At 39.6% G+C, this 144,179-nt stretch overlaps 3 protein-coding genes and 1 long non-coding RNA gene across 4 annotated transcripts in view; 1 reads left to right on the forward strand and 3 right to left on the reverse strand.

Annotated features, from left to right (window-relative positions):
• Positions 1-1,219: 1,219 nt before the first annotated feature.
• On the reverse strand, positions 1,220-76,541 carry LOC106932840 (gamma-aminobutyric acid receptor subunit gamma-3-like). The gene is made up of 9 exons (XM_088013533.1): positions 76,334-76,541; positions 62,386-62,453; positions 34,998-35,089; positions 34,528-34,659; positions 30,496-30,578; positions 24,179-24,316; positions 17,836-17,988; positions 6,430-6,626; positions 1,220-3,077 (listed from the first exon to the last, which is right to left on the reverse strand). Exons 2-9 carry the CDS (start codon positions 62,386-62,388, stop codon positions 2,796-2,798), a joined length of 1,080 nt encoding a protein of 359 aa, XP_087869659.1. The 5' UTR covers positions 62,389-62,453; positions 76,334-76,541; the 3' UTR covers positions 1,220-2,795.
• Positions 43,802-44,395, reverse strand: LOC148160736 (uncharacterized). Its single transcript, XR_015765558.1, has 2 exons — positions 44,181-44,395; positions 43,802-43,987 (listed from the first exon to the last, which is right to left on the reverse strand). It is a non-coding gene; the product is annotated as an uncharacterized LOC148160736 (long non-coding RNA).
• Positions 76,542-95,740: 19,199 nt separating the features above from the next.
• Positions 95,741-115,956, reverse strand: LOC106932842 (gamma-aminobutyric acid receptor subunit alpha-5-like). The gene is made up of 10 exons (XM_015011762.2): positions 115,456-115,956; positions 112,730-112,790; positions 111,999-112,123; positions 111,090-111,157; positions 109,694-109,914; positions 105,411-105,493; positions 101,774-101,917; positions 96,781-96,933; positions 96,484-96,695; positions 95,741-96,368 (listed from the first exon to the last, which is right to left on the reverse strand). Exons 1-10 carry the CDS (start codon positions 115,544-115,546, stop codon positions 96,069-96,071), a joined length of 1,458 nt encoding a protein of 485 aa, XP_014867248.1. The 5' UTR covers positions 115,547-115,956; the 3' UTR covers positions 95,741-96,068.
• Positions 115,957-117,649: 1,693 nt separating this feature from the next.
• The window catches only part of LOC106932841 (gamma-aminobutyric acid receptor subunit beta-3-like), a 34,649-nt gene continuing 8,119 nt past the window's right edge, over positions 117,650-144,179 (forward strand). The window contains exons 1-6 of the mRNA XM_088013536.1: positions 117,650-117,954; positions 118,049-118,116; positions 131,438-131,658; positions 134,437-134,519; positions 135,692-135,829; positions 142,870-143,022. Coding sequence (XP_087869662.1) covers positions 117,882-117,954; positions 118,049-118,116; positions 131,438-131,658; positions 134,437-134,519; positions 135,692-135,829; positions 142,870-143,022 — 736 coding nt within the window. The 5' untranslated portion in view covers positions 117,650-117,881. The remainder of the gene's footprint in view (positions 117,955-118,048; positions 118,117-131,437; positions 131,659-134,436; positions 134,520-135,691; positions 135,830-142,869; positions 143,023-144,179) is intronic.

Raw genomic sequence — 144,179 nt, forward strand, 5'->3', positions numbered from 1 at the left:
TGAAAACTTTCCTGAGATTTTGGTTGATTTTTATTAGATGGATATTTTTTGGTATGAGGTCCTTGATGGAAATAGGAGTGCAGTAACCTAATTTTATCTTGAAGAACGGAGCTTTGTTTGATTTTGCTGGATGGAGGCATCGGTAGGTACACTGTTGTTAAATGTTGCTTACTTGATACGTTGGTACATACACAGAACAGGGTTTTTATATTGTCTAAATGTCCGGATTTTCACTACAAGCTTCTATTTTCAGCACCAGGAATCAGATTTGGTTGTCATAAATTTGTTTCTTCATTCCTTGCTAATTTTATTTACTTGAGAAATGCATCCGGTGCATGCAACCATTACACAAAGCTATTTATGTGGCTGAAGAAGTTGCTGGGAAGCAAACGGCACCATCAGAAAGCGTTTATTACCAGACCTACTACTATCTCAGTGAACCCATGGCACAATCTGAAGTGTTATTTTAGGGATTTAAAATCTAATTCTTGCTGCTAGCTGTTGTCTTTCAACCCCTTCATAACGGAAGAGTGTTATTTGTGAGTGTCTTACATTACTGTGAAGAAATTTTGGAGTCAGTAATGTAAAAACATTTTTACTTTTCTTTTTGACAAACCTAAATGTGCTTAAGCCTGAGGTCATGAGTTGATGTTTCTGCATTTTTCTTTGAAGGTTCTGGAGGGGATCGAAGTCTGTGGTTCCAGTCGAGGCCCGGTTCCTGGAGCAGCAAAACAACCCAAGACCTTCACACTGCCACCAACATGTTTAAGGATAGGTTGTGTTTTTTATGTAATGAGAGGCACAGCTGTTGGGACATTTTGTCAGTCAGAACAATTTCCCCAATAAACGACCATTTAGTGGATCGTCTTTTCCTTTTGGGTTAGTAGTAGTTTGACCTTAAAACTCAATTTCCTTCAGATTCTCAAATATTGTTAGATCATAGATGCTGACTTTACCTGAGGCAAGGAAAGCCTGCAGGGCTTTAGACATTATCCTCAGTACCACAAGATCTTAAATCATCTCAATAGTTTTTTAACCCTTCACAGATGAATAAATGTCAATTATCTTCTCCGTTCTTTCATATCTTTAGGTAGGAGAATAATTGGTGGCTTTTTCAACTTAATGTTGCAAAATAGGTTCTATTTAGATAGTTATTTAGTCAGATCTAAAAAATAGTATGAAAAGCATAAACTGAAGAAATCAACGATGCAGCAGACACTTTTTCGAGGCACAGATTGTTTAGTAAATCAAATGGGTATTAATTTTCACTTTTCACTCAAAGTTCACCTCACCTGGTGCTAAAGACTACTACATTTATTCCAATTTTACTTCACAGCGTTCTGACCATTTGTGTGAAGTTAGCTGTTTGGTTAGCTTCGGTAAAGCTTCTTTAAGGTTCAGCTAAAAGGTTTGCTAATGCTCAATCAGGCTCAGTCAGAGATAGTTACTAAATCTAACGTCTAAACCTTGGTCCAAATGGTAGTAAGTAGCCTAATACTTTTCTTTAAAAGTTCAAGTTTAATCACAGTTCACTTGGCACACAGTTCCCATAAAACGTGGCAAAAATATTATCTTCACCTTCGTTCTAGACATTGACGTTCACAACCATCGCACAGAAAAAAATACCTTTACCATAGATACTCATAATGTGTCACTGTAAATAGGCAATCAAATTACCAGAAGAAACAAAAAGTTATGTGAGGAATATTATAATAAATTACCAGATTTTCTGATTGTCTTTTGTAGATGAAAGGTTTTCCTAATCTAGTAATTTATCTCATTTGTGAATTTCTGGAGTGTGTAAGTGTTGAAATGAAGATTACTTTCAGGAGTAGAGCTAAATCCAGAACAAAACACATGGAAATGTAGAAGTTGAGCTTTTATAGAGTTAGCCATACTCCTGATAAACAAAAACCTCCCAAAATGTCAAACTTTTCATTTACAAAGAGACTGGGAAATTAAAAATGACAGTAGAAAAATCTAAATATGCATATTTAATAGAGTAACTAAATATCTGCTCTGAATGAAAGCACTCCTATAGCTAAGCTTATTTGTGTATTTAAAGATACATGATATTCCCAGGGCTGTAAGTTTAGTTTGGTTGGTATACATTTGTTGCGTAAGAATGTTGTAAACTGCATCCCGTGGTCGTAAAACATCAGTAACAACAGGCTGCCGACTCGTATTAAACAGCTGACTGATGCGTTGGTGTTGCTGTAAACTCATGTCCAGCTTGATAAGAAAAGAGAAATGTTACCATAGGAAAATAACTAATTCTAGCATAGAACTAAAACTAAGCTGCTACAAAATAAAAGCAATAACTTTAAACATGTCCATTTGTGAAAAACTGTGATCCAGGTTGGTTTCGTTGGTAGATGGACAGCTCAGCATGCGGCCTGGTGACTGATGAGGTGGAAAAGAAAAACGGAGGGAACTCTGAAGCCGCATACTTTGTTGCCGCACCCTTTCCAGAGAAGGCACTATGGGTGCTTGGCTATCTCGATGTCCAAGATTCAGCTTTGCAACCCTGTCCCCGAACTTCTCTCAAGTCACAGTTTGGTTTCCTCAAAGAGTTATAAAATCGGTCTTTCCATCCTGACAGAGAAGTAAAGCCATTTTTTAAAAATCCTGGCCATCAAAATAATCACCCTTGAAGAAGCGTGTCTGTAAAAACTTCCCATAATGCAGATCCAGCTAATTTCCTCCACTACTTGGTTGAGACCTCGCGTCTCCAGTCTCGGTGGGAAACGAGGAGAGCTGCTCCAGCAGGGTCCAAAGATGGCCGCCCGATCAGACTAGAGGTAGAGGTAGCTGACCCAGTAGACTATGTTAAAAAGCAAGAAGGAGGTGGGGAAAAACACCCGGGAGTAGGAATCCAGCTCCCGGATGTTGAGGTGGATCCGTCCTTTCCTCCAGCCGCCTTCTTTACACTCTTCAAAGCAGCAGAAAAAGCTCTTGCAGTCTTTGCCGTCCAGGCACTCGTACAGGCAGTTGTCGTCGTAGTCGTGCCAGAACAAAGAGTTTCCCATTGGCATCATGGCTCGAGGTGTGCGACCCATGTTGAAGGATGAGTAGGCCTGCAACACAGAATGGGGAAAATCCAAATAGTGTCACTTCTAAGAATCCATTCACAAGATGAGTAACTCACAACATGTTAGAGTTGGACTTAACTGAATATCAAAGGATCCTCTTAAAGTACAACATGGTCAAATGGTACAATTTGTTAACCTGGATTTAGCTCTATAATTGTTACCTTCTGTAATAAATTTTACAACTAATGTGATTATAAATGGTCTGTGGTTTTCTGCAACTGCTTTTCGTGAACAGTTTACAATAAAACAGTCAATCATCTGCTTTAACAAGCTCTACATCCGCTGTGCATGAGCAACTAATTAAAACAAGACGGGACACAATGATTGCAAAAATCATTTTTGGCAAAATTCCTTTAAACATATCGCCTTGTAAAAGCCTTAGCACAGCTGCCAAACAGACGATTCTCAACTCGTCTTAATTGAGCTACAGACAAATTGCGGGAAATCAAGTTCCTACTGGTCCACTGTGTTTAATCAAATCCACAGTTAAAGCAGCCGTCAACCAGGAAGTGTTGGAGAACTTAATGCTTTCTCCTGGTGACAAGTGTTATGGAGGTGTTGATTTCTATTTCCCAGCAGGACTCGTCACCTGCCCACACACACAAAAAAAAATCCACCTCCTTTAATACTGACGGTGTTACTGTGCTTGATTGACCAGCCCTCTGGCCTGACCCGAACCCCAGAGAACCAGGGGTTCTCTGGGGTTCAGAGAACCAGAGAACCATTGAAGCATTGAAGCAATGCTTCAATGCTTCAATTGAAGCAATGAGCTTCAATTGAAGCTCAATGCTTCAATTGAAGCTCAATGCTTCAATTGAAGCATTGAGCTTCAATGCTCAATGCATTGAAGCGGCATTGAGCTTAGCTCAATGCCGCTTCTGCTGCAAAGTAAACACCTGAACTAATTCACACTATACGGTACAAGGACATGCTTTCTGCATTAAATAGTTTCTCATCAGTCTTGGTTATAGTAGATTTTGTGTTTCCACAGCCACAAGCCATAAGAATCACAATGAATTGAAATAAACAGTTGAGATATTCTTGTGAGCAGTGAATCTGGAGTACAACCTTTACTCTCTGAGCTGCACTTGAACCTTTTTGTTGTATTCTAGCTTGAGAAGAGCCTGTGTGGACAAATGAACCGAGTTCATGAAAACAAATCCTTGACACACATGGGTCGTTTCATGCAATCACCAAATAGACAAATATTCTTTTCAGATGATAAAAACATTCCCACTACAAACCATCAATAACACTGATCCACAACAGAAATACAATTTCACATTCAAAGCTTTCTTTTTAGAAGCTCAAATTGAATTAGAAACAGAAAATCAAAAGTCAAATCGCTGCTTTGTAAGACCTGCACTGACTGTAGTCAAAAGGTTTAGAACAGGAAATATGAGGTGGAACTTGAGATGTATTTTAAAACCCCTTTCCTTCTCCGGTCAGGGACGAGTGGCATGCGATGGAGAATTGATTGAGTGGGCACTGAAAAGATGCCCACAAGGGGGACGAGGTGGGAACACGCAGGATCGGCCAAAACCCAGAAGAGGGTGGCTGAATAAAAGGCAACTTAATTGTTCGGTCCAAGCTGACAGTGGTTTTGGCCCTGAGACACATTGAGCAGAACTCCTCCACATGAGGAGGAAATAATGAATAGGGAGCAGATCTGGAGAGAGGAAGAGATGACAGCAGCGGCGGCGGTGGCGGCAGCTGACTCAATTCGAGTGCGTGTGTGCCGCAGACATTAAGGCACTCGCGGCAGGTACAGCCTTGGAGGACGCCCACGCACAGCGTGAGGGGCGAAGACTGGAGAGGAAATGTTTTTTAACCGAGCACAGGTGTTCATAAAGACATGTCAGATTCCTGGGAAGTGAGCTGGATGCACAGACAGATGGCGCATCATACGGATGGAATCGATATCTGTTTTTGAAAGAATGATGTGTAGCAGAAGACATTATTAGCAAGGGCTCAGGAGCAGTTTCTGCAGCCTCAAAAAGGTTGTTCATAGATTATGGATGGTGCTGCTACAAATAGTAGATCACATGGGAAGGGAACAGATCAAACCAGACAGTCATGCTTTAAAGTCTAACCTCTACTCTTTTAGGTCGGTTACCAAATTATTTCTGTTTGCTAAATGGCACAATAGTAACACAGGGGATATGTCAGATTTATTTGGTAAGGTCAAAGGTTTACATACATGCTCAGTATTTGGTAGCATTGCCTTTGAACTGTATGACTTTGATCAAACTTTTTGGCTTTCTTTGCACAAGCTTCTCACAATCGTTTGCTGGAGTTCTGATCCATTTCTGACACAACAAAACATTAACTTGTTGTCCTTAAGCCACTTTGTAGTCACTTTGGTTGTAGGATTATGGTCAGTTTGTATACAAGCTTCTACTTCTTGTCTGATATCTTTACATGTTGCTTCAACAAGTCTTCCAAATGTTCAGTGATCTCAATCATGCAGACAAATTAGTTGCAAAGTGGCTTAAGGACAACAAAGTCCATCTTCTGAAGTATCTAGAGGTTTCTGTGAACAAGGCAGCCAAACTTGTACCAGTTCTATCAGGAGGAAATCCAGCAGTCATTGCTTGAAGCTTGTGAGGAGGAAATGCTTGTAAACTTATGACATTTAGCAAAGAAAATTAATTGTAACCCTAAATGACCTAAAACATGAAAGGTTTCTGATTCAGTGTCAGACAGAGGGAGAAAATAAAGGTTGTCTTTTTATAGTATGTAATATCCAGCTCCAGCTTCAACTCCATGTTGATGAAGTTTCTCCCCTTCTTTTGTTATGTTTAGCAGCATTTCAAACACACTATGGATGATCACTTAGAGTCCTAATCGCCCCTTGAAGTTGCTATGGCAGCCACGAAAGCAATGTTTTGAGATATTTGATTAAAGTCCGTACTGTTTGTCATGTTAATTATCTTCATTAAAATTCCAGTGACTTCCCTATCCCCCCACGCAGGCACACAATATGGTTCGGGGTTGTCATGTCTGCACTCTGTATCTCTCTGTAGTCGGTTTCTTTGTGTTTCTGATATCGTTTGTAGTAGTTTCCCTTTGGTTCCCCTGTTCTGTTGCCTTTTTCTGCCCCTTTGTAGCTGCTTAGTGTCTTTTAGTGGACATCTTGTTTCCCTTTGAGGTCCAGTGATTGACAAGGCAACAGCAGATAAGAGCATCAGTTGGACTAGTTTAGTAATGTCACTATTTGGAAACATTACAGGAATATTTAAATGAAAGGCACAGCTTCAAAAGCTGATTTGGCTCTGCACAAAGAGCCCTGCGTGTAGCAGATATCAGAAAGTATTATTGCACAACGCAGACTTACCATTCGCTGCATCTTGGGAGGCGGTCTGCGTATACTGTAGGAGTAGTAATTGAGCATGGCGTACTCGATCATGGCGGCAAAGACGAACAGGAAGCAGACGGTGACGAACAGGTCCATGGCCGTCACGTAGGAGACTCTGGGTAGGGAGTTTCTGGCCACTGTGCTCAGGGTGGTCATGGTCAGCACTGTAGTGATGCCTGCAAATACACAACCTTTACTTAGCAGCTATGAGGTGAACTATGATGCTTTGTGAAAGTGTTGACAACCTTGATCACCGTCATATTTTGCCAGTCTTAAGCAGGAACTTAAATGCTGATCTCTCTTATTTTTTACAAACGATTTAGAAACCAGAGTATTATTTGCTTTTTCTACCATTATGCACTAATTTCTGATGGCTTATTAAAGTAAAAACGATAAGATGTGTGTGGTTGTAATGATGAAAAGTTCATGAGTAATTATGCCAGCTGCAAATGATGTCAGATTAAGTAACGTGTGGAAAGATGTTAATCACCATTAATAATGTAAATTCTGGGCAGATGTTTCCACAGCTGAATTAATCTCATCAGATGGAATATTGTGTCTAAGTGGAGCAGCCGAGATCCAGAAACATCTTCCAATTCTTTTTACATTTATTGAAGTATTATAATCTCACTCTGAGAATTATGAGATTAGGAAAACAAAGACATATTACTTTTTTGAAGAAAAAAAAAATCACCAGCTCTACATTTACCAACATCAATTGCTCTGAAAAAAAATATGCAAAGAAAAGTATTTTTGAAATATTTTTTTAAAAGATAAACTTAATTCCTCCATTTTTTCTTGGTGAACCACTTGGACCTGTAAGATTTTGACACGTCTTCAGGTCGTTTTTTTTCTTGCAATCAACAACACAATGCTTAAATCAACAACCAAAGTCAGACGGATAGTCAGCTGGGCAACATCACAATAAGACCACGTTCTGAAACAGCCTCGTCATTTTTCTCTGAAGAGCCTCAAAAGGTGCCGGCTCCGCTTAGCGAGCATGCTGGCCCTGTACGCCTGGACAATTACCAGGATAATCAGTTTGGCAGGGTGTCAAACCCCAGCATGGCCTCACATCACAGAATTTTATTTGTCTCCATTAAAATAAGATGAGGAAAAAATTGTTCTCTTTGGGTTTGATCAAAAACCATATACTAATAGTCACAAAAGATGTCAGGATTCTCCACCTTTAACAGAAAAGATCCTCTCTGTCTCTGCTTGATGGGGACGCAGAGGAACTTGTTCAATTTTACAATCACAATTATACAAGCAGGTGAATTTAAGTGCTTTGAAGCTGCTCACTCTGTGCTGGTGCTGCTCTGCTTTGCAGCAGGTTTGCTTGGCCTCTTTCCTGCTCTTGGATTTTCCCTTTTTGGTAAAATGGATTTGTTAGCAGCTTCTGTCTGATCAGATGATGCTTCCTAAAGGCCAAATTTGATTCCTTGTATCTCTTTTAGCTGCAGTCAGACTTGATCCAAACACTCAGTTGGTCTTTTTGTTCTCACATCATCGTGTTAAGTTCATCAGGTTGATTAGAATATTTAGCAAAGTTAAAAATCTAGAAAGCTTTGAAATAATTCCTGAACATTGTTGATTGTGCAAACCTTTGACTCTGGAGATTTTACATACTGTACAGTGCATGGACATGCTTTTTAGTAGGCTAATAACTATTAATTGAAAATTATTTTAGTTTTATATGACCTAGTTTCTGAAGAACTGAATTGTGGTTTTCATTAGTCATGAGAGAGTTTTACTTTTTGAACTGAAATGCTAAAATTACATCTTTTGAGAAACATTTGTAGATTTTAGTGTTGAAATCTTACCACTAGATGTCACTATAACAAATACTCTTGACCTTTAAAGTTCTGATATACAGTTGTATTTATTGCTTGTAATGTTCAATAATAAAAATAATAATAAAAACAGTCAGTGTTTCAGTAATTACTGGTCAGTGGCATGTTGGGAGTCACTAAAACATAAGTGAATTGCTAAAGAAATGACTCTCCAGAGTGTCTGCTTGAAAGGAAATTAGTTGTTTCAATGAGGGATAAAAGCAGCGACAGGAACAACGTCGATATTTACTCCTGTGACACTCGTCACTTTTGGAAGCTCACAATCTTTCCCTCCCTTCATTGTCTTCCTGCCACGTCTCCACTCTCCCTCTATTTCTCTCTCTCTCTCTCTCCATCTCTCCTCTTGCTCTATTTCACCCTCATCCCTTACATGTCTTTCATGGCGGTGTGTGTGCCACTGTTTTTGCCTTTCGTTTCCATAGAGACGAGTTGCTCCTTTCTATTTCGAGCCACCTCTTCTCGTCTAGTGCTCGTCTAGACTTGTCTTTTTTTTTCTCTCTCCTGACTAATTATGTTTAAGTAAGCAACCTGGTAAACGTACAACCCTCTTCTCAGATACTTCATCATCTCAGATCCGACTGCAGTTCTCCGCAAAATCATCACTGAAACAAAACTTGGCCTCACATGTCTCCACTATCTGCCGGCTGTCTGCTTCCTTACATCAGGGTCAGGAGTTTTCTTTGTTCACTTTAGGTTCATTCGGTAGAAACTGCCACTACATGATACCATAGCAACCGAGTGATTCCTGCCTGTGCAAGCGATATGAAACACTCTCACATCTATAGTCAAAACAAGAGCCGACACATGGAAGTGAGAAAAGCTGCGTTGCATATGGCTGCAAAAAGCAAGCATGCAAACAGAGAGAAACAACAGTTTGATTCCAGCAACAAGAAGGAACAGGTTTTCTGTGTTTTAATCAAACGACTACGTGTCTCCAAAGTCCACAGACCCTGCAGTGAATGTAGGGGAATAATTCGACTGGAGGTTGTAAAATGATGCGACTAGTTTTGAATGCCAGACGCTGACCTTTGTTTAGTGTCCAGGTGTACAGCTGGGGGAGCAGACCACACACTTTCTATAAATAGTGCAGAGGAGAACCAGCTAACGACCAGGAGCGGGTCACAACACCGCACATTTTCTCAAACGCGTGCTTGAAGATAGAAATACATGTTTTACTTTAGAATAACTTTGTGTTGGGGTTAAAGCGTGGAGAATGTCTGACTTTCAAATCTTTTAAATGCTGTTTAAGCTACAATTTGATGCTCCACCTGCTCTCTTACTGCAGTTGATATTTTTTTTCTTTTATTCGCCACTATTGAAGTTTCCTCAAATTGTTTTTTTTTTGATGTACAGTTCATCTACTAATTTGGATATGTTTCAATATGTTTATTATTTAAGTATAAAAGGTATTAAAACTTGATTTGCACACCAGACTTTGAAAACACAGGATGGAGGAAAAATAGAGACTAATTTATAAAACTTGCTCTTATATTACTTATATCCAAAAGACATTGTTAATGGTATTAATAGAAACTAATTTGATAATGTGTAACATTGTTCGTATATTTTTAATGATCTAATATTTATTGGTTAGGGTTGCCAGTGGCAACTGCATAATAAGCAGGATTAAAATCCAGTGGCGTTATTGAAATTAATAGGCATGTTATTTCAAGTGCAATTAAACTTTGATTTGCTAAATCCAGTTAAAAATGTGAAGGTTTCCTGGATACAAACATTCAGATAACCAACAGGATAATTGGTACAAGAACTGGAGCTAAAACATGAAGTTTCCATTGTGAAAATATATTTTTAACTCTTAAAGCTGGTGTACAACAGGCATTATCTCAGCTCAGAATGAATTTAGCATCTATGTATCATTATGTAGTTGAAATATTTACACAAAATGAGTTTTGGGGACAGATCACACTAATGTGAGTGTATATGTTTGGACTGGAGTTATGATGCACTCGTATCTATACGGCAGGAAAAGCACCAAGCATGATACACTGCAACAAGCTCCTTGTTTGTTTATTGTAATTATGCTGATGTTTTCATATTAATGTGCTGGTGATTAAGGTTAAAATGCAACCAATGGCAACTCCAATCTGATCTGATTAAGTGTGTTTTGTACACACTTTAGCGGCTGTGGCTTCAAACCATGTCCCATTCACATAATCAGTCTGACGGCCCTGCAGGAGCGCCCTCTGACCAAAGAGCCACTTTACTGCCTGAAGCGTAATTTGTTTTCTCAGCCATGCAATATATGATGGTCAGAGTGCTCCTCTGAACTGCTTAAACTCAAATTTACAGAGAACCTTACAGCAGTTTTAAGCATGATAAATTCTGAGGTTTTGTCAATTTATGCACTAAAATGTCAGTGTTTTTTTTTTTTTAATTGCGATTTTATCTTGATACATTTAAGGAGAAGGAAAACATTATTGAAATGGAAATAAGCTTTAAAGTCTGATGTGCATTTCTAGTCAAGGTCCCAAAATAAAATCCAGGACAACATTTTGTTTGCAGTTTGCCACATTAGACCTGAGCTCTTGGCCAAAAGAGAACAAAATTTAACTTTAGGTCTAGTCAAAGTTCAGAAATAAATCCAGCTGAGAGTGTGGGGCAAGGACTTAAAAACTGATATTCTAAGAAGTTATCATTTCCTACCACTTCACAGTTATGCCTCCCCTTTTAGCTTTGATTTGAAGTGGATGTGAATATTTCTTCCGCTGAAGCTCTCGTGATGAACATTTTCAACTTCACCGCCAAGAAACAAATAGACCTTAGCAAGCATTTTGTGTTAAAGGTAACTTAGACAAACCGCTTTTTAACCATTTGGTTTTGTCTTGAGTTTTATTTAGAGTTTCCATTGTTTACTTTTCTACTGTTTTTGTGTCTGGAAAGTATTTTTCTGCTTGATGAAAAGTGGCCACAGTCTCTGTAATTGAGACTGCCAAAGGAAAAACAATAGAATCAGCTGCTTTAGGAGATATCCGAAAATGAGAAATGTCCATGTTGTGGTGACAAATCCTCTGCTTGTATGAATAATGACTCTTCTCTACTGGGAGCAACAGAGGAAAAAAGGCACAACGTGTGCAGAAGGTAGAGGCTGTGATGGATGGATGAGCCAACAAAACGCTGGAAACCAGGGTTTGTTTTAGCCATGCCTTACACTAACCACCACCTGTCTGACTGCAACAATGCTAGCCTGCTGTGAGGAAAGGTTCCCCCTCACAGATTTCATCTGTTTTGCTTTTTTAGTCCCACAATGAAAGCTGGAATATGAAATAGCATTTTTAATGAGAATTTTTTCTTTATCTCCATGTGGGAAAAAGTAACTGATGAATCACAGTTTTTGGAAAGCTGACCTGAATTTCACTAAATCCACCCAGGCTGAGTCACAACATCTTTCATTGGAGCTTTGTGAACAAAAAAGTAGGGTAAAAGAAAAAAACAACAACGCATCATCCCCTGATCCAAAGATGGCAGTCCTGGTTATGTCTGGTGTGAAACTAAAAGTATTTCTTCAGAAAAGAACATTTCATGGACTTGTTGGTGGTAATATGACAATCTGAAGTTGGCACACTTGGTTTATACAGCAGAACAATTATCCAAACGCATACTAGCAAGTCCATGGCTTACAAAAGTGAGTGGTCTAGTCAAAGGTGCACATTAGATCTGGTTGAGACATGCTAAGAAGACCGATTCTCAGAAACTAGCAGGATAAAAAGACAATTTTTTCCACCCAGGCTGGTAGCAAACTGTTAGATGTAGAGGAAAACGCATCACAGTCAGGTTTGTTTGGATGAAATAATCTAAAAACTGCTTTTTGTTTTGACCCATAGTGTATTTCTGAAACAAAATCTGGAAGGGGGTAAATACTTTACGTATGTCTTCAACTGCAACCATTGTATTCCTGATGCAAAGTTCCGGTAAATACAATAAATTGGATTTATTATGTCTATCTGGACTGCCAGTAATGACAGCAGTGGTACCGTCCAAACAAGTGGTTTCAAATTAACAAGCCACACATTGCCCAAAAAGGAAGTGTTGCCAGTAAACCATTTGCAACCTGGAAAACTGTCATCAAGCTCCCATCCCATAATGACTTCTTAGCAATCTACCATTGCTTTCTCAGTCTCAGTTAGAAAAGAAAACCCTGATAACAATTTCTCCAGCGGGGAAAAAAGAATCAGACATTCTCACATCTTGTCAGAAACCTCCATTGTGATGGGTTTAAATCCTGCTGGCACTTCAGCCAGACTTTCAGAAGTGTCATGCTAGCAGCAGCTATTGTAGCCTCAGGCTGCTAGCCTCAAGCTGAGATGAGAGGGCCACAAAGTTCTGCTCCGCTCACTTCTTTCCAACTCCCCACAGATTTCCTTTTCCCTTCCAATCTTACAGTCTTTAGTCACAACCGATGCTTGAGGCATTTTATCAGATTTTGCACGGCTTCCTCTGGAGACGCAAAAAGGCTCAACTATTTCCTTCCACATAGAATTTGACAACACCTGTAGACAGGCTTAGTGGGAGAGATGCTTCTCACACGAAAGTTGCTATAGAGACTATCTTTTATCACACGATCAGTAGTAAAACTAATTTACTCACTGAGGCTTTGTGTTCTCTAATTTCTCAGCATTGCTTGGCCTGTAGAGTTAAAGGCTTGGTATTTTTAGGTCTTTAAGTCGCATCGTTCACCTGCTTTGCTGAAGGAATCAAAGGTTTGATTTGATGATTCTCTTCCTCTCTTACTTCATTGCTAACGCTGACCCTGCTCAACTACTTTGTTGGTTATGCCTTGATAGTGGGAACTTCTTGTCTTCAGAACCACAGAGATTTACACCACAAAGATCCTCAACTGGGTTGAGTTTTCTTCACATCTATGTGCTGACCGTTGGGTCAGTCAGCAGAAGATCAAGAAGATCAACCTAAAGCATAAATGAAGTCGATGCAGAACCAATCTTTTGTAATGGCTGCCTCAGTCTTGATGCCGGCTCTTGAATGATGACGTTTTACTGCAAAAAATTACTACTTCTAATAATCAGGCTGAAAGCAGTACATGTGCTTGAATGACAGACTGGATCTTTCGACAAACTAAAGTGTTTTACTGCAGTAAAGGATAACTTTATTTTGAAGCTTTCTACTATTCTCTAGTGGAAGCTGCCAGTGAATTTGTATGCAGAATCTATGTGGTCTTATCCACCTCAGGAAACACCTTTAACCTTCAAAGGTCACACTTTCTAAAAATTGCCCTGTTATAGATCCTTTGTTTGACTGCTTTGGGGGCATTTTTCTGCCACAGTAATTTGATTCCTCAGACCTCTGCATTAAAAATGTTCCCATCAGTGACATGTGGTAGAATCTGAGCTGGCTGTATGTGGAGATGGGGACTGAGGCTGTGGGTGCACAGTCCTTTTTAAAGGAGCCATTATTCCTCGCATGTCTGGGAGAGCTCCAGGCTTTGGTGGGGTGTGTGTGTGTGTGTAATGTAAATGTCATCACCGAGGGGTAAGGATGCTACTCTCTACAGACCTCTGCATGACTGGACATTTGTTTTGATTGCCCAGACGCGTCTGCAGACTTGTTTGGTTTCAGTGGAAATGCTCATCCATAGTCGATTCCCTGGAACACAGCCCTCTGGACGGAAAGTATAAAAAGTACCACAAACTAGCAGTTTTTTAAAAAATGTTTAAAACTTCACTTTTTGTTGAACTATTAAATTCTGGCAGCATAAAAATAAATCCATTTGTGCTATAAATGCTGGGATGAAGCTCTTTTTGGTGAGCGGTCATGTTGACGTTGAGCAACACTGTGATTACCCTGGATGAGCATGATGGATGTTACCTCCAGCTCCTATTAATTCCAGCGCTGCAGTCTATTTTACACTGTAAAGCCCCAGATTCTTGAAACCTGCCTCCGGGCGCTTTTACTTCCCATCATCGGAGTTCAAATCTCTGCCAGCATTCATATGAGCTGCAGAGATTGGGGTCTAATAGGAGTCATCCGCAGCTGAAACCTCTAACTTCCATGTTGTCCGAGCGCTCTGCCGCTGTAGGAGTACCCGGTGAGTGGCAGCGCTGCGTTTGGCTTGTTTGGGGTTGAGGTGAAGCTGTTTTCCTTCAGATTTAACCTCCCTCATTGTGACATTTCTCCCTGCTGCCATGTGCCAGAGGTCTGATTGTTTTTAGCTCTTTTTCTTCCTCTTACCTGTCTGGTTTCTTTTCAGCCTTGGTCTCAGGCTGACAGTGGGGGCCGGTGGACAAAAGAGAGGGGCGGGGGGCGCTAAATGACTTTCTGTTGTTCAGCTGAAGGTGGACGTTTATCAGGACAAGAGGGGTGCTTGTTTCACTGCGTTACCTGTTGAGAGGAATGTCACAAGGATTTTCCTCACCACCCACAGGCCGCTGGTTACCAGCCAATGGAACAATTAGCTGATTTGCAAAGGTGTAAACATGGCAACCAAAAATTTCCATGTATTTTATCAAGACTTTATGGGCTCATTGAAGGTTAAAGGAAAATTATGAATAATGGTAAAGTCATATTGATAAAAATCAGGCTGGAAAGTGTACAGGTACATCTAACAAATGTAGATCATGGAAAAGTTCAATATTTTTGTCACTCATTTCAGAAGCTTTGTCATGCAGAGTGAAATATTTTAAGTGTTAAATCCGTGTATTCTTGATAAAGGATTACAGATGATGGAAATCCATTGCATCATTCTAATTTTCTGAGACACTGAACTTTGGTTTTTATTATGTGTAACCATCAAAAATATAAGAAATAAAAGCATGGATTACTTCACTCTGTGTAATAAATCTAATGTGAGTTTTACTGCTGAAATGAGTGACAAAATGTGGAACTTTTTAATGAGATTCACACTTTTCAGATGTACCTTTATGTGAACATCACCTTAAATCTTGCAACAATTCCCCACCTCAACTTTGACTAGGCCATGCTAACAGGATGTGCTTCAGGTTGGGTAGTCATAGTATGTCCTGCATATAAGGCAATACATCTTCCCATAAACTCTGACCAGCTTTGCTGTCCCTGTTGGAAATAAAAACATCTCTAAAGCAAGATGCTGCCACTGCCATGTGTCCTGTAGGCAAAAAAAATGTATTTAATCTGAGGCCTTCACTGACAATTTTGGTATTAAAGAAAAATCCTTCCCATTTCAGGACATTCCTTCATTTTCCACAAACAAACTCTGAAAAAAAGCAGTGGGATGCCGCGTCTCCTGATCTAATCTGGCCCGCGCTGTTTTGATGTTCAGCTGTCATCGTGCCAACCTTTATCAGGCTGAGAGTAAGAAGCAAGCTGAGCCGAACACAATCTCTTATTATGATCAGCTTTCATTAGCGGCACGAGAGGAGAGGCTCCTTTGGCCTGACGCATGCCTGAGTAATAACACTCGCTTACTACTGAATTCAATACAACATGAGACGAACTGATTGTTTGACTGTGAAGTTTTTTTGTCTGGTTTGATAGCAAATAGTGATGGACAGAAGTCCAATAAAGCTTTTTTATTACTGCAGAGCCATTCCAGATGACCCTGGGTGATACCGGCCGGCTGATGAAGGGCAGCAGGGACTTAGAGGAATTAAAGCACTTTAGAAACGGGGCCTCGAAGCTGGTCACAGCCGAGATGACGGTGGTAGGAGACGCTTTAGACTCAGCACTGAGGTCAAGAGTGGAAAACTTGACTGGCTAAAGTTAGTAAGTTAGTCCAAACTCATTTAGCAAGTACGACTGAAGCAGTTAGCTCTCTGGGATTTAATTGCTAAGGTGTTTGACCAAAAACTAAACGAGAAATTGAGTTATTACTAACAAATGAGAATGTATGCTAATTGCTGATTAACAAATATCAAATCAGTCAGATATGGAGATGTGGTGAGGATCATGTATGGCGCCCTGTCAGCACCAAAGTTAAGAGTCTTCATGTAGCGGCGGCCCGTTAGCCTTCTGTCCAATCAGAAGCCTCAATGGAAAAACTAAGTGTGTTTATGCCTGGCATAACGTCAGAATACAGTAGACTACAGTATAGTGCTTACAAACCAGTTTTTTTTATAAAGTTCCCTGTAAAAAGGAAGTACAACTTATGGGTGACCAACCTACGCATGCTAGTAGTCAGCATATCCAATGCTAATGCTAGCCTATCCGTGCTAATGGTGGGGAGAGGAAAACACGCCATCGTCCCCCTACCACTACTAGTTTTCTTAATCTTTCTCCATCATTCTGCTAGTAGTAATAGAGTAACAGTAACATTCAGTTTTTAATCATGTGATGTGAAAAGTGTTTCCAGTGCATTTTTGCAAAAAAATATCTTATCAAAAAATGTGAGGCTTTTTCAAAATGCTGTGCAATTATACAGTAAATGGAAATGCAACTGGAGTTTGTACTTTGTCCAAGTACTGATTCTGATCATGTCGATTCCTGGCAACGTGCATCACTTGCTGCAGCTTTGGAGATCCATCACGACTTTCACAATCTACCTTTCTTAAATTCTTACACTGATCCATTCTTCCTCCTTCTGACACATCAACTATGAAGACCAATGTGCACTGGTGTGTGGCATGATGAGGAGACAATGAGTGGTAATCATTTCACCAGTCAGTTTTCATAATCTGATGCCTAATTAGTATTCTGTGAAATTAACGCAAAATCTCAAACTCTAATTGACTTTCTTTTTAAATGAAGTTAAATGAAATCAATGCATTCACATCCAGTAAGAACTAGCATTTCCTAGAGCTTTTTAGATTTGCATTTCTGTTGAGTTTTATGAGATAAATGTTTAATTTTGCTCATTAATCAGATCAGTATTTATCTTGTCAGGGTATTGATGTTTTTTTTTTTTAGGTCTGTCTTTAAGGGAGACTTTTAAGAAACATCACTTTCCTCACTTGAGAGCATATATTTTAGTGTCTGAAGTGACGACTACCTCAAAAACGCTAAAAATACACAACCCTTCCACTTTGTTTCAGGCTTCCAAGGTCTGAAAATATCTCAGTCAGCCAGTAGGATTTGAAGGGGATTGGTACATCACAGGGTGAGCTCAGAGCGGATAGATCCAGTCCTCCCATCTTTATCCCCACCCAACTTCAACCTCAAAGCAAACTTTGTTCTCTGCGATCAAGAAATGTGATGAAAATGTTTCAGCTTTGCTAAGTAATTAAAATATATTTTTCATATTTTACTAGAATAGAACTGCCAGTTGAGTGAATGGTTAAATGTATGCTGTAATGCTTGACTATTTTTAACTTCATGCCTCAAAGGAAATGACTCTAAGACCTACCAGTCAGAAAAGAGATGCGAAGAGACTGAAAATAGTCAGATATTAAAGTAACCAGGGAAATATTTAACTTAGAAATGTCAACAAATGTAAAAATTCATCTAATTTTCTTTTTAAATATGCCACATTATCTGGACTGAAGCGACAGATAAAGGTGTGGCTGGTCCATACATATCTGTGTTTTTCTTGGATCATGTCCACATACGGGGAGTATGTTTCACTTTCACAACTCTTGCAGTTTCCTACCTAGCGTGGTCCTGGCCGGCGTGGCGTCGCTTTTGATCCAGAATGAAACCCAGGAGAGAACCACGGTGAGAATACAGGGGATGTAGGTCTGGATAGTGAAGTAGCCCATCCGTCTGCTCAGGTCAAAGTAAACCGTCATCAGCACATAGTCACCTGAAACAGACATGACCTCATCAGCCGAGTTAATTAGAGAACCTTCTTTTGCTAAACTGCAGAGAAATCAGTCCTAGCTTGTAAGTCTGCTCAAGTTAGAGAGATCTGCTCAGTCTTTGATGGACGGGAATTGTTTATAATTCCTTATAATCTTCATCAAAAGGCATGGCAGGCGGGCAGAGTGGGAAAGACGAGGACAGGAGATAGAAAGTAGATAAGTCCAGAGACAGAGGGAGAGACGGTATCTGCCCGTCACTCTGCTGTCTTCATAGACGTGTTAATTGGCTGTGAGTAGAAGATACTGAGCTTCATTTCATGGAAACTGTTGCTTTGAAACCAATAAAGGTTCTACGCATTAAAGCACATCTTACAACATAAATGGAGGTAACTTTTTAACAAATATGCCAGAACTGGATGGAAACGCTGAATGAAAGGAAGCAGAGGACGAAGTTTTGTCTGAAAAATTGCAGGTGCACATAAGAAAATAAGAAAGCGTCATCCTCCCTGTTGCAGGTTTGTTCAAGTGTATTATTATTCAGGGATTATGTCCTCTGTGTGTCAGAAAATGGCGGCTTTAATCAGTTTTTATTCAGACAGCTGGATCACATTGTGATTACAGGAACTACACACAAACAAATGATGTAATAAAAGGGTTGATGGTTCCCACTAAACATCCCAATGCTGCAGAGAAGAAAACTTTAATCTTAACATAAAGGTTTGACATCATCAGCATGTTTTTATATTCTGTTACACTCGATAAAATGGTTTCATTAAATTTATTGTTCTCTTCAGGCAGTGAGTCACAATTTAAACCACCTTCTCGCATTTCTCTCATCACAACCACAAACCTTAAAAATCTAAATTTTATTGACTGAACCGTTTTAACAAACAATCTTCTACATGTCTGCATAGACCAAAGCCTGTTGATGTCTTCAGATTGCGTAAAGTCTGGGTCTAAATTCAGTTGACAGTCTGTGAAAAGATGTTTACAGATTTGCTCTCCATCGACTCGTACTGAGATACTTTAGCAAGAATGGGCGAAGCTGTCAGTGTCTAGATGTGCAAATTTGCTAGACATTCCCTAGAAGACATGCAGCTGCAGGGATCTACAAAAACTAATACATTATGCTTGTTTCACACAAAACCTGAATAAAACACTGAGGTTTGTGGCTGTAGCAACACAAAACGAGGGAAAGTTCAATGGTGTGAAACTGTTCTCTGCCTCTGTTTTCCATCATCTCAACACATTTCTTAATTTCACAGTTCCTCTTGAATATTATCAACTACACCAGCAGCAGGAACATTTCTCCACTCCCAGATAAGTTATCTGTAGCCTTAGGGCAGCAGCTTCTGTTTTCTAAGTGTGCATTCTGGCTAACAATCGCCGTATTTGCAGTGTTTGGACAGCAGCCGCCCCTCTGTTTGCACACTTGTCCTGAGCACTTATTAGTCCAAGATGCTTTCAACACGCTCTTCTACCGACTCCGCCGTGCCGTACGGTCGGATCCGCTCTGTTTGGAAGCAGCCGAGAATATTTACAGCAAAACTGCTTCGCTAATGAGCAAAGGACGTGTCAGCTGAGCGGTTCATGAGACAGAACACACACAGTGTGAAGAAGAGGATTTTTACCCAAACCGGGTTTGAACTTTTTAAAGAAAAACTCACGATGAACCGAGCTAATCCGCTTGACGTGAACATTTGGTGTCCTCCAGTGTTAAGTTTCATCTTAACAACAGTCTAAAAACTGGAATGAAACATGAGCTACATTTACTTCTACTAACCGGGGAGATTTTGTAGAGAGAAAAGAATAAATGTGACCATTTCCTCTAACATTTTGCTCTCCCTACCAACCGACTGCTCTATTTGAGAAATTACTCTAGATGGAAGGTTTTGTACTTTATAATAAAACCACTCAGGAACTAGAGACCCACACATCTAAGACTAATGTCCATTTCCCTCCTTTGTTCCTACCTCTGCTCTGTGAAGGGGTCATCAGACCTGGAGCAATGACCCTCAAAGGGAGGTCAGCAGGAGGGGCTGGGCTTGACTACAGCTTTGGATGCATGAGTTCTGGCATAAGCTGTAGAATTTAAACAGAACTATATTATGGTCTGACCATTCCAGGTAAGGTCCACTACTGATCCGATTTGTCTTTGCTTAATCTTCAGCGTGATTCAACAAGGTCCCAAAACCTTCGAAATGGGGCTGGAACTCTTTACATCTTAAGAAATGTCAATTTTTTCATCTGCTCTTGAATTTCATCAGATCACTGCATCATGCGTTGAGTTTTCTTCTTGATCTTTTGGCCTACTTCATGTTGTGAGACAGGTTCTGTGTGCACACTGCTTTTTGTATTCACACATTGACTGAGCTGTAACTATGGCTAACTCTTTCAAGTGTTTCAGAGGGGGCACTGAAGTGACCACACAAATGAGTCTTTTGCATTTTTGGCACGAGTGCTCATCTCTTCGTGCTTTAATCATGGTTTTCTGGGTTCCGGCTGAGACTCGGAAAGCTCTCAGGAATATCCTGAAACAAAGAACGAAAAATCGAAAAGATGTATTACAAGACACGAGACGGAAAGCGAGGGAGTTCCAGGTTTTTCATTAGAGATTCAAGACTCAAAACTCAAGTGGGGACATGTGGAACAAAGAAAGAAAATCATTAATACCTCTTGTTCTCGAATGCAAATTTAGACTTAACTCCCACAGCTTTGAATGAATTTTCAGTGGGATGAAGAAGCAAAACACCAAAGTCTTTAATATTCCTCACTGGGACGTTTTCAAAGAAGGATCTGCTGAATTGTCCACTCTGTCCTCATTAAAAATCCCCAATTTGCACGTGTTTATGAAAGATGAAGAGAGAAATCAAGCAGTAGATTGGGAGTGTAGATATTCAGGAAGGAAAGAAACGAAACACTTTTGAAGTTTGTCATGATGTAAATTAATGATAGGTATTTTTAGCCGGGAAGCTAATCATCATGCGTGTGCAAACAGCGCCTCGGCAAAGTGATACAGGAAAAAAGAAAACGAAGTAATAAATGAGAAAATGGCCAATTTTCTTGAACAGCATGAGGTAAATGTGTAGGTTTGCCGTTATTTTTGAGCATCTCTAGAAAATTAGTTTGGTGGCATTTTGACAATGCAGCGGGAGAAAATGTGTAATTTGTAATCCCATCAGTGAGGCTCAGGATGAAAGCTCTCAGGCGCCATTTCCTATTGTGATCACAAGCATTTCCTGATTTGAGAATTAATCTCTTTATGGTGAATCTAAAAAGTGGACACACCCCAGTTAAAATGCCACGCTTCCAATGTAAACAAACGAAACCACGAAAAACTGCTTTGTAGTATCCTGTAGCATTCAAGAGGAAAAACATCTAAAAAAATAGAATATCATAAAAAGTTTTTGTATTTATTGAGTGTTTTTTACTTTATTGTAAGCCTTTATTTCATGTAATTTCAAGTGCAGAGAACGAAGACCCAAAATTGTCTCAGAAAATTTAAATATAAGATCAATTAAAAATATTTTCTGCTGACTGTAGTCTTCAGAGAATATAATGGACAAACACCAGCCGATGACATGACACTCCAATCATCAACTAACCTTTTTCCAACCACACTTTTTCCTTCCACTCAACTTTCTATGAATACGCTTGCGTACAGCACTGTATGAACAACCAACTCCTTTAGCAATGAGCTGACTGACCCCGATTGAGATCATCTAGATCAGGGGTGTCCAAAGTCAGTCCCAGTGGCCCGGCATCCTGCATGTTTTAGTTCTCTCCCTGGTGGTACTAACAACATTTTCAGCTTGTCAATGTTCCTCTTAGGCCTTCTAACGAGCCATCATTTGATCCAGGTGTGTTAAACCAGGGAGAGAACTAAAACATGCAGGATGCCGGGCCTCCAGGACCCACTTTGGGCACCCCTGATCCAGAGGCTCAGGAAACGTTTCCCATGTTTTGAGTTAATTAGCTGAATGGATTGTGACACAAGGAGCTTAAAATATTTAATGTTTTCACAATATTTTTATTTTCTGAAAGACAGATTTTTAATCCTGTCTGCAAATTGTTTCTTTAGCTAAAATGTGAAAATGTGCATGACCTACTGAGATGAAATTTGAGACTGAAAGGTACGATTCAGATCTATTTTACAAGAAGTTATAGCTGAACTTTTGTCTGCATTACAGAAATCTGTCTTTTAAATAGGTTGTGTAAGTCTTTAGGATCCACATTAGATCTAAAACTGATGCTCAGTTATCAGTGTGAGTGTGTAATGTCGACTGATCTTCTGTTGTAAACAAGTTTTATAACAAACCACCACTACAATTCAGTAAGATTTAGGCAAACAAAATTGAGTTATACAGCTAATTTCCTCTGAGCTCCCCGATAATTCGATGCCACTCCCTGTTATCCATCTCCTAACTATAATCCTGTTCCTGGAATATTCATGAACAGAGGTTCAGCTGTTAGAAAGCTGAATCAGGTCACATTATGCAGATCTGGGCCCGTCTCTCTGAAGACAAAACACCGTATGGCACCTACCAGGAGGAATGTGCACCTTCTAAACAAGGTTAACAGGGGTTAACGATAGGTCTGTGTCCTCTGTCTTTCAATTATTTAAGCCGTCGGAATCGATTTTTATTTTCAAAGGTCACGTATAAAGCATTAAAAATGCATAAAGAGCTTTGTCCACATGTGGGAGCAGCGAGGTTTTACAGTTGTCTGTAGATTCAAAGCTACAAAATACTTAGGATAGAAACCATACGGATGAGCAGGAGAGAAGGAGGAGTGAATAATTAAACTTCCTTTTTAATCTTTAATCCTAGTGATTAATGTCAGTGAAAAAACCTATTTGGTCTTATACCCGAGGGGAATACTTATGAGCTTTGAAACTGTAGTGATATCATTGCATTTATATGCATGGAGCTAAGGCTAATGTTAGCTTGTGGAGCTCTGAGGGGGTGAACAGTTCAACGGGAAGATGTCAGCATCTGTAATGCAGAATAGAAACAAAAAGAAAACGTCAAATGTATTTCTTTTTTTGTTTGTTTTTGGAAAAGGAAATATTAAAGTTATGCTGCGTGTTTGGGTTCAGTTCCCCTACTCAGTGTTTTGCAGAGCCAACTTTTCCTGCACAGACATCTGCAGCTGTTCCAGAGATGCTTTTTTTGCCCATTCAGAATTAATAAATAGATCCATATTGGTCATATTCATGTGTCTATTTAACAAACGAATATGCTTTAGTCTGAAGAAATTTATCGTCACTCTGACTGTAAGCGGTGGACACATTTTCCACTAATGCGCTAATAGGGGAGCTAAGCTTTGAAAACATTTTGCACACTTAGCTTCTCCTAAGTATTTTTTTCTTTTACAAATAGATTCTAAAGTGCTAATTTATTTCGGTGTTTCCAGTTGAATAAAATCTGAGATCTGTCTAGTTTAGGTTATTGAATGTTAAGAACTAAAGTAGTTAGATGTTAATGTCCGTGCTCTTATTTTGAAAGAGAGTAAAGATTGTATACACAGTAGTTTTGCTTCCTCTTTTTGACAACAATTTCAAACAAGAAACGGACAAATAAAATAAAACATAGACAATAAAGAACATATATACATAAATATAGTTTCTAAGTCCATAATGGAATGTCAAAATTAAATTGGTGCTCGAGAGCAGATATAATGGTGTATCAGGGGTGTCTGGTTTACATTCTAAGTTTCTGTGGATGCACTTGACACGTGAAAGGCTCAAAACACTCCAAACGCTTCAAATTACACTGAGCTAGACACTCAAAACGCGCCGCAACCAGCCCTCAACACGCCTCCACATTGACTTTAAATGTACACTAGATGCTCATAACGCATTTGCTGTGAACGCACCATAATCTGAACTGAAGTTAGCGCTTTAGTGTTAGCTTCAGCTAAATACCGAGTTGGTGTAGCGTTTTAGAGTTAGCAGAACTAATGTTTATAATTAGTGCTTTTAGTTTCTAGGCAGTGGTTCCCACCACTGCTGTAAGGTTTAATTATTATCATTCTCCTTGAACAGTCATGTTCAAGCTTACAGTTTCCTCCTTTAAGCTGAGATCGTGTTTGTGGGTGGATCATGATTTATAACATCAGTTTGAGTCATTGTGTGAAGGGACTGACAGCCTGGGAGAGCGTTCCTTGACCCTCTGTTGAACTTTGACCTACCTGCCGTGGTCCTAAGCACGTCCGTCGTGTTCCGGAGCCCCATGAAGTCAAACTGGTAAAGCCTCCAGTATTTCTGGTCCGACGTCTCCACCGAGTTTCGCTTCCACTTGTACACGATCTCATCCCGCGGGTAGCCATCTGCAAACCACATACAGAGCCAGTCAGTTGTGCGCGAGTGTGTTCTGGAGGATAAATGGATAAAGCACAGAAAAAAAAGGATCGGAATAAAACTTGAAGGCAGGAGAGGCTTTTTGCAGCTATGCAGTTTTTTGTTGTTGTAGGCATGATTTATACCAGAGTTCTGCATGATTTATACAAAATTATACAGCAGGTTTCCATTGGAGATTCAGTGGAATGCAGACCAACCAAGCAATCAGTCTTAACTTGTTAGCTTGGACTCTGCTGAGGCACATCTATTGAGAACAAATACTCTATCATGTAATCGAATGTAGCATTTATTTAATTTCAGTGGAATGGCTTCACAGGCTTCCAGCTGAATCCCATTATGCTTTAATGGCAAAACCCTTCAACTTTGAGTCCAATTTTAGGGAAAATAAACTGGCTGGATGCTTTTCATAGTGTAAATGTATAAGCATGAGTGACAAACTTGTCACACTTGAGTACTTCCTCTAAAATCGCTCGAAACATTCAGGATCAAATGGTCCTAACTGTTTACTTATTAGTTTGTTTTCATAGGGGCAAATACTTTACAGCTCCAACAGCTTAAAATAATTCTCACTAGTCAGGTGTGTGCTTGTGAAAAACAAGAAAATTATACTGTATTTACAATAGAGTTAGACATCAGGGGAAGAAGAGAAATCACAATGACACAAAAAATGATTCTTTCCTAACTTTTTTAAATACTAATTTAGTTGAACATTATTGCCATCATTTTTCTTCTGGCCTTGCACAATTATCTTGACTGCAGACGGCGTTATCGTCGTGCTACCAGTGTGTCTCTACAGCTACAGAATGTTTCATACCCTCTAAAAGCCCCCTGAAGCAACATGTTCTTTCACAATGCTATAAATTACAGCCTTCTGAGGCCTTGGCTCCAATATTCTCCCTGTCTGCTCTCCACTAACGCCCGCTTGTCTTTCACCGCAAACAAGTGCAGCTAAATGTGATATTTGGATTCTTTGCCTGCATCTCTTCCATATAATCAAGACTAACACATGATATTATTCCCAATTTTCAACCAGCCCCCAATGATCACACATTCGCAGCTATTTCTAACGTCCCTCTGCAATATTCAGATGACAGGAGTAGAAATGAGTTGTACACAGAACTTATTTCACTGCCTTAAAGAACAATTTGCCACGTCTGGAAATTACACCCAGTGTAGCGATTTGAAAGCTTTTGTCCGCATCCATACCTCAACAGACGATCGGTATGTTTATTTTTAGTGCTAGGTGTTATTGGAGTCGCACTGATACCTTTTTTGTTATACGACACAGAAGTTGTGAAGAGCCTGAAGTAAAAGTGACACCTTCTGACGGCAGGCCCGTCATAATGCCAGACTGAGAGTTCAGTTCATGTAAAGTCGCCAACATGGCGCCCGTTTCTCTGATCAGTCTGGGTGATTGAGAGGAAGAGGTCACCAGATGGCAGACCATACTCCAGTATGGACCTCCTGCTTCGTGTGTGTTGACAGATTATTATTTGTGTGTAAGGATAATGAAGAACATGGATGAAACTATAATTGTTAGGACTTTAAACAGTTCCTCTAAGTTTTGTGTCTCTAAAAGAGGAGAGGAAGTTGGTGGTATTTATTTGTTCACTAGCCGTGTAGAAAACTGTCATAGCTTCTCATTTAAGACAGATGAACAAATATTAGAGATGATATTGTGATGCAATGCAGAGTTATCCATCTTTAGTAAGAAGTGTTTTGCACACCACTTTTTTCTCCACATATAAGGACGTTTAGCTCTGGCAATGCTTCAATGCAAACCAACAGGGTCTTCAACCATGACCCCTAATTCAGGCTTTTACTTACAAAATGGACTCTGCAACAAAACCTGTACTTGCTCTATGGTGTTATCAGACAAGAAGAGAAAAATACCACTTTTTATTCCAAGTGACCCAAGTTGTTTCTTTTGTGCTAACTTGTTCCAGACTGTACTTTTACAGAGTGGAACATTTTTCCAAGCATTAGAAATAATAGATTAGTGAGGCTGCCTTCCACTTAAAGGTCAGTTTCTGTAACAACTCTGAACCCATTTCTTTTAACCAAAGTCCTTCTGCTCATAAGACTTTTATAGACTCCTCACTTCAGCAAAACTTTGTGTTCTTTATTCTCTGAAATCAGTCAGAACATGTCTGTCTTTGAGCAAACCCTCAACCTTTGCAGACATTTAAAGTTTTATATTGAGAATAAATGTGGAAAAATTCAGTTTCTTTCAATTTAAGAATTTTTCTTCATTTAATAAAAGTGAACTGTATGTAGCATGACAAGGGGACAGTCAGAAGTCACATGAATTACAAGTGCTTGGCCTTCCTGTCTGATGTAAGATCACCTGCACACAAAAAATCATCCACTATCTTAAAAGCCTCTCTGTCATCACACCCAAAGCCACTAATTGAAAAATCTTTCCAGTGTTTCACACTGCTTGCATAATGTACTGTCAGGGGTACATCTACTGTGAAAAAAGACACCTCAAAGTGAATGGGAAAAGATCAGCGAGGCTATCAACACATCCATCAGGTTCATAATGTTCATTCTCAGTAAATGAAACTGAATGTGGCCATTATGGGTCGGCTTGTGATTTGCTTAACGACAAAGAGACGGTACGATTTAAAACCCTCACATTAGGCTTCAGCTGGATGTTGAAACAGTAACAGTGAAATGCTTCAGCTGCTTCAGCTGCTTCAGCTGCTGGGTGAGAAACAGAGGTCAGTGGTGCAAAAGTATTCACATCTCTCGATCTTTTTCCTTTAACGCTTTGTCACATCAACACGAACGTTGATGTTTTTATAGGGACTTTGACAGACTGACCATCCTCCACTTTAAAATCAATTTGAAAACCAAGTAGAGGATTAAACAGCCAAAAGGCCCATGTTAGCAAAATATGCAAAAGATTTGATGGCAGATCCACTTTTAACAGAACAACCCTAAACACACCGCCAGAGTGGAAAAGGTTTAGATAAAAATATAAAGTGTTTAAGTGACTTCCTGATAAATAAAGAAGAAAAGAAATGTAATAGTGCATGTATTAATACTGATCTGATGCTAAGTAAATATAAGGATACAGATACATTTTAAGTTTTTTATATCATCATACTGCCAACCCTAAGGTGTTGTGTTTTTTCTTTTTGTTCACACCATGGATAGACTTTGTACAAACTTTATAGGTATCTACAAAATGCATTGATTACATATTAACATGATTTGTGTGCATTTTTCTGAAACAAAGTCTTTGAAGACAATTTCAAGAGGGAATCTGAAACTAAGGTATCAATCTTTTGATGCTAGTATCAATCCGATAGTGATGCTGTCTTTTTATTGATGTTTTGGGATCAATCCGCCCATCTCTTTTAGAGACAGAACACAAAAGATCTGCAGCAGTTAAACGTGGTTATACAAGTTATTCCCTCAATGGGACTGAAAATAAAGGCACTCCACACTTCTCAGATTTATAATAAAAAAAAACAAAAAAACGTTGAAACCAAGTATTATTTTCCTTCCAGTCTACAAATATTCCACAGTCCGTGTTGTTTATTAGGTAAAATCTTAGAGAACTGAAGTTGGCAAGTGTAAAAGAGTTAAAGCAGAGTGAATATGTTTACACCATGGAGCAAACCGAGGGCTCTTCATGCCTTCTTCTATCATCCCAGTATGCTCAACTGGTCTCCTCATCTCCTCTTCCTACACAGCAGATCTTCATCTTGGAAACCATCTGCTGTGGATGACATGTGCCATTTCAACAGCAACCGCCAATAGTCGCAAAGCGCAGTGAGCCGTTGTGGAGGAAACGCTTGTTGCTCAGTTTTGGTGCTCTGCAGTGAAAGCTAACAGGACGAACAGCTCTGTAAAGGTTAAGACTGCAGAGAAGAGTCTGGAGAGCAGATGAGACTTTCCAAAAGAGTTGACTCATTGCTGCAGACATGTCCATCTGCGCCGCCGTCTCAAAAATTATATTCATACACTTGGAAAGTAAAACGCGGTGGACTTCGCAAAAACAGACACGTAACAGATGTTTGTTGTCGTGAAGAAGACTCTGCTTCGGTTTGAGACATCGTTGAACCTCGTTGATTAGAGGAGGAGAGGCTACATCAAAATCAGATGCAACTAAATTAAACTGATTTCTTTTTTCTACTTTATAGTTTTTGTTTCAATAATTTAAAAACTGTTCCAGGAAAGTGGTTTGATTTTTATACGTCTGGATGCAAACACTTCCAGCCACAGTCACTAATGGCAGTTCTGTAATATCTGCCTGCATCACAGTGTGAACAAATTAAATATAACTAAATGAAAACTAAATGAGCTGCTGCGGGAAGGCATCGATAATGAGCAGCGATAAACACTGACATCTGATCTGTAGTGATTGGCTCCAAAATAAGGTTTGTAACATGATGAAGATTTATTTTGCTTTATTAAAGTTTTATTTGATTGGGGACAGAACATTGAAAAATATTATTTTTTTAAAGTGTTGATCTGGCACACGGACCTTCGAGCCAAAGGCTAATTTGTAGGCCGAGTCCCTGGTTTGGCTTTTCAGAGGTTTAAATGTTACGATTACCAATACAAATTTATTTAAAAATAACCAATAAAATGTTAGAGAAAAATCACCTCAAAGGATCGTATTAATGAATTTATGCATCAAGGAATTAAAATCCAGATTTTACAAACTTTTTTCTTTTTGCTGGAAAAAGGAAAATGCTTAATCTTAATATTTTGGACAAGAATGATGTTCTTTGATTACAAGTTTTTAAAAAATATTTCCTTTGGACCTGATACACATGACTGCCTTCCAGTTACCATTTTGGCATTTCTATTCCTATAATATTTCTAGAATTGATGCTCCTTTTATTAGGAGCTATTTAAAGATTGGTTTTAAAATCACTTTCATGACCTCTTGTGGAACAAGAAGACAAGATATTTAACTATCGTTTTTTTTAAATAAAGAAAAAAAAAGTCCCTGCCAACTGAGAACTGTATTTTTTTTAACTTATGTTGCATAGTTAAATTTTCCTGAGTGCAAGGATCCTTTTCATAATAAATTAAATTACAGGTTTCTGGTTCTGTTTATTACGGTGAGTGAAATCCAAACCGTTTTAATTAAAATAACTAATTAACTGATCTACCACAAACATTTCAAGGAATTTGAACATAAAAGTGATTTGTCTGTAATTACAGACTCGACTCAGAGTTCAGAATGAAGCAATGCTTCATCATCTAACTCCTAAATATTTATCCTTTGCTGTTTTTATTTAATAAAGGTGATAGAAGAAGTAAAACTTGGAACTTTATCCTCATACTTCTGCTGAGAGAAACCAGGTTTAGTCTGAATGTTGCAGCTGTAGGGCATCACTGCAGATAAATAGTGGAACAATGATGCTACAAAGTCTTAACTGTGGTCTTCTTCACTGCAGGCAGGTGATTTTACTTTACTTTTTCATTTTATTCTTTTAAAAATGTTGGCTGAAGACGATGAATACCATAAGCAGCAACTATTACAACATTTTTAATGCTTCAAAGTGGGGAACTCTTAAGAAGAGAGTGATTAAAGTGAAACTTTCTGATTCTGATTCACCACCTTCTGCTAGAAATTTCAAATCTATAATCAGAAAACAGGGAAACGCTGCAGTTCTGAGAGCATTTCAGTGACAGTTTCGACAAGGATGCCGACTTATGAAACAGGAAAAGGAATAAAGAAACTTAAATCATTGCAGTAAACCAGCCCATCTTAGATGATTAAATAACCTTTGTTATTGAGTTCATGGCCAGCTTCCAGTTCAGAAAAGGTTACAAAATAATTTTCTCTCCACTGTTTGGAAAAAGTTCTGCTGTCGAACATGAAGGGAAGCTTCACTGAGACAGAGCGACATGACAGCCTCATAAAATATTCCCATCTATACAGAGCTGATTGCCAATCCCCTGATCAGTGATTCCCTTTAAAACAGCGTACAGCACTCCCAGCAGCACCTGAAAGTTTGCCGTTTTCACATAGGAGCCCAGCGCAGCCCATGGGACAAACCTACACCGACTTTTCTTCTCTTCCGTTTTTTTACTGTATCTGGTTTGATAAAGTTCTGTATATGCATTTCTGGGCATCAACGTGTTTCTATGCATGTGTGTCTTTGGTGCCAGGACTCACAGCTGGAGAACTCGAGAGGACAGGAGTGTTCGTCCATTGGGAAATTATGAAGCTGCAGCTGGCATTCTGCGTTGATGGTCATCCTGGAGAGAGAGAGAGAGAGAGAGAGAGAGAGAGAGAGAGAGAGAGAGAGAGAGAGAGAGAGAGAGAGAGAGAGAAGACCGGATTAGATGGAGGTGCTCAGGGCTCTCCAGTTGCTTCGGATCCTTCGCTTAGCAGACCGTGCAGCACATTGTGAGTGCACAAGACTCATTACTGCTTTTATCACAGGATGCACTTTTTTGGCACTGGAGATTATGAGGCACTGGCTTGAAACCAGATGGTACAGGATCACACTCGATTGCACGGTTGATGCGCAAGATCGCTCAAAATGACACAAGTCTTTCATCATACGAGTTAAACGTGCTTCTCTCCCTCTACTCCCCCCCCCCTGCAGTCAGGTCATGGTTCAAAGTCATGTCTGCGTCTAAAATCAGAGGTACTTAGCTCTGATCACTTGACAAGTCAATACACCAGATGTTCAGGAGAATCTGGGATGTTGGTTTTTATTCCTAGCTTACTAATTGTAAGCCTAGATTTAGCTCATTTTCTCTTCATACATGAGCTTATAACCAAAAGATTCTTTTCTCGCAGACAATAAGAGTTCTGAAAATGAGATCACACACCAGCTTTTTTTTTTTTTTCCCCCCAGCTCGCTACACATTGTTGTCTCTTTGTCCTTCATACAATTTCTAATTAATTGCCTGACTTGGAGCACAAAAGAGGAGTCTCAGTCGAAGCAGGAGGAGGGCTGCCTCACTTGCCTTGTTTGTAGGTGAACAAATTGCACATGATGTGCAATCTCAATTTGCATACTTACTCGCTTCCATTCTTGTCAGGAGCCTGGAAATCTAGATTTGGGAGAGACTGTAAATTAATGAGAATGAGAAGCTGCTTCGAAGCAGAGAGGTGCGTCTGATAGGAGGCTGTTCAGAAAAAATGAAGCCCCAAAACACGCCTGTTTTATAGTCCAATATCTGTTACATGAAAGTCATTTTTAAATAAGTTACAGGGACATGCACTGGTGTCATTTTCTAAGAAAACGGAAGCATGTTTTAGTTAGCTAGTAATTGAGATGAGATTCTGGAAACCATCATTTGGTGGTTCTATGTAATTGACAGGCAGGTTGAAGTGTGTCGATTCACACAATGATAAAATTATGAAAACAATAACGAAGATAACCAGAATTTACAGCAATGGCAAATTTAGAGGAAAAAATCTGAACACAATTACTAAAAATGACAGATTTATGTACGAAATGTATTGGATTGAAATTGGAAAACTGTGCAAATAACAGCAGGGATGTAAACACTTGGTGAGTTTGTTGGGGCAGTGATGGTCAGTCTGATAGTGGCTGGAGGAAGGAACAGTGATTATGCTTCTTTGTGCACCTCGGAGGCAGCAGTCTGTCACAGAAGGAGCTCTCCAGTTTGCCACAACTTTATGTAGCAGCACTTAGCTTTAAAGTTTAAACTTTTAAATTCTGGATGTGATACAGAATCACTTTCTTGTATGAGAAATATTAAGAAGCTTCCATTCCTAAGGATTCCAACATAAAGTATAAACATTTGGTGTTTTATTTTTCTGGCTTCTTTTTTTACTTACACACAGAAACAAAAACCTTTAATTCATTGCAGGTTGAATCTTTATAAACAGGGTTTTAGTTTTCAGACAGAACCCAATGTCATCGTTTTACCTTCGTAACTTTTCTCTCTCTAAAACCTTTACATCCTCCCATCGTCAAGTTTAATATTTGCCTTTTCTCGAGCTCCTTCTTGTCAACTTCTCTAACCAGCAGGTCCTGCCTACTGCAGGTTCATCTGTGAAGCCCTAAAGCTGTTGCTCACATTTAATCTGCCGTAGCTACAAAAAAAATAAATAAAAAATGAGGTCAATTAGCGAGAGTTAGCGACAGAGAGCGGTTACAAAGAGTTGAAGTGACTCCAAAGTCTCTGTGCAGCTGAAGGGAACAGCTGTGTCGGGCGATAACCATCTGTCACAACGGGTAACCCTTTCCTATCAAACGTAATGACCGGGTCTATTGTTTGTGCAGAAAAAAATAAAAGAGAGATCAGCGCAGCTTAAAATTCTTGCCTTTCCAATGCAAAGCGGTTCAGTTTTGGCCCATTCATCCCCTGCTGATAAGAAGCACGTTTAGAGCTCCGTTCAGAAGGCCGTGATCAGTGGTATTAACCTCTACAACAGCACAAATTATCCCCCTACAATCACGGGTTAGGCTCCTGCCACTAATTAGACATTTTTTAAGTGAGCCTTTTACCCGCCTGACATTCAAAGGTTGTATGAAAAGCTGCATCGCAATCTTCTAAATAGATATATAAAATTGGAAATTACAGCAAACCAAAAACGATAAAACGCTAAAGTCTCTGAAGAACATCATGCTCATTTAAGGACAGTTTATTCACAACGGCACCTGAAGCGTCCTGACACAGCAGGGCTGCTGCGTCTTCTCCTCCGAGGGCCGTGTAAACAAAAGCCGGGGTTGTTTGTGCTATTTGCCAAGGTTTAGTCAGAATCTCTCAGTATGCAGGTGAAACGGATCCTCCAGGCATAAAAGCCTGTCAGAGGCTGAGAGTTCACAAACCCAAGTGGCTATAAAATTTTAAAAGAACCCGTCCGCTCAAATTGTCCTCTTTTTTTTTTTTCCTTCTTCTTTCTCGGTAGCTGCAGACAGCTGGGGGTTCCTCAAACCACAAACAGGACATGTTGACAAGCTGGAAGAGGACGTTTTAAATATCTGCTCTAAAGGCAAATAACCGTTTGGTAACAAAAGCAAAGATTCGAATCTTGATACGGAGAATAAGATCTACCGCAGTGCGCGCTGTGGATGTGTGGGCGGCCTGTCAAATTAATGTCTGCCGCTGCAGCTGCTGTTTACAACCATCCAAAACAACAACACATTACCTTCAGCTACAGAAAGAATATTTAAATGCTTTTTTTTTTTTTTCTCCTCCCGACTGCTTTGAGATTAAGATGCTGAGGTCAGATGTTGATTTGTAAGTTTTAGATGTGGCTTAAAATGAAAAAAGTAGGAGGTTTTAAAGTGCAGCAGTTCAATGAGTTTTTCCTTAAGTGTAATTAATCTGAAATTCAAACACAATTATTCAGATCTGTATTTAATGCAGCCTTTTATTGATAAAAGGAAGCATGCATAATTATTTCATAATTTAATTATTTCAGTTGTGAGCTGCAGCACAATTATCTCTGACAGCCTTATGAGTCAAAGGCAGTGGGCGGAGCCAAAACTACTCCAGTCAACATAGCAAAGGAACCTCAGAGTTTAATCAACTATACATTAAAAAAAAAGAGTTTTGTCTAATTAACATGAAAATAATTACAGTTACAGTCGACATTTTGTTCCTAATTTGTTGAAGTTTCTCTGAGCATTTCAAAGATGTGCTCAGATATCCAGGCCACCAGTCTTTGTTCTAAACGTTTTCTACTTTTGAATCACCTCTGAAGAGTGACGGCCTTCAGATTGTTTGGAAATGACCTTGTAACCTTTCACAGATTTATGGGAGGCAACCATTGCTTCTGATAGCTTGTTGTTGTTGTCATGCTCCTGACCAACTTCATACAAGTTCTCGCAATTGTTCTTTCCTTTAGTTTCTCCACAGCTGTCTATGGCCGAAACAAAGTAGAAATAATCATTTTCGTCATTATATCCTTTCTGAAATGGCTTCATAGGAACTCTGGATGTTTTAGGCAGATGGACGGGACGAAATCCTGCTGCAACCAACTCAGACATTTGAATTATGCAACAAAACTTTCCAATGTCACCGCTTGAAACTGTTACAGCGCTCTCTTTTTATCGGCAGCACTTTCAGAAATGATTAGACGAGTACACTTCCCTCAGCTGCCACTGAAGGACACAAAAAGATGAATGCTTTTCCAGCAGCTCTGCTGTCTCGTTTTCTTGCATTGCCCTCTCCTGGTTTCATTTGATTTATCTCGGTGTGTTGTGAAGGTTTTCACCTCAGTGTGTAAAGTATCTTTCCGTTGTTCCAGATGCGGAGCAGCTGATTGGGCGTCGTAATCCAGTGCGAGTCGGCGTTCTTGGAATTCCTAAAGATGGTGTCGGGCAGCCAGATAAGGCCGACCATATTGCTGGTTGAACAAGAAACGGAGAGAGAGAGAGAAAGAGAGAGAACAAGGTGAGACTTCACTGCAGCAGACTTCCTCCAGACCTCTGTGAAATGCATGAGTCGACCTCCCTTCTCAATAGGAGGATAATAAAATACCCGGGCGACTTGGGGAAAACAAAGCACATAAATCAATTCGTTCCATTAATTACAGGTCGGTACGAGACGGACAGAGAGAGGAGAATATTGTTCTCAAATGAGATATCGTCTGAGAAAAGGTGCTGAAACAGAAGGACAACCTGCTACGAAGTTCGTTTTTAAAAAAAATCTTCTGATTACATTTTTGTAGCAAATGCACTGTACCTATTGAGGGTCAGGATCCGCATGCTGCTGCTGTTATACCGCAGACGGGTGTCCACCCAAGTCTGGGCAAAGATGATATCGATCTGGTACTCCTGGGGAGAGAAAAGAAGAGTCGATATAGTGATCGGACAAGGCTTTTTAGTGAGATACACAGGCGGAAAGATTTCCAGGAGGAGGTCTGTGAGCTGAACGCCGCGTTGGAGAAGTTGAGTGCAAAATGTCCACATCAAAGAAAACCCTACAGCAGCGCAGGCCTCACTGCAAGACCATATTATGCTTTTGATATGGAAATTTAATTACAGCATCTCCCAAACTATTTACTTCAGCATATTTTCTTTCACCTCGGCGATGACCCCTGTTTTAATTGTGCAAGGTTTTAACCGTGAGAACATTGAATCAGAACTTTCTCATTTAGCTGATATTCAATAATTACACTTCTATTTTCCCAAAAGGATTTTTTTTCTCTCTCTTTTTTTTGGTGGTTGTTTGTTTCTTCACACAAGCTGTAATTAAGACCCTGTAAAGTGTTGTTCTGAATGCTCAGTTTTACAAAGTGCTTCACATCCAGCTCCGTCTTTCTTTGGTGATTGTCGGGTTTGAAACTTGAGGGACAACAGAGCTATTAATTAAAAAAAATAATCAAACATGCACTTTGTAAATTCATCAGTGAAGAAAAATGTGTGATGTTTTTGGACTTTTTATGCTGTCTGACAATGTGGTTTTACATTTAGACTTAGGATAAAAGACTAGAGACTATAACTGGGTTTAGAGAGTTCAGATTTGGGACAAGACTTGATCTGGACTCGGTACAGACGACCTGACATAGACCCTGATTTAGGATGACAGACATAGGCTGGACTTGAAGCAAAGAGACTCAAATCTAGACTTAAACTTGAAGCACGAAGACGTGAGATGGTACTTTGTCTTAGGATAAAAGTCTAGACATAGGAAGAAAAATTTGGATTTAGAAAAGTGACTTCTTAGGATATCTATGCATTGGTCAAAACTGATGAATAATATGAACTAAAAATTGTACAAATGCTTAATTAGACCGTGAATAATTTGGCTTTATATTGAGATCTAAATGACTTCTTTAACTGAATCAAGATGCATGAGAATTAGTTTTGTAGTTTTTTTTTACTTTGACAGGAGCTCTTTTACAGGCAAAATGGGGCTGGTGTTGTTGTTGTAGCACTATGCTAACGTTTTTATGTCACATTGCGTTTCTGATATCAAGCTTGGGTACTCAATGATTAATTAAGGGCTCTACATAGCCTACAAGTAGCTTACAGGCAGTGTATTAATAACTGAAACCCTCCCATGGTATAAACTGTACCTCTGCTTATGCTTGTATCATTTCATAACTCCTTCAAATGATCTGCCTGTTGGCTCCGAGTCCTTTATCTTCTGCCGGGTAGAGTTGTCATTGTCGCTTAATGTCTTTATATCATTTTGAGGGGCAACAAACAATCAGACTTTATTTTATCTATAAAAGAAATGCATAGAGGAACTAGAGCAACACAATAGATGTTAGATTCAAACTTTGGGCCTCAGCTGTTGCAGAGCTCCGGGTCTCCATGATGGTCAGGGCCTCAGCTGGATGGGATATTCTCAGGACGCACACGTCAGCTGTAAGGTCGGGCTCGGAGAAGCCTTTCCCAAGCCTCTGCTGATACGAAACTGTCATTTCAGGGACCATTATGATTTAGTGATACAGAGCCTTGACCATCCTTGCTGGTGAGGGGCTGATAACAAGAAAGTTTGCAATTATAGGAGGATTTTCTCTTCAGGACAGTTTTGTCTTTTCCAAAAGCCAAAGAAAGTCTACAGGAGTTCAAACACTGCAGGAACTTTTTATTTTTATCATTTTCTGCCTTTTCTGACATTTATTATAAAGACAGACCTTATTATCCAACAGCGGATTTCCCTTTGTTCCTCTGGGATATTTGGGGGGGACATTGACGGGAAAATACCACGCTGATGATGACACCTCTATAATTTACTGAATACATAAGCGGGAAAGCTGCAACTGTTTCGCCTTGAAGATGAACACATGGGGCTCTTGGCTTTAGCTGGGTCTGTTTGGAAAGTACACGACAAGGCACTGAAGATGGTCCATTATTTATGGACATTACACACAACGATGGAGCGCAGTGTTGACAGATATCTGATTAAATTTAACTGCACCAGCTGTATTGCTCCCTGTCATGTCCTCAACCTCCATCGCCTTGTTGGAGTCGACATTCAGATAAACTCCTCTCCAAGATGACCACACAGACAAGAGGGCTTACGTTGACTCTTTACTGAAGCCAGTTGGAGTAGGGTAAAACTGAAAAATGAACATACAAACGTTCAGAAATAATACACAGTAACAAACAATACAGCACCTAAGGGTACAATAAATTTGCTCCAGAGAAAATATTTAGTGCACGGCTAAACGTTCTTTAAGGGAAATACTGCTTTTACAAACAGCTAAATTATTCTTAATAAACAAAAGATCCATTGCGAAATTTAATACATACCAACAGTGCTTTCAAAGACCGACTGAATCGAAGTTGCCGTGTTACTGAGAGAAAACCATGCTTAGTATTCTCCTGCCTTGTCTACTTTTTATGACATCATCAAAAACGGCAGGCTCTTAAAATGTAGTACCTAATCCTGCCACTAGATGGCAACAACTGAACACTTCTGTAGAATAAACCTGTGAAATGTCAATAAACTGGCACATAACAACACACTCCCCGCCTGAAACTTTACTTGTTTCACCATTAATAACATTCTCAACATTACTCTTCGGAAGAAATAAGCAAAACCGTTTCACTTGCAGGTCGCAAGAACAACTTTACGCCATCTGCACTTGTCACTCTGACCTGAACTTTCCGAACAAGTCCATCTTTACTGGGGTACACTTCAGCAATGATGCCCATAGGCCAAACATTGCGTTTTACTGCATTGTCTCTTAGGAGCACAACATCTCCTGGTTTTAAACTTCTGTGTTCAGATGTCCACTTTTTGCGAGGTTGCAGAGTAGATAAATACTGCTTGCGCCATCTGGTCCAGAATGTGTCTGACAGACTTTGGACCCTGCGCCACTGATGTCGAGACAAGTCTTTGTCATCAAAGTCCCCTACAGGTGCCGGACAAGGACCCACTTTCTGCGTTAACAATGTTGCCGGTGTAAGAATGAATGGATCCATAGGGTCATTGGAGACAGGAATTAATGGTCTGTTGTTCACAATGGCGGTGACCTCTGCCATGAAGGTTACGAGCACCTCGTGTGTGAGTTTGGAAGACCCCATCTGAAGAAACATCGAGTCCAAAATGCGGCGTGCGACACCAATCATCCGTTCCCACACTCCACCCATATGAGAAGAGTGTGGGCTGTTGAAGGTCCACATGCAGTCATGATCCGAAAGAAATCTCTTCACAGATTCTCCATCAATGTTTGATGGGATTCCTAGGACCTTTGAGGCTCCGACAAAATTAGTTCCTCTATCAGAGCGGATGTGCTTCACTGGTCCTCGGATTGCCAGGAACCTTCTCAATCCATTTATGAAACTGGAGGTATCCAGAGATTCAATGACCTCAATATGGATAGCTCTAACACTTAAACAGGTGAATAGAATAGCCCATCTTTTGCTCTCTGCATGACCTCCTCTTGTTCGTCGGGCTGCTACAGACCAGGGGCCAAAAACATCTAGGCCAATATTCGAAAATGGCGGTTCCATGCTGAGCCTGTCGGCTGGGAGATCTGCCATTTTTTTGAACTTCACACCTTCCTCTGAGCTTTCTACATGTGATGCACTCAAAGATGAGCTTGCTCACGCACCGTTTGCCACCAAGGATCCAAAAACCAGCAGATCTGATGGCTCCTTCAGTAAAATGCCTCCCTTGATGTTGAATCTCTTCATGGTAATGACGAACTATCAGGGTGGTGACATGATGACGGCCAGGTAGAATCAAAGGTCTTTTTTCTTCAGAACTCAAGCTTGCTTCCTGAAGGCGACCTCCTACCCGTATAATTCCCTTCTTGTCAATGAATGGATCCAAAGACCAGAGTGGGCTACTCTTTGGAATGTTTTGATTAGAAGCAAGTAGTTCCAGCTCTTCTCCAAAGACTTCATGTTGAACAGTTTTTAGGATGACTGTGGTGCTGCAGTTGAGAATATCCACTGATAAGTGTGAGGAACACAAATGCCAGCCTTTACACTCAGTTGAGAGATTCCTCTGCTGCCTTTTGAAACATTGAATGATGTGGATTAAAGCACCAACTGCTTTAACAACTGTTCTCCAGCATGAAAAGCGATTGAAACGATGAGATCTAAGCTGCTGAAACACCACTGTTGACAGAGTTGTCACTTGTCTTATTTCAGGATCGCTTTCTGGCTCCAAAAGCTCAAATGTTTGATCTACAATTGAGGTGTCTTTTGGTTTGGACAAAAAGGTTGGGCCAGTGAACCATATTGTGTTTCTTAAAAGTTCTGCTGGGACAGGTCGTGTCGCAATGTCTGCAGGGTTGTGCTCCGTGTGCACATACTGCCATTGCTGTGGCAGTGTGCTGCGTCTGATTCTTTGGACTCGGTTGTGAACAAATACATGAAATCTCCTTTTCTCATTGTAAATGTAGCCCAGAACAACTTTACTGTCTGTATAAAAGGTGATTGTTGTGAAATGGATGTCAATTTCAGAGACAATCACCTCCGACAAGTTCACTGCCATAACTGCGGCACAAAGCTCCAGTCTGGGTATAGTATATCCAGGCCGTGGAGCAAGTCTTGCTTTACTTGCTATCAAACCCGTGTAGCATTTTCCATGTTCATCCACAGTCTTTAAATATGCAACTGCTGCCACTGCTCTCTCCGAGGCATCTGAAAACACACATAGTTCCGTGTGCTTAGCAGCAGATGGTGGCACATGTGTGTACGATCTAGGGATCTTAAAATGCTGCAGCTCTTTAAGAGTGTTTCTCCAGATCTCCCACAACTTCTCCTTTTTTGGGGGAAGGGGAGTATCCCAGTCCGGGGAATCTATGGTGAATTCCCGAAGGAGTGCTTTACCCTGAATGGTGATAGGAGACACAAATCCGAGTGGGTCATACAGACTGTTTACAGTGGAGAGGATTCCACGTCGGGTAAAAGCTTTTTTCTCCTCTTGAACTTGATAAGTGAAAGTGTCTGAATCCAAGTCCCACAGCAAACCCAAACTGCGTTGCACAGGCAGATTATCAGAATCAAGATCCAGGTCTTTCAGGTTTGCAGCATGATCCTCGCAGGAAAAGGCTTCCATCACCCTTTTACTGTTAGAAGCCAGCTTATGTAGCCTGAGATTTGAACAAGCTAGCATTTCTTGTGTCCTTTTCAGAAGGCTGATGGCATCCTCTGGAGAAGGAAGAGATTTCAGGCCATCGTCCATATAGAAATCGCGGACAACAAACTGTCTAGCATCCTCTCCAAAATCCTTTTGACCATCCTCTGCTGCTCTTCTGAGGCAGTAAATAGCTACTGCAGGCGAAGGGCTATTTCCGAAAACGTGCACCTTCATGCGGTATTCTGTTATCTCTCCTTCAGGGTCGTTATTCTTGAACCAGAGAAACCGGAGAAAATTGCGGTCTTCTGGTTTGACCGTGAAACAGTAAAACATTTGCTGTATGTCTACTGAAAAGGCAATTGGTTCCTTTCTGAACCTCAGAAGAACCCCAATGAGGCTATTATTGAGGTCAGGCCCTGTCAAAAGTACCTGATTTAAGGAAAGTCCGTTATGCTGTGCACTAGAGTCGAAGACAACCCTTATTTGAGATGGTTTTTTTGGATGAAAAACCCCAAAGCAAGGTAAATACCAATGCTCCTCCCCGGGTTTCAGTGAAGGTGCTTCTTCTGCATGCCCATTTTTAAAGATCTTTTCCATGAAATCACAAAACTGCTGTTTCATCTCAGGTTTCTTTCTGAAATTTTGCTGCAGTGAGTTGAGTCGCTTAAGTGCTTGTAAGCGGTTGTCTGGAAGCTGTGGTCGCCATGTCCTGAAAGGAAGAGGAGCCACCCAGTTGTTCTTTTCATCCTGGTGTACTTCTCTGTCCATGATTGTAAGGAATTGAATGTCCTCTATTGAAGGAGCCTCCAAGTCATCATCCTTTGTTTGGTGAAAGACATCAGCATCGGAGCCTTCATAAGTGACGATGCCTTTGTTTAAAGAAGAAACTGCGATGGGGTCATCATAGCAGTATCGCTCTTTAACTGTGAAACCCTGTGGGCATGGTTCAAATAAAGAGGGCCGTCCATTTTTTAAGATGTTGGTGTAACAGGAGGTCACCACAGATGGCTTATGGACATCTCCAATGCATACATCACCAACAATCACCCAACCCAAATCTAGTTTTTGGGCATATGGTGCATTATGCGGGCCGTTTACTTGCTTTCTAACCTTATGTACTCTGATAATGTCTCTGCCTAATAAGAGCACAATAGGAGCTTGCTCCTCAAGCTTGGGGAAATTCTTTGCAAGAGGTTTCAAATGGCTATGGTTCAATGCCACTTCGGGTGTCGGGATTTCTGAACGATTATTTGGAATCTCGTTGCATTCAATTAATGTTGGTAAAGAGAGCTGAATGCTGCCATCATTAGCCTCGACCATGAAGCCACGGGCCTGCCTGCCTTCTGTTTCCATAGTTCCTGCACAGGTTTTCAGGAAATATGGTGTGGCTATCCCTGATATATTGAACAGATCAAAAAATTCAGACCGTGCAAGTGATTTATTACTTTGGTCATCTAATATTGCATACATCTTAACTGCAGCATCAGGATGACCAGCAGGAAATACTTTCACAAGACTTATTTTAGAACAGGAACGTCCTGAGATTTCCTTGCCACAGATTTTCGTGCATGTCGTGGAGACAGCCATTTCCTTGCTGTCATTTATTCCCTCCCCGTGGTTCTCTGATATAGAGGAATCTGGGGTACTCGACCACGGTGCAGTCCCTGGGTGTAGGACTGTAACATGTTTTTTACTTCCACACTCTGTGCAGATTATCTCTTCATCACAGTTCTTTGCCAAATGTAGAGCTTTGCAACACTTATAACAAATCCCATATTTCTTCAGAATTGCCTTTCGTTCTTCAATGAGCATTCCCCTGAAGGTCCTACATTTAGAAAGAGGGTGAGGTTTGTTGTGTAGCACACAATGTTTGGCTGGATCATCTGTTGAGACGGGCCTACTTGCAGATGGAATACTGGTTTGAACAGAGCCACAGTGCTGTCTAGGTAATGTCTTAGGAGAGACCCCGGTTTTCAGTACAGCGAAAGGCTTATGAGCATCAGTTCTCAGGACTGGCCTATGGTGCTCAGTTGAATCATTATGCAATGCTGTCAGCATGAAACTGGGGTCAGTTCTCATTTTAGCTTGATTACACACAAAATTCACAAAGAAACTGAATGGAGGATAGAGAACCATGTGTTCCTCTTTGTATTGAAATCCTGATGTTAGCCACTTTTCTTGTAAATAGAATGGCAACTTCTGCACAACAGGGTTAATGCCACGAGGCGTATCTAGGTAACTTAGACCTAGTAGATCACCATCTGCCTTGGCTGCCTCTATCTCCATTAACAAATCTCCGAGTTCTCTTAATTTGCGGTGGTCTTTATTAGAGATTTTGGGAAAACTCTCCAACCTTCTGAACAAGGAGTTCTCAACCACCTCTGAAGCCCCGTAACACTCATTTAGTCTGTCCCAAACTGCCCTGAGTCCGTACTCGGGGTAATTCACATGCACTGTTCTTATACGTCTAGCATGTTCTGCTGAGTCTTTCCCTAGCCATTTTACTAAAAGATCTAGCTGCTCGTTGGCTGAGAGGTTTAAATCTCTGATGGCACTCAAAAATGATGCTCTCCAGGCCCTAAAGCACTCAGGACGGTCATTGAACTGTGTGAGACCAGTGGACACTAACTCGCGTCGTGCAATGAATCTAACAAGGTCTGACATACATTTACTTTCTTCCCCTTGACTCATTTGTGGACCATTATCTTTGTAACTAGCATTCTGTAACAGAGGCAAGTTGTCGGTTCTTTTCCTAAAGTCCGTCCTACTGTAGAAAGTGTCTGTAGGATTCTCCAAATAATTTGTGTTTTGCTCAATCTTTGGCATAGATTTTCCAATTAATCTTGACTGTTTCCCAAAATGGTTATTGGATCCAACTGTCATGGTTAGATTCTGAGCCTGAGTTGCTATGGTATGTTCTGATTTTGGCTGCACTGGCAAGGCCATTTCTGGTGCATAGATTCCTTTATCAGAGTCATGTATAGATTCATGTTGGGTTGGTTTCAGGTCTGTATCACATGAATAGGTTTTTGTTTTAGGCATGCCAAAAGTGCCTTCACTGTGGATAGATCCCTCTACATATTCCTTTGTGCGTGATTCTGGATCCACATTTGGAACGTCAATTTCACTAAACATTTCACCATGCTGTTCCACAGCTGACTCCAAAACTTCTGCTTTAGCTTCTGCAGCTGCAGCCTTTTTCTGCGAACGAACTTTATCCAACGAAGCCTCCAAATGTGTTTTTTGAAGCTGTGTTGAGGCTTCAAGCTCTGCTTGTTGTATCCTCAGTCTAACCTCTTTCTCAACAAATGCTGCTTCAGCTTTTGCTGCTTCTGCTTCTGCACGTGCCAATGCTGCAGCTACCTTGCTAGCTGCCGAACTTGTAGACTGCTTAGACGAGCCTGAGATGCGTGATCTTGTTTTAACAGATCCTGATATGGAGCTTTTCCTTGACATAATGAAGACTGAAGCGCTTAGCTTACTTTTATGAACGGGTCTTTTCCAATTGACTAGTTCTTCCGATGTAGAAGGTGGTCCGCCAGAAAGTGTTGTTTTACTGTCATGTCCTCAACCTCCATCGCCTTGTTGGAGTCGACATTCAGATAAACTCCTCTCCAAGATGACCACACAGACAAGAGGGCTTACGTTGACTCTTTACTGAAGCCAGTTGGAGTAGGGTAAAACTGAAAAATGAACATACAAACGTTCAGAAATAATACACAGTAACAAACAATACAGCACCTAAGGGTACAATAAATTTGCTCCAGAGAAAATATTTAGTGCACGGCTAAACGTTCTTTAAGGGAAATACTGCTTTTACAAACAGCTAAATTATTCTTAATAAACAAAAGATCCATTGCGAAATTTAATACATACCAACAGTGCTTTCAAAGACCGACTGAATCGAAGTTGCCGTGTTACTGAGAGAAAACCATGCTTAGTATTCTCCTGCCTTGTCTACTTTTTATGACATCATCAAAAACGGCAGGCTCTTAAAATGTAGTACCTAATCCTGCCACTAGATGGCAACAACTGAACACTTCTGTAGAATAAACCTGTGAAATGTCAATAAACTGGCACATAACAACACACTCCCCTTGGGATCCGTGTCAGAAAAGTGAGACCTAAAGCAGACTGTTACTTCGGGTCAAACAAACGAATGAACCTCTGACCTGTTCATGAGCTCACAGAGCCCTGCAAAGGCATTCAGACCTGTTCAGCTTTCGCTTCATTTAAATTAAAAATAAAAAACTTGAATCTAGTTAGCAGTAAGGTGACTTCCTAATGAGATACACTGGAGTAAAGAGGGTTGAATAGCATTTTCCCTTCACCGAGGAACAACTGTGTTGTTCTAACACCAAAAAAAAATAAAAAATACAATAAAAAGCATTGAAATCTGATGCTGTAATATGACAAAATGGAATAAAAAATTCAAGCAGCATCAAAACTTGTTGTAGCGGATGTGTTTGGCATTATTTACTGCGTAAATATTTCATAACACAGCAAATTATTTCCTGTGTCCCTGAATGGGACACAGGAAACTCATTAGTACTTTCAGTGCTAGGAAACCCTCACATGATCAAAAATACATTAATCTCCATGTAAGCAGTAACATAAATTCATGACTTTAAAACATTAACAAGATCCCAGGTTCAATCTTATTTCATTTATATGATATTGAAGCATAGGTTTGACATTGAACTCAAGGAAAACACATTTTAAGATCTTTGAAGTGATGTCTGAGTGGAAAAGAACAACAGATTTGTCTTGAAGGAAAAGCAGGTCAGCACAACGAGGCGAAATCCATTATTAAAGAGAAAGGATGCATACAAGGCACGTCTGACTTCATTAGCCACACTCTGCCTGCGTCACAACAAATCACTTTGTCCTCATCATTTTCACATCAGGTTGCTCAATCCACACTCGACACACATTTTATCTTTCGCCCAGATTCAAGCATTGATCACCGTAGTGCCAGGCGTGGCATTGTTAGGATGTATATATGTGAAGATTCAAATCCTGAGCCTTAAACTTTCAAAGCAGGCATTTTAAAAATCAGCTAGATTGGCTGAGGCAGGATTCTCATGATTACCAATTTTCTAAGTAATTACAATGATTCATCCATTGTTGAGCACTTGTTGTTTCAGTACCTGAGAGGAGTTTGTTGGAATAAAGATGCTAAATTACTTGAGCGTTTGGTATTACTTAAACTTCAGGAGATGTAATAATTTTGAAGGTTTTTTAAAATTGCCTATTATTTTTGGGTCTGATTGCACTCAAAGAATATTATTGATTCACAGCTGAAAATTTGGCTCTTGAGATCCCAGAGGGAGTCTCTGACTGGGTTTTTTACCGTTTTCAGACACGATTGGAGAAAAACTCCTGAACAGGACTGACATGAAAAATTGGATAGTTGGAGACCTTGGTTCCTTAGCTTCAGCTTAATATTTTTTTAAAAATTGGATCAACATTCCTATGGTAATGGTAAAAATTGCTAATGTTAAATGTTTAGATTACATTTTGTCTAAAGATCGATTTCTGTGGCAGCTGAGAATCAGTTCTCAGTGCATCCCCTCTGCACAACACAGCCACCACTATGCATCCCAGCAGGAATAGTGTGTTTGGGATTATGTATCGTTCCATTTCCACCATAAAGATTTCTTTTTAATGCAAGTCAAAAAAAAAGAAAAAAAAAGCTGATTTCATCCCATCTAATAATGTTGTATTTTTCTTTGTTTCCCCATTTTGTCTATTTTTAGGGATGTAATACTGCCCTGATAGAGATTTGTTATTGCATTATAGATCATGACTCACACATTGAGTTATGTAGTTTTGTACATTTTCTTCAGATTCCTCCTTTTAGAGGCTTTTTTGAAAATAATGGCCTGCAGCTAAATATTCTTAGCCACACCTGAATGGTCCTTGTTTTTGTATTTATGTGTCAGAACCATCTGACTAACTATTTCAAACATTACGTTTTTTCCTCATAAGATCACGTTTGACATCCAGATGAGATCATTCCTTCACCACTAGCGTTCTGCAATGAACCCCTCATTTCAGTCAACTTCTGCAATGAAGTGAAGCAAACCAGGAACAAAAGCACCATTAAACACAAGGAACTGCAGCACACGCATCCCCCGCCTCTTTAAGCCCACTCACCAGCTCTGCTTTGTGAGAACCTCCAAGTGTAACAACTTCAGTATCACATTTTATCTCTATTTCATATGTACAATGCTTTGACAGCGCATACCTTTTTTCTCACATTATAAAACAGGATTATTCTGTTCTGTTGTATTCTTGGGCCTTATGAATGGTTTGCACCTTGCAGTGATCTCCTGTATTTACTTTCATGCTGTTTTTTCCTTTATGAGAGACTTTGATATTGATACATCCACCTCCTGGAGAGTTTTGTTCACTTGCTGCTGTGATGGGGTTTCACTTCACCGTAGAAATGATTTTGCGAACATCGTATCTTCTGTGGACATGCAGCTCTTTTGAGTTGTGGAGTTCATCAGCGCTTTCTTCCGTTCTTTTTTTTTTTTTTCTTGCTTTGTCAGGAAACACCAATCTGTAGGATTTTTCTTTGATATGTTGCTTCCAGTTTAAAATCTTAAGGATAAATATTACAACAGCTTCACAATGGCTAAGGAACTCAGCATAGTTCATGGCTTCTGGATTTTATTTAGGAGCATCAGATTAATGGGGGCTAAATACAAGTTCATACCACACATTTTTTAATGAAAAGATCTAGTGTAATTTTCCTTCCATTTTGCAATTATGCACAGTTTGTGTTTTGGTGGTTGTTACACACAAAAATACAGTTCTGGAAAAGACCATTTAAAATGACCAGTTTATCTGATTTTACTTTTTATGGGTATATGTTTGAATAAAATGAACATTGTTCTTTTATTCTATGAACTACTGACATGTGTCTGAAATTCCAAGCAAAAATTTAGTATTTATTTGCAGAAAATGACAAATGGTTAAAATGCAGTGCTTTCAGACCTCAAATAATGCAAAGAAAACAAAACAAGGTCATATTCATTTAGAAACAACAATACCAATGTTTTAACTCAGGAAGAGTTCAGAAATCAATTTTGGTGGATAAACCAAGTGAGCAGTGATCTCATTTTTCTTTTCCAGAGCTGTAGGTGAGAATACGTCAAAACAAGAGGCTGATTTAGAACAAAATGATTGTCGAGTAAAATTTGGATGAGTAATTTTGTCCAGAAGTTGAAATTCAGACCAAAGTAAATGTGTTTTATTAAAGTTAGACTTCACTTCCAAATTAATCAAACACATGTCATAATGTCAGGCTTTGGTTATTTAAAGAAAGAAAGGATTAGTCTTATTTTGAGCAACCTGCTGCTTTTATGTAGGTTTGAGTTCTAGTACTGTGTGGTGTGATCTGCAATAAAAGTACAACTTGTGGGGCTAAAGATAATTTTCTTGCTAAATGTAGTATAATGTGAGTTCAGGGGCTTCACATTTGTCTCACTGATGATGGTCTCCTCTCTTCTGTATTGCTGATCAAGTGGAATCCAGAAACACTGTGTTGCAGTTTCTAACATGGAGATGTGAAGAAAAGGGAATCTCAAGCTTAAGCACAGATCTCTGACTAATGTGTTTCTCCAGGCAAAACCAATGCTGCACAGCTGGTATAAATATTTATGAGTGAAATATTAATATCTCCTAGTACTTGGAAAATTAGTTGCTGGTCTACATTTAAAATATGAGTAGTAAAGAGAAATGGGAACAAATCCTCCCAGCTGCGATGAGGCGCCATCATCCTGCCTAGTATTTTGATATTCTGGTTTATTCTTGGACTCTTATCATCAGCGTGAGTAAACAGGGAAAACACCCGGAAAATACCCCTCTGCAGCCTCACAGTGATGCCCCATGAATGGTGACAGGCAGGGATGAAGGTAAACAGCCGACCCCTCGCCGCTACCGCTTAAGGCTGACGATGAACTTCTGTCACACGCGTAATAAGCACAAAGGAAAGCAGCACCTGCAGATACAAGAGGCATTTTGAAGGCAGCTTTTGTCCTGATGTGGAGGTAATTTCACAAACACGCTTTTGTCTTGTTCGCTGGGAAAAAATAAAAACAAATAAAACGGGACGTTTGAAAAGAACAAAAGAGCCATTTGCATAGCTGGCTTGTTTGTTCAGTCCGTTTGTGGGGATAGGAAGTGAAATGAAAAATTATGTCCGGCTGTTTTTTACCTCGAGTCCATCACCTGCGCTTCTTCAACTAAGATAAATGGTTTATTTATGTCTGAGCTGTTTATAGTGGCAGCAACGGAGAGGATCCAGATTTTGGGGGAGTGGTAGCAGTTATGCTAATTTATATGCTAACAGGTGGCCACAGCAGCGGGAAAACATTTTATTAATTCACTTTGCGGATGAATAAGTAACCCAAATATCATTTTCTAGTACTGAGCTGCTAACGGGGGCAGCATGTCGAAGTTAGTCTTGTTGTAGACTTTAGTTCATAATTTCATTGGGTGCGACGTTGCTGTTTGCTCCCTTTGATTTTGGATGCTGTGCAGCTAGAAAGATTGTTGCCCTTTTATTAATAAATATAAAAATTTTGTTTTTGGTTACCAATGTAGGCAGATACTGAATTTAAAACCTATATTAGCTGTTTTTGTTATTATTATTGTAAATATCTGTTTGCTTCATTTTGAAAAAGCCTAAAAATCCCATCATGAGACTTTGTGCTGATATTTAGCAGTAGCAGCTCCAGTCAGTGGAACCAAAAGCTAAAACAAACAAAAGCACCAGTTCATTACCAGTAATTTACTGGAAATAACTTCAGTGCATTGTTTATAAGATCTGGTAGTGAGGTTTAGAGTTTTGGCTGTTTTTAAGTTGCTGAACTTTCTAATTTCTAAACCCTCTTGTTAAGAGCTAGCAAACTAACATTTCTCCAAAACACTGAATCCAGCAAGTGAGATATTCACGCCTCAGAATTTCTTAATGCAGCCCGTATAAAAGAAATAAAAATGAGTTTTTACATGTTGTTTCCAAGTAGCATAATGAGCATTAATGTCTTTTATAAACTCCTTGAGAACAGATTGTTACGGCTAAGCAGCATCTGGCATCGCTGAAGGCTGACTACCTCACAACACAATGCATCCAACGGCCTGAGGATCTGGCCAACTCACCCAACATCAATCATTATTTTCTCCCATTATGTTGCATCTCTTAGATGTTCACAAGTGCTTAGCTCAGGCCTTTAAACTAATCGGCTGCTGGAAAATGTTGCCTTGCACAACACTCACAGACTTTGGGGGGGGAAAAAAGCGGTGGGCATTTTGGTGTCTCTGATGATCACTTGTGGTTAAGAGTTTTGTGACCTTTCCATAATGTATGTAATTTACTCTTGTCGTATGAAATGTACTAATTAAAGTACCACTCCTGTTAAAGCTTAGTCAGCCTTGTAGGCTGCTAATTAGATTGAGCAAGCCAGTTTGTGAGATGGATTTCAAAAGGTTTCAGAATGTAATATTCTTATTAAACTGTTTTTTTGTTTTTGTTAAAATAGCAGAAGCTCTAAAATGTTTCCTGATTTCTGACCTTTAATTGCATAAAGGTAAGCATTATATTTCAGCTTGTAAAAAGAATCAGGTCTTGGGAAATTATATAAATTTGCATTATGGATGTACAAAAACAGAGCAGAGTCATTATAACCCTTCCCAGGTTGATGGGCAGCATCATTTGTTTCTCTAAGATCATTATTGTCGATTTTCCTTCCCAACACCCACCTGTTTCCTAAAGAAAACTGCAAAAACTTTGGGTTGAATAGATGTACTGAGACTAATCACAGTCTGTGAATAAAAGACTTGATTAAAAGCACCAAGCTGCCGATTTCTCTTAAATTTTTCACAATGCTTTTCCATTTAAATGCCTGCGTATTTGTCTCCTGAATAAATGTGGAGTATGTTATGCTATTCTGTACAGAATATATGTAAATAATTTGTAGAAATTTTAAAGAATGCAACATTTTCTGGATTTTCATTCGTAAATGAATAAGAAAATAGGATGAATTATTCAAACATTCTTTGTCAACAATACCTTTAAAGTCACTATTCATTTTTGAGCACAAGAATCTACCCATCTCCAGTTTTCTGCACTAAATGCACCTTTACTGCAGGCTGCAGTAAAGGTGCAGATGTTTTTGTTAAAAAAAGAAAATTCCAGGACAGATATAAAAGTTCAAAAATGTGCAAAAAAACCCAACTAAATTGCTTCTCTCTGTGATTTTTCCCATGAAAGCATACTAGAAGCATAGACACCTTGTCTAAATATGCTCTAAACTAAACACAAGCAACCCAACTACTAAGAAACGACTCGTGAATATAAAACATAAAGACGATTTAGATTTAATTCGTCATTTCTAATAAAACCACTGGTTTTGCTAATTGAAAAAGAGAGTGATGTTTTAAAACTTGGGAGCTGTAACCTCCTACACCCGATCACTTCTACGTATGTAATTGGATTTTTAAAATTATGATTGGGGTCGAGGATATTTCCACTTCCTGATTTCTTTTCTCATTCCGTTAATTGGGTATTGCTTAGCCAAACACGTTTGTCTTAAATAAGGTTAACAGCGGCTATCTTATAGCTAAATAGCAATGGAATCATAAATGCATATTCATGCATATCGCTGCATCTGAGCCACTGTGTTGATGTTTTAAGCCCTTTTTCAATCTACCTGAAGATTTTTTTCTCCCAAGACTTCAGAAATGGTCCTTTAATCAGTGAAAGCTTAAGTCAATTCGTTCGCTGGTAAAGAGTCTTGCTTTAAATGCTGATTTTCTGTATAAATTGATTTTTAAGGAAAAGGGAGTGGAAAACAGGAGTGAAAAATAGAGGAATTGTAAAAGAACCAGTGGGTGATTAAACTGAATTAGGTGTTGAAACATAATGAAGGATTGATTGTGAATTATTTAAAGATTCAGGTGTAAAGAAGCAAAGGAAAGAAACTACAAACATGATTTAGTGAAGCTGAAATAATTCCTGTGTCAGCAAATCGATACATGCTGACTCTCATAATCGCCAGTCATTTTTTAATACCTCAGCACAGTCACAGCTAATCGAGACACAATCTGAATCTGGTCACTTTTAAGCTGCAGCGACGGCAGGCTGTAAACTGTGATATAATGAACTCCAAGTCCAAGTAATTAGTTTTTGAAAAGCTTTTTTTTTTCCCTGGGGATCCTGAAAGCTACTCCTACCCGGCTCTACAGCTGGATGTCTAGATAAAAACCAGAGTCCCAAAGACTTGACACGACTCAGAAAGGCAACAAACACAACTGCTTACACTTCACAAACACATTAAGCATGAATATGCAAAGCATGTCTGTCAGAATCTGGGCGGTTCTTATTTTAGACATGCCTCTCAGTCGGTGCCGTCCACATAGAGGTACATTTATTAAAAGTGTAACTACTCTGTATATTCTCCCCATTTAGGTATTAGAAATATATATAGTTCATATTGCCATCATAAAATGTTTAGTTAGCACTACACACATGCTTCCCTGCTTTAAAGTTTAAGGCTTTTTAAATGTTGTGCCAATGAACAATAGTTTTCAGCTCATGCTGCAATATGCAGGTGCTTTGTCTGCACCAGTGAAGATTTAATCACACTAAGAAGCTTAAAGAGTAAGATTTTTTGTAGAAATTGATAAATATGACTATCGATATGGTCAGAAGAGCATTGAACTGTCATCTTAATGGTTATTGGGTAAGAAGAAAAGGAAATTAAATAAGAGGTTGTAAGCTTGATCAGCCATTAAAAAATACCCCTTTCATCACAATATTGACCATTTAAGTATGTAAACCTGTTCATTTAACTTTTTATTTTTTTATTACTAAATAACTTCTGAAATTAAAGAGTGGAGCCTGTAATTGTGGAGAGATTTATAAATCTGGTTTTAACCAGAAACCACCAAGAACTCCGTTCATGTATTTTGTCCTTGAAGCATTTTTAGTGAACCTTGCAGCTGACTGAAGTTAATGGCATTAAAAAAAGCACCACACAAATTGCAAAAAAGTTGTGAGAAAAGAGAGTTCAAAGCGTACTCTACCTGAAGTACGAGACACTTCTTTGAAAAGGTCACCAACAACAAGTTTGTGAGGCTAATTTGAATATAAATCTAAAATATGGAAGTTTTTCATCCAGTTCAAAATCTTGTTGAGCACACATTTTCCTGACACCATTTAATGTCCGTCCTGTTAGGAAAAAAAAAAGAAAACCTAAGACCTGACCTTCTCTGCTGCAATTAGATAACCTTTTCTCATGAATTTTCAGCCTCGGTTTCCTTGTTCCAAAATGAAAAGCATCACTGAAGGTCAAAAATGGAACAGAAAAAAAGAAAGAAGAAAAAAAAACCTCCGCAAAGGGAAAATTTCACATGTACACCCACGTACTGGGACTACATTAAAGAGCACTTTAAAGTGACGTGTGACATCTGGGAAACTCTCCGTTGTACACGACGACAAAGACTCTTCTGCTCGAGCTGCTTTCTCTGATTCATGAGCCGTCGCTGTGCTCCTGCTGTTAACTCACACACTGTTGCATCTCATCAAATCTGAGTGAAAACACCATTCGCATTACTTTTTTTTTCCCCTTTTGTTTCGCTTTCCAATTTTGCCTAAATAACAAGTTAGCTTCATAAACACTAAAGAGAATCAAGTGGCCCTTAAGAAACATCCAAGTGGCTTATATAATAGTCCTTGTGGGTGTAAAGTATCATCTGATAAATAAAGGGACCTTGTGCCGGTCTTGAAAACTCATTACTGTCGACAATTGATTGACTCTCTTCACTGATGTTAAAATTCAGCATCAGGAATATTGAGGCAGTCTCATTAAGAAAGTCCACTGAGATGGCTGTGCTGATTTTTGACAGTCATTTTTCTGTCATGGACATTTTTTATCGAGTAAATGTGCTCTCCAAAATTGTTGAGTTTGGTTATTTATTGCTTGGACTAAAATTGAAGTGCAGGAAATTTGAGAGTTAGCCTCAAGTGTCGGAGCCCTCTGGGAGACCTTTCAGCTGTTTGACTGTCACAGTTGTTTCCTCAAGACCATTTATTTTTATAATCGGACCATGTCTCCTGTCACTCACTGTTCTGACTCCTTCCACCTATTCACCTGAGCCTCAGACGCCAAACAACCAGAATTGACTCTCACAGCCAACACACCTGTTACCCTTTGATGGGATAACATAATATGGTGACAGGCATTTATTTTTGCAGAAATCCTCATCCCTTTCTCTGCACTTGACCAACTGACCCTGTTGGGCTGAATTTTCAGCGATAAACACAATATAAGTAAAATATTTATGAGCCAAGTTCAATTGAAAATACAATTGTCGTGTCAGCCGCTCCAAGGATCTTGCAGAATGTGGTGACTGAAGCTCGAGTAGTTTAGCAAGAAATGACACCAGAATAAAAATGGTTAACAACAAACTTCCATAAAGTTTGAATGACGATCAGAAAATCATCTTTTATATTTATTTAACTCGTATTCCTGAAATCCACAACTAGCATCCAGAGCTAGCAATCAAACAGCTCTGTGCCCTAAATGTCCTGCCTTGCTAGCAGCACACACCCACAACTGCAGAGCCACCTGAGCTTCTCTGAAGACAGGACTCAAAGATATGCTGGCAGAGAAAAGATGAGAATACCATCCCTCATCGCGGTGCTGCTGCTGCTGTGGACCTCTCTATCAGACAGGTGCACAAACTGTAGTCTGTCAGAAAGTCAATAACCCAGGCAGCTGGTGAGATACCACTATGGCTGCTAATCTAGTCTAAAAATCAACACTACAGCTCAGTCTGTCTGTAGACTGTAGCATTAAGCACTAATAAGCCAACATTAGAGCAAGACGAGTCGTGGCTTGAAGTTGTACCGAACTCCCGGCTCCGTTCTCCCTGGTGGCTGATCGATATGGCAACAGAAAAGTTGACCCAATAAAAGTAGCAGAGAGACCACGATTTTCACAAGCAGAGATTCCTGCAAAATGCTATCGATAACGGTGCCGCAGTGATGAATATAATGCTCTGTGGGCTAGAGAAAGAGCTGCTTTTAGAACAACTCTTAGCATTTATTTGGCTCTTTGAGGCTTATGAAGATTTGCCAGATTTTTGCAAGTCTTACTCTATTGTTGTACACAGTTGATCAATAATATAAATATAAGAATACCATTGCTTTTTTTTCCTAAATGATTCATGCAGTTTCCAGATTTTAGTCTTAGAAGCCAACTCAAAATGCTAAATTACCATGTGAAAAACTTTTACTTTAACTGTTTTGAGAGAAATTAAGTTAAGTAGCAGCCAGGTGCTGCTAATCAAACACACTTGATTAACTGGTAATCACTAAGTTTAAGCACCTCTATAAAAATAGCAAAAAAATAGTTTTGCTATTTTTATTCTGTGATGTAAATCAAACTAAGGCATATTTGAGATCAGGTATTTTCATTTTCCAGCAAAGTTGCTGCATCTATAGTTATACATTAGTGTATTTTTAACACCGAGTGCGTGTCATGTGCATTTCCTCTCAAAAGGTAAAACCTTTGATAAATTGTTAAACCTTGAGACTCACAGCAATACAGACTATATCATCACAGTGACAGTTATGCGGATTGTTATACCAGCAAGTTGGCTCAAATAAGTGAAGAAAACATCAACAGTGCATAAAAATGAGCAGAGATGGAGTAAAACACAATGTTCCTTTCCAGCTCCAAGACTCTCCTCAGAAGAGCGTTGGAGCCTTTGATGTGTGTTCGCTGCACGTGTGTGTTTATCAAAGGCAGATGGATGGCTACATTCAAATGTGAGTCTAAGTGAACCTGTGTGTGTGTCCCTGCTGCAAAAATAGCTCCTTCAGTGTTTTCCAAGGGTCAGGAAGTCCTTCAATCTCCATGGACTTAATTATTCAGTAAGTTTTACTGCGGCTGGAGGATTCGCCGTTTCTTCCATTCGGGAGGGGAGAGAAATAAAATGGTTTCATGGGAAACCAAAGGTTCAACGGATGAATCGAACAAAAATAAGAATCCGCGAGTCAAGCATCCAGCTTTCATTCACAGCCAAACTAAATAATTCAAAGGGGACATTCAAGTTGGTCGACTGATTTAGTGTTTGCCTGCGTTGAGCGAGCTTTTATGCAAAAACACACCTTTTTTATCGGCCTCAATCGTGTAAGTACAGCCGCAGGGTATAAAGCATCAAATCAGATCTGACTGAAATGGAAGGAGCTCAATGTGTCTGTTAAAATTAGATCCAGGTAATGTCTCCTCGTGGAGCAGAAATGCAAGATAAACATCGGTTTTGTTTTTGGAATCTGAAATGAAGATCAGTAATTCAAATTACCAGTTCTTAATTGCCACAGTAAATTGAAATTTAACAAAGGCTCTTAAGATGCTGACTAAGGTGTATATTCTTCCAATCCCAGTGATGAATCTTTTGATAATTGGCTAACAATGCACAAATGCTTACAAAAATATATTAATATTATGCATGATGCATTCACTTTTCCCAGTTTTAGGGTTTTAAGAAGGAAAGGATATAATGATCTAATCTTAACCAGCTTCTAACATTGGATGAGAATAATCTGGAACACTGAAAACCTGCATCATGACAGAAAAACCTTATCAAAACAGTAAATTGCTACATAAATTTTCAATTATAAAACTAGCTCTCCATAGCATCAGCATCAACATCCAGACTTTAACTAGGCCTAGTCAAAAAGCGATGTCTAGTTTACCTGAGGTTGACTTGAACAAAACTATCAAAATAGTTCTGTCTAATCCTAATTTCATTTACTAATGTATCATTTTCATACACAATGAGTTAATTAGGGGAAACAGTTATTTATTATGAATAAATTATATATTAAGTCAAACAAAATATCAAATAGTTTCTGTTCTAAAATAATTACACAGTTGATTACCTTCCTCGTTTCTTCGTTACGACCTTCAAATCGAATAAAAAAATAAAACAAAATAAAAGCATGAATTGTCGGCGCCTGATGACAACATGCTATAAACCTGGCTGCGCTGCATTGTTGTGACCCGCTTTCTGCTGTGGGTCAGTAATAACATCTTGGATATGCTCAGGCTGATGAACAGAGGGTTTCTCTGCCAGAATGACAGAGCTGTGCTGGACTGATGGTGTGCCAGTGGGACTAATAATCTGTCCTCTCCATCTGAGTCACTGTCCCTCGTCTTTCTCGTTTTTTTTTTTTTCTTTTAATCACGGCATGATAAATGTGTTTGCCGTCGATAAAGTCGAGGACTGGAGAGTCGGCTAATTTCGCCGGCTCATCTCGGCGAAGGGCGACCTTGATCTCGGACCCGAACGGCGAGGATTTGTGACAACAAGGAAAGGAAGGATGAGCTCTGAAGCCTCCACTAGGAGCACAAAATGGAAGGAGGAGGAAAGAAGAGGGATCTCAATGAGCAGATGTGATCTGAGCTGAGAGGATAACGAAAAAAATACAGTCTGGAATCGCTCACACACGACTAGTACTTGAGACTCAAACACTGAAGCATGAAGGAATGACATAAGGCTCATACTCCAACAACTTCATCTTCATGTGCAGAGTGGTGCTTTTTGTCTCAGTGCAAGCAAACACACTCATATCCGTGGCTTTTAAATGTTACATCTGTCAAATAATGACAGATTTTCAGAGGTTATTTATGTCAACATTTATCTGCATTTATGCACACAGCTGTCTGAACTGGACAAATCAGTCTTCATAACCTGAAAGTAATTTAAACAGACCAAAACCAAAAGCAGTTCTAACTTGACCTGCTTCATTTCCACATTGTTGCTGCAATATTGTGAAATCTGTTAGCAACTCAGACTTTTCTGAAAAAAAAAAAAATCAAAGTTGCAGTGAATGTTGCAATTAATTTAAATATTTCTCTTCTGTGGTTGTGTAGTGAATGAACACATGCAGATCAATGTGTGATCTCAATCCAATCCCCTTATTCCTAGATACCAGAGTTTATAAAGGGCCTAAAATCTACATTGGTTCCAATATTGTAAAACAATTCTAGATTGGAAACCATATTTGTTGCTATGGTCTAGTCAAAGTGCAGACCTAAATCTAGTTGAGAATCTGTGTCAAGACTTATACATTCATAGATGGTCTCAATCCAATTTGACTCCAGTCATTTGCTCGCTTTATGCTGCACTGGTGAATCGGTTCGTACGGGTCATAAACCCAACAGGTTTTACCTGCACTCCATGCGTCCAGCCGCCGCAGTTTTAGCTCTAATGTTCCCCAACAACCATCGCCTTTAATTGCAATCCATTTCACCTCTGAGAAGATGGGTCGTTGCACAGCTTTACATCATTAAATCCTCCATTTGCTGCTGGAGAAGAGCACTGAATAAAGATGGAGCACATGGTAAGATCATGACAGGTTTAGCCTCCAGTGGTTCAGCCTCTTGAGCAATTTCCAGCATCTCTGCTTGAGGATTGATTTCTCCTGTTTTTGTTTCTTCTGAATGCACTAAAGATTAGCTGTGACCCAGCTACCTACCAGAGGAGTTCTAATAGCAGCTATCCATTTCCACACAGATTTTTTTCTCCGACATTAAGTCAGATTTAAGTGGTAAAGTGCTATGAGCTGTTTTAAAGGAATAGTTCGTCTTCGACTGGAGGCCATTAGCTGTAGAGCAGGTTACAGATTAGCAGACTTGAGTAAACTGATCAAATCTGTTGATTTTTTTTCTTGAAGAGTGGAAGCAAACACATTAAAGAACAACTGGGAGGGTTATTACTCCAAGAATATCATATCGTCGGGAAATTTATTTGAAAGACTACAGATTGATAATTCGGAAAATGTACTGTTTTCTGTACCGGTTAATTTAAATGTTGCATGTTTAGTTTATAGTCTACCAGGTTAAAAAAAAAAAGTAGTACTTTTTAGACTCAAGTAAACTCAAGTAGTTTTGACTCGGCAATTTTGGCTCGTATGACAAAAAGGTTAGATCACCAGTGGTCCCCGCTGGAAGTTGATTTGGTTTCATTCATGTTTTGCTTTTGAGTTTAAGGCGCTGTGCTTACAACATCTTTGTGTGTTTGGAATCAGACGTATTGACAAAACCTTTGGACACAACTGTAAAACATCCTGCTTTTTGTTGGACAAAAAAGGCAGCCATGATGATTTCAATGATTGGGTAGCATCTCCGTATGAAGCAACCAATCAATGGCCGTCAACAATGTGGTGTGGAGGTCAGAGTGCATCTTTGTCAGTTAATTTGCTGTCTGTTATCAGGCTCTCCCAGCGCCAGCTAGAGAAACTGAGCACGTTCTCCCAGTTTTAAAGCTGCTAATGCTGGTTAATCACTCCACCATTCATCACAGTACGTCCTAAATTACCATCGGCTTCATTTGCTGTTGCAACGCCCCAGCCAGCGCCCATTACCACCGCACCAAATGAAGAAAGATAATGTGTTTTGCACGATGGTAGATGAGAAGCTTCCTGGAGTTTGGTTGTTTGCGGAGCTGTGTCATTGTATTTCCTGAGAGTGTGTGTGAGTGCATGTATCAATATGGATCATGAATCTAATACACCCTTGGGGAACTGACCTGGTTTTTCATGTGGAACTCTCATTCGGGCCCGAGGAGCGAGTGAACATGTAAAACAGAGATCTCGCTACTCTTGATGGATCGGACTCGGAGAGCGGCGGAGTGCAAATGTTGAGCTTCAGAAAGCAAAGAGGGAAACCAGGCCAATCCAGTCAGAGGATACTTGTTGTTCTCGCTCTCGCTGAAATATCTCCCAAACAAAACTGATGCAGAGAAAACTGGAAAAGGGGAGGAGAAACCAGTTGTGACGTGGCGCTAATTCCACTCCAGTCAAATCTGGAGGCAGCTGGGGATTCACGTCTCACTGATCGGCATACACTGGCACCGTGGAGCCAATCAGTGCTTACACAGGGGGAAAATAATCGGGATGTCGCAGCGGGACTCTGTTCCTTCATGGACGGGAGCTCTGAGCTCCACAACGCAGTCATGCCCCACTGACCCACTACAGGCAGCAGGAGGCTTTAGGTTACAGCTCTCATGTTTGAATGAGGTGTAGACTGTCGGTGTCCAGTTTTGTAGAAACTAAATATGGATATTCAGAGTTTTCAAACAGTATTAAAAACAAGTCTGGGACATACTGTGTTGTGTTGAAGATCTGCTGAATCTCTGGAGGAGTAGCAGAGATTGACCAATCCATTGACGGGATTATTTTTATTCGTCATGTGCGCCACAATCACGTCTTTATGAAAGGCTGACAGGAAGATGGTTAGAATCATTTATAATCCCTTCTGCGATTGGAGCTAGGCTACAACTTTACTTTGAGTTGGTCTCCCCCAGTTCAAACCCTGAACTGTTTCACAAAATGTGAAACAGTTCAGGGTCATAAAAAGGTTTACAAGCTACTGTAAATAGGTCAAAAAACTGGTTTCCTTCGTATCAGTTCTGGAGATGTCAAACTGCTGGAGTTTAAACCTAAGATATTTAATGAACATGATTTAAAGAGGGCAGAATATTAATGTGTTGGTTATGTTTCTCCATTGGATGCATATTCATTTTTAAACGCCCTATATGGATGTGCTTTGAACATTAAGTGGCTAAAGATGATGTGACACGCTGATTGATGTAACTTGCATTGCGCCTGTCATATGAACATTTAATGAAAGGAAAAGGTGGAAACTAAGCCCTAATTAGTTGGCTCAGAAGCTTTTGATCCTAACAGCATCATAGTGGGAATATGTGGTGGCTCTGCTGCTCTGTGTCAGACTAAATACTGCAGTGGGAAAAGTTTATCCGTAAAATGTCATAACGACTCTTAGAAAAAAGCCGGATGCTTGTGAGATCTTCCAGGAATTATATTCAAACATCATAATTGCTCGTTATCTTTTAAGACTTGGGGAACCTGATCTGATTCAAAATGACCAGATTTGTGATTGATACAAGGTTGAATGTATAAATGCAACTAAAAGGAGAAATTTTCTATTATTTTTTTAACATGCTGCCATTTCTTCACATCCACTAGACATGGACATAATTCACTTTCTGCTAAACACCTGATTGTTTGATCTTAATCATTAGTTACACAATACGCCTTACTTTCCCGTCTTTGTTTCCTTTTCCCATATTTTTTTAACTTTTAAACTGATGTTAGTTAAAGCAATGTGGATGCGTTTGGTTACCATCTTTTAAAGTTTTTTTCTTTAAAACTTGAAGCAACCAGTTCATACTTAATAAAACTTAATATCCCCTCTTGCAAAGAAGATTTAAATTGCTGAAAATAAAAATATTTCCTAATGATGCAGTCAGAATAATGTAATGTAATACTTTTCACAGCTTTATTGAACTGTATAATACTTTATTAAACCCAAAGGGAGGATGGGTTATTGCAGAGTATAAACTATGGGGAAAAATACAATATAAGAACAAACAGTTCCTATGAGGAGTCATATAGGGTTTTTGTTGCTGGCAGAGACGAGATCCTGTCCTGGACTTGATTGCAACAGAGCTGCAGTTATGTCTCAGTTGTGCAGAGTTTTCTGTTATGAAGCCTGTGCAACATTTTTCTCTCTGGTATCAGGATACAAAGCAGACTTTTCTGACTAAGTTTTCTCTTGTGTTTGCTGCTGCCTCAGATTTTTTTTTTTTTTTTGGGTGCTTTAATAATCAGCTGCACTTGTTTCCACCACGGGAAGCACAAACCCTGACAAGCGGGACAGCCAAGAAAAAAAAAGAAACGAAAGAGTCGAACAGAGGCCGTTTTCTGCAGCGGTTCAGTAATCGTAATAAGGGTTCCAGAAACCCAGATCTACACTGACTGCAGATTTTAGTGTCTATCAGAGAGCCTGCTGGCTCCTCAGAGGGCAGGGTAGAAAATCAAGTTAATGAACTGTGAGTTGGAGTCCACCATTTTGCATCCCAAATTGAATTCACTTTGGGAGTATGCCTAAATGTCCCTCCTCACAATGGCTGCATGTTAAAGCACTAATTATTAGGGATGACTTTGTCCGGCTGGAAATCTTAAATTTGAAGCCCACCTTTAAATATTTAGCTACAACACTCACTGGCAATGCTAGTAATACTTTCACGAAGTTGTCTTCCATTGTAGTGCTATTGTTTTTTGTTGAGTTAATTAATTGTAAATATTGAATCATTAAAACAACTTTTTTTTCTTCCCCTAGCTGAAAAGCAATCAAATCCAAGGCGGGACTTTTCCAGTCTCAATCAATAAAAAATGAATTCATCTTAAGGCTTCTTCCATATCTGTGCATCTTTTAATAAATGTGAAGGGTGTTGCACACAACACTTGATCAAATTAAATCTGAATGCATTCAGCAGCTAAGTCTAACAGGTGCATACCTAGTTTTTAATGAGTTTAGAGCTCTTCACAACATGTTTAAAGGATCTCATGTCGTCAGGTTTTTCTTTCTTCCACGTTGCCGAGCGATAGTAGCAGCTCAACATCTGGCTAATTCCTTATCACATCTAGCTCAGCTAATATCTGCAAAGCCATACACTTATGTTGTGAGGACGAGTAATCTGGAGAAAAATTAAACTTACTTGAATGTTTTGACAGTGATGGAACAGATTTTTGCATAATAATCAACAAGAGGCTGTTGAACAAACTCCTAATGCTTTGAGAAGCAGTTATTTTCCTATTGTTGCAAATCAGGCTTTTACTTTCAGCAATTTGCTTTTGTCTGTGCCTCTAATCCAGCATTCTGGTCTTTTTGGAAAACGTATTCAAAGCCGTTTTTTTTTTTTTTTTTTTCCTTTGATTTCTCATGATTATCTGCAGAAAAACCCAAACTGGCTAGTTGTTTTTCTTTTTTTCTTTCTGGCTTGATCCAAGCTGATCAAGCAAACCAAAACCCACACCTGTCTTTCTTGGCTCGCACTGCGATGGAAACATCTGTGGCGGCACAGACGACCTCCAAATGCAACATGAGAAATGACAGCGCTCATGTTTGATGAGGCTCTGGAGTCAGGCTGCAGTAAAACCTGCAGGCGTGAGGATGGAGAAAACCCGACTCACCATGTCGATGGACGACACGGGTCCGATACTGTTGACGTAGATTCCCACGTCGATGACGGTCGGTTTCTCTGCAATGGAAAAATAAAAAAAACGGCGTTAACATGAGCATCCAGTGTCCTTTAAGCAAACTTAAATGGATAATATTGATATTTTGTGTGATAAACTACATTAAGTAGCAATGATATTTATTCTAACCATTTAACATTTGCATCAAGTTTCAAAATAATCGAAACCCATGTTACATTTTCCCTCTGATTCAAAACTATGCAACGTTTTGTGTTGGACTGTCGTCAAGGTTGGTGCTTCTGAGCTAGAAAAGTTCTCGGGGTGTTAATACCTTGTGATATATAGCCGTCATTCTTTCCATCCTGCGGCTTGTATGTAACCAAAAAACAGAAGTATAAATAATCAAGTTAAAAACCACGCTTTTCATCATTCAGTGTCACCTTGACTAATAAAGCCAGTTCATTTCCTTTTGGAGGCAGGCAGAGCCATCAATCCACCCCGAGAAGAAAGATTTACAGTCCTAAAATCAGAGAAGCTGCGCTCTGATTCCTCAAGCACTCCCAGAGTTACCATGGCAGGTAATAGCATTTCCAGTCAGCACCAAGGATCTTGGCTAAATTTACTCTGCAGGAGCATTTGACTTGTTTATTCTGATGCAGGAATGTGAAATAAGGTACAGCAGAAAACGAGCCATGTTAGGACAGACGGACATTTCAGAATGCATAGATGCTTTAGGGGAGAGCTTGTATAAGGCGGGAGAGCAAACTTTTCATGAAAAATTCACCATGATTCATGCATTATTCTCCGTGCATGCTTTTCTGTGTAACCCATACATACTGGCTTCTGCTTATTGAAACAATGTGTTCCTATTAAAACTGCATCTTTTGGGAATTAAGTGTTTGCTTCACTAATGTATCACCTAATTTGGGCTCTGCTCTAATGTGCCTAAACATACATTAAAAGTCCGTTATGTTGTGATTCTAGATGTTTTTTCTTCCACATATAACATCTAATGGAAGTTCTAGTTCTACACTGCAAGGAATGGAGCAGGAGAGATAAAACTAAACCCCAGTGTTACTAATTGACATCTCCCTTGCATTTCAATAGCTTGATGACGATACCCAGCGTTGGATGCAACACACTCCAGCATGGCCTCTTTACACACCCTCTGCTATAGCGTCTCTATTAGCTGGCAGGCCGTATCAAGTCAAACAGATTCTGCAGCATGACAGTCACAACTCTGACACCTTACACATCACTACGCAACACTGCTACAAGATGGATGCAAGTGATTACCAGATTGTATTGCAACTGCTCGATAATACAATGCTAAACACTTAAACTGGATGATGATGGATTACAATTTAAATATTGTAATTTCTATTTAATGGTCGTGTTTAGCACGTGTATTGAGCATTGAACTTTCAATGCTCAAGATGTTTACTGCAATAATCTGTAAAATGATTCTGCCGCTCCTAGATACTGCATCTAGGTTTGGATTTTGTTCTTTACCGTCCGTCTTATTTTGCTCCTGTATGTTTTTTTCTTAGAAATTAAGTTATTGGGGGGGGGAAGAGGAAGTATTAAGAGAGAAAAAAGAACTGCTGCATGAACAGTTTTCAAAATAAGAGCATGAATGTAAACGTCTAACTACTGATAACCAAAACCTCAACACAGATGTTGAACTTTATTCAATTGAAAGTTTACAAAAGTTTAGAATTTATCTGGAAACATTTTTAGGGGAAGCCAAGTGTGCTAAATGTTAAATGCTAAATACTTTCAGTCAAATATCATTGTATTAATTGGTCTGTTGCAGATTTTTCATATTTGCACTACTTAAGTCCATTGATCTAAAGATATTTCTCCATAATGATCTACGGAAATGGTGTTCTTTCTTTAAGTTTCCTGTAACTCAATACAAAACATAACGAAAAGAGAATTTTTCAGCCTGAAACCAAATATGATTCCCCATCAGACAAATTAAATCCAACCTGGATCACAAATAGTCATTCAGACTCGCAAAAGTCACACTTTGAGAACATAACTGGAGAAAACAGGTGAGCATTTGGCTATCATCGTCATAACCAATTGATTTCCAATCTAATCATTTATCAGCCAGACATCTGGAATGAAGCCGTCCAGGATGAAGCTGTCAAGTAATTGTGAGGGTCAGGAAAGGTTTGATAGAAACTTTTTGCCTTGAGGTTTCTTTAGCAAATGAATCGGCCCCAAGGGTGAGAAATTCGTAAAACTGTCACACGAGCTTATCTATTAATGAGAGTCTTGAGGCTCAACTTTCTCCTTTTTTCCCTTGTTTGTAGACAACTTCTAAGATTGCAGTCTTTTGAGCACATCTAAGTGTACATGCAGCGGCGCCTTGAGCACAAACCAGATGGCAGATTGCATGTCACAGAATGAGTAACATGATGTATTAATAACCTGAATTGGTGTCATTTCAGTAGCTCTGTGTTAGTAATTGAAGCCTCAGGATTTTTTTTTAAATCATTGGATCACCAGCATCCATGGAGTTGTGTAATTTTTTTTCCCTCTGCTGTGAGGTCATGGCTAGCGGAGCTGAAATGCATGTGCACATCAGCTGGCCGTAACCCTGGGGGTCTGTCGGTGAAGGCTTGCTGGGAGGTGTTGGTTCGATTCCAGCTGAATCTTCTGCTCCACTGACTGGGCAATGCACCATGGCACAGCACTGGTGTTTTTCTGAGAAGCATCTGATTACTACATCTATAATTTGAAGTCTATGTAAAATGTGAATCCGCTTTCTTTGTAAAAAAAAAAATCTATTAAGATCAATACTATTTTTATTTTTGAAAACAAGAAAAAGGATCAAAATGACGAAATATAGTCCTCATTTTCACAAGTAGCACTAATTAAAGTTCTGTTTCCTACAACTTTTACTGAGATTATAAGATGTGAAGATTCATAAATGAACAGCTTACAGGGGTTAATTTAGCCCTGCTTTTTAAACAGTTCAACCATAACTTTGTCAATGATGTAATATCCCTATAAAAAACAGATTGGAGCCAGTTATATTCCTACTAGATTTATTGGTCAGTATCTAACTAGCATCTCCAGTGCCAAACACTGTTTGGCAACAAACCCAAGTTCAGGCTCAAAGTCATTTGGAAAGCCCTGGCACTGGCAGCATTTCGAACAATGCATAATTACAACGTATAAATTGTGGAAATATTTTCGGGCATGTGTGCATTGTTCCTCCAGGGCAGCCCGGACATGTTTAAACATGTGCGGGGGAAACCCCTGGACATGCAGCCAGCCCAGAAACAGACAGATAAGCAGCGCTCACCGATTTGGGCAGCTTTGAATACATCTTGGAGAAAACCTGGGGATTATAGAGAGCCAGCATCCCTCCTCTGAGACCCATTCACCTTAGAAATTGGGGTGAATGCATCTGAAAGACCACTGAAATGGAAACATGTGGTGCAAAGCTGATCTTTTATAGCAAAAGCACATTGGCGCATATGGAAACTGGGACAACCTTAAGGGGATAAACCTAAATATACCCCACAATAGCTTATCAGTGCAGATGATGGCAGTGTTTATCCCCAGATGATGTGCTTTACGGATAGATAGATTTCTAGACAGGAAACATCTCCGTCCAGGGCTTTTAGCATCTGCTTGTTGGACATAAAGCATTTTAGCTCTGCTCCATGTGTCATCATATAATGGTAATTATAGCAATTATTTTCTTTATCGGATGACTCGTTTTGTCACCTTCATCTCTTAGAGATGTGAGAATGCTCTTCAAAAGAAATCAACCTCTTTCCTATATGTGCAGAGAATGAAACATCCACCTTTACATCTTCCTACTAACCTCAATTTTACACTCATACAGGAGAAACTTTCATCCACAGAGCACATTTGATTTCTTTGTCATCCTCTGTGTGTTCCCACCCTCTTCCTCCTCCTCATCCTACTCCTCTTTTCCTTCCTCGTCTTTGTTTTCCAGAAAAGCCTGACAGCTCCCATCTGTATTATCAAATCACCTTGTGGGGCTCGATTAGGGAGAAAGACCCTCCATGCCTGCTTGGCCCGGCTGGCATGACGAATGCATTACGCGTTGTCAAGCCCAGCCAGCCTCGTGTGTGCATGCTGATGCACATATCCCAGCTGAGCGCTCAGGCTCCCATATGCTCCGTTTCCCGGGATCTGTGCATGGAATACGAGGGGCTGCCGGATTCACCACCGAGGGGGGAAGCCCTGGTGTCTTCAGTGGCTGTTTGGAAGCAAATGTGCTGGAAAATAATTTATTGCTCTGCGTTGAGTAAAAGCCATCTAGAGTGCAGTGTCTTCAAGCTGTTTGCTGCTGGTGATGTCTTCAGAAGACATTGCTCTGACAAAGACATTTGAGCTCATTGAGGCGTGGAGTTCATCGGGACGCAGCCATCTTGTGGCTCTGGTGGTTACTGCGCTTATAAAACAAGACGGCGTTATTTTACTTCACTTTTTAATCGGCTCTGATGTCAAAGCAACCAATCGGAATCGGGCCAAGATTGATGAGATGCAGTGTTGGTCTTTTGATCCAGTTAATTTTCAAGGATATGCAAGTACATATTTTTTTTTTCAAATAATGAAAAAAAGGCATCCAAACTAAAAGAAACTGCAGTTTGTCAAGCTGAAAGATAAATGCGCAGTACTACCTGACAAGCAGATCAAGTCAGTGTGTGTTGATGGGTCACAAAAATAAAAACTACACAGCATTTAATTTCAAACCTAAATAGTTGGATGCTTATTGTACAATTACCAAATATGTTTTTTGTGTTTATCTGCTCAGCCAAACCCAAATTCAGCTCATGAGGCAGCTGGCTGAGGAGTGTGGATAATTTTTATTTATTAAACCAAAAGGAACCGATAAATGGAAGCAGTTTATTGCCAAGGACTGAAGAATTAACTTTGACATGAAGAACGGATGTACGCAGTAAAAGCAGAGACAAGAATCTGGCAATGAAAAAAAACAAGAGCATAGATAATTAGGATGCAGTGACTCATACGAGTGGCAATGAAAAGCAAATCCAGGTGTAAAACAAAGCAAAAAACAGGAAAAAAACTTCACAAGTTAAAAAGAAGTGAAGCTTCTTGAATACAATGCTAGCTAAAGCTATTAAAATACCTACTGCTTTAACAAAGTGTGAAGTCAAAAGAAATGTCAGGAAACTTTAACAAAAACATGAATTAATTTGGATCCTTCTACCAATCTTTAACTTCAGCCTCCATTCATGCATCAAAAACATTCATCTAAAACCAGAGAAGTTCAGTTTTATATTCAAATGTAAACTTATAAAAACATTTTTTAAAACAAAATCATAAAATTTGTTTCCTCGCCGATATATATAACAATGAAGAACTCAATATTTTTAAATTTAAAATACTGTGTTTGAAACACAAAGGTTAATCTTCGCACAAAATATGAGCGCTTCTTAGTGGATTTAACAGCATTTCTGAGATGCCAGAGATGGAAGCTCTTGAAATGTGTCCCTCTTCTCTTTCCATACAGTCGCCATTTTTTGGAAAAACTAGACGCCAACGAAGCAAACAGAATTTACTACAAACTCACAAACAAGCAAATCCCTTTTGACTAAAAGTAATTATACTAAGTTCACTGTAAACCAACCATCATTTAGTTTAAGTTTCATGTTCAAATAAAGATAAATAGGACATTTAAGGAGATAATGTTCATATTTTATCCTCGTTCTGTTTTAGCTCTGAAGCAAGAGAGTGAAAATCTTGTCCAAGCAAATATTTGGTAGAAATCCAGTCGTCTCCAAATATTGGCCTTTCTCCTTGCTGGCTTCCCACCAGCAGTCATTGACTCAGATACAGAAGCTTTGCTTGCATAGAGATGAATGAATGAATAAAAGATTTCTTGAACCTCTGCCTTTTTTGATATTTACACCACATTAAATTTCCATCAGATACTTAACCCACCCACACCGTGAAACATGGAGGTGGCTAAAACGACATGAAATGAATCCCCATCATCATCATCATCATAATGTCAGCATTTGCAATATTGAAATTCTTTTCTATTATTGGGACAAAACAGAAAAATATTGGTAAATCCAGAAAACGACCTTAAACACACAACCAGAACTACAGTGGGAAAGGTTGAGGTAATTTGATGACCTAGTCAAAGTCCAGGCATCCTGGACTTTGCTCAATCTGGACAAACTCAGATTGAGCTGTTTTACAAAGGTCAAGAGTCCAAATATGCAAAGTTACTTACTGCTTTAAATGCAGAACCTCAAGTTTGTGTTGAAAGAGTTCAAGCGGTGTGAACACTTCTGTAGCTTAGCTACAGTCATCAGTATATAAGACGAAAAGTTTTTTGTTATAGCCGATGTGGAGCAATTGAAAAATGATAATGGGATGTACATCAGTGCCTCAGTGGTTATTATATCACAATTTGTTCCCTTTATAGGATCCCTGAAGTCCAGTTTGACATTGCTGATTAGTCTTACTATATTCTTGTCTGAAGTACTTCACAATTAATCCAAGCCTATCGCTGTTTTCTAGTCTTTAGAGAAATATGCTACCAACAAGATGGAATAAATTATTTTATGTTTGTGTCATTATTCAAGATAAAAATAGCAGTTCGGTTAACTCTCTGCGACTCCAGCTGCGTCACTTAAGAAATGTTTCTCTGCTTTAATTCTCAGCTCACCTGGCGCTGAATTACATACTGACAGACTTTTACAGAAACAAATGTCCTTAAGAAGAAGAAAAAACGTGAAGTAGATTTGCACAGTTATGGGCAAATTAGTATCTAAAACCAACTAATGGCAGCAAAATGGGCAAAAAAGTGTCAATTTCCTAAACTGTTCTGCAATATTAGTGAGACTGAGATGAAGTAATTAAACCGATTTGGCATGCACTTTGGAAATGGTCCCAAGCTCCTTTTGGGGGTTTTAGTTTCCCTCCTCAAGAAAGAAAAAGCTGGCCCGCTTGCATCAGTGTGTGATCGTATCGCCGACGGTAACACTTGGAAACATCAATCAACACTTTTTGCACTTGTGAGACCGTAAAAGGAAAGCAGATAAAAACTTAGACACACTTTCCGGCTGTAGCCCGTTCACATGTTGGCACATGTGCATCATTATACCGCCTCTTCCAGCCAACCTCCCCACACTGTAACCATGGAAACAGACAGCAGCCATCTGGGTTACTATGATACGGGAGGAAAAAGTAAGACCAACAAATATGAGCCAAGATCTAAAGTTGAATAGGCACTTTTTTTTTCTGAATGATTACCTATTTCCCCCCTACAACAACAGCTGCATCTTTCAGTTAATTTACAGGCAGATATGATCCATTTACTGCATCTCGTTGGGACTTAACCATTGGGGCTTTATCTGCCTCCAAGAAATGCTTAAATAAATAAAACGGCATGTGCGTGTGATGAACAGCAGCCATCTGTCTGTGCCATGCAGGATGAAGCCGAGGCTAAAAATGCTTTCCAAACGCTGGTCGACCCGCATCTGTAACATTTCTGAAGCACCTCACTTCAAGGATGAGCTCCAGCCAGCCATCTGCGCCGTTCAGAGACACATTACATGCAATCACCGGCGACTAGGATACCATTTTCCTTCACATGCAGGCAAGGCCGCTAGGTTTCACTCCAATATGCTCAAACTCAATTCAGGCAACACTTTAGGTTCGGCAGTAGATTCAGAGAAGATGGTTGTGAAGATTTATGTTTCTTGCAAACAAAAGCACAGAGCTGGAGAGGTGCGGTGTATTACTGAGGCATTATTGTCAAGATAAAGACTAGAGGTGCACCGACTGCAGTTTTCTGGATAATCACAGACCTTTAAGCCAGCCAGCAAGTTAAGGAACACAACAGATTCTTACAAATGGGAAACACCACAAAGCAAGACACCACCATATACAACAAACACATCAAAATCGCAATAATATCTCAAAAGGCAAGAAACGTTCTGTCTAACAATGTAGCAATTGTAATTGTTTGAGTGCCAAGAAGCCCAAAAGGTTTACTTTCACAGTTGCTTCTGCATGTCAACATTTGAATAACTTGTAGCAGCAGTTTTATTCCCACATTTTATACCTCTACAACCACACGTAATTTAAATTGTACAGTGCATCTCTTTACTGCTTGACCCTGAAGGCTGTGTTTTATGAGACCCAGAGAAAGCAAAGAAAATATGCAACAGAAACCTTCACTGGTTTTATCGAGGAGATAAAAGGCGACATCGGCTGCTGGTAAAAACTCATATTCCTTTTGTGAACGCACAAATAAGAAAAAAGAAGAGAAAAAAAAGTCATTTGAATCCCATTGAAAAGACTTCCCCAACGGACAGATATTGATCGACAGTGTAGGTTTGTACACAGCGCTTTGTGTATGGGAGTGCGTGGGGGAATGAATGAGGACACACTGTTCGACTCTGGCAGACTGCGTTCACCTCACCGAACCGATGTAATAGTTCTGAGACGGCAGGATATTTCTGCTCCTTCAGAGGTTTAATAAGGAATCATGTAAAGGGGAGGATCTTGCTCCGTATGAACTAACACCAGGCAGGCAGGGCCACGCTTGTTGCACAAGCTGCTTCTATGAATTAAGGAAATAATAATATTGCCTTTTCCCATGTTTACTCACTCTCTGCCAAGCCAATAAAATTACTTGGAGTTATTTTAATTTAGCTTGGATCTGTGTTGCAATCTATTGACAGGAAGCTGAGAATTAGATCCAGCTGCAAAAAGCAGTTAAGTCTTTGTTGGGCATTAATGTGACACATTTATGTCACTTTACACAACAAAGCAAAAGTGGGGGGAAAGAAAAAGAAAGTACACTCCTGTCACAGCGGGTGACGCTGTGCAGATTTAATTAGACTTTGTGTCCATCAGGTAAACAATGAATTATGCATTATTTTGCTCTCCTGATGCAGTCACAACAATGGAGACCGCCCGATCCCAAACAAGCCGGTGCGGGGGATGAAAATTTCTGCTTTTTCAGACTTTCAGAAGAGCTGCCACCTGCTGACACGCGTTCGCAGCATGAGACAGACACACACAGACAATCCCCGTTATTCTCCCTGCATGACATTAACTCAAGTCCCCTTAAAGTGCCCACATTTCCAAAAGTTAATTGAAGCAAGGATGAGAAATGCATTGCATGTAGTGTTCCTACAACGGGTTTGCAGTACAAACTGGTTTGCAATATCCGTTACTGATTGAATACCAGTCAGGGTTGGACGCTGTGGAAGATAGAATAGTAACTAACCAAATCTGAAAGCTTAAACTCTATACATGTCAGAAAAGTGCAAGGATGTAAAGTTCGAAATGTAGTGTCATCAATCTCTCCTTAAGTCCACCTCTAACATCTACTATTTTAAACCTGAAAAAAAAAGTTGGTTGTTCCAGTGGGATTTTCTATTTATTTCCATCTTTTAGCCATACAAGTAATGAAACATCAAAAGGATCTCTTTTCAAATCTTTAATAATGCCAGGCAGAAACATGTGGTTGCTTTTTGCAGATTTCTCTCCCTGGCTTAAGCTGAATATTTTCACCTTAAACTAATAATAGTGTAACAAAAATATGTGATGAAAGCTGCCAGGGCTCATGTTATCTATGCTGGACCACAATGATGTTCTGTGATCATTACTCAGGGTTAAAGAACTGCACACTGAGAAGCTAATTGATTTCTGATGTGTTTGGGGAAAACATTTCTCATAATATTTATTTACTTCTGAGAAGTTAGCCATCTTCTGCTGGTTGTTAAGAAAAACACTGCAAACTGTAAGGCTCCAGGGTGCAACTAAACGTTGCATGCATTACTCGCTGGTGATACAAGATGGTTTTATACACACACAAACATGATATAGAATGTTTCAAGTCAGCATGTGAGTTTTTATTGAGTTGCAGTTATTGGAAAAATCAAAGGAGGCTACATAAGACCAACAGGACGGATTTTTTACACAGAAATAATATGTCTAGGTTCTGATCAACACGACCGGAAACTGTTGGGGAAAAAATGACTTTAAAGGATTACATCGCTGTCGTGTGTCAGGTACTTTCCCACAAGCATATTTGGTGGAAGGAAAACATGTCAAAGAATATGCTACACAAGAAACAGGATAGCCAACTTCCAGACTTTTGTGAAGCTATTTGGAAGGACAAGTCTGGGAGAAGAGTGGAACATCATAGAAAAAACTGTTTTCTAGATCATTGAGAACTTCCAGATTGTGTAGGTGATTTAGGACATCTAAAATCATCTACCACTGCATTCTTAAACTTGTTCAACATTGGAAGCAGATGAGTGAAAAGCACAGCAATGAGAAGCCTTTTGGACAACCTTATGACAAGAAGGTCAGCAAAGAAGCGACTTCTGTCCAAGAAAAGCCTCCCGGACAGACTGCAACTCTGAAGGAAGTACAAGAATGGACAGCAGACAATTTATCCAATAACTCAGCAGTCTGATCGTTCAAGGCATCTGGGAAAGAGCCAGAGATCAAGTTTTACCTACAACCACAGCCAGGACAAAACAATAGGGCCTAAACAGCTGAGAGGATCTTTATCCAAATATCTACACAAAAATTACACAACTCTGACCACTAGGTGATAGCAAAGTGCTTCCCGGATGTGTAAAATATGAATTCAATGGCATTATTGGGAAACAGGTACCACCTTGTTTGCATACAGCAGCATAAGGTGAATTAGCAGACAAACTTACTCACATTTTGGACCTCTAAATTGGGAACTCTCCAGATCTTATTCAACTCAAAACCTGTGGTCAGTTCTCAAAGCAGAAGCCAACAAATCATTCCCAAAAACTAATGATACTGGATTCACTATGGGTGAGAATTTGGCACATGTTCAACATAAAAACAAAAATAAAAATTGTGTTTCTGCAAAAGAAAGCCTCCAAAAATGGTCCTTTAGTGCAACTAAAGATGTGTAATCATAAGATCTATAAAAATAACCTTGGTGTCACCACCAGACATTCTGGTCTTTAGGTTAAAGTTGTCAAAATATATTCATTTTTGTGCATTTGATTTAGTCTAGTTGTATAAAAACTTTCCGCATGATTTAGTTCAGTTGTTTTGTGGAACAAATCGGAGGAACTGTTTTTGTTAGATATTTTTTCAATGCAAGGATTATGTCGTTCATGCTTGCAGCATGTTGTTAAGTTGTTTATATTTAGTGAGGCAGTGAAAATATTTAATGGAGGCACACTTTGGGAATATTTTCACAGGAAAACAAGTTTAAAAAAAAGAGACAGATTTAACAAAGTGCTTCATCTCATTTGTTCTCCACCGTAATGCAGCTGAAAAAGAAAACAGACTCGACGAGAAAACCAAACCACACAGGTCCAAGCACTGCATCTTATCTCTTTTCACATCTTCAAAGTTCATCCGCACCTTGCAAATCCCCGGCTAACCAGCCGTGCTTTCGCCGGAGTGGAGCGGACCCGGGACTCACAGATGGAAATCGATTTAATGGTTAGAGCTCACAGGGATGGGGAATGTGTCAGACATGATCCAAGCCCAGCTTAGTCTTATTACTGCCCTAATGCACTTCGGTGTGGTATCAGTCCACCACTTTAAAGCTCCACATGATTACCTGGCCATTCCTGTGTGGTTTCTCATTAGCACGATACATTGAAGGAATGAGAGGCGTGGGGTTTACCGGGCCCGAAAAGCTCTCGTTGGAGAAGAGTTCAAGCTAAATTCCTGGGTCAAGGTCTCTGCAGATTTTAAAGCTTTGATTTGCAAACATATCTGCCTCAGGGCTGATTTCTATCTGTTAAGCTTCATACTATGACAGTTTCTGTTATGATCCTCTGCAGATGTCACCATGGCAACATAACGTTTCACATACGGTGTATCATGGTAGATATAATGATGCTGTAAATTATTTTAGACTCAATCAAAAGTTACAAAATGAAGATATACAATATTAAAACTATGGTTTTTGGAAAACTGAATTCAGTTTCAAAAGCCAACTGCAGGCCTAACATGGCTTACTGAAGGTCAGAGTTCATCAGTCAACAATAAGAAAAATTGGGTAAAAATTGAAGAGTTAAAACATGAAAAATACTGAAAAAAAAACAACAAAAAAAACAAGAAAGCGTGTTTCACATTACAATCCCCCATAACTATCGGGAAATTATTCCACAGTCTGACGCGACAAGAGTAGGACTTTCTCTAATGTGGCATCTGGTTGAATATAGCATTTCAGAAAGAGATTGCACCAGCAGTCAAACATGGCGTTTGTTGTTTAATGCTTTGCTGCTTCAGGTGGAACTATGAATTGTGCTCAGCCAGAAAAACATCAACAAGTCTACCCCTGAATAATTTAAAAAACTGATAAAGGTTACTGAGTGATGTTTTGAAACCCAGGCTTAGATCCAAATTGGATGCTGTAGGACAACCCACAAAACCCCCCAACGTGGGTGAATTAAAACAAATCTGAATTCCTCCACAGCGACTCATTACCAGCTGTCATAAATGGTTGATGGTAGTTGTTGCCGCCTTGGGTGGCACAACCAGTTACTAAGTTTAGGTAGCAATTACTCGTTTTTCCTCATAAAAGCTCTCAGCCATGTTATCCCTGTTCGATATTAAACATAGTGTGATTGGAAGCGAAACAGAGAAAGCAAAAGCAGGAGCAGTCTGCAAGGTAGCAGATATTACCGCATGGCAACAAACCTCTAATAACTCCTAGCAGTTTGTTTTCTTCTGCATTTTCACCTTAATCTCACTGCTAAACATAAAATCGTGTACAAAGCGAGATGATGGACACAAATTGGGAAGGACTGTCTCGACACTCTGCAAAAGCTTTAATGCATGGAGGTTTGGTCCTCTTGCACATTTTCTAGGTGCTAGGTTCCCAAAAGGAGAAGTCTGAAATTAAACTGCAAGAGCAGAAAGTGCTTAGTTAGTCTTCTTGCTGACAGCCGTGTGACTTTCATAGTACAAACTTTCTTGCCTGGTAAAGCTCATAATGATGCTATTTATGACAGCTTCACAAACCGTGTGCGAAGACTTATTCTCATTTAAAAGGGTGAACATTTTGCTTAACTTCTGTGCGGCTCTGCTGATTTATCTCAAACAGGAATGTGTGGATGCGCAGTGTGGTAAATAGCCGTTGTTCAAAGACATCCTCAACCTACACATTGATTTTATTTACCAAGAACATTCACCGGTTTTCCTCCTGAGCTGCATCAGAGAAAGTTTTCTGTGTAGCTACACATCTTTAAAGTGCTTAAATGTTCAGCGTATTTAATAGGTCTGCTGACAATGTTACATACATGGCTTTATTTTTTTTACTACAACGTTTAATTCACAATTTCTGGAGAAGCAAACTAAAATTGAAAATGCATTCCCTCAGTGATTTCACCTCTTGTGAAGAACTGTACACCATAGAGGTAATTACCTCATTATTCAGTCCTCAGTCAACTTTAATTTCCTCAGTATCAATGCTCAGAGCTTCCACAGTTCATTCCAAAATACAAATACACATTTGCACAAAACTCTCCAACTTTAAAACTGTATCCATGTCTACTTTTTCATGCCCACATGAAGCTTGCAAGAAGAAAAGCTTTTTGCTCACCAAAACGAATAAATACAAGCAGAAAGGCATTAATCACCACAGCTACACTCATCAAAGCAACTTTTAGACAGAAAGCAACTCCTTTACCATTCTGACAACAGCTAACAACTTCAATACAAAAACACAGGAAAGCACAGCTAACTACTAGCCGAGCACAAAAATCTCACTTTCTTACCCACAATGCCGTTTTTAAGGCAACCCTGTTTGCTTAAAAATAAAATATTCAGTCCACAGCATCTCCAAAGTAGCAGCAAGCAGTATTTACAAAGTTCTCAACTTGGAAGTAAATGATTGCCAAGGAAGGCGAGCACACTGAAAAACAGTTCTGGTCTGCTAGCTCACCTGGCCTCCATTGAATCAAACCTGACAGGAAGTAGCTTCACACCAGGTTGGTCAAACGGCTTCGTTCAACACTCCACTGACCACCAAGCGCAGTCCGAGGTCTTCAGTTGCGTCTTCTTTAGTTGTAGGTGTTCCTTCAAGGTGTCCTTTCACTGGTTTTCATCCAGCAGCTTTTAAATCCCTCCAAAGCATTCCTTCCAGGTCTCTGTCCTTCTCTGCAGCCACTCCCAAACTCCACAGGTGGAGCTCATCAGCCTAATCAAACTGGAACTTTTCCAAATGATGCATTCGCTGCTTCAGGATATTTTAACCCCGATAGAGTGTAGCTGCACTGTTTCTCAGTCAAAACAAGTCCAAAGTGTAGTAACTTTTGTTATTACTCTTACTTGTGACCTTCAGTAACGCAGTTATTATTTCACTTTGACATTTTAGACTTAACACTCACTAAATTAGAAGTAGTTTGCTCTGAATATTATCCTTTGTTGTTGCGCTGCTCTTTAAAACAAGTTGTAATAACTGGCTAATTATTCAGGCTAAAGTTGGTCTCTTAACAGAAATGCTACCTGTAGACACTAAGTAAATATAAAATGGGTCCAGTCCTACTGCTAAATAGTAAGCTATGAACTTTTTGACTTGTGTGAACTTAGTTTTCATGAGACCATTTACACAGAAATGAGCCCAAACAGTGGCAAAATTCAGACACAGAAAGATCTTTATATGGCTCAATATAATGGAGATTTTTAGACCGTTGTATTATTGGTGTAAATATAAAAAAAAAAAAAAACACCATGTCCTTTTAATTTTTATAAATTGGACAAAGGAAAGCATTGAAGGTTTATCACATCATGTAGCTGTCAATCTAAATTCTCAAACTTTATCCCAACATGTTCCAGACTGAGATCCAGAGCTGGATAATTGTTGTGCTCCATCATCATCATTAACATCATTGTCTACAGCCTGTATATTAAAACAAACTTCGGCGCTTATCTAAACACATGCTCGGCATTATTAATGCGTGTTTGCTTTGTTGCAGACCAGCTGCTGCCTGCCTTCTCCCCCCCACAATGCCTGGAAGGCTAAAATAGAAATGTACAACCAACTTGAATTCTGGGTAACGTAGGAAGATGGTCGTGATGACAAACGGCTATCTTTGGACTACGGAAAACTTAGTTTGCACTTTCAACCTTCTGCGGACAATGTTGTAGGGGGGATGAAATGCGAAATCAGCGAAGCGAGACTCCAGGATTTCTGTGAATTAATTTCCTCCAGCGAACGGGCGCGCGCTTCCGGAGTCGTACTTGCATCAAAGAGCTTCATAAAATGTTAGCAGGATAAGTGCTGCTTCACGTGTGTGTTTTTTTCCCCCCTAAATTTGCATCTTGTGTGAAGCTCCCACCCCGTGGGGCACTGTCGGCTCGGCTAACCTGGACGCCTCAGATGTGAGGAGGAGCGATTGCCAGGACTCTAAACTTCTTTTCATCTAACAAAATGTCACTGGACTTGAAAAATTGAAGAGGCTTGTGTGCGGTTTGTCCTTTAAGCTGCTGTGGTGACACCGCTGTGCCAAATGTCGGGTCTGCGAAGATGAAGGAGAGGAGGCCAGCCAGGAAAGAGTTGCCACCAAAAAAAAAAAAAAAAGCCAAGAAAAACATCTGAGTCGGAGGTGCAGAGGGCGTCTATTTAACTGTGTCCAGGTGTTGTTATCTTTTGGGATTGTCCCATAATGCAGCTGGTAAATGTTAGGTGGCTCTTTAAAAGCTGCCGATACCGCAGGATTAATCACTCCCAAAAGTAACAAATATATATTTAACTGGAAATAAATGTGTTAAATAATATTGTGATTGATTTTTTTTTTTTACTTTTTTCTTTTAAATATCCTTGGCAGTTTTGTTAGATAAGTCAAACAACTTCTTATCCTATCAAATGATCTTAAAAATGCATAAATTATAATATGACGTGATGATACTTAAATGTTAACTGAATTTTTCTTTTATTTGAATCTCTTTTATGAATATAATTTGGGAATGCTGAAAAGACTGCGTTTTAATGCGATTATAGAATTTTATACAATGACTAAAGTGATGAAATCTTGAAATGTAAGCCTGTCTTTTGCATGAAAGCAGCTCCAGTTTTGTTCAAAATTCCAGTTTCCTACTAGCAACATTCGCCCATGCAGTCACCAGTTTGCTTTACCTGCAAGCCTAGCTTGCTAAAGAAAAAGGGATCGTTATCTCCTCAGTCTTGCTCAGTTGCTCCCAAACGTCGATGTAACAAGGCACGTAATTTACAGAAACAAGTCACTTCAAGCCCCAACTTAACCAAAGATGTAAGATAAATCAATGTCATTTAACGTGAAAACTCTCCACTAACAAGCAGCGGATCAACAACACAAATAAGAAAAGGACAAGCGAAATAAGACAACCACTAAATATGAGATTCTCTAGATCACAGATTAACACTTAGAATAAGAAGAGGGGGGTAAAAAAGACTTTAAACCTGCTCTCATTTTTCTTGTTGAAATGACATTTGTAAATAATGGATGTCTGAGAAGGTTTTTTTTTCCCCCTCGACTTCCAGGCAGTGGCTTGCAACCGGGTGCAGGTAAAGGCTGAATATAGGCTGTAAATATTTCATTTAAAAAGAAAAGCAGGAAGAACATTTACTGACTGTGTTACAGCTCAAACCAGAAGTTTACTTACACCTCTTTTCTCGCAGTCTGAAGGCAAACCAGACCAGTGTACGTTCTCGTATCTAGTATCTAAGACCTGATTCTGTTTTAAAACGATTTAAAGATGGATTTTACAAGCTGCTTCCTCCTTTTCAGAAGCCAGAAGATATATTTAAATGTAATTATTACAGCTATCAGTGCATTTTTTAATTCCTCCCACATATTCTTGCTTGTTCTGATCCAGCTGGGTAGTCACAATGATGAGACCGACACCCTGTTAAGAAAATAGTAAGCCAATTCATTAACTATGTAATCATTTGAATGCGAGGCGGTTAAAAGGCATTTCAATCGGAAAATTGGTAATTACCAAAGAGGACCGCATATAGTTTTTCAAAATGAGAACATGCATTGCTTTACATCTCTAATGAGGTTCAGGGCTACTTCTTGCTGTTAATTGAATCTGCCTCGAGGAAGTTGTTGATCATATCGCTGTTCCAAAAAGAAAACAAAGCAGAAAATAAAGAATCACTCAGGTTGCCACGGATCCCACGGAGGCCAGGAGAGAGCAGCTCAATCAAATTACCCACAGGCCTGTCTGTGTGTTTGTGATTTGAAGTTTTTAACTTTCTAATGGCAAACACATTCTGAGTATTTCTTCTAAACTCGGTCAAAAGTTTTTTGGTCTAAACTCAGTTCCACGGAGAAATGATGGGGGGTCTGTGACTGAAAGGCAGGTCCGACACTGCGCGCTCGACAATCGGTGCAAAGTGACATTTTGCTACATTTCCTTTTGTTGAACCTGTTGGACCAAAGGACCAAAAGTCTCCTGGTTAGCTAAGATGCAACTTTGCAAAACGAAGACCTTTCTCTTGAAAGATATCTCGTTATCTTGCCAAACCTTTCAGAGACTTTTTCTCACTGTCCTGTAACAAACGTTAACCTTCAACAAGCCAAATCTTTGTAACTTCTCTTATCTTTGCTGGATCTGAATTCATTAGGACTTTGTCACATTTTCTTTTATGAATAATCTTTCAAATTGTATAGAAACTGTCTTCGAACACTTCCCACACTGATGGGCAGCAGAAACACTTTCCAGCTTGGCAGTGTGTTAAACATTTTCCAGAAAAGCACGCTGCCAAAACTCCTGCTTTTGCAGAGCCAGTCACTCAAATGATGATCAAACAAAAAGAGTATTTGGTTGTAACCTTCCCTACTAGATCACACAGAAGTAGAAAGAGTGTACTTGGTTATTCCCCTGACCGCACCAATAGTCATATATAAATCATGAAGGTTTATTGGGATATTATGTGCAGTCTCATCGAAAAATCACCATACTGCGTTCCACCAAAGACCAATCAAATCTGCCGTGACTCCTCACTCGGATGTATGAGATTTTAATATGCGATCAAAAAAGTGGGTCAAACTTTCACTCGAAAACTGCAAAATCGCAAGCGTTAATATGCACATAACTTTAGGTGGCCAGGCACAGACGTTGACGGCAAGCAGAGGGAGGTTTTTTGGATGAAAAAAAATTAAAAAAGTGGCAGGATGATGGAGGGAGTAAGAGATGGGCCAAAAGAGGAAGGTGACTGAATGAGATGCAGAGAGTTGAACCAGATGGAAATGGAGCGAAAGAGACAGGAAACAGCTGCAAAGTAACAATGTCTGAGCAGATTCGTGTAACCCAGGTGTAAATTTTAAATTCCATTCTCTCTGTCCCCTTTATCTATCAAATCTCGCGATAGTTCAAACGTGCCATCATATGTGAACAGTAAGGTACCTTAAATATTTATTGAGCACTTGTTTAGATTAATGTTTTTACATTTCATGTCAACTAATTTATGTGGTGCATGTTTATTGGATTTTTCATGGATGTAAATTGAACTTTATATTTATTGAATATGCATATTGACTGAAAATGATTGTTGGAACTATTTATAGTGCAAAGAGTGCCATTTATTGAAATTGTGTGCACACTAGAATGTTTTGATTATTGAGAAAATGGTCCTGTTTTATTCAGGCCAGCTGAAGGTCCAGACCCAGAGCCTAAAGGAAGGTTTGCACTTGTGGTGCCCGAAGACTCCTGCTTCTCCTGCCAGGCTGGTAGGAGGCTCCTTGCAGCCAATGAACAATTTTGTCCCCACTCTGATGTGACTTTTGTCAGCCCAGGACCTGCACTGAACCAAGCACTTTATTAGTAACTTGCTTGGCACCCAAACCAAGCCCAGCTTGGGGTGAAAGAACTGAAGGGTGTGGGTTGTTACTTATAGAACTGTGGGATTGATTAATGCTTTTTTCTCTCTCTCTCTCTTTTGTGCATTTTTATATGGCCATTCGGATGATTTCACTGATGTAAATATGTACATAAATACAAGGCACTCGCAACTGCAAACTTCCAGTCTCTGTCTGCTCCTTCTTAAGACGTATCTTAGCTTCTGAGAAATTAGCCAACTTGACATTTTTATTCATCAACCATTTACATTGATTATATTGCAGCATATTTTTATTTTATTTTTTTACAAATATGTTACATTCGGATTTCTATTTCTGACTCACACCTGGCTTTCATACGAATCCCTCTGAAGTCCTCTTTAGTGACACACACACACACTCAAGAGGCGCAGTCTCATCTCTGGACATGTGTACAATAAACAACAAAATGCGATCACAAAAGAATATATGAATAATAGCTCAAATAAAAACGGCTTCTGAAAGGCAAGTGATGTCTTATTTAAATGTATGAACTCTCCGCCTGGCCACTGGCGGATGTAATTGTTACTGTCAGACATATTTGACAAAGCAATAACGGCAGATATGATTGAGGGACCTGGCCCGCTTCGGTGTAAATCAATAACTTGTTAGTTGCAGACAATTAGCGCCTTCGGTTGCAGTCGCCACGTCTGATCCCACACAGAGAGGATCTGGATCGGGTCCGCGGCTGAGTTCAAACCGCATATTAGCATGCGGCATGATTCTGCATTGTGTTTATCCTCCAAGTGTGAAATGAGAGGCCGAACTTTCAGAGAGGGGTGCAAAATGGATGTGGACACCAGAGGAGTTGTGTTTCTGGTTGTAAATGTGGAGAATTACAAGAAATCCTTGGAGCATAAATGTAAAGTGATTTAATTATCTCGCTCATGAGTTATTATAGTGATTTCCCTTTATGTCCCTGTAGCAAATGTCAGCTGCTCTACCACAGATGAGTCCATAACTCAATCAGCATTATTGCTTCTCAAAAAGGCATTCTTCTAGTGGTTTGGATTAATATTTTTTTAAATAATTGGCTTGCAAAATGAGGTAAGGATCACATAATACTATCTAGTTATTGTTTGTTTACTATTAACAGTAGACAAATGCTTCTTTTTTATAAGAATGAAATTTGATAAGACACCTAAAAATGACTGAGACTCTGATTGACTTGGATGTCAAGATTAAGGTTATGTCAGTGGTTTAATTCTGATTTTTATAAGAGATTTTAATCTAAACGGAGAGATTAAGAGGACAAAGGGGAAGAATGTTTCACTTTCAGTTTATTTTAGGAAAAACATTACATCATAAGCTCATAAGTGACCTTAAAATGTGTGTTTTACTAAAGTTCATCGTAGGATGCTTGACAGTTTTTCATTCAGTCATTTTGCCGCCCATTGACTGTCAACTAACTTGCTACATCTACAGCATATCAAGAAAAAAACTCTTCCTAATGTACTCAAGACAGTTTGCAATTTGTCTGTCCGCCTTTGTGAACTGTGAAAATTAAAGCAAGCGGTATGATAGATGTGTCAGTAAATTAGCTTTCCTTTCTGAGTTTTTCTTTTTAATAGTTTTTTGACCACGCACTTTTAAAGCTTCTCTCGGATGGTTCTCTATGGCTCCAGTTCTCATGGGCACAAAGACTTAAATCTGCCTTAAACGTATCTTTTAATGCACTAGAGGGCTGCTACATTTTTAGTCTTTAATTAAGCTCTTTGAATAAATCTGCCTCCCAAACGCTGGATGTGTGTCTTAAGAGCACAGTCAGCATCTCACTCCAGCCCACTTCGCCTTCGATTCCCCACGGGAGACGCGCGCACAAAACGGTAGCGCACGAACACAGCCGCGCGCATTTAAGCGCAGGATCACTAAGATCTCCCACAGTGATCACACACTCTGAACCCAAAAGGAAAGTGACACAATAGGGGCACCAAAGCATCTCATCTCCATCCAGTCTGCGCCGCTTCTTATCGGCTAAGGTGCGGCGCGACACTTGTTCTGCTCGGGGGGGAAATTTGGGTCGCTTTTTTTTTTTTTTTTCTCTTAAGTGGACCAGTCACCCACTTTATATGAACATTAAGTTCACAGCTGACTTCACAAGACTGGAGGAGACAGGAGGGAAACAATATAATAGCCCTGTAATGTTGTGGTATCTTGGATTTCTCTAGTTTAACTTCAAGCCCGTTTAAGTTTTAGCTAGTTCCAGTCAGTTATTATGACAGCAAGATAATATTTTCTGTCACTTCCAACAGTTTTTTTATAAGTTAGACTAACCCTATTCTTACATTGCCAGCTAAAAAATGTTTTATTGAGCAACAACACTTTTTGTAAAAATGTTAAATTCTTTTTTGCATCCATCAGCTCAGATATACCCAGCATCCTTTGTTTGATTTGAGCTAACAAAGTGATTTATCTAACTGGTGTGTTTTGCTGCAACATGAGGCTATAAAACAGAGTTATGGCCAGTAAACACAGAAATATTGAACAACAGGAAGCACTCTGCTTCCACAGCCACCAGCTCACAAACAAACCCAGAAGGTTGCTCACATTTGCAAAAAAGAGATAAACAGAAAAGCCTGTTTGATTTGGTGTATTTCGCTGTGTGTTCGGTGTGTTTGAATAGGTAGAGGACTACTTTGATTTAGAATAAATCCAGGTTTATTTGGGAGATGAGCCGAGACTTCGGTAGGTGCCTGTTTGCACGAGCGTGCGAGTCGCCCTGTGTTTTTCTCTCAGATTTGCTTTCAGCTGAACCCTGTTCCTTTTCCAAAGTCTTTATTGTCCCAGTTCTGTTGTTGACTCGGCGTCATCTCCAACTGGGTTCTTTTGTGCAACATGGACACACACACACACATTGCCTCACGTTATCCTTCCAATGTATTAACATTTCATGGGCGACACTGAGGTTTGTCAACTGGATCTCATCAAAATTTCACCCTTAATTATGGAAGCAGAGCTGCGCAGAGATTCCCCTCCTGAGAGGTGAACTACAAGAAAATCCAAACCGAGGAAGCTGCCAGGGAACCAAAATGCAAAAAAACAAAAAATTCAGATTCGGCTTAAGTTGGGCATCTTAAATATTCCGAGAAACACAAACAACAATATGAAAATAAGCCCAGCTTAAGAATGGGGAAATTAACTCAGGACTCCAGGGTGGTATTATGTCATTTTAATTACCTTCAATGCTATATCTAATATATTTTTTATGTCTTGAAAATTCTTTTTATTAGCTTAAGACTTTACAATAGCAATATAAACAAATTAAAACCACCTTTGTACCATTTTGGCTCAATATAATAAAGTTCATGTAAGTTCTTCTTTAACAGCAGAAAGAAAGAAACACTGAAAGCATTAAACTAGAATGTTTCTAGGTTCTTATCTTATGATTTTGTGAATATCGACATTTCATCTTATTGCTTCAGCTTACCAGCTCTTTCTAATTGCATAGTCTTAGATTCAGCTCATTGGTTGTGAGACCTAATAAGTCTCTATTCCTATTGGACTGCGGGTTTCTTTTCTGAACATCAGACCAAACCCTAGAACAGCAAAGCCTTCGTCCAGCCAAGAAACTGGACCCAGCTTTCAGCTGTTATAAATGTTTGGCTTGGATCGCAAAGGTTTTCAAAGAAGGGCTTCGTGAACACCTATAACTTGCTAAGCACCCTTCAGGGACTTTCATCAAGTGCGTCACCCGGTTCTAAATCCAATGTGAAAAGTCTCTGATTATCCCAGAACCCAGTAGCAGAAAACATCCATTTTTATAGCATTTTTTTTAGAAGTAGAAGTGGAAATAGTTCCAGCTGAGAGAGGGATTCAGGGTTCATTTTTTCTCTCTGCCAACTTTTAACTCAAATTTAACGTCACCTCATTAAATCTCAGATCGATAACATTTAGAAACATGATCTTTCTCTTGACATCTAAGAGTCAAGCAGACTCTTGATACATTTTTATGTCTTTAAGTATAACACAAGCTCCTGTTCCACTCAAACTTTGTCAAAAAGAACAGTGTGTACCTTGGAAGTGCAGTTTGTCTAGTACACAGTCATTCTGTCTTAATTTCTTCAGCATAATTGATGTTGAAGAGACTTTTCCCCCTATTAAATATTAAACATTAAGTCAAAAGCTGCACCTTTCTTCTTTAAGAATATAAATGGTACACATTTCTCTATGGTTAAGTCAACATGTACTTTAGCTCAGTACAGTAAAAGAAAAGCAGATGATGCCCACTACTATCAGGATTTTCTCCTGAAAACTAAGCTGCCTTCTTTTAGTCAGAGTCCATTTATTTTAGTAATGTTCAAGGGAAATGTCATCATCTGCCGGACTAAGGTGAGGAGGGACCACCGAGCTTGTTATCTGCACACAGTCGAGAAGCCAAGCAGGAAACTGGCACCTCGTGAAGGAACAGTGGGCGCTGAAAAACGTATTCTGTTTCTGGAAGAACGCGTGCCATCATCCAGATGATGTGCTACTTGTGCAAACAGATGGAAACAAAAGACTAATTTCTGCATCAAAACACAGAATGTTTCACAGTAAAAGGTTTGGGTTGCTGAACTGTTCCGCCTTCAGTTCAGATCAGTCACCAAACTCAAACCAATGAATGATAAATACTAAAACAAGAGGGGAAACGTGTTGTTTTGCATTTTTCTTCTAAAGAATACAACATTTATAGTTTTGCTATAGCGGCATTTTTGATGAGGAAAAAAAAACCCTGTCAGCAAATATGAATGCCAGCATTTTTTTTTTTCCAAATAAAGGAACATCTTTTTTAAGCATTTACCTTTGCTGTTGTCTGTACCAGTCTGAGTTTCTCAGAGTCTCCTAACTTTTTTTTTTTGGAAACAATGCTTTTTGTTAGTTGGCAGTATCTCCTTTTGGAACACATCTCATTAATCAAGCCTGTGGTTACATTTAAGTAGCCTTTGGGAAAGCAAACACTGTAGAATAATGATAAATGAAGTGCATCTGTGAGAAAAGCTATAGTAAACATAAATAAATTTAGTTTATCAAGTCGTTTGAGTAGCGCTAGCTTGATAATAGCTTTGGCTTTGTGGTGGTTTTGGTAACTCATTCCCAAAACTACTAAAATCAGTAAAAAGGGTGAAACATCCAAAAGAGTGAATACTTTATATAGTCTCTATATGGAAACAAAAACAAATGAATATCAGTTTTTTTTTCTTCAAACATATCAGCTAAAAAATGACTGTCAATTCTGCATGTTTTGAAGCATTTAGGGTTATATTTTAGCCTGTTTGTAGTATCTCTCTGTATCACACCAGTACCCTTTAATAAAAATTCACTTGGGTTACGTTAATGTGCGTGACACAAATGCATGTTTTGCCACCGTCATTAGTCCGCCCTCCATTTAAAACTCATAGGAAATCCTGAAATGTGTTATATAACCTTTCTTACACAGAGGCTGTTTACTTAAGCTCGGTGTCTTCTCCAGAAGCTGCAGGAAGCAACGCAAGCAAACAAAGATGAAACAAAAACTGTGCATAATCCTAAATTTTAATGTAGGGCAGCTCCCAAATGGTTTCCGTATCGGATTCTATTGATTCCGACTAAAACATAAAATAATGAGGCACAATAAAAGTGGTACCAGTAACAAGCCCGACTGGAATGTGAGAAAAGTATTGAGCCAATGCCTACATTTGCAATTAGAGGCCATAAATATCTCGCAATCATACTAAAGCTGAGTCACCAGCAGCCACAACCTGCACTCAACACTCAGGAATCCATGTGACAAACGATGATTTCTACTTTCTGAGAACGGAGCAGTAACAGCATTCCGTACGGACGGTCATCACCGGCGGTTTTTCCAGGCAGCGGCCCACCAGTGAGAACACACCAGGTATCAAACCAGTAACCGGTTTTGATTAGAAAGGCCTCAGAGAAGCTCAGAGCAGTGATTGCATTGTAAACATGGTGGAAACGACGCGAGTGCAATCAGCGGAGGATTTGAACTGGACGTTGCCAACTCTGCTTCTCTCCCTGCGAAAACGGCACAAAGCCGTTTGATGAGTTTCAGACTGAGACTGGAGGAGAAGACCGCCGGAGTCTGGTTTTCAAGAAGGTTTTTATTTGTAAAAATATGTATAATTGCCCTTTGGGATAAATTGTCCCACACTGGTTAGTATCAGTGTGGAGCAGAAATGAACTTTGAAGTGACACCACAGCTAATCAGCTCTATTTACAACCTGTTTTACAACCATTCAACTTATTTTAATGCTCCTGTGCTAAAATGGTTCTCTCATTCTAATTTCCTTTCATTGGATTATGAAGTGAATTATTCGCTTTCTCATCTGCTGCATTTGAGTCTTTCAGGTTCTCTGCAGGCTCTGCTAAACGCAAGACAAAGACTGGAGATTCCTTCGGGTGAAATTCTGAAAAAAATGACTGTGCTGTCATTTGAAATTGAAGATTATTAGTTATTGAACCATGTTTCAAAGCTTAGAAGTTTCTAATTTTGAATTATGTTGCCATATTTGATTGGTAATTGTAAAAAAAAATTCCATTATATTGCAATTGTAAAACAAATCAGCAAGTGAAAAAAAAATATCTTTTTCAATATTTTTGAAATGACCTCTCAAGGGTAAAGAGATTATTCTCTCATTTGCCCTTTTCTACCACAAGAGGCAGTAAAATGAACCACTACCCATGAGTGACTTTGGTAGCATGCTGAGGTAGCATCACCTCAGTGTCTTCTAAATACCACCACCAAGGTTTGTGTCGGACATTTTGATATGCAATCTCAGATATGGTTTGGGAGATGCAGAAACAGTAGACCCAGATTCAGGATGTTGAATCTGGGTCCTTAATTCACTCACAATTTTGGGCCAGGATGAGGTAGCCATTGAAGACATAGCTACAGTAAATACAAAGCCCACTAATGGCTGGGTTGGACTACGTATAGCCCAAGGTGCTGAAGGCTCTGGAGGTTGTGGGGTTGTCCAGACATGCCTCTTCCAGATCACAGGGGCTGTGGAGTGGTGGACCAGAGCGTTGGTCATCATTTTTATTGAGGGGAACCAGAGACTGTGCTCCAACTTTACAGTTGTCACTCTTCCTAGTCCCTGTGGAGATGTTCACTGTAGGGTGGTTGGAAAGAAAACTCTGTCCAATCATCAAAATCATTCCTCTGACAAAGTTCCTGAGAGAGCTACGAAGGTTTGGTCGTCCGTTCTACTTGTGTTAGGTGGATTATTGCATGTCCAACCCAGCCATTCCTCTATATTCTTGGAGAAAAAGGTGGTTGGGCTCTGCCAGGGCTGTCCTTCATCACGAATCCCTTTTTTTGAGTTCATGGATAGAATCTCTAAGATATGGATTATGTCCAGAAGAGTAGGATCCCAGATGCAAGTGGCTAAATTGACATTCCACGGCAGGTTGGCTGGACTGAACCTTAGAGGCAAGGTTTGAAGCTCAGGCACCCAGGAGTAACTCAAAGAAACACCTTTACTCCTTCACATCTAAAGAAGTTAGTCGCCGTGGTTCGGGCATCTCCCTTTGGACGTTTTTCACCCATGTTCCACTTAGGAGATCCTGTGATAGATCCAAAACTTCCTGGAGAGAGTATATATCCCTACCAGCCAAGGAATTCCCCATGAGTACTCGAGAGTGGGAGACGAATGTCCGCATTTTCCTCTTAGACCTGTTGCCCCCAACAACCAGTCGGATCAGCAGAAGACAATAGATGGATGGGGGAATAATACATATGTTGTATACACCCATAGCTTCAAGGGAAAATGGCTCACTCCTGCCCCTTGTGGCAGACAAATATATGACAACAATAAAAAAAAGTTGCAGTTAGTGGATTTTTTTTCTTTCAGAAATAAAAGAATATTAAGAATTCAAGATTTGGTTTGAGACAAAGATTCCATTGATCAGACCAATTATCACAATGATATATATATATATATATATATATATATATATATATATATATATATATATATATATATATATATATATTTTTTTTTTTTTTTTTTTTTTTTTTTTTTTTTTTTGCTTTGTTTACGGTTTCAAGGTGGTGATAAAATGCATCATTGATTTTATTTTTACTTGTTTTTCAGGGATTCCATACAATTTTTATCGATGGCTTGAAAGTAAATGATTCAAATGAGGCTTTATCGTAAATAATTTAAGACCATTATGTCCACGTTTGTCTTATGGTCATCAAAGAAGTCTAAGGATCAGGATCACTGAAGAGGAGCTAAGCCTAAAGGTAGGTAGGTGGTGGTGCAGGTGGGTGTGTGCGCCACCTTCCAGAAATATCAGTATCCAACTTTTCCCATGCCGCTCTTACCACCAATGTCCGGCCGCAGGGTCTTGTCGTACTCCCTCAGCAGGTTGTTGAGGATGAGCGTGGCGTCCTCCTGGTGCGACCTGGGCACCAGCATCTGGTTGACGGTGGTGTCGTGGAGGTCCTCCTCGTCGTCGCCATATTCCAGTAAGTCAGAACTGAAATGGGGGTAAGGAAAAATAAATAAATAACATATATGAATGAAACAAAATGAGATTGTCTTTTTGTTATTTCTGGAATAAAAACTTTTGTCGCAGTCGTAAAAACACGACAAACAGTGATGTGCATAATTGAGTGTAACCAGGTGAAAAGGTTTTTCAGACCTTTTTTTTTCTTGTTTGTTTATATGGGGGAAGCCCTGAGACAGAAGCAACAAAATGCGCAATTGGCCTCATTTAGCTAACTTTTCCCCCCAGCTGTTGATCAGTTGGAAGCAGAAAGGACTCACCGAGCATCCTGGGTGAGCAGAAGAAGTGTGAAGAGGGTGACCGCGAGCCTGACTGTCATTTTCCCACGGGCGGAAGGCAGCTCTGCTTGCGGGAACTGCTGGACGGGGACCCCGGCGCGCGCCGCTGCTGCTGCTGCCTCTGCTGCTGCTGCCGCGTGCAGGAGGTGTGTGCCCATCAATCCCGCATCCGAACTCCCTCATTCGCCCACGCAGTCTGTGCCCCCGCGCGCGGTCCTCCTCGCTCCTCGCAGGAGGGCTTCCTCCGGGAAGACACCCGACGATCAATCAGGACGGGTGATGAGTCCGGCGGGATGAGGTGGAAATAAGAGGAGGAAGGGGCCAACTCCCTCCTCCCTACCCGCTGTAGCGCCTGTGGGGGCCAACACACCGGTTGGAGGGGTGACGCTGTCTGCCGCCGGAGGACCTTTATCAGCGACTGCGTGACTCATATGCTCCGCGCGCACTACCTGGGTGTCACTATCCAGATGAAAACCGGAGACGTCATAAGCGTGATTAATGTACCCCCCCTCCTGCGCGCGTAAACACCCCTGCGAATTTGCAAAATAATTTTAAACCCCGAACCTCTTTTTTTTTTCTTTTAAAAAAGAGAAAATTAAAAAATGAAACAAGACAGGCGCAGTTTTACCGAAGTTGTGGCATTTGTTTGCTCTGATGTTTGCAGTTTGCTTGAAGTTGGACTTCATGAAGTCATGTCTGGACGAGCGCAACACTTCAGGGCGAGTAGAGAGACTTTGTTGCCCCCTGGTGGGTAAAATATGAACGACAACGAGCAATAATTCTTATTTTCCACTGTCGCTGTAGGTTTTCTAACCTGCAGGAATGATGAATTATTAGAGCGCTGAGGTATTTGAACAGAAATGCACACTGCATATGAAAAACAACTTTTTTTACAGATAAATATTTTATTAAATAACTGCTGCAGTAATATAATATGTAGTCCACAGTTACAGATTTGAATTGTGAAGTAATCTGATCGCTTTTGGCCTAAGATAACTGTTTTCAAAAGGTTTTTTCCTTTGAATATATCTTCTATGTCACAAAAACCAATTTAAATATATGTGACTTCTAGACAACTGGTTGCGATGGGTTTTATTTATAAGTATACAGGTACTGAATTTACAAACAGTGTGAGTTTTTCCTCCTTAATAATGTTTGTCTTTGTTGTGGTTTCTCACAGTAAATCCCAATAACATGAACTGAACTTTGTTTCTGCAAAGCACTGTAATTGGACATATAGATATCTAGACTCCCAAGTGGAGTGGAGAGCTTTGGACCAGAAATGCTATAATTGCACATTATTTTCTAACAGGGTTTGGGATTTACCTTCTGAGACATGCTCTTAAAGTTTGTCTATTTTAAGCACTTGGATATATTTTTAAATATGTATAAATGTACATGTATATTCCCTGACATTTTCAGGCCTTTGAACTAATGAATTTCCTTCAACAGAGGTTTTATGATCAAATAAGATAAAAGATTGAGTATGTTTGAGGCTTTGAGAGAAAGCAATACTACTCCAGTTTCATCAATTTCACCTCAAATCAACTTCTAGATGTTCTTAAAACTCAAATCTGTGTGGTCTAGCGTCTTGGCGTCTTGACAAGATAACATTTCAGTAATTTTGAATGAATATAGGATTCATCCCCATGATGAAACTGCATAAACTAATCACGACCAAATCAAATTGTGCCGACAAAAAGCGCATCGTGTTCCAGTAAATTCAACAGAGTTTTTATTCTTCATCAAATACAGCCTTGCAGCTAATTATCGGAGCTTCAGAAAAATTCCACTCCGAATGGCAGGAGAAAACAAACTAAATCAATCCGCTCTGGAGACGCTGATGGAAGATCCACAGTATGTAACAAGCCGCGTACATCAGCAGAGAATCGGATCAATACCGCGAACAAGTGTTAATGTCCGATTTGCTTCCCATATTAGCAGCTTTAATCAGGGTTTAATGAAGTCACAGTTGAGCTACAGCAGTGCTTTAATACATGGAGGTGTATTATACAGTATCTTTATTGATCCCCTTTTTTGTATAAGACAAATACAGAAGATAAAACAAACAAAAAAAAAAGAGTGGCAGAGAATCAGCTACCATACCTTTGCTGCAATTTTGCAAAAATATCGGGCAAATAAAATTTTTTTACAATTGCCTCAGAGATTCATTTTTTTCTTTTTACATGCAGAAGAATGTCTGTTTGTAGTAGAGACAACTGTTGCAGTCATAAATGAGAGCTCCAGAACCTCAGCCTGCCTCACTACCCATGAGCTAGCATTGGATGAAGTGCACATAATCAATCCAGCGTTTGCCCCAGAACGAGCACAAATCTGTCCAGACTCCAGACTGAGAAAAACAAGCAGTTGTCATCAGGATTGGGTGCCGCTCAGGGCTTAAACCAGAGAAAAGTGCTTTGCTGTAAGGGGCCCCCCTGACCGAATGAAAGCAACTTAAGCGGAACTAAATCCCTTTTCTAGCAGATGTATGGCAGATGAGTCTGTGACAGAGGCTGGAGGAAGATGTGAGGGGCAGGCGGGTGTTTCTTGGCTAACAATGGATGGATAGGTCGATGGGTGCTCCTCTGCAGTGGGAATAAATGCTGCTTTTGAGAAGGCAGTCGGGGAAAATAACCACAGGAACACAACGGTTATCATCAGATTTCATAAACTGAACCCAAGATGCTTATTATAGCTCTACAAATCAACCCAGCAAGCAATCTGAAAGACTCACTACCGTGTGAAGAGATGCACAGAGACAGAGGTTGTTCCCCGGGAGCTTGTCCGCGCCGCTAATCTTCCCTCGGCTGCCATGTCGACCCGGGCCGGACAGTCAGACGGACGTGTCAACCTTCAGCTGCATTTCATTCCACTTCCTTTCACCCTAACAAGCATAGAGACTTCAGCGCCGCTGACAAGACAGCAACACTTTGAGTATCCAGAAGCGGCGGCTCACCAGAATGCATCAGTCCTGCCACATGTCACGTCACTTTAAGCACTTTAAACAAGCAGGTCTGATGTTGTTTACTTTAGGTTCACGAAGCAAATATGACACTGTAGGAGCTGATTGGCAAAGTAGCTTTTGTCAAAAAGAAAGTACGCATTCTGTCAGGATCTAAGCTTTTATCTGTCACAACATCATACAATTGTCTTTATTAAATGTAGATTTAATAGAAGTTGGCAATTTGTAGGAAGGAAACTGGTTATGATGTTGTCAGGCAACAATTTTTATGGGGCCCATTTGTTTAGGAAAAGGAATGAGAAATGGTCATCAGATGAGTTTGTACATGAGTTTGCTAGTTGCCCTTAAAGATGTGATGCAGGTAAAATTGGGACCCATCAGTGTTGTACGTTTGGAGCTGTTTTCCTAAAACCAATTTGAGATCCAGTTAAAGCCTTTACAGAGTCGCATAGAATATTTCTGCCCTGAAGTCCACCAAGAAAATGGCCAATAAAGTCTACAGTCGTCGATTTGATGCTGTTCAAGAAGCGCAGACTGGGAGGCATCCTGTTGGCTGCAAACGTTGCTCCTTTGGTTCCTGAGTGTCCCGACACAGAACCTGGTCCTCGGCCTTAACCCCACACCTCTGCTCACACAGCCTCTGGTTTGACTCAGTTAGAAGAGAAAATACGCAAAAAGCTCAAATGTTTGTTTTTGTTTCACAAACATCCAGAACAGAGTGAAGCAAAAGCACACAAAACTTGAGGGAAAAGATACAAGACAAGAGCGTACGCCTAAAAAATTCAAAGTCCAGCATCGGACTTTCTTTTTGTTTTTTTCTTCTTCTTGTGAATGACTAGGAATGCAACCTTGAAAAACTAAAACTTCTACGTACATGTTTCAATAAAACAACTGCCTAAAAACATCAATAAATGGTTTTTAAGCATAAATTTGTAGCAAAAAATGTTTGCTTTTCTCAAAATGAAATGTAATGTATGTTCCTTTAGCAGACTGAACGGAAAAATAGCAACAAACATAAAACGCCAAGTTGTTAGCTTCTACTCTTTTATGTCAGAGGATGACTTTTAAAATAGAAAATAGTGGATATTTAGAAAGTCAGGCACAAAGAACCCCTTTATAAAACAGACTTTATCAAACTGTAAGCAGCTGTGAGCTTCCTAAATCGCTAGCTAGTAAGAAGGCCTTTTTTTTTTTTTACTATCTTTTCTATAACCTATTGAATAAAAATGGTCAATTTTAAATACATTCATTATGTTGCTAGAAAAGGAAGAGCATACAGAGAAAACACAATCATTTTTGAGGAGCTTGCTTTCCGCAGACTGAGATCTGTGACAGAAAACAAAAATGGAGGAACGTAGCTACGGTGTTATGTTTTACTCGCACATGTTAAAGGATGAGAAATTAAAAAAAAAATTTGATTTGTACTTCGTCAGGCACAGAGAACGTCTTTAAAAACTGATTTTATCTACGATTTAGCAGCTGAGCTGAGAAGCTCTAGTTATATCTAGTTAGCTAGTAAAGAGGCCTGTTTTATGTTAGAAGAGTAATCACACTGGGTTCATTACTCCACTGAAACAAAACAAACACTAAAGATTGTGTTGAGCTAATTTTGATGAATTGCCTTTCAATATATTTAAGTAGTTGTAACAGAGGCAAAAATGAATAACTGTAGTCAGAATAAGACAAAGCACCTGGTATTTCAATGTCCTTGAAATGCACTTAAGCTTATTCTAATTTCCCTCTGAAACGATGCACAGCCACTTAGTTTTAGGCCATTTGAACCAATTTATTTTTACATTGCTTAAGAGGTGACTGAAAAATATTTTAAAATTGTTTTTTAGATGCAAGTTGTTTGTAAAACCAACCCAGAGACTGACAACTCTATATTGGGAGATAGATGTGTAAAAATAAAGTAAGAGGTCACATTCATAAAGCTTGACCTAAAAACTCTTGAGATATTTAAAGGCTATTTTGTCTGTTTACAGTTCTCTCCTGCTGTAACTCTTGAAACATTTTACACTGGTTTGTCAGGGCAGATTAGGGTTTACAAATGCACAATTAATTAAAAGTCAAACCCAAATTTGTCCTACTTGATGATCTACTTGTACAACGGTGAAGAGTCGGCTGTTATTTTTAGCTGCAGTCAAACTGAAAGTAAAACCTCCTGGAGCTTTTAGCGCCACAGTGTTTTGCTCAAGGATGCTTAAAAGGCTTCTTGAATCCAGGTCACTTCACAGAATCACAGTCTTGGAACGCTCCACATCACTCCGCTGATTTGTATGTGACACGCTGCTTTTCAGGTAACTGGCTTCTCAGCTGTGTATATTAGTTTCACGGCTGAGTTAGCAGGGCTTAAAATTTAATTTAAATCACATATACCCAGTCCCAGAAGTGTGCTAACACGTCACTCATGGCTATTTTTTCACCTTTTAGGAAAAAGATGTTCAAATACTCTTGTTCTATATGTAGCTTTACTAAGATTTTATGTAAATATTGAGGACTTGTATTTAACTCTCGGGTTTCCTAATTAGTTTTTCTCGCTTTTGGGATTCTAGGCTTGAGCCTAAAGGTTTTGAAGCAGTACAATGGAACATAACATCACATGAATGGCAAAAAAATGCTAAACTAATATACTTGCAGCATTGCTTACTCTTCAAATCAGCTTTCTAATCCAAACTAATAGAGCCTCTGCACTTTAAGAGATGACATATCAGTATTTAAGACAAAGGAGTCCACAGTTTCCAGTTAAAGAGAATGTCATGCAAACTGCAGCAGGATAGACGAGAAGGAAGCAAAGCTGCCGCTCTCCTGTTTCTTTAAAGCAGTTTCTTCATTACCAAGCAGAGTTTTTTTAGGCCTCAAGAAAAGGAAAGGCAACCTCTTGCAGCCTTGCATCCATTCAGATTGCCTGAATTAGATAGGTGTTTCTTTGTTCTTCAAGCGCAGATGTTTGCTTTTTCAATTTTCTTTTTCTAAAGCAGAGGTTGATTGGGATCAAACCCTTTCTACTTTTACACAAATTCAGTTTCGGAAAGAATAAACCCCGCACAAAAACAAACAAACAAACAAACAAAAAAAAAGCGATTATGTGGAAGCGACGACTCCTTTCACCATCGGTTCTCTGTTCAGGTACGTGGCCCAGTAGACGAGGTTGAAGGTTCCGAAGAGGACGGGGAACACTATTCGCGACATCTTGTCGATCTTGCTGACGCTGTTGTACGTCTTTTTGGGGTCCACCAGTTTGCTCTCTGAGCCCCGCAGCTGCACCGACGTCGTATTGGAGATGGTGGAGATGGACACGTCCTTGGTGAGATTGGGGGTGTAGTTGACGCCTGCTGAGCAAACATTGTTGGCCTTTTTTGAGAGCACCATTGGATCTCGTTTCTGTGGCGGGACAGATTACAACAATTAGCTTCCACAGTTTTACTTAGCATTTCTGCTACTAGTGTGAAATGGTAGTTAGAAACAATTAGCATAAAAATGGTCTGGTAGATGTTACCTTAGGGTGCTGTGCTTCCAGAGCTTTCTTGCCATCCCAGGCCCAGCTCCTTTTGGTGAAGTAGTTCACTGTGGCAAACTCGATAAGAGCTGAAAAGACGAAAGCGTAGCAGACAGCTATGAACCAGTCCATGGCTGTTGCGTAGGCTACTTTCGGAAGCGAGTTTCTGGCGCTGATGCTGAGTGTGGTCATAGTCAGCACCGTAGTCACCCCTGGAAGCAAACAAAAGTCGCGCTACGTCTAAATGCATCACTCAAAGGCGAGATGGAGAAAGCGTGGGGGAAATGTTTCACTCACCAAACACGGTCCGCGCGGGAACAGACTCTCTGTTGAGCCAAAACGACACCTGGGACAGGATTACGGTCATAAAACATGGCATGTACGTCTGGATGACAAAATATCCGATCTTCCTCTTCAGATAGAAGTGTGCCATCATCACAGTGTATTGTCCTGAGTAGAGAGAGAAGAGACGGAGAGAGGAAGAATATAAGGTTAGTGAGTAAGATGGAGCATTTTGATGAAATTTAAGTGCCTCAAAATAAACCACACAATGACTTTTGGAGGTAAGATGTAATGTATCATCTGTAAAATACTATAAATCTTCTTTGTGGAAAGCAAACTTTGAGTGAGCATTATTTACATAGTTAATTATCTTATTGTTTATATATAAACTGATGGTAAAATCAAATAAACTGTATTTGGCTAAATATTGTTAATCTTTGGAGAAATGAAGAATTAAATTGTTGCTCCTTAATATAAATTCCCTATGCTATGACATTATCTCACCATGTGGGGGTGCTAAACAAAAGGATGACTTTTGACAAAACCTTTCCAAATCGGCCACATACTGAGCAAATCTCTAGTCAAAATTCCTCTTTTTTAGGGTCCCCACACATTTCTTGTAAGATTTATTTATGTGCTTTGACTAGGCTGTTGCCAAATTTTGATTTTCTGAAACCCCAGTTTAAGATGCACCAATGTCATCTGAGGAGAAGTAACCCCAGGTCATGATACTGCTAGCACTACGCTTCGTCTTAATTAATTTATTTTTTGCATTTGTACATCACTTTTTTGAGATGCACTGTATGTAGAAATGAATTGTTCAACACAGTTTAGATTGCTTGAAACCTTTTGTGTGAAATATCTTGACAATAAATGTATTTGAGTTAAGAAATGATGTCATGTTGCACTGTCAAAACCCTCTCATTCTGAAAACTTATTTTCTTTATGAACATAATAAAAAGGTCCTGATATGTGCAGAGTAGTGCAAAAAAATCAATGGAGCGGGATGAGACAGGGCATTCCATATTCAACAGCGCATAATGGTGAAATTAAACACACTTTGGATTCACTATTAAAGTGAATCAATGGGCACAAGTGGTGTTAATTAGATTGTTATGCGGTTAATGTTGGATCTTTGACAGCGGGTGAGGGCAGATGGAGGTAAGTTGGGCGAGAGAGGAAGTGTAGGGGAAGAGAAAGAGAGGGACACGATATTGAATTTGAGGCTTTAAAGAATGAAAAATCCTCTCGCCGTCAGCTGTTTATGACTGCAGGCGCTGGGAAGCTATGAAAAATCCAGTCCATCTCTTTCTCTCCCACACACACACCGTACACAGAGTAATAGACGAGGCTTTCTCTGGGGCAAAATCCGATTTTTGAACCTCTCTAATCCCTGGTTACAATCTGCATCCTGCCATCAGTGAGAGGAATAGAGGGAATGAGACGGAAAGAGGAGGAAGGGGGGAGGGGGGTTAGGTTTCCTGTCCTGGGATCCTCGATGAAGCCCCGCCCAATCCGTGCCCTGCCAATCACGGCGGTGACACACACATACACACGAAGCATGATTTCCAACTGTTGACACACACCTCAGCACAGACTTTAAGCTGCGGAAGAGGAAGGACGATTGCTGCTGCTAATCATTGCTGGGATGGAGGGGGGCTAGCTTTGTGGGTCTTCCCTGTCTTTTCCTTTTCATCCTGCCGATTTCCCCCCACCCCCCTGTTTTAATTTGGCAGCTTTTTGTGGATTAATGATTCTTGACGGGATTGGTTGCCATGCGAGGGAAAAAGGAAGCATTTGTTGCAGCTGTCAAATGACGGAGGTCTGTTGCTTTTTGTCCGTCACTTCCATCTCGTAGCAACCTTGGTCTTTGAAATGCCTCAGTTGGGACAACCCGAGCATCCCCACCCGGGCCTTCCGACGCCTTCATGACCCCAGGCTGGCTCTCTTGCAACCCCCCAATCACCTTCTGCTCCTGTCGTGAAGATTCTGGGCACCTTCACCATTGATGCATGGATCTGTACTGGGAAGGGTTGACGAGGAACATGTTCCACTGCTGGATGTTACTCCTTCTCTCCCAAGGATTTGTATTCAACAACGTCCAAGGGGAACTTCCTTTCATGTTGGGGAACAACGCTGCAATGCTGGTCAACTTGTAAGTTCCTTTGTTACACAAAGACCTTTAAGGTAGGGCTTATCGTCTAAAAATGAAGCCCAAGAGAAAGGTACAGCAGCTTTACCGTAGTGTTATTTAGGGAAAGATATTGCTATCTGAGACAGAACGCACTGTGTCCTTAGAGATGTCAACTATCTAAAGACAAACTCATGGACTAATCTCCTCTTTCATGCTCTCAAATAGGTGTATAGTCTAAAATTAGATGTGCTACTTAAAGTCTAACACCGTCACATCCATCCAAAGCACTAAGCTACAAACTTGAAAGAGGATCCTTTCTTAGCAAACTCAAGCGAAAGTTTACAAGAGGATTTGAAGGCAAATTAAATATCGTATTTTTCTAAAAACTTCTTAAACATAGTGACAGTCTGGTCCAATGAAACAGTTACTGGACCAAACCTTTCAGCTAGAGCCCAGGAAGGTTTTTGAACCATGAAGTTGTCAGAGGTTAGAACATCAGAAAGTCAAAACAATCATTAACCGTTCGCTGCTTTGAACTTCACTAGAACGAGTGATTTGGTGTTTTTATCTGAACTAAATGAAACAGCAGGCGCCCGCTGGGCTCCTTTAAATAGAGCGGAGCAGCAACAGTAAACTTCTGTCGATGGTATGCCTTTTCTGCAAATTTACTGAACTCCCTCCACCTTTAATGGCAGTGTTCATTTCTTTTTTGCTGTGACAGCCTTCCTCATTTCTTGTTGCCATGATGAACAAAGGAAATGAAGAAAAGATTACTTTGAATGAGATACCAACACCTTCCTCCCTTAGGAAAGTGTTGGTGTCTCTAGATAGGAAATTCGGTGGAAATTTCAACTTTACCGCCGCTCTTTGTGTTCGCTTTGAACACCTACTACTTTCTCAGACAGGTCAAAACGCGCAGATTTGGTCTGGCAGGTTTAAAATGTCATATTTGACTGTAAAAGTTACTCATAAACTCTGACCAAAATGACTTAACCTACTGGACTGTATATGACCCTACAGTTCAAACCCACCGGCAATATCCACCACTGACTTGGACGACTTCCAGACAGAAGCTTTGGTTGCACGAATGATGATTTTTCTGCCTTTAGTCCCTATAAGTATCTGTTTTTCTGATAATCTTTTGCAGATGGAACATATGGTTGTTGATAAACCGTTATATTATCAACAACTTCTGGCATAAGTAAAAAAAAAAAAAAAAAAGCAAATTTGGTCATTCTACTGTCAATTTTGCATTTATCCACCTGGAAAAGGTCCTTAACAACTGATAGACTCCTTTGTAAGTTTACACAATGCTAAATAATCTGCTCCCTTTATAACTTTGGATGAACTTCTAGTCAGAAATTTAAGCTTTCCAGTGTTTGAATCTAGATTCATTCTTTCAAATAGGTCAAATTTGATCTATTTGATATGATGCTATATTTATTGCAATTAAACCCATCTAACTGGGGAAAATATGGTTTGCATTTAAAGTTTTGGGTACCCTGTTAAAAATATGTCCATTTTCTTTATTGTGATGATAAAGGAAATCCAACTGAGCCGCTACTGAGTTCCTCCAGGTCAGAAGGAAGCACCAAGTGCAAATTAATTCTCTCATGAGTCACAGTTGAACCAGAAATTGAATTAACTTTCTCTGAAGATGTTTCTTAACATCTTGGGAGACCAAGGGTTAACAGGAAATGTCTTACTTTTAAATTTGTTCTTTATCTTTTTATTCAACAATAATATCTTCAAGATAGGTCACAGTGATGTTGTCTACTTTATAGTATGTAAAGATGCAGTGTGTTGGGTCGAGTAAGTCCAGTTCATTTATTTTTGAATAGAAACAACTAATTCAGTCCATTCAGTAATATGTATTTAAGAAACACAAATAAAACCCCCCAACATTTTTCTGGTTCTTACAAAGAAATAGAAACATGTAGTTATGCTAATGCTAATGCTAATAAAGTGTCAAATGATGGAGAGCAGTAACTAAATTTATTCCAGTAACCTTTACCAAACAAACAAGCAAAATGACTTATGTTGTATAAAAAAAACACTCATGCAGGGGAAATCCAGATTTTCAATAAACACTCCACTAGAAACCAAAGGGAAGTGCACAGTTCCACTTTACATAAGAGTATTAAACAGATGCGTTTCAGCTGCCCTCAACCTCCACATGTCTGCCCAGTTCAACACACAGACATTCCTCGCTCCATCTTTGTGAGAACTTATGATCAGAGAATGTTTTTCCCTCTGTGAAATTCATCTCCACTCATGATTCGGTAAAAGCTAACCTTACGCTTTTCCACGATGCTAGCTGTAAACCTAAACCACCCAGAGAAACACCCAGGTTCATGACCTCTTTTGTATGTTTCTATCTATCGCTGTGGGGACATCTGGTGTTCACAGAGATAAATTTATTCACGCAGATCCACTCAGTGACAGCCACCCAACCAATCTCTCACTGATTTGTGATGTCATCTTCTTATGCAAAGGCTGATGGCTGGTTGGAGGGATGTTGGGGGAGGATTAACCCTTGGTCTCAGGTCTCTCCAGCTCAGTGTCTGTTCATGTGGCCATGTGTGCACGCATCAGCTCATGCGGGGATAAGTGTTGTATGACAGGCCTGTCCGGCCCTGTAGACAGCTGGTTGTGTGACGGATATGCTACTCTCCTCCACTGGCATCCACTCACTGAGTCGTGGTACTGTTTGTCTGCACTCATCATTCACTCTGAACAGCCATAAGTAAACCAGCCCCGCACTGTCAAAAAGTAAATGCATGAACTGCAGATCAAGAAATACCTGAGATAAAGCTTAAGTCATTAATATCTCACTATATCACAATTCTCATATGTTTAAACACCCTTGTCCACCTCTGCTGGTCCGTATGTCCTCTGTGTCAGCTGTTTGTCCAATTAGATGGTACTGGTTGAGCCTGGAACCGTCTTCTGCCACCACAACAGACTTAGCAGCTCCTTGAGTCCATGTGTAGACCACCTCTGATACTGGATAGGCATCTGAGAGACAGAGACAAACTTTAAGCACGGACCTGCTGAGATAACTGAATATGCAAGGAAAACTTGGGGATTTCTAGGTTGACCGTGTTGTGTTTGTGTGGCCAGTAATTTTGGGTCAGGAGGTTGTTTCCCTTGTTAGCAAAGACAACACCGTCAGATTTGACGCGTTGCACAACTGGTATATATATCAGTTGTGCAAATATAACTAAAGATGTAAAATTAATACAATACAACTTATTATTTTCTTTTAGCAGTACAATCTCAGATGTTAATTTAAGTAAAAGCTGAGTTTAAGATTGAGGTTTCTGACAATAAAAACACCAGGTAGGTCAGAGAGAAACAAAGGGTGAATATGTGAAAACTCACCTGGTGCTGTCTGTTTCCCAAAGATTCTGCAATTCTCTTTAGAGTGGATTGTTTTAGGAACTTTTTTGGACATTGTCAACTGCAAATCTAATGGCATGAAAGGCTCAGACAGTGGCTCCTGTTACATCTGGATAGTCAAACATGGCGATGGTAGTGTAATGGTATGGGGCTGTTTTGTTCATTCAGAACCTTAACAATTTGCCATAATTGAGAAAACCAATTTCTTAAAACAACAAAGTGAAGGTTTCAGAGTAGTCTTGTCTGTGTCAGGATCTAAAACTGATTATGTCGTATAATCTCAGTGTGAACAGCTTTTCACACCACTGCCTCTCATGAGGGCAAATAGGATGCTATCCTTGCGCTTCCAACCTGGGTGCTCACTTGGCAGCTACATGCAGCTGTTGACTGCCTGGTTAAATTTAATGACTGACAGGCTAAAGACCGCAACCTTAAGTGAAAGGGGAGATTGCAAAAAGGGATTATTGGTGAATTTCATTATGCAAAGACCTAAAGGCTTTGGCAGGCCCAACAGTCCACCTTTGCCAACTTCTCAACACTTAATGCGATGCTGTTCCTGCCTCACTGCATGAGGCAAAGGGAGCTACAACTCGGCCAAACTCATCAACTCCTACAGTAAGTGAATGCACCGAGTTTAGCTGTTGGCAATGTTTAATGATACGAAGGAGCACAGCTCCAGACTAAGTCAAAGTTTTGTGAACTGAGTGAAAAATTCACATTATAGTTATAACAGGAAAGTAGGGTATTTAAGTCGATGCATGGAATGGTAATATCCTCATCCCTAATAATGTATGGAAACAAAACCCAACAACAATTGTTAACATCTAAATAATGTGTCATACGGCACTGAGCATCAATCACAGCTTGACAAAGACATGTTATGCTGTTCATAAGTCAGCATATTGTCTGCCTGTTGAGGTGTGGCATCCGCTTCTTCTTGAAGGATGGCCCCTCGGGTCATGATGTTCTGGGATACAGGATTGCAAACCTCTACATTGCGACTCAGTTGATCCCACTCATTTTCTATGAGATTCAAGTCTCAGAGAGTCATACAGTCTCCAGTATCCGTTCAATAATTATGTGACTTTGTTGAGCTGGATCATTGTCATCTATGAAGATGACATTAGGGCTGTGTTGTTCATAGAGGGTGACAATGTTTTTCAGGAACTATGAGCTTGACAAACTATAGGGCAGTTTTATGTTGACTAGTTACCTGCCCACACTGTAACACTAACACTACTACAAAAGGTTCATCTGGTGACAACAGTGGCTGATGCATAGGAGTCTCCTTGATGTCTCAAACATATTTGGTGGCCATCATTTCTGCTCAACTATCATGAGTGAACAACACTGAGGCACTCTGATCTCTTGTCCAGCTTAAATGACCCAAGGTAGACGATGACGCCCTTTGTCTTGTGGTGTGGTCAGGTACCCTTGCAGGTCATCTAGCACACAGAAAATGCTGTTCCGCCCAAAATGAATGTCATTTTATGGGATGTGACCTAAGGATTTCCACTTCTATGCCTTCCTGCAACTCTTCCAGTCTCTCCATAGACTCTTTCCCCAATAAATTCAAACCAGTCTTTCAGGTTTGCTGCTGTTTGAAAATTGTCCTGCTGATGATCCAGTTTCAGTAAAACTTGGACTGTTGGACGTATGAGATCAAATGTACTCCTTCTATACTTTTGGTTACAAACAATCCATCCTAGCTTGATTGGGAGCGACAATTGCATCTGTAGGATAATTTCTGTTTTTGTTCTCCTTTGGCATTGCATTAAAACACACCAGTTAGCTCCAAACCAACTAGCAACCATCATGCATCATGCAAGTCGTTGCAAGCTTCATTAATTGCTTCTCTAAAATCATTGCAATTCTCTCTTGACATCAATTTATCACACACCAGTAAGTTTGCCAAAACTTGTGTTTTTTTGTTTTTGTTTTTTTGCAGTAGTGACACTTGTTGATGATCAATTTATCACTTGCAATTTAATTAGCAGCTTCCACTTTCCCGACTAAATCTTGCAGAACAAGACAGGGTATATTTAGTATCCCAGGACTGCATTTTAGTCACTGCACATATGCTGCAGAAATTGCATTCTTCATTTATATCTCCAACTTCTCTGCGTAGATCTGAGAAGTCAGCCCTTGCAGCCCAGCAGTTATGTTAAGCAAGTGGGGCAGAGTAGGGGGATTAGCAGCCCTTCACCTGAGCTAACCTGCTTTAATTGCCAGATAAGTCACTACTCTGCCACTGAGCAGTAGGTGCATGCACTTCCACAAGATAGGTGTGTGACTGCAGACTAATTGTCACAGGAAACACTCCCTTCTCGTTGTAAAATTATAGTTCTGCCTTGCCACCCGCTCAATATTTCTATTATACTCCTCCACCTTTCACCTGCATTTCTGCACCAGGGGGTAATTAGGTTGATGCTGACCCCGGGACAGCCCAGCACCTTCTCGCAGTGTAATTGGATTGAGCTCCAAAGTGTAATCTGACATAGTGAGGATGGGCGGAGCTCACATCGTTGAGATCTGGGGATAAAGAGCCTCATCCTTTAAGCCTAACAGACTCCCGAGGTGTGGGCCGAGCTGTCTTTAAATACCAGCGACGGCCTCTCGCATTTCTATCAGAGGGAGGACACGTAACTGAATGGCCCCCTTCGTCACTAAACATACTTGAGGAAATCTATTCTCTTGATTTTATCGACTGTTGGAAAGAAAGGAGCATTGAGTATTGACAGTGTAACTTCATTCCAGCACACCCCAGATAAAGTTTGGTTCATATTTCAGCCTATGCCATCGATTTTCCCTGAATTACTAAATAAACTTCTCTGTGAAGAGGGGGTAGGGTAAAAGTCTGGCTGTTACGACAGTGTTTGCACTTTTTGTGCCAGTTCATGACTCTAATAATTCAGCACTGCAGCGACCGGCCTTAAAATCGACTTTAAATGTGACAGTCAGACGTTAATCAACATCAACCGTGGACTAAAGTTAAATGTAAATGGCTGCACCGGACTGCAGCATGCAATTACGTAACAGGAATTGATCTGGGATTACCAATCACTGTAAAGGGATGGATATAGACGCCTGTAGCAAGGATTGTACTCACAGCTGCCAAACTTGAGCGGGCAGGCGTGGGCGTCCATGGGAAAGTCCTCCAGTTGCATGGGGCATTCTGCTGAGATGGTCAACCTGAGACCAAATACATAAACATTTATTTATTTATTAGGATGCATCTTTTGATTGAGCTCAGAAGCAGATTCATCTATAAAGGATTTGATCAAAAGTCTCTCTATTTTTTTTTTTTTTTTTTTTTAACCAGGATATGTTGCTTTTGTTAGAAATGTAAACATTTTGTTCCAACATCTGAGTACTAGAACTGGCAAAAGCAGCGGTTTTCTCCTTGTAAAACTGGTAATACCTCCATCTAGTGGTCAAAAAGGATCCCTGCATTCTTTTCCTCCCAAGTATAGATATATAATTAATTTGCTTTATCATTTGAAACTTTATATTTCTCAATTTTTAAGCAGACAAAATCAGAGATCTTATGCAGTGCCAGATCTCACTATTTTTAATCCACTAAAGAGCCTTTTCTATTAAAAACAAACAAATAAACAACAACAACAAAAAAAAAAACACTTCCTGTGACATTCACAGTGATTCCGGATCTGATCATTGTGCTGGTGCAGGATTAACTCAATCCAGCATTCGCACACCACCTTGTAATTCTTGCCCTTTTATTCCCCAGAAGCGATCTGTCCTAGATTGAATTAAATCCCCGAGAGTATTTCTGCTCTTTACATGATGATGAATAATACAGCGTTTATAGTGACGCGGATTCACTAAAGCTAATGGGGTGGCTGACAGAGAATTAGCCACAACACAAAGAGTCATTATATTAAAGGTTTTGTTTTCTGCCCCCAGCATCAAGGCATACATTAGTTACAGAGCATTTTTTTGTTTGTTTGTTTCTCTGAACCTGTTCTGACTCAAAATCCACTTGGGATGTATTTTTACTCTCTAATGGCTCCTGCATGTATATTCTGCAGGAGGGTTTCTCATTAAATCAATAAGAAGAACAAAGTGGGGTAAGAAGCTACCTTTGGTTTGGGGCCCAGATTGTGTTACCGTGCCGACACAACTCGATGGTTCTGATTGGCGGAGAGAAAAAGGGGGTCTCTGGGATAAACTAATGAGAACATGGCTGCCGGCAGTCGTACAATGTTCTAATTATTCATGGAGCAATGTCCCATTATTGTGGTGAGAGCAGATGACTAAATTAGTCACTTTAAGTTAAGGTACAACCCGGGCAAATAAAATCAATCTAGAACATTCAGTCAGTTATTTTATTTTAGTGTAAAAATAAGACAGAAATTAATGACTAATGGCTTTGACAACGAGGCGAGATTTTGACTGAACCACTTCAGACGAATAACAATCATATCACTCAATGTTAAAGAAAATATTATGGAATTTTAAGATATTGAAGGAAAATTCTGATATCAAAAAATGGCTGGAAAAAACAATGAGGGGGAAAAAGAGGGAATCACAGAATCCTTGATACAGAAGAAACATTTATGATGTAATTCAATATTAATGGAAATAGCACAGAATCACTCGAAGTCTAGAAAAATAAAATATGGGTTTGATTGATATGAAGGAAAATAATGCAAATGCATACTTGTTGAGAAAGAAATAAAAAGATGAGGGAATAATTCAATCTTGAAAACTTTAGCATTTATTTTGTGGCCAAGTTTTAAAAATTTCTTTGGATTTTCTAATGTTTTGGTGTCTTCCTTTGTAATGTTTTCAATTCAGTCCGTTTAGTCCTAACAGACGATACTGTTGTTTATCAACCTTTGCATTTCTTTATCCAAGACATCTCTTACAGGGCTACGTTTTAAGGAACATCAACTTGTTAAACTGCAAGAAATTTAGAAATGACAATTACGAGTTCAAAAGTGAGCGCTAATTTGTTTCTTCAAAAGCTAAATTGTTCCACTTTTCTGTCTTCCGATTCTGTCAGTAAAGGCTGGAGATGACGAATACTCGTAACAGAACAGCAGACGGACAGATATTCTCGCACCCGCAGGAAAATTTGACAAGAAAATGTGATCTCGCGCAAACGTTGAGAAGTTAGCGACACAAAAAAAGGGCCAGAGCTCGCGCTTTGTTAGCCACCATCTGTCTTTTCACACGAACCGACCCATTTTTAAATCTGCAGACTACATGTGTGAGAACAGGCTAAAAGGAGAAGTGTTGGAACTTCTCAAATGTTAGATAATGAAAAAAAAAACAGCAGAAGTGTGAATGACTATAGCGACTCTGTTCTGCCAAACGATAAAAGCTCACATGTTGCTGGATATCTAGTAGTTGCACCGGTATGCATTAAGCCTGCATTGCGTAGCGAGAAGTGGCAACTTATAAATTTTCGATGGGGACAACTAGACAGATTTGCTTCGTAAATGCTTCTCCTGTGAGTAATGGCTTTTAGATGAGGCAGCGGCACATTCGGGAGACGGAGGACATGAGCTGTCACCGATGTGATGCTAGGAGTGTGTTTGTGCGAGACGAGTCGTGCTGGCTGTAATGTGCTAGTCAGTCGGGTTGCAGTGCAGCATGCTGCTGTGCAGCAAGAAGCGGAATCCAGAAATCTGGAATTTTACAATGCCCTGCAAAATTATTCATCTCACTGGTCACATTAAACATTAACATGTGGAAGCCTGAAGAGCAGGGCTTACATTTGTTTTCAGCAGAGGTGGGACCAAGTGGCTGTTTTCCAAGCCACGAGTCTGTTTCAACTCTTTCCACCTACGTCTTGTGTCAAGTCTCTGATGGAGGCATGAAGGTCCTCAAGTCAAAGTCTTAAACTTTTAATTTTATATTTCACCAATTATGTAATTTTATCAGGTTAATTTAGTGATTTTAAATGATTTAAAAGTATTTTTCTGATAACCAAAGTGAACTATAAAACCATCTGAAAATTTCTGCTAATGTTACTTTTTACTTTAGCCAAAAATGTGTTTGATCTAAACTACTTGCATCATAGAAATTTCCATGTGTGATTAGACAAATAAACCAATAGAAATATATTTTTTAGAAAAATTGTCATTTAACCTAATACTGAAGCATTGAAAGTAGTCCATTTGACATATTAAACCTCAATATAACATTTTATGTGGTTGGCACACCTATTTGACATGAAAACTTCAAATTTTATTTGTTTTATTGTTTTTTTTGTATCATTTTCTTTCAAAGAAAAAAACACTCCTATTGCAACTTTAAGAAAGATTTGCTCTGTCATAAAACATTTTGCACTCTCAACGCAATGGTCAAGCATTTTGGGTAGATCTGGCATCCCATATATAACAGCTGTTGGCACCAACTTTGTGCCCAACTACCTGATGACACATGAAGACAGAATCTTGTGGTCACAGAAAAGGCTCCATAGTTTTGTACCCAGCACTTTTCCTTTGATACAACTTTTCTGTTTGGTGCATCAAACAGAAAGGGTTCATAATTCAATGGTCTGGAACTCGAGGTCAAGGGCAAATTATTTTAGGAAGTCATCAAGTTGAGTCTAACATCGTTAAATTGATCTCCAGCTTGGCACATTTTGAGGTTATGCGAGTCAAGTCCACACCTCTGGTCTTTGTCTTCTTAGGTCAACACTTTATTTTAACAAATTGTCTTCCATGTTTTTTATGTTAGAATGAATCTCAAAAAATGTGTTGAGATGCCCATTTTCTTGTGATGTTTTTTCACTTTTAATCCAAATGCATCACACATCCTGTTCAGTTCTGCTGAAAACAAACGGTTCTGAGGGCAGGGAATGGGAAAAAAACTGAGAAAAGTATAGTGAAATCTTGTTGCATAAGTGCACACAACTTTGAACTAATTCTTTTAAGGGATTTTTTTCCATCCAGTTTCAGTCAAGGCACTGTATGTGACTGCTGTAAGCTGCAAGAAACATGTTATTGTAAAGAATGCATTCACTTTTTTTTATTCCTTGCTACTAGTTCCCATAAATGAATTGATATTTTACTCTAAGCTATTCCCCTCTGTCGTTTTTCCTTCATTAAGGCCTTTCACATCAGTTTATTTCAACAAATGTATCTTTATTTAGAGATTTTCTGAATACCCAGCAGAGAATTCATTATTTTTCCAGAATTTTGGAAATGTCTAACAAATACCACTAGGTGCTGCTATTTCCCTTCCGTGTGAAACACTCAGCTTGGTTTTTAAAATTTGCTTTCAGATATATTCCTGGTGGATTTAAAGCCTGTTTTTTTTATGTTTGTCCTCAGGCTAACTTCTTGTAGCCACATCTTGGACTTTTGCAACAAATATGCTACAAACCTAAAGAACACACCTGTTTCTGTCGTGGCCTACCTCATTGTGTAGAGCAGGGTTCCGTCGTCCTTCAGTCTCAGCAGCTTGTTGGGTGTGGTCATGTTGTGAGCGATGGACTTCTTGCCGTTGAGGAAGAAGGTATCAGGAGTCCAAATGTTGCTGGCCAGCAGGTTGTTTAATGGGAGCATCTCCATGGGGCCTTTGAAGCAGAGACGCTCGTCCTTCCAGCTTTGACGAAAGAACACGTCTATGGTGTATTCCTGAGACAAAAAGCAACGGTGGTCAAGAAATTTTTCAAGCAAAATAAATTAATCAGAATTTGTCACATCTATTTCACTTTCAGCGCTCCGGAAACACAGAGGTTGGACACTGCACTTCATAAATCTGTCATAAAACTTGCGTGCTCGCTTCAAGCTCTGAAAAACAAACGACCGCAATGGCCGACAGGATAATGACGCTGTTAGCAGGCTGACATATACGCTTTAAGCAATTGAAGGGATGTTCAAGCCTCCTGCCATAATCTATAAATCAATCATTATACAGTGGCAATGCCTCTTTCGAGTTCATTATGGCAAAAAAAAAAAAAAAAAGGCAAGTTTGATGAGTTTGGTGTCAAAACTGTGCAAGGATGTGGGAGGGAGGTAATGGAAAAAATTCCTGAAAAAGGAGATTTAATGCTTTTCACTGTCCAGGTAGGATGTTGTATTTCGAAGGAGAAAGGTTTAATGGAAATGGTGAATCATTTGGAACACATTGGAATGGAGCAGCCGAACTGAAGTAGTCCCCAAAAGTTACAATCACATGATTTCCAAATATTATAGAACTGATATCGTAAGTAGGATACCGAAGTTTTTTTAACGGGATGACCACATGAGCAGGGGTCCACCCTCATGTGGTACCAACCAATTTATAGGAGTTGGTGGTGACACCAAGAGGCAGTGATGGTCTGGATAAGAGATTACATACATTTGTCATGTTACATGATTTTTGTGGCCATCAACAAACTTCTGACATAATCCTGGCTAGATATTTGATCGTTAGTGCGAACAAAACTGGTCGAGTTCATTTAAATGATCTGGATTCAGCTTTTGAGGATTCTGTCATCACCATGCTTGACAGCTGGTACATCTTTGGGTTTGAAAACCTGGCCTTCAGTCTCTCACACGTCTAGGGATTTAGCCGGTCAATATGGGCAGATTTCAGTCAAGTTTGAAGGTTTTGGTTCCATGGTTGGCAACCTATCGGTCTTACCAATTTTCTGTAATCTTAAAGGACTTAATCTTAAAGGGTCTTCTTAAGTGGAAGTAAATTGCCCTGTGAAGATAAGACGATCTTTGAAAAATATTTAGCTGAATTTATGTACAGTTTTGACCCTAGCAGACTTGTAAATGTGAAAAGGGTTTGCATCTGCAGTGTTTGCTGTGGAAGAACTCACCATCTCTGTGTCGGACACGGGACCGAAGCTGGTGACAAAGATGTTCGTCTTGATTTCCGTCACATTCTCTGGGGAATGGATAGAATGTAATTGCAAGAGAAGCATGTAATTAGACAAGTTAGTACAAGAAGCAAACATTTTAATAGGATTGAAAATTAATGCTAATTGTAAGTTATTTAGGGACAATGTGACCGTTTAAAAATGCCAAAGAGCAACAGAGAGAAAAGGTCAGGAAGCGTTTTGTCTTTTTGTGAATTTGGATCTGGTCGTAGGCCTGTAAATGCGGTTGGTTGCACAGTTTTTCGAGCAGCTTGTTGAATGCCGAATGGAGGCCTGTGTTTTTCTGGCATGTATTTTTAGGCCCTCTTGTCAAGGGTAGCAACCGTTACCAGGCTCTGAGAGCTGCCTTTTGCTGTGACACATCGCGGTTACAAAAAAATAAATAAAGAAAAGTGAAGAAAAAGAAGGAAAAAGAAAATGTCCTTGTTTCCTTCCATTATTGGACAACTTCTGTCTGCACGTGGCAACAAGGTGAACGCTAACAGGGGACGGAAGAGGGACAACACAGAAAAGCTCAGGGGAATTTAGGAGTAAAAGTGTAATAAGCAGCAAGCTGTTAAGAGACAGAAGGAATAAAAAGCTCTCATTTCAAAAGTCCCTCAGGAAAAATAAAAAAAAGGGAGATCTCCATTTTTGAATGACATTTTGCTGGCTCTCAAGGTTATCTCCTGTTGCCAGGGCGAGGAGCATGAATAAAACACCTCAGAGATCTGCATTCTGGTTGTGGTGACGACAGCTAGATTGATGGAGACTGGCCGCCCTTACGTCAACTGGCGCCGCTTATACCCCAGAATCTGTTGCCCAAAAAGAATTACTCAGCCCGAATGGACACATTGGATGTGACTGAACCTCCGAGTCCCGGGCGGAGCCTGTTGTCGTAGCCGTCCAGGAGGCCGTCCAGGATCCTGGTGAAAACCGTGCTGTCCTCGTTGGCGTCCTCCTCTTTCTGAGCTTCCGACGACTGCTGGCAAAGACTGGGAGGAAGGAAGTGGGGAGGTGAGGAAAAGGAAAGAAAAATGGAGGAGTGGTGGGGGGGGGAGAGATGATCATGGCATTGGTTAAAACTGCAGGACGTCAAACGTGACATGGTTATTGTGATTAATTAGCCAGCCGTATCGAGGCCAGACTTGTTGTGATTAATTATTGAACATAAGTGCTGCTTACAAGTACCAGTAGAGATAATTAGCACTTAGATATGTGATTCAAATGCAAACAAACGAGCTCTCCTTATAAATAAAGCAAGAGGGAAGGCGTTATGAGATGAAGCTGACCCTTTTTTGTTTGTTTATTTACAGCTTTTTCTCTGTTTTCTCCCTTTCTTTTTAAGGAGGAGACATAAAAAAACTATAAACATGCAGGTTTCAACTCAGAAAATTTTAGTTTGAACTTTTTTTTAACACTAGCATTTCAGACAAGTGATCAATAAGTGGGAAAAGGACAACACATTCTGGAATTTATCACAATATATACGTACAATTATCTCTGAGAGGTTTTTTTTTTTTTTTTTTTTTTTTTTTTGTCCCAGAGCAAGTGAATGAGTAAAGTGTTTTAGGAGGTTTCATTTAGTGGCATCAGTTTACCTATCTTGGCATCCGAGCAGGAGCAGGAGGGAAAGTACAAGCCAAGTCATGTTGTTGAGAGCTGCAACACACAAAAGCAAAGAGTGTAAATGTCTTTCGCTCCGTTTGAATGCAAAAGACGGAAAGAAAATCTGACGATTATTTTGAAGGTGAATCCCATTTAGGAGGCAGAAACTCTTTGTTCCTCTGAATGCCGAGGCAGAGCAGCACTAAATCAAGCAGTGGGACAATGTGTGTTCACTGAAGCTGCTGTCTGTAACTCCTTCAACAGCCAGGAGTGACATGAAAACACAACCAACAGATAAAATCCCCTCATGAGACAGCTAATAAGCAAACTGTTTTCTGCAGCATGTTCTATTCCAATGAATTCAGGGTATTGCAAAACATGTGGGCAACCCACCCCCTGCCTTCCCCCATCCTCTGTGCCGTCTCTTCCCTTCTCTTCTATCGCCACATATTTGCATCCTCTCTATCTGAACACAAAAAGGAATTATATCTGAGAATAAAGAGAAAAAGCATCAACCTGAATGCGGATCCATCTCTACCGAGCGCCTGGAGGCAGAGGGTCTACAGCCGGACTGTACCACCACCTATTCTTCTCCATTGCTAGTCACTCGTCTCACCTCCTCCTCCTCCTCCTCTTTGGCTTCCTCACCATGCGCTGTTTCTGCACTCTCTCTTTCTGCTTTCCTCTCTGTCAATCAGCGGCTCCCCATCAGGAGGTGTCTCTCTGCTTCTCTCTCCTCCTTCAAGGCTTTACCGCATCGCCTCCAGAAGTGTTACACCACCAGCAACAGAAGAAGAAGAAGAAGAAGGGGGCTGCCTCTTCTGGCTCGTTGGCCAGCCTCTGAGGAGACTGGATTCACTCCACGTCTTTTCCCTCCTTTATTCACTTTTTTCTTTTTTTTTTTTTTTGCACCTCCTACTGTCGATGCAGAAAAATACAATGCTGCAGCTAATAATTTTTTAAATTAGATGTTTTTCATTGTTGGCTTGGGAGGAATGTTTCCTTTAAACAGCAATATTGTTTCCCCCCTTTAAATCACCTTACTACACAAAAACACAGACCTTCAATTATCCCCAGATTCATTGACATAGAAATGGTCGTCCACCTACACGACATGAAACTGTGGAAGAAAGGATGAAAGACATTCTTATACAATAATGCGAACAGCCTGGAAGTCTGCTGATATTGTCCATTGGCTGAGACCTAATGGTGTTTAAGTGTGGAGAAATGTCTGGTTGAACGGAGAAAACACATTCACTTCCAGAGTGAAAAGTGAGAGCAGGAAAAGTCAATATGGCTTAAAAACAAGTGGATTTTAATGGGAAGAAACTGATCCAACTGCTACAAGATATGAAATATGAGAACAATAACACTAAAAGAGAAGCAAACAAAATGCATGTAATAACCAAAACAAACTCAAAGTACATTTAATTTAATTATTGTTAGTGTTATGCACTTATTATATGTTAAATATCTTGTCCTGCAGGTCACATTTTAACCCAAAAGTTAACTAGTATTGTTTTTATAATTTTATCTCTTTTTGGTAGCAATCTGATACAAAAACATAAAAATTAAACTACCTTATTTACTTGAGCTTATTGATTAGTCTAGTAAAGCAACTGGGCTATGCTGCTAACTATTAGCATTGCTATTTCAACTGTTGTTCAGTACAGTTAGCAATGTTTTAATCAGTTCATTAGCATTAGTTGATTATGTTATTGAGCTAGATGTTTTTGGCGTGTTTGTTGGTGGGATTGGAGATGCTTCTGCTCTTGTGAGGTTCCAATGAGTTTTATTAAGGAGTATAATAATAGAGAAGTCTGAGTTCAGATGTTAATTAGCTTAATTTCCATGATGACAAATTGTTCCAACTCATTGTATGATTGAAATTTTTCAGTTTACTCATTTACTAAGTGAACTATGAATACTGCTCTGGCAAATCCTGGAAGAGAGTGTTCAGCCAGCAAGTCCTGACCTTAAGCTTCTTATATAGAGCTGGTACAGATAACCTAAAGCACACCAACAAGTCCACTTCTAAACAGCACGACAAAACTAAAAGAAAGGCAAAAAGAATGAGTGGTCACATCTGTTGATTTCACCTCAGATATGATGGGGTGCAAATACTTTTTCACAGTCCAAGCCAGGTCACTATAGACCATTCTTTGAAAAAGCAAATCATTTAAATGTTTTACTCAGAATCACCTTTGTTTCACATCAGAATCTATTTGTAATCTAAAACACTGCAGCGTGCTAAAATAAAATAATTTAAAAAAAATCTGCAATGAAACTAATTTTCCCACCGCTTTAATTCCCACACACCACAGGGACACACTCATCATCCTGACGTCTGCCGTAAGAGGGTAGCCGAGCTCCACGTTTGGTAATTAGTGAATAACGTTTAACCTCCGTCCGCGTGCTTTAATCCGTCCCGAGCTGCAGTCTGTGGACGGTAAAGAAAAACAAGTGTACCCACATAAGAGACCGAGTCCAGCACCACGGCTGGCGGACAGCTCCTGCACAGTGAGGGGCGTCTCCCTGAGGACTCCCAATGTCCCTCATTATGTGTCCCGTATTCGCCCCACTGCTTAACACTGAATTTAAGCATAAAAACCCCCACGAAACTTTAGTAATATTACATATACGCCACGGCATTGATTCAAACACAGAATCATTTTTCATTGGTCAAATTCTCTTTCATTGATGAATGATGTCATCCCACCTCTTCTTTCAGGAATGCTGTTGACGGAAACAAGAAGTTGTTCGCCATCTATGACACCAGGTAAGAGGGAAGCCCTGATCCCAGTCCTCATCCCTGCTTTTGGACCCCCTGAGTGAGGCGCACACGCACCATCCCAATTACACACGGTCCTTCTTCCTCGGACCGCCTTTCTAATCAAGCAAGATGACCCATTGTGCGAGCTAATGTTTAAGGTCGCATAAATAAAAGGCCGTTGTTCGCGATTAACAGGAAGACCAATCAGATATTGATTAAAAGGTTGATTAAAAAAAAAAAAAACACCCTGCCTTCACTGGATAATGTTCCACTCGCGCCATTTTTATTGGAAAGACGGCAGAAGGGGAATTGGCGCTGGTGTGGAGCACACTGTAAAAAATGTCCATTTGGAGAAGTTGATCTAAGCTAAATGAAAAACAAAATGTAGAAAAAATCTTTTCAATAAATATTTGTAAAAATCTTAAAACACGAGTGATGTTTAACAGAGTCAAGTACGTTTATCTAGTGATAAAAACAAAATTGGGAAAAACTACTCTGCTAGCAAGAAAATGTTCGGAGTACGTCCGTGAACGTCGTCTGAAAGTCGAACGTCGAATGTTCGGACCTGACGTTCAGCAAACGTTGTCTGAACATTCACTCTGAACATTCGTTCCCAAATAATTTTCTTTTTTTGCTGTCATTTCACTTGATTTAGATTTTATATCTTTAAAACTTTTATGACTTTTATTATTTTTTATCAATTTTTTATTTTTCACTTCTTATACAAAGTATTAATATATTAATACTTTTATTAATGAAAAATAAGTACCATAACTTTTCTCTACACCCCTCTATTTTTATTCTAGCTTGAAAAATGATAAATAAAAAAAACGTTAGCCAATTGCATCATGGGAACTGTTCGTCTGCATTATTGTTTTTACATGTAGACATTCTTATCAAATTTAATTACGATACCTCTTCAAAGTCATAACTATTAACAGCCCCTACTTTGTAATCCAAAATGGCTGCCTTGTTTATGATGCGTCATTCACTTAATTTAGCAGATTGAAGTTGAATCTTTGTTATCCTACTTGTATTGCAAGTTGGTCAAGTACTGGGGTTTGCCAACTGGTGTGTTTAGAAACCAGGCTAACTACTTTTCTCAAAACATGCTACTACACACTGGATCAACATATTTGCTAAGATTTTATACTTTAGCATTTTGCATATGTCTAATTTGATGAGATACAAACATTTTGAAATACAAATAAACAGCTACCATGGCTACCATTTACAGTCATGGCAGCCATATTGGATTTTGTGGTTGGGACAAGTGAAGAATTTCTGATTGTCCAATTTGGAAAGCCAGGATTAGGGGCTGTGGTCTTGCTGGTAGTGATAGACAAATTACAAACTATGTACAAGTACTGTTGGAATACTATTATTAGCTTGTTGTTAGCTGTTAATGGTGCTAAAATAGCCATATTCCAGTTTATTAATGCAAAGCTAAAGGCCTGTTTCAAAGTTTTTGTTTAGACTGGGGAACACAAACTAAAACTATTTTGTCTCATTAATATTTAATAGTTACCTTTTATTTCAACAAACATGGGTTTAACAGCAGCCTCTGTGCGTTGTCACAAATCGTCAGAAATTATGCGATACCATTTAAAATGTCTTAATGAAAATGATTTGAACATTTTGCTTACATATATCATCTTTTATGCTTGGACTTGATCTTGATTGCAGGTCGTGGACATTTTTTACAGTGTGTTAAGTGTTGAGCTTCGTCTCTCGTTTGAACAAGCCTAGTGCCACCGCCACAACCAGCAGCAGCAGCAGCATCACTCATCAATATGCGCTCCAGCTTCTCAATTTAAGAGCCTCTCGCACATTTAGACATGGGCAAATAAAAAAAAAAGGAAAAAATAATAATAACACCCAGGCGAAGCCCAACAATCCCGCCGAGGGAGGCGATGTCAACCCACATTCCACATCTGACTCCGTCTGCAGCAGACTTTTTCCGCGTCTCAGTCGACTTTCTGCTGGTGTATAATTTTTTTTTTTGTGCGAGGGGGGAGTCTTCCATGGATTTGCGTGCGAAAAGACTGTTGATTGCGGCGTAGGAGGTGTGTCTGTAAACATCAGGGGATAAAGAATATCACTAATTATAGCAGGTAACAATCAAATCAAATTAGAGGGGAGAAAGAAGATGTTTGCTCTGCCGAAGGTTCGTCAATGTCGCGTCTTGTCCGCGCTGGTTATTGGGGCGATTGTGTGCTGCGCAAAAAGGTGAGTGCTCTTTTTTTTTTTCTTGTTTTGTTTCTGCGCCCAACAAGTCAAGGTTATTGCTCAGGTTAATTGGCACAGCAGCCATTGGGTGGTGCTTCCTCTCATTCCTCCGCTGTCGTTTCAGCGTCAACGAACCGGGCAACATGTCCATCGTGAAGGAAACGGTGGATAAACTACTGAAGGGGTACGACATCCGACTGAGACCGGACTTTGGAGGTACACGGCCCGTCATGGTCAATCATTGGCGCGCTGCTTTGGCGCCATTCGCACTAAGGTGGTCAGGTACACAACACTGTTTAACCTCTTCCAGGCCCCCCAGTTGCAGTCGGCATGAGTATAGATGTGGCCAGCATAGACATGGTGTCAGAAGTCAACATGGTGAGTTGATTTTTATGTGTTTTTAGGACATTCTATGGAGGTGCAGTACTGCCATAATTCATTAACTAAATAGTCAAAAGATTTTAAATGTGTAACTTCAACTGAAATTTGTTCAAACAATTTGCATGAGGCTAAATGTGGTGTCAGAGGTAAACATGGTGTTTGTCTAAAACTATCGGGGTCCAGAACTGCTAAAATTAAAAAAAAATCAAAAGATTTCAAATTTCAACTGAAATTAATGAAACTAATTTGTTCTCACAATTTGTACAAGGCTAAATATGGTGTCAGGGTTAAACATGGTGAGTTTATTTAGTGTGTGTCTAAAATGTTTGGGGGTCCAGAACTGTGGAAATTAAAAAAAATAATGAGTAATAAAAATATTAATTCAACTTGTCATCAATCAGTTAAAATTAGAAAGTTAGCTTGATGAGCAACACATTTCAAACATTAAACAAGCATCTAATTAGTATTAGCCATGGCTTTATTGGCACTGCTTGAAAAATTGACATCTCTTTTACAAATTCCATTTCTCATCCTCCTCTGGGATATTCTGCCAGTGCTGCATCATCTCTGTGTTACCAGCAACTGGGTCACAGAGGTGCTGCTGCTTTATGCAAGTATATTAGTTCTGTTGGGAAGACATGATGGTCATTAAAAAGTTGACATTTCTGTTGCCTGTTTGCCAAGTTTTACTCCCATTCTGTACCTACTTGTTCCCATTTAATATCTTTTCTTCTTGCATTTTGTACAAAAATAAGTGGATATTAATTTTATTTGAAATGTATTAGACTTTTTCATTTATTTTGGTTCTGATCCCTAATTTCGGGTGAGTTCACTTCCCTGATATATGACAGTTTATGACCTCTGACAAATGTACCTCCTTTTAGCATTATGTTATAGAGTTATAAAACCATGTTTTCTCACAGTATGAGTAAAGAAATTTTATTTTAACTAAAGTATGAAAAGTTCCCCTAGTCATCATGTTGTACTAAAAAGAAGTAAAGTGCAGAACTACTGAATCTGAAAAGACATAAAAATGGGTAGTTAAAAAAAAAAAAAAAAAAAAAAGGTTAGAAATCACCAGCACCACTAGTGGTGACAGTTTAGGTGGGTCAGGTTACCTTACAGTGTTGGGGCAGATATGTCCATGTTATTTCTTTTAATTGATGTGTGGGCAGGGGGTCAACACTAGTCAATTTAATTGGTCTGAAGTGGACTTCGTAACAGAATTTCTTAGCAGCGAAAAAAAATTAATTTCAAATCATCATTACTTGAATTATTTCTTAGGTCATGTACAAATAAGTATTTATTAACTTAGTTTTTTTATGAAATTGTGACACTTTTGTCTCTCTATACTGACCATGCAGTCCTGCTTCCTCCACTGCCCCCCCCCCCCCCCAACACATAATACGGTCATGTGGGTTTTTGGTGTTTCTTTATCTGGAACGTTGGCAGGAGAGAGAAGCAGCAGCAGCAGCAGCAGCAGCAGCATTGCTTCCAACAATCCTCAGACAGAAGGCTCACTTTAGAGACAAGATTAAAGCTGCAGCCATGCTCTCACAATCGATACACTCCAAGAGCTCTCCATTCAGATCTTTTTGATGCAGAAGAATTCACAGCTCTGCTTGTTAACCTCGGCTGTTACCGTAACACTGTCCTCCCCGGAGGCCCCTCCGAGCAGACAGCTATCATAGAGCTCAGATTGGATTAGTTAATTCATGAGCTAAATGCTCCCCACTTTACCCTGCACCCTACCCCCCCTGCCTCCTTCCTCTTACCATGTCGACACGTGCACCCGCATGCAAGAAAAGTAACTTCAGGCTATTGTATCTTAAAATATCAGCTGATGATGACCCAAATTGCAGTTGGAAATGATCTGCCAGTGGCTACGCTTCCTCTTCTTTGCAGGAGCAAAAATAAAATAAAAGAGAGATTTTTAAGGCTCAGGCGCCGAGCTGAGTTATAGACGTTGCCTTTTTTTTTTTTTTTTTACTACAAGTCTCCGGTTCCACATCAACACCTCTGCTCCGACAGCTTTCACGGGCCGCTGCATGCACAGGTGCTGCCATCATGACTTTCATTAGAGCTGATGGCTGCCGAGCTGCTGAGCTTTTCTCACAACAAAGACGTGGCGCCACAGTCAAAGACAGTTGATCGTAGGAAAAGCACTGGCTGAGTCTATCAAGTTATACCAATGTTGCAAACAGTTAGGGGAAAACAAAACCCAGATTTAAAGCTACGGTTGGGAAGCTAAGTCTGTTTACCAGCCTAGCTAATATGCTAACTGTGAATCTATATAAGTAAAACTGTAAAGAAACGATGTTCAGGATATTTAAAACTACACTACCACAAAGCAAGCAACACAAAATGGTATAAAATTTAAATGAGTCGGTGAGCTAACTAAATGCTACAAGTTGATGGGATTGCCACATTTGTTTCTGCACAGCAGGAAACATCTGTCTGCTTTTAAAGAGACTTTAAATCACAAGAACTGCATTTTGCAGCAGTTTTGAATCTGTGACGATTTGAAACCTCAAAATAGGTTAATGCTGGTGACGTCAAAAACAGCTCACATCGTATCAGGACGACAGTCCTGCTCTTCTGCTCCCCTGTAATGAATTAGAGAGTGATCCTTTGGGAGGGAGGAGATGTGTGTGTGTGTTTGTGTGCGGGCAGGTTTCTGATCTATACTAATGACTCAATGATTAGTTCACCAGGTGACTCCTGGCTTTAGCTAATGATTGGTGCAGCTTTTGTTGGCTTTCTGGGCACGTATTCCTCATAGAAACTCCACAAATGCGTTTGAGATGGAGTGCTTTCCTTTTTGGCATAATTTTAAAAAATTGGCCTCTATTCATGAAAAGTTGCTATTGTTTACTAAAATACGAAGGCTAGGAGATGTGCTTGAGGGTTTGTAGAGTAGTACTGAACCCAAGTCATGACCATTGAGAGCAGAAGGCAACAAAGGATTGACTTAATTGGTCTTATTTTGAGAATGAAATCATTTTGCTTGTTTTGGGCTGTAAAAACCAGGAAAACCTTTTGACATGAATATGTATTTACATCTCTAAAGCAGTGTACTTAAAAACACAAATGTGCAACTTCCTTCTTCATCAGATGTAAACAAAAATGGGACAAGCCATTTCCCCAGTTGGAGTAGACACACACGTTTGTTTTGATTGTATCTACGGGTAAATAACACACAATGAAACAACATTTCCATATAAAAGTAATTATTTCCATAACTCAACGGAAATACTAAGATTCCTGCTTTATTATTTTCTCCATGCTGGCATCTACTGTTAGGAGCACAGCATCTCAAGTCAGTACTTTGGCTAGGCCACCTCTAAGGATTCAAGGAAAACCTTTATTTTAGCTTCTCAGAGGTGAACTGAAAGCCAGATTTTCTCCGTTAAGATAGAATTCATGGTTTCTTCACTTACAACCCCCAATCCAATTACAGCTAAAATAATAATAAAAAAAAAAACGTTATCACAGGGTCATATAGTCTCTAGTTAAGCAGTTGAGTAAAAATAGGAGTGGTGTCTGCTCAGTTTAATTTTAAATGCACCTCCCGGTGACTCTTTGACACCCATCAGGCAGATGTAGGTCTTGCTGAAGACTTAAAAAGACTCTGCTTCCCGCTGCATGACGTCTTCAGTGTTCACATTCTAACTGCAAGGAAAACAAAGCAGACAGTCTGACACTGAGATGTTGCCCTTAATTAATAAAAAAAATAAAATAAAAATCAAAGGCCGAACGCAGGTATTAAACTTTAAGACTTTTATGCTCCTCCAAAAGTTCAACTCAACTCTTTTTTTTTAAATGTAAAAAAAAAAATCATTAAGTTTCTAAGTTAAGGTTTTTTAAAAGTTAGTTTAGGAAAGGTTTGGTTATTTTTTGCCTCCTATATTTTTAACAGGCTGCAGGTGCTCAGATAAAATAAATTATATCTATATCATACAGAGTTTAATAATTTGTGTTCATTTACACGCAAGGAGCTGCATGAAGCTCAAGAACGTAGGAAATAAGAATATATAAAGTTAACCTAACTTGATTGAGAGGAACTGTAAACAAACAAAAAAAAAACATGATATTCACCTGCATTGTAAAATAAAAGCATACTCTTTAGTTTTCTTCTCAAGAATGACCATTTATTTTTGTCATTTGTCTTTGTTTGCATATTTTAATTAGCATAATAAATGATTTCCTGAAAATATTTAGATCATAATTACATATATGTGTCATAAATAGAAATATTTATTCATGTTTCCTCACTCCCTCATCAAAAACATATAACTTTGTTTATTTATTGATTTAATTGATCAATCCAATTTATTTACTTTGTTTGTACTTCCTTTAAAAGTATTAATATTTTAATTGAACTTTTTTTTTCTATCAGACAAAAGTTTGTCTGTTTTCCTTTTATTTTTGTGTTTATGCTCTTACAGGGTTGTTCTTTTTGATAAGGGGGAGCTAAGCGTCAGAAAAGGGCGCAGTGGGATTTGACAGTATGGGAGCGCTGCTAACAGGAGCTGGTGGGCCAAGCAGTCTACTCTCTGCAGAGCAGATGAAAGCCACTGATCAACCAGGGAATCAGAGAGTCGAGATCACACTTAAACTGCTAATTAATTAGGTCCGTGTCTCATTGCCACCGATTCACACAGGGACCGCACATGTGCAGCTCTGCATCTGTGCTAGCTAAATGGACAATCCGTGGCCGTTCTCCAGTGTTGAAGCTCACAACAAGCTGTTTGTTGTTTTCAGCGTTTGACATTTGGTGGATGGTACTGATCCAGTGTTGGAGCTGTCTGTTGTTCTATCATGGGGATGCTTGCTCCAAAGAGAAGCAAGAGAATCAATGCTTTTGTGTCAACCTTTGATCAGTGCTAAACTGCACATTAATGCTGCGATTTGCATTTTCTCCCGTGGAAAAAAACAACAACAAAGAAAACGACTTCTGACAAGTCTTCAAGAACTCGGAAAACATTTCATCTTCACTAATTTAGTGAGCAAATCTGCAGACATAATGAAAAACCGGTCCAAAAAGATTAAAGTTTATTTGCACAGACTGCTGGCTGTGCTGAAATAAGGCTTGGAGTTAGGGTGTTTGTTGGACAAGAAAGCAGAGATTCCTCAGTGCTGAAGGAAAACAATCCAAAAAGATACAACTTCCCATTGTTTTTAAGGCTGCACCACTCACTACATCCTGATTAAAATAGCTCTGCTGGAGATTTGTGTTGGGTTTGCTCCAAGGATAAGATATGAGAGGAGGTAGAAAAAGTGTGGCCAGTTGCCAAAACTCCAGTTTATCACTATGTTCACTTCAGACATCCTGAAAATCTGAGTTTGTTGGATTGATGTGTCTCACAGTCGGTATATGATTTAAAAGAAGTCCAAAGGCTTCTAATTTCCTGGAGTAAGGCGTTATTTTAGCATTAAAACTAATGTAGGGAGGCAGCAAGGATGTGTGTTAGGGCCTTTTCTTTTTTGTTGTTTAAACAGGAAAACAAGGAGCATCTGAGACATTTTTAAAATATTTCTGGGATGGATTATTGACACAGATGCTACCAATAACTTCAGATCTGATTTACATTTGTTGTCCCTGATTATCCTTTGACTTACAAAGGATTGCACTTCACTCATTCACCTAAGTCCACACAATTCAACTGAGCCGTCTTTTGCTGCAGCAGTTTGATTTTTCAGATTCAAATATATGTCACACAGGCAAACCTGATGGGAAAAAATGACAAAGGGATAGACGAGTTAGAGTTTATTTAAAGCAGAGAACTTGTGGAGAGATGCAAGGTGTGAGTAAAACATGAGAGGAGAGCCCAGCGAAGAGAGGCAGCTGATCGAAAGCTTGAAAGATGACATCTGGCTCGCCCACAAACAAACAAACAAAAAACTCCACCTGGCAGGGCAGGTCGACGTAGTGAGCTCCAACGCGTTGGCAGAGAGTGAGCTCCTGCATAAGCAGATGCTAAAATGTCTGAGAAAGGCTTATTAATTACCTCTGAGGTTTGCTTGTGGTGCTCTGCGGGCTTCGCTTGATGAGAAACGCATGCTAGGACAAGATCAAGGCAGTGTGTAGGAAATGGGAAGTCCCTTGAAAATGTTTGAGTTGTTGGCACCGCATTAAAACTCGGGCTGACAACTGTGACTAAAACAAAAACAAATCAGTCAGTAAATTACAGTTTTATTCTTCAACTTAAGCCTTTCCTCTTTAGCTTTTATTGCTTAGCTTAACCTTAAAGTGAAGATAAAAATGAAATAACAGTGCATGTCTCCGTTTAATTGGTTTCCAACACCTTTATTAAGGAAATGAGGGTTAAAAATAAGGGCACTGTGTGTAGGTGTGTGTTCAGTACCAACACACTCACTCCCAGGTGTGAATCTTTGTTGCGGTAAGAATTAATATCCCACTAACTAATTTATAATGTCTCGTAAATCTGCTTTACCATACTGGTCTTTCACTTTAGATCCAAATGAACACATTCATGTTTGTGGGTGTTGACAACATTCGAAGTGTTCAGTCATAATCTTTGAAGGAACTCTGTCCAAAATCCCTTTTTCTGCAGCCAATATTTAGACTTTATGGAGATCGTTTTAGGAAATTCGGCCTCGGGAAACGAAGTTTCAGCTCGACAAAAGGTAGAGCACAGAGAGAAACGGTCAGAGCATGCACAGTAAATGTAGTCACAGTAACAGGCTGAGCAAGCCAGTCATCTGTACACCCACGGCTGTGTGTGGGTGTCGAAAAGAAGAAAAAGAAAGAAAAAAAAAAGGCTGTCATTTTGGAGAGGTGAAAAGATCTCCATCTTTCCATCTCCAAATGTTCCTGCTCCTTTGCTTACTTTTTTCGGATCTTGCACCAGTACCACGAAAAACCTGTCTCTTACGTAAATATCTGCTCCCCGATTTCAGATTCCTTCTGAACGACATGGAAGCGATTTGAGCCGGCGTTACGGTTCGGTCTTAAATACCTGATGTAAGGCCGAGTCCGCAGAAAGTACATCTTGGATTCAGATGTTGCCAAAGCAATAACTGTGTTATCCTAATTATCCCGTATAGCTCTTCCAGCTATGCAGCAAGAGCATAACTTTTTCTCTCCAGCTTAATATACCCTGTGTCTTTTATCCTGCATCCGGCTTCCTGGCTGATGGAATGTAATTGGCCTCAGGAGAAAGCATGCTGTGGGTTGAAGTGATGATCACTAAGATTTAGAGCGAGCAAAGAGAGCTCTTCTTGGCTTATAGTGCCAGCCAAATGACAGAACACATGATTTGAGGTGAGGGGGTGTGGGGGTTTCCAAAGATACGACCCCCTTGCGATCGAAGCCATACTCAGAGTTGCGTACACCTTTGACAGACTGCAGGCTTGGGAGATGTACAGTCCATAGGAGCCAGCCTTACTTCCTTCATTGGTGCCACTCAAGCAGACGGGTAACAAATAAAACAGTCTAGTAAATTTGATTCATGAGCGCTTATTCCAAAGGTCTTCAGACAGAAAGATTCCACCTACTCTAATGGATGAAAGCAGTAAAAAACTTCACTGCTATCAAAAACAGGAACACTGTGTTCTAGCATTTATTAAAAGGTTGCTGTAAGACTGGATGAAGAGTCCGCCATCTGCTTCACAACCTATTAGGCCTTGGTTGAATAGCTGCAAATTGGGGAACAAGTGTGAATGATATCTTGGCGTTGCCGCGGTTTTAGTAATCACCAAACAAGCTTTCTTAGCAATTTTGTTCTCTTGTACCCAACCTTTGATTCAGGTCACAGGGCTTCAACAGAATATATGTGGGGAAATTCTAGACTTTTCCAGATTCAACCTTCTGGACTTCTTAGTCTTTTATCTTCATTTTATACAAAAAATACAAAAGTTAACAATAACTGATTTAAATATGGAATAGGTAAAGAGAAGGAGGGCAGAAAGGAGGGCACTCTACTGGCAGGAAAGAAAGAAAATAAGGAACGAAATAGGATGGAATGACAAGGTATGGAAAAAGGAAAGGAATAAGGAGATGAGGGCATAAGGAAGCTGACAAGGAATGAAAGGAAGGAAGGACTCAAAGAAAGGAATGGAGATAGGACAGAAATGAAACCGAATGGACGGACAGATGCAAGAAAATAAGTAAGGGTGCAAGAGAGGACCTAAGGGAGAGGGAGGAAAATAGACACAAGAAAGAGTGAAAGCTAGAATACAATGAAAAAAGAGACGGAAAGAAATAACTCCACAAGGAAGGACAACGGGAAGGTCTCAGGGAACGAGGGAGAAAAGATACATTTTAACACTGAAATAGGGAATACAGGTAGAAGTTAAAGTGTTCCAGAATACTTATTGTCTTTTTCAATACTTCTATACCTTAATGTGCACAAAACAAATAGATAGCATCATGAGGAAAATAACTTTAAATGTAAGTATTCAGGCAACATCCCAGGACATGAGCCAGGAAGTTAAAGGGTTTTCCACATGGACCACAACCTCTAGTGTAAATTAGCAACAAGCGGCAAAAGGACGACAAATTGGTCCTGATCTCTGATGAACCTAACTCAGACTGGGGTAAGATTCAAGCAAGCCATTGTGGGAAGCTTGTCTTTTATCCAAGTTCTAGTTTTAAAAGTAATTCTACCAAATACCAAGGAAATGTACAAAAACTGTTTAAAGCTTTATGTTTAGCCATTGTATCTAGACTAAAATGTGATATTTGGCCCCGCTTGTGGAACTAAAAGCCTTTTGCTCTTCAACTACCAATCATGTTCCACTTGTAATAAATACTAAACGTCTTTCATTTAATGTCATATATTGCAGACTGAATCAGTCATAATTTACTAATAGGCAGTAAAAAACAATATGTATTCTGAATAGCATATGTGGGAACATTTCTACTTTATTTCTTCCTCCTCTATTTCCTATTTATGTGGTAAAACATCATAAAAGTATCAGACGTATTGAAGGCGGACGCTGTCATTTAATGGAAAAAAGTCATTTCAATTAAATCCTAGTGTGTGCTCTCTATAAGGGATGCTGCTACTTTTGCTATGTTATATCCGTGGAAGGAGGGGAGCAGGAAATCATTGAGGGATTCCCCCGCACTGCGGTGATATACCACTGTAGGGCCATCCCTAGGGGAGAGAGAGCGCTCCCAAATTACATTAAAGTGACTAAAACTGCTTTACCAGATCAGGGTTCATGTAGAGTACGAAGTCGGTATACATTGTTGTTTTCCTTCATCGAAAACTTCATCCCAAATGTGACAAACTGGACATTTCTTTGACGCTTTTGCTTGTGTTGCCATACCATTTGCAGTGCAGTGGAGAGGCAGAGATTAAACCGAATATGGGTCAGTTCGCAGCCAAAACTCTGCTTATCTGAACTCTCGCACACCCTGAATGGAAATGATTATACCCTGCGGTTAATTGAATTATTAAGGCGTGCTGGAAATCACTTCCACTGGTCACCGTCTTTATTATTGCGGAAAACATATGCTAATGCACAAACAACAGCGTTGAAGCAGAGCGTAGAGGGAGTCGGGCGAGGTGTCAATAATTTATAATGTTCAGTTCTAGTTCATAGAAACCCAGAGCTCACTTCCTTTAAAAAAAAAAACAAAAACAAAAAAAACACCCGACTCCTGGGCAGGTATTGCAAAAGCAGTGCTTGCTTCATCTCAAATTCATTTTGATTGTCTCCATGCAACATTGATGAGGACTTCTTGGCCGCATGTTTACACAGGCTACACTGTTTGTTTAAATCATTTATGATCCTACGAGGTGTTTGCCGAGCAGCCCACCTGCCGACACGTCGAGTGGAAGATGCCAGCCTCGGGCGTAAAGGAGGAAGAGGGAGCGGATGGGGAGCGAGGGTCAAAGCCAGGCATCAATCATTTGGAGGGGATGATGGAGGGTAAAGTTACAGTGGTAATGGAAAGAAAGAGGGGAAGAAAGGCAATGGGATGGATTCAAACAGCAAATTCCCTCTGCAGGCTCCCGCTGTCAATAGGACTGGAACGTTTGTTGTTACCGATGGAGAGGTTTTTAGTTTGCCGCCGTCCATTTACAAGCCGAGCGTCTTTCTGTTGCAAGTCATTGCAGAAGACAAGTTCATATTGTTCCCATGGCTGAAACATGGGACGGCTAATGTCGATGACAAGTTTTATTTAGACTACAAGCTTTTATTGATGACTTCAGCAGAGCTGCAGGTAGCTCAGCGTCAAGTAGCCTGGCGTCACTAACTTGATTTAACATTGTTTAGTTTGAAATTTTAAGTGATTTTAGTGTGGAGCTCCATCAGTGCTAACAGCATCAGTTTACTGTGCTCGTAGTAAATATAAATTAAATGTTATTTATGCTTTTTAATATATATTTTCCCAGTAGAGACTCAGACTTTGTTTGTCTGAAAGAACTGAACCAAACTGAGAAATTGTAAAATAATATCGACTAACATAGTTTTCTATTTCTTTGTCATTTGCATCCATTTTAAACTGTTAAAGATATTTATTTAGATATTTTTGTGCTGTAGGTAACAGTTACCTGTATATCTGTATGGTGGTGCATTGCTTTTTAAAATAGTTGAGTAAAATGTGTGGTTCTGCTTCTTTCTCAGAAGAATAAAAGGTATTTGATCAAAATGTTTGCTAGAGAGGGGAACATGCATTTAAAAAAAAAAAGTGTCCATCAGCTAAAATGTTCCTAAATGAGGACAAATAACAGCAGCTTGGCATTTTGATAAAAATCGCATTGAACGTCCATTTGAATTTAAATGAAAAGCGTCAGTGGTTTAATAAGCTTTCAGGTGTCACACAGTTCAGCCTTGTGAATCATTGCTCCCGTGCCAGAAATGTTCGGGGATTAATTCTTTGAAAATTTTGCATGAAAAATTTCGCTAAAGCTGCAGGTAGATGAGTCATCTCTCCCACTTATATGTTGCACCGTGGCACTTCATTTTACTGACCAGCGTGTTCTCAGGTGGAGACATTTTGAGAGAACCATACGCAAAAAAGAATCATTGATACTTGAGTAAAGTTCTTTACTTTAAAAATGTAACTTTAACGTTTAATTTGAGAAATGACGTAAGCAGGGTGTCTTTGATATAAAGATGTTTTGAATGGTGAAAATATACCTTTTTTTATTATTTGAACGTGCGCTAAGCATTGATGCAGCAGCTGCCGATCAACATTTCTGGAGACATTCATGCCTTACAGTAATAGCTATTTGCTTCTATTACATGGATTTAATAAGCTTTCTCTTGAAAGTGGGAGCCTTGTTCAAGAAAGGGCAGAAAAGGATGATTTGTAATGGAAGATAATGGCAGTACACAAAAGTAATTGCCACATTAATTCCTGACATTTCCTCCCACATGCTCGCTGAAGACTACAATCCGAGAGTGATTGGGGGTTGCAGGCGACCAAACATGCCACCGTTCTATTACTGTACAACCATGGCTTGGTGCCAATAAGCTTCCCTTGTCCTGCTGAGTGTCCAATCTGTGTCCTGTGCTGACTAAGATCTTCCTTTTCTCGTTGATCTGCATGGCGGATAAAATATTCACTGATTATGAAGTTAATAAAAATAGATGAGGAGACAAAATTCTGACTTCGGGATGAATTTGCATGAGTTTATCTTGGAATTCTATTTTCTTCCCCCCCCTCCTCATGAAAATGCAAAACCTGTTGTGCGTTAGAAACAGTGTTTCTGGCGGCGCAAAGAGACAAATAACTACTCGAGTTATGCAACAGCTTGGTCACACGTGAGTCTTTTGGAAAGCGACGCTTATTGCAGTGGACGCTTTTAATCTCGTTCTGGTTTCCGTTTGGCACCACGGGGACATGTGTGCTTTTAGCAGTGCCAGCTTGGTGCAGGTTTCATTTCAACACAACAGTGGGTATGGTGAAGATCATTGCACTGCCTAGAGAAAGAGGGAGAGAAAGAGAGGGAGGGAGGGAGGGAAAAAAAGAGAGGTGCGAACAGAGAGAAATAGATATGAGAGAGAGGAAGAGTTAGCTTGAGTAACTGGATTATGTGGTATGGGATGAAGGGGGGAGGGCTCGGGGGCCTCTGGTGCAGCTTCTGCGCTGGTCAAATATTACCCAATTAATACAAAACACAAGTATTCCCTCGCACTGTTGGATTATGTGTATTCTCATGGAAGGGCTGACTTTTGTCTTGTTTTTCTGTTTGTTTTTTGCTCTTTTTGAGTGCCAGATCATGCTGGTTTGATACATAGAAAATTAAAGGGATATAACAAGCCCATTATATGTTTGTGAAATGTTGTTGATGAATTTCATATGCAAAACCAACAGTTAACCTGTATGTTGCTGTGTGCTGAAAGCTGTATTTGCGTATTTGTTATTCTTCCTCATAATACAGATTTTGAGGAACGCATGACATTAATGCAGAGACATATTATATTTCTGCTGAAATTGCAATGTATATTTTTCAATAAATCCAATTATGCTGGTGTATTTGTAAACATAAAGTAATAAATGCTATTTTTTATTTTTGTTCTCCCCCCAATATTTAAGGAGCAAGTATTTGTCTGTAATAATACATTTTACTGTTCTCTGGATGCTCTATGGTCTTTAGATAATTATTAGCCGAATCAAACTAGGTCAAACTGTCAGTTTCACTTTCATTTTCAAGCGTTGGGCATTTTGAGGTGAGTGAATCCTCCTTTGCAAGGACAGTGCAGAAATCAAACCGTCCTTAAAACCCACGGCTACATGGTTTATCCGTGAATCAAATTGTGTTTGCTGCAGTGTCAAATGTGTCATAAGTCAAATCTAGAGCGTTATTTAACAGTGCATTGTGCCTTCATTTGTTATTGAAATGGCCAGCATTTATTTCTGCTGAAGTTAGAACAAGTTTTTAAATGTTAACTGATGCTGTGTGTGAAGTAAAGGGAAAAAAAGCAGTGTGACATTTTGTAAAAACGCATTACAATCAGTCTTTTGAGAATAATTCACTTTTTTCCAAAGTGACTGAGTGAAAGTCAATTTAAATTAAAATTGTTTAAAGAGCTTTCAGGTGTCATACAATTCAGCCTTGTGAATCAATGTTCTTATACTAGAAAGATTCAGTCAATGGGGAGAGAACTTTTGAAAATCTTCCTCAGAAAAGTGTTCAATAAAGCTGCAGGTAGATGAGTCATGCTGCCCTTTTGTGCAATGCACTGTGGTACTTTACAATACTGAGTAGAGCGTTCCCACAGGGAGGGGCCAGGCTGCATTTAGGTTACTGGTTTATATGTGCCTAGTCCTATATAATTAAACTGGTAAAGTTTTTATAATTGTTCTTTTTCTATCTCTCTCCTTCCATAGGACTACACGCTGACCATGTATTTCCAGCAGTACTGGAGGGACAAGCGTCTGGCCTACATAGGAATCCCACTGAACTTGACTCTGGACAACAGGGTTGCAGACCAGCTGTGGGTCCCAGACACCTACTTCCTCAATGACAAGAAGTCTTTTGTTCATGGAGTCACAGTCAAAAATCGCATGATTCGCCTTCACCCAGACGGGACTGTCCTATACGGGCTCAGGTACGGCCTTGTTGTCTCGTCAGCTTCTCAAAGGACACCTTTGTTTTTGAGAGAGGTCACACAGAAAAGTGGGCCATCTCTGCACATTTGTCAAAGCACACCCAAATTTTCAACCCACAAATGTGAGCAAAACTTTGTCACTATTCAGCTACTGTCGAAAAACATAATTTTGCAATGACTGTGTTTTCATTTAATAAGAAACACAATTATAATCCCATATAAATGAGTTTGTTTATGCTATTAGCCATTAAAAAACACTCCACTCCATCATCCTCCTACCACTTCCTGTTATCGTCTTTTCCGGCAGTAGTAACATCCTTTTGTTGATGACATCACTTGTGATGCGTTTTCATTTCAGTTTTGCAAAATACACTAAAAAAACCACCTCATCCAAAAACATGAGTTTCATCTAAATTGTCGTATACGCTAAGCAGATTTATTTTTGGAATTCTAAGTTGCCCATTTACAGATGAATAACAGGATAAAGTTTGTGTACTAACTCTCCTAGCTGATCAGTTTGGTAGTGTATGCAACTGACCCATATTGTCTTTAAATAACAATTAAGAAATGCACCAGTTTAGTCATATTGTACAATGCAAAGCTCGGCTTCCAGGTTGTTGGTGAATACTTGTTTTATGAAGCCCCTGCTCCGTGTTCTCCATTGATGTTTTTGTCAGGCTAATTCAGAGCAGTCGGCATGACCTATGAATATGGATGCATGCTTTGAATTGTCAGTGGCAGAGAGAAGTGTGCATGTGTGTGCGTGTGTGTGTGTGCATCTTTGTTTGGCTGTGTACTAGCGTACCCACATTTGCATATGTCAGTACTTTAAAGTCACACAGCAATGCTTGATTATGCCAGTGGAGTTCAGAGCATTTAGCCTCGTGGGCTACTTATAGACCTCACGGTGCATGCAAGAGATCAAAGTACGGAGGAGAAACGCCGGGGTGTTTTTGATTAGAGCTGTTATGTAAATTAAAGTCAGGTAAAGTTGAGTATCGAGCTGTAAACAGATTGATTTCGTGTTAAGAAAATGCCACTGTATGTTATGTAAGTTAAACAAGAAGAAGCTTATAAGCAATGCCACCTTTGTCATTGTAACCTTAGTGTATGTAAACTTCAAATTTGGCTGAGATTAATACAAAAATCGGTAACACTTTATTTGAAGGGGTGTGAATAAGACTGACATGACACTGTCATAAACATGACATAACGTCTGTCATGAAGATAAAGAAGTCTTTATGAATGTTTATGACAGTTGTCATGAAGTGTCATTTGGTAAATAATGTCACTTTTAATGCAAAGTTGCTCTAAAGGTCGCATTAAAAGTCCTTTAAAAGTCCCAACTTTGCACGATTTTGTAAATTATGGTAGTTTAATGCAAAGTTGGCATTTTTTATGGACTTTCAATGCAACTTTTAGAGCAACTTTGGATTAAAAATGTCATTATTTACCAAATGACACTTCATGACAACTGTCATAAACATTCATAAAGACTTCTTTATGTTCATGACAGACGTTATGTCATGTTTATGACAGTGTCATGTCAGTCTTATGCACACCCCTTCAAATAAAGAGTTACCCAAAAATCTCCTAAATGTTTTTCCTTTAGTCTATAAACAGGAATAGTTTTGACGGAGTAATGCCATGCAGTGAGAAAAAGGTTGCTGTCTATTTATTAAAGCTTCTTCAAGCCTTGATGTCTTTTAAATCTGAATATATTACAAATATACTTTGTTCTGACAAAATGGCTGCTTTAATGAACACCCGATCACCTTTCATTACAGTCATTTAGACAAAGATACACAAAATGCAACATTTATCTCTAAAAATTATTTGTTACAGTCTACATGCAATATAATCTGTATCTGGAGAGTGCCACAGTAATGACAATATGTCTGTGCTTTAGAAAAACCCACTTTGTTGGAGTAATTTTAACAGCATAATAACATCAGCTAATGGCTTTCCACAGCCTCATCCGAGTCTTAGCTGAACGAAGACATCCAGTGGCTAACTGCCAAGCAGCCGGCATTTAATCAGGCCAGACTCAGCCAAAATCATTTTGAATTTGCATTTCACTTTGCCCCTCACTTTAACTGTCTGATCATCAGCCGTCGGAGCGCTCGCGATCACATAAACAAAGCAACAACTCCTTGCGACCCAATTCAGATGAGCAGGCACTGAGCTGTGCCAAAATTTGCAGTCGTGTTTGCGTTTTCTTTTTTTTTTTTTTTTTTTTTTTCTTTTCTTTTCTCCACCTAATCAGAGGCTGGAGGGAGACCAGTTTTTTTTTTTATGCCAGGGAGATAAACAGATTGTAAAATATCAGTATGGACTGGCGTCTGTCAGTGACTTATAGTTTAATTATGTACAAGCTTACGCAGTCAGCGTTTTGACTGCGGGACGCTGCAGTAATCTGTTTTGGAGATGACAATGCAAGGAGTCTCCTGTAATGTGAAACCACCTCAGGAATTTGATGTAAAGACAAGAGGATAATTATTTTGCTTTAAAGATGACTAACACAAGCAGGTGCTTTTAGATTAATACTTCAGGCTAACTGGATTACTCCTGTCCCTTAAACTCTTCGGTCATTCTTGACTGCTTAACACACAGAACGTCCTGTAGCTTCGTACTCTTATTCACATACATAGTTCATTTGGTTTTTATCCAATGGATTAACACACACACACACACACATACACAAAGCATAACTATCATCATTTTGAAGTGGAAAGAAAATGAGATTATCTCTCTCTCAATCTGTTTGTTGTGTTTCAGGATAACAACAACAGCTGCTTGCATGATGGACCTCAGGAGGTATCCCCTGGATGAGCAGAACTGCACTCTGGAGATAGAGAGCTGTGAGTACATGGGCGTTTTTTGGGGGAGGGTTTCTCCTAAAACTAGGTTAATTTATTTATTTTTGATAAAGACTCTGGAGCGGTAACGGACTGGATATGAGGAAGGTTGTTTTGGCGACAATGGAGAGATTAGCAGACACCCAAACATAATTTTTTTTGATGAAAAATTTTTTTTTTCATCAAAAAATTCAGGTTTTCTACTTGAATTAATCACCCACAGGTCCCTCGATGCTTGCCGGTTCTGATTGGGTAATTTTATGATGTAGCCGCTGTGGGAGATCGGCCTGGTGTACAATGGATATCGGGATTCGCTTTATGATTAGTATTTTATTAAAGGCAACAAGTGGCTTTTTGCAAAGAAGCATAAAAAGCCTTAGCGTGTGTTTTCTATAGGGTATGAGATGATGTCAGAAGAAATCAACCATTTCTTTGTTGATATGGTCAAATTTTTTGGATCCCATTATTTCAGTCTCCTGGCATAGACCAGCTCATTTTTTATTATTTTTGATGTTATTACAAAAAGTTCATGATGTACTCTATCAAGACTTCCTGGATCTTTTGGCCTTTTAGTCCTGCTTGATGTCCAGTACTGCTCTGACTGTAGATATAGACAGGTTTCTAATGTATGAGGATCAAAACACATCTGCCTTACCTTTAAAACATGTGTTCCTTCATTTCCAAATTTGAAGAGGGTCATCAGCTCAGTTGCAGTTCTTATAAAGTTATTGTCTTGGATACCAGTAAGTGAATTTTTTTTTAAATCACATTATTTTCTAAAATATTTAGAAGCTCTTATTATATGTACTAAAAGTCCAGGGTCGATTTGAGATAATGCTACTACATGAAATATGGTTTGTATTCTTCTCTTAGATTGTTTTAGGTGTAGAAAGTGAGGTATATGTGTGAAAATTGACCCAAATTAGTGTTATTAGTGTAAGACCCTTAACTGGTAATTACATTCTCTTGAAGAAATCGATTAAGCCTTTTACTTTTAAAGGAATGTCTGGTTCTTTGAGCCAACTTCAAACATGTTTTTTTTTTTCCTTTCTTTTTCTGTCCAGCTCCCGAATGACAGCCCAGTTGGGCGATCAGCAACGCTGCATATCTTGGTCTCCTGCGATGGTTTTGACAGATGGTTACACCTTGGTGTGTTCGTGTTTCTTCTCTTGCAGATGGCTACACCACAGATGACATCGAGTTCTACTGGAAGGGAGGCGAATCGGCCGTAACCGGGGTGACGCGCATCGAGCTGCCGCAGTTCTCCATTGTTGACTACAAACTCGTTTCCAGAAATGTAGTCTTTTCCACAGGTAACCCACTGGACTCGAATACATGAAGAGCTGAAACATTTTTTTTCTTTTATTTACATGACATTAAGGCTTTTAGTACAACTTTAAATGAAATCATACAAATTAAGCGTCTGCTGGTCTTACAGCTGGTAATTTAAAACCTGTTTGTCGCGAGAGGACCCAAATTTGGGTCCTCTGCGCTTGCCGCAACAAGATCGATTGAAAAAACATGCTATACATTTATCAATATAGGCATATTGCATATCCACAGATCGGGAAAAAGCTCTTCTAAATGATACAAACAATATTTTCTACATCAACAACACCCAGCCTGAACACGAAGTAGCTTGGTAAAACGAAACGTAATTAGATGCTAACGAGGCTAACGAGGCATACGCGGTAAAAAATGCAACAGTGAAAGAGCAACTATTCCCAAAGCCCACAAACTATCAATCAGAGTAAAGCCGAAGCTCTGCCGTTTCCAACAATACCAGAATCACCACGCTACGTGCAAAACTCACTGAACCAGCAGCTGAAGAAGAAAAAAAGAAATAGCTAATTTCACGAAGCGAAAAACATAAATTCAGTCCTACCTTTGCTGTTTCGTGGTCATAATCCTTATTAGACTAAATATTTCCACTTGGTTCGATAATCCATTTTCCCTAAGTCCATCTCATACTGTTTTCGGCTCTGCCCAGAGCCTCTTCCGCCTCCTGGGCTTCCATATAAAAATGTAGAGGCGAACTCCGTCAATGCACGTCACATGCGTTTCCCGTCCTCTAATTGGTGAATGGCTTTAGTTTCCGTATTAATGTCAACGCCCTCGGATTCTATTGGCTCTGACGGTTCGAAAGACGTGTCAATCATCAAAATTGGCCAATGGGATCCCGAGAAACCGCCCCGCGTAAGTTTGCATATCTGTATTGAGAACTGCATGGTTTTACTTGCAGAGCGCAGAGCGCAGACTAGAGACTCCAGGAGGAAATTTTTTTTCAAAGGAACCCCCAAAAACAATTGTTATTAGATGTAATTACTTATCTATGACAAGTAATCATTTATTCTATAAGAATAAATAATTGAAACAGAACCTACAGAAAAAAAACTGAGAAAGTTCAAATGGCACAAATTGTGCCAAAATGGCTAATTTGGAAGGTCCGCCTAGATTTTTATCAAGTAGTACCTCTCTAAAACTCATGTGATTCACTTTCTTTCCATGAAACTTGGCACAGTAAAAGGTCAGATTGTGTACTGTTGTTTACTACATCCAAAACATGTAGTAAACATGCTTTGAAAGGAATCTTCATATATTGAACTGGGTTTTTTTTTGGCGGAAATAGATATTTTGCTTAATTTCTGCTGTGTATCATATTAATTCACTTTCCTCAGTAACAGGCAGGGTGGGTTTTAGAGCTGTAACATATTCTCTAGAGTCTTGCCTTTATTTTGATACCAAAACAATTAAAATAAACTCTGTAGTTCTTGAGATACATTCAATTCATTTTGGGCATGTATTTTCAACCATATTTCTCAAAAAGAGGCCTAGAGATGAAGAGGTTAATCAATTTCTGCAGCAGGCATGTGCATGCCAAAGCTTGATGGGTTGATCTTAACTCCTCAGAGCCACAGTTGTGTTTGTCAGCGCCTCTAATTGGGTTGAAATGAGGTAAGATCTGCCTTTGAAGTTTCCCTGAAGTAGCTGCAGTTGGTACAAGCCTGCTGGAGTGGCTCTTCACTGAAACAGACACAAATCACCTAGCAAACATCTTCTACAAACCGGTGGTCCTTGACGGGATTGATGAGGTTTGTTATTCTCCTGATTGTTGACAAATGTAGCTTGAGAGGTTAGTTATGTTAATTAGATTGGGTTTGTTGCCAGTTTGAGTTATTGTCTGTTATAGTTGGAACTGGTTGGTGGAGCTGAAAAGCTAGCCAAACACTAATGTTGAGCTAAAAACGGTCAAGCTGCTAGTAATGGTTGTGGTCACTAAGGCCACCAGCCTCACGTGTTAAAAAAGGCAGAATGGATCCGTGCTTTTATTTATAAAAACAAAAGCTGTTTTTAATGAGAAGGAAGCTTTGACAGAGTTATCAAGATCTGATGTGAGCAGCTTAGTTCATGTGATTCATGTGATAGATTCAGTTGTTTGCACGATTGTGTCAAAGTCCTGCTACTGATAATGGAATGTTTTCACCCTCAAGGTCTAGCGGATTAATCAATAGCTTCATTTAGTAAATTATATTAAGAGCTTTCACAAATTGGTAAAATCGCAGATCTTCTGTACATTGCAGTAGATTTGCATTACTTAATTTGATTTATCGGTCTTGGAGATGAATTATCTTTCTCTACACAATTCAAAACATACAAGATTTTTAAACTCAGCAGTGATCTTTACATTTCATTCATCTCCAACCTTCAGAGACAAAAGTTAAAAGACAGCTGCTTCCTGTTCAATCTGTTGAGCTCTGGATCTGACTTTCTTAAATTATTCAGTCTGTAGCACATACTCAGCCTCCCAAATAGACATCCAGCAGCAGCTATGGACAAATATACTCCATGCTCTGCTAGATCATATATATTAATATTTTATACTTCTAGTTGTACAATTTGGTGGTTCTGTTTGCGTAATTCAACATTGACAGAAAACGTTAACATTAATATTCACAATTTCCAAAGTGTACATTATTAAAGACTTTGGTGATTTTATTGCAGCCTATTCTGTTTGTGTTTATGTTCACACACACATGCAAAACCAAAACTAACTGCGTTGTGATTTTAGTTGCGCTCTGTTCTGATTGGTCAACAAAGAACAAAGGCCCCTCCCACTTTTGATTAGTAAATGCAGCAGCAGATAGAAAACTAGTGGGAAATTACCTTTGCTTGTCCACGTTGCTCAAAATACTGCTAAAAGTTCAATATAATGAGTAAAGCACATAAAACTTAAAGGCTATGTGTGTTTTTTTAAAGTTTGTGCAATAGCTTATACATAGGTCCTGTAAATGTTTTGACATTGTTGTTGTCATTAGCTGTTGTTGCAAAAAAACAGCCGCCAGTCTTATTTATGGGATCACAACAGCGATTTTCTTCCCAGCGCTTCATCTCTTGGGGCCAGTAATTAGAAAGGAAGGCAACACATAAGGGGCAATTTGTCAGGTTCCTGCATGTGAAAAACAGTCACTATATCACATTTCATGTTGTAATTAATGCCTCAGTGTTTCCCTAAGGGGGTTCAGTCGATATATATGCTGAACTTTCTTTTTTTTTTTTTTTTTTAAAGTGTGCCACCATAAGTCTTGAATTATTAAGATTTTTATGCGAAAATTTATTCTGTGATGGACTTTTTTTTTTTTCTTTTTTTTCCCCCAACGTTCAACAAAGGCAGCGGTGGATCGGAGAAGCCATTTCTCCAGAGCTGTGCTGGGAACATAAAAGCTGACATTTAGAAATATTTTTCAGCAGAATTGAAGCTCAAAAGGAAGAGTCACGCTCGCCCTGAGAAGAACGGCAAAACTAAATCAGCCTTTTGTGAGATTTTGTGGCTATTTTTAACTTATTCATCTATTTGTTGATCAAGATTGTCAATCATTTCCACTCTGTGTTCGTGACTCTACGTTTACCATCGACCCAGACTGTTTACAGTGCAGGGGCCCCTTTGCCTGTCTTGGGAGAATCATGTGAATGTGTCTAAGCAGGTGAGCAGGGGTGCGCTTGTTTGCAGAAGCGATCCGTCCCCCTGCGGGTGGAGACCATTGAAGTTTAGTGTCCAGTGATCTGCTGCGCTTGCTGCTTGAAGCACATCAAAAGCTTGTTGCCTTCCTTGCTAATGATCAGGTTTCCTCCATTACATCTGCTACAAGCCAGACTTTAGTTCCATTTCCTTTTCTCTCGCTCTCTAACTCAGCCTGTCACTTTCAGTTTTACTTTCCTCTTTTCCCCCTCCTCTTTGCAGCTTTCTTCAGTGCAAATTTGCCTCCAACTTGAAAAAGGTGTGCTCTGATGCCAATTATCCTGCTCTCTGACAAGCAAAATAACAGACCAGGATTCAGGGTATCTCATATTTATGTGCAATGAGGCACGCGGCATCAATTATTCTGCAAACACTGACTTCTGCATGCATACACGTGGCCTGCGTGGCCACATGCAAAATGCACGGGTGAGCAGGCAATGCTTGGTGACATTTAACTGCATGTTTAAGCTTCGCATGTCACCGATATGATCAGATTTATGATGGTAATCTGTTTCTGTTTAGGCAGCGGGAAGAGCTTTAAATATTTAATATCCATTTTTGATCATTTTTGCATAATTTGAGACCGCGAGCAGGAAATATTCCTGCAAATTCTTTCATTTTATCAGATGTGGAGCACCCCGATCATGACACAAAAGATTCAAGTGGTGCTTCAAATTCATGAACATAAACCAAAGGATGTTACTAAATTCTGAATTTTCTTTTCTTATTTTATGATCATGGGTTTTATGTAACTGTAAACTTGAAATATTTCACTCTATCTAATGAATCTAAATAATATATTTCACTTTCTGAAATAAACTCACTTTTGCATTCTTCTAATTTTCTGGGATGTGAAAAAACTCACATTTTAACTTGTGTTATTCAAGTATCTTCAATGGGTCTTTGTAAACGGTGAAGGCTGCGGGCAGAGAGAATCTCCTGTTGCAGTCTGTGTTGCAGCTTACATGAAGTAGGTTATGTGACAGTTTCACAAAGACTGAAGTCAGAGGGTTCTTCATATATGCTATAAGACTGACTGCTACAGGAGATCCTGCCCACAGCCATCACCATGTATAAAAAGTATCTACAGAATATTACTCAACTTTATGCCCACACTTCCTGTTAATTTAATATTTTATGGCTTAATAAAGATTTGAATTAATTCAGGAAATTAAGTTGTCTAAATGTGAGCCACACATTTTAATCCAAAAATAAAGCTGCTGGTGAATACAGTGTAGTTTTTTTAGAGTTTGTAACACTGACTACCTCTGCATTCAGTGACAAAAAGCACCTTTGATCCTGCAGCTCTCTCGTCTACCGATCCATCCACAGACATCAGCAGCAGCTTCAACTTTACTTTTTTTTCTCCCTTCTCTTCATCCCTCTCTTTCTCAGCCTCACACATGGTGTTCCTCCCACTCACGGATGTTGCTTGGTGTAGCTGTTACAGGCAGAACTGTAATACACCTACATGCCAGTGTACCTCTGCCTCCTCTTCTCTTAAGCCACCTTGGCTTCTCTTCCAGTCAGATGTAGTGCAGAAGAGCTGAATCACTGGAAGGGTAAACTGAGCTTTTTAAAGAAGAAGAAGAAGAAGTGTGGCTGTCCTTTCTTTTATTTTCACACTATAATATATGTAAATGATGTGTTTAGTTCTTTTCAAGCTGTCAGAGCTGTTATTTAGGAGCTAAAAATAACAGGATTGTCTAAGGGGATAAATATTGTTTGAGTATTTATAGTTTATGAGGTGTTGTTCTTGTCAATCAGATTACTGGATTTTTACTGAAATAAACAAGGAAGCTTAAGAAGGCGGAGAGGAACAGGAAACTGTCTATAGAAAATGTCAGACTTCTATAATATTTTTGATAATATTTTTAACATAGCTGTGCCAAATAGCTGTGGCAAATATTAAAAAAAAAATTACAAAACAGCAAGGTGAATCTGAGAAAAACTCAAAGTAAAGCAGGATTCCAGTTCGCATGTTTTCCATGCTATGTTCCTTGCTAGCTTCCAGGTTTTATGACATCAGGTCTGGCAGAGGTGTGGATATTCTCCCGTTAAAGAGTGCTTGATCAGGAAAATTGTTGTGGCTTTTAATCAGTCATAATCTGTTCGTGCTAGCTGTAGCTTTGAGTTGAGTCTGACATGTAGATGTGTCCCTCAAAGACTTATAGGGACAAACACTTGGAAAGTAACCGCGGCATGCTCATCAAACTCTGGAGACTTGAGTTTGATTTGGGGCCAAAGATATGAGCCTCAACTTGATTAGGCTCCTTAAAGATTTGAGTCTTCCCTCTCAAGGATGAGATTTGAATCTGTGATTTGCCTTAGCCACTCAAATATCTGAGACTTCTATGATATCTAATTTTAATGATTCCCGCTGACTTATAAAGCCAGACGTTATTCGTCTCTGTCACGTCTTAAGTCTGAACTCTGACACAAGAAGCTACAGTGGCTAACATTTGATTCATGGCCTCTTTTTAAAATCACATCAGGTCATTTTTATTGCACTGTAATTTTATTGCACACACCAGGCGCTGAATTGTAATGAGATGCAAGTGGATTGGGGTTTTTTTATTCTATTTTCCTAGTGGCTCTCTCTTTTTCCAGCCATACACACAAGTGTGCAGTTGGTGGACCCACGCTCACCACAAGTAGCTTTGGCTGAAAACCCAGAGAGCAGAAATTACTCCATAATGGGTCCCACTTCTCCTGCGATATGAAACCAAAATGGAAAAACGGCTAAGAATAGTGGGAGTAACGAGTCATACGTACAGCTTATCTAGAGATGGAATGCCACGAGATTGCTGAGGAATCGCATATCTTTTATGTTGACATTTCATGCATAGATAGTGTTCACGTTTGAATTCAATGGATGACCACAATGGTAGGAAACTCTTTCAGTGGTTTTGCAGGCGATTTCTTGAAAAGTCAAAACGTGGTCACGTGTTTATTTGCCACGAAATATGAATATGGTGACACATCACGAAATAGGGTTGCAATTGAGTGTTTTTGTGTTTTGTGTGTGGCTTGTGTGAGGAAGAGCTGATGTGTGTTGGTGCTTTGAAGGGGATACTTGTTACCATGGTGATAAATTCAGCCCATGCTGTCTGTGTTGCCATGGAAACTGAAACAAAAACATAAGGGGTCCCTGCTTGCTGCTCAGACTATCAAAGTTTGATGTTTTCAGGGTAAGCCTGTCATTTTTTGTGATGCTTTCTGAATTAGCTTCATTCTCAGAGAATCTTCAGGCTATTTCATACGTTTTATTTCTTTACTGTAAATATTCCAGATGCTGTACTTTTTTTTCTCTCTCTCTTTTCCCCCTTGTTTCAGGTGCCTATCCTCGACTGTCTTTGAGCTTCAAGCTGAAGAGGAACATCGGCTACTTCATTTTACAGACGTACATGCCATCAATCCTGATCACCATCCTATCCTGGGTATCCTTCTGGATAAACTATGATGCATCCGCAGCCAGGGTGGCTCTTGGTAAGGAGTTAATTTACTTTCTCAAACTACAAAGTTCTGTCTTTTTGCTTTTGAGTGTATCCTTTCATAAATGAGTAAATAAAAAATGTCCTACCTGGTGATGAGCTTACAGGGTTAAACTTGTAATTCTGTTTTGAAGGAATGCTATTTTGGTTCTTCTTTTTGTGGAGTGACAGCAGCAAACTAGGTCACAATTTGTGTGTGTAGTTTGCTGTTGTCACTAAAAACGCCACAGTCACTCACCAGCATCTCAAAAGAGGATGTTTTTACCTCTAAAAAGTGCTCTTGATAGCAGCAAACAGACTGCAGGTGGATGTTTGTTGGCTGTTAATCTTCACGATCCCTTCAGTATGATGCAAGAGACGAGTAATGACCATATCCTGCATTCCTGCATGAATAGTGCATTGAGCACTCACTCATTTAATTACTATCCACCTCTATCAGTGGAGCATAACTCAGGGCTAATTTGACCAGTTTACATATTTTGTTTTTCATAATTCTTTGTCACAGGTGGCCCAAATACCAAGAAACATATATGTAAATCTTGAACTGAATTATAAATACACAGTATTTGCTGTGGTTAGAGATCGGAACTGGCAACAAATAGCTAAAATGTGCTAACACCTACTAAGAACGATTTTAAACAGCCTTTTTTAGTAGTTCAGACACCAAATGTACCTTCGCATGCATCAATAATCACAGTGAAAACTGTCTTAGCACTACTGCAGAAGCTAACATCCACAGTCTTCCTTGTTTCTGCTCTTCAAGTCCAGATTACAAACTTCACCTCCAGAAAAACAGAGGTGAAGTCAAATCAGATAATGACAACAGCTTCATCAGCAATCCACAGTATTTTCCTACAGTGGTTATACTCACAACCCCCCAGGGGGGGTGACATCCTTGTGAGCTGCCAAATTATCCATAGAAAAAAAAAACAGCACTGTCAACATTAAAGACCTTTGAAGCTGTGAATCAATTATTTTGGTCCTCTTTGATATTGATTTACTCTCCAAAGAGCTCAGTCTTTCTTTTCAAGAAGTTCATCAAGCAAACATCTGTTTTTTCTAAGCTTAAAGAGATTGATACTGAAGTTGTCATTCATTGTAGTTGGAAATCTGAGCCTGAACTTGATATTTCTACCCTGAAGTTTCCTCCAA

This window comes from Poecilia mexicana, unplaced genomic scaffold (assembly GCF_051168715.1).
Source record: "Poecilia mexicana isolate PSO_F unplaced genomic scaffold, ASM5116871v1 scaffold_2, whole genome shotgun sequence".
NCBI classification, from domain to species: domain Eukaryota; kingdom Metazoa; phylum Chordata; class Actinopteri; order Cyprinodontiformes; family Poeciliidae; genus Poecilia; species Poecilia mexicana.

Excerpts from the sequence above, each read along its gene's own strand:
- LOC106932840 (XM_088013533.1), bottom strand. Across the intron at positions 34,660-34,997 it reads CGGATCCTGACCCTCAATAG|CAATATGGTCGGCCTTATCT; the intron begins GTACAGTGCATT and ends TTGTTCAACCAG. Across the intron at positions 3,078-6,429 it reads CTCCCAAGATGCAGCGAATG|GCCTACTCATCCTTCAACAT; the intron begins GTAAGTCTGCGT and ends TCTGTGTTGCAG.
- LOC106932842 (XM_015011762.2), bottom strand. The coding sequence starts at position 115,546 with ATGAGGACTGGGATCAGGGCTTCCCTCTTACCTGGTGTCATAGATGGC. Across the intron at positions 112,791-115,455 it reads CAGCATTCCTGAAAGAAGAG|CTCTCAACAACATGACTTGG; the intron begins GTGGGATGACAT and ends TGTGTGTTGCAG. Across the intron at positions 96,369-96,483 it reads TGGAAGCACAGCACCCTAAG|AAACGAGATCCAATGGTGCT; the intron begins GTAACATCTACC and ends GTCCCGCCACAG.